General features: G+C 37.3%; 1 protein-coding gene across 4 annotated transcripts; it reads right to left on the bottom strand.

The window, feature by feature from the left end:
- Nucleotides 1–14,829: 14,829 nt before the first annotated feature.
- CEP126 (centrosomal protein 126) lies at nucleotides 14,830–99,020 on the bottom strand. Of its 4 annotated transcripts, none has more exons than XM_049889881.1 (11): nucleotides 98,655–99,020; nucleotides 89,159–89,278; nucleotides 75,359–75,504; nucleotides 70,433–70,544; nucleotides 60,457–60,655; nucleotides 52,826–54,968; nucleotides 40,875–40,987; nucleotides 38,026–38,101; nucleotides 35,855–36,064; nucleotides 27,001–27,065; nucleotides 14,830–15,494 (listed from the first exon to the last, which is right to left on the bottom strand). In XM_049889881.1, the coding sequence occupies exons 1-11, from the start codon at nucleotides 98,780–98,782 to the stop codon at nucleotides 15,438–15,440; spliced, it is 3,369 nt and encodes a 1,122-aa protein (XP_049745838.1). In that variant the 5' UTR covers nucleotides 98,783–99,020; the 3' UTR covers nucleotides 14,830–15,437. The 4 variants fall into 4 exon arrangements, with proteins under 4 accessions (XP_049745838.1, XP_049745841.1, XP_049745840.1 ...); XM_049889882.1 differs by lacking the exon at nucleotides 14,830–15,494 and adding an exon at nucleotides 15,522–16,297; XM_049889884.1 differs by lacking the exons at nucleotides 89,159–89,278; nucleotides 98,655–99,020 and adding an exon at nucleotides 98,566–98,631.
- Between the last annotated feature and the right edge of the window lie 9,380 nt (nucleotides 99,021–108,400).

Genomic DNA, 108,400 nt, shown 5'->3' on the forward strand with positions numbered 1-108,400 from the left:
GACCTCTGGGGTCCTTCAGTCTCAGTCAGACCATTAAGTCTGGTCTTTTTATAAGAATTTGAGGTCTGCATCCCACTGCTCTCCTGCTCCTTCAGGGATTCTCCGCTGTATTCCCTGTCATGGCAGCCATTTGTTGTAGCTGGGCACCATCTATTTCTTCTGGTCTCAGGCTGATGTAGTCTCTGATTTATATGGCCCTTTCTGTCTCGCAGGCTCGTAGTTACCTTGTGTCTTTGGTGTTCTTCATTCTCCTTTGCTCCATGTGTGTTGAGGCCAATTGATGCATCTTAGATGGCCGCTTGCTAGTGTTTAAGACCTCAGACGCCACTTTCCAAAGTGGGATGCAGAATGTTTTCAAAATAGATTTTATTATGCCAATTGACCTAGATGTCCCTTGAAACCATGGTCCCCAAGCTCCCACCCCTGCTATGCCGGGCTTCGAAGTGTTCAGTTTATTCAGGAAACTTCTTTGCTTCTGTTTTAGTCCAGTGGTGCTGACCTCTCCCGTATTGTGTGTTGTCTTTCCCTTCACCTAAATTAGTTCTATCTAATTAGTGAATCTAATTAGTTCTATCTAATTAGTGAATCCCTCTCTCCCTCCCTCCCTACCACCCTCTCTTCCCCCTCTCGTAACAATCAAAGAGTATTTTCTTCTCTGTTTGAACTATTTCTCAAGTTCTTATAATAGTGGTCTCATACAATATTTGCCCTTTTGCAACTGACTAATTTCACTCAGCATAATGCCTTCCAGGTTCCTCCATGTTATGAAATGTTTCGCAGATTCCTCACTGTTCTTTATCAATGCCTAGTATTCCACTGTGTGAATATACCATAATTTATTTATCCATTCATCCATTGATGGGCACCTTGGTTGCTTCCTTCTTTTTGCTGTTGTAAACAGTGCGGCATGGATGTGAACATGGATGTGCCTATATCTGTTCGTGTAAAGGCTCTTATTTCTCTAGGATATATTCCAAGGAGTGGGATTGCTGGGTCTTGTGGTAGTTCTATTTCTAGCTTTTTAAGGAAGTGCCAAATTGGTTTCCAAAGTGATTGTACCATTTTGCATTCCCACCAGCAGTGTCTAAGTGTTTCAGTCTCTCCATAACCTCTCCAACATTTATTATTTTGTGTTTTTTAGATTAATTCCAGCCTTGTTGGAGTGAGATGGAATCTCATTGTAGTTTGGATTTGCATATCTGTAATAGGTAATGATTGTGAGCATTTCTTCATATATCTGTTAGCTACCTGAATTGTCTTCTTTAGTGAAATGCCTGTTCATTTCCTTTGTGCATTTTTTAATTGGGGTATTTGTCTTTTTTTGTTGTTGAGTTTCTGCAGTAACATGTATATTTTAGAGATCAGATGCTGATCAGAAATGTGATAGCTAAAAACTTTTCCCAGTCTGGAGGTAATCTTTTTATTCTTTTGGCGAAGTCTTTGCACGAGCATAGGTGTTTGACTTTTAGGAGCTCCTGGTTATCTAATTTCTCTTCTGGTGTTTGTACATTGTTAGTAATGTTTTGTATACTGTTTATGCCATGTATTAGGGCTCCTAGTGTTGTCCCTGTTTTTTCTTCCATGACCTTTATTGTTTTAGATTTTATATTTAGGTCTTTGATCCATTTTGAGTTGGTTTTTGTGCGTGGAGTGAGGTATGGGTCTTGTTTCATTTTTTTGCAGATGGATATCCAGTTATGCCCTCACCATTTGTTAAAGAGGCCGGCTTTTCCCCATCTAACGGACTTTGGGGCTTTGTCAAATATCAGCTTCTTGTATATGGATGGATTTATGTCTGGATTCTCAATTCTGTTCCATTGGTCTATGTGTCTGTTTTACCAGTACCAGGCTGTTTTGACTATGGTATAATATGTTCTAAAATCAGGTAGTGTGAGGCCTCCCACTTTATTCTTCTTTTTCAGTAATGCTTTACTTCTCCGAGGCCTCTTTCCCTTGCATATGATTTGTTGGTGATTTTTTTCTCCATCTCATTAAAAAATGTCTGTGGTATTTGGATCAGGCTTGCATTGTATCTATAGATCACTTGGGAGAGAATAGACATTTTTACAATGTTGAGTCTTCCTATCCACGAGCAGGATATGTTTTCCCACTTATGTAGGTCTCTTCTGGTTTCTTGCAGTAGTGTTTTATAGTTTTATTTGTATAGGTCTTTTACGTCTCTGGTTAGATTTATTCCTGAGTATTTTATCTTCTTAGGGGCTATTGTAAATGGTATTGATTTGGCGATTTCCTCTTTGACACTGTTTTTGTTGGTGTAGAGGTATCCAACTGATTTATTATGTTTATCTTGTATCCTGATACTCTGCTAAACCCTTCTATTAGTATTAGTAGTTTTCTTGAGGATTCTTTAGGTTTTTCTGTGTCTAAGACCATGATATCTGCAAACAGATATGCTTTTACTTCTTTGCCAATTTGGTTGCCCTTTATTTCTTTATCTAGCCTAATAACTCTGGCTAGAACCTCCAGCAGACTGTTGAATAAGAGTGGTGATGAAGAGCATACTTGTCTGGTTCCTGTTCTGAAGGGGAATGTTTTCAATCTCTCTCCATGTAGGATGATGTTTGCTGTTGGCTTTGTATAAATGCCCTTTATAATGTTTAGGAATTTTCCTTCTGTTCCTATTTTGATGAGAATTTTTATCATGAGTGGGTGTTGGACTTTGTCAAATGCCATTTCTGCATCAATTGATAAGATCATGTGGTTCTTGTCTTTTGTTTTATTTATATGGTGGATTCCACTGATTGTTTTTCTAATGTTGAACCATCCCTGCATACCTGGTATGAATCCCACTTGGTCATGGTGAATTACTTTTTTGATATGTTGTTGACTTCTATTGGTGAGAATTTTGTTGAGGACTTTTCCACCTAAGTCATGACGGGTATTTGTCTGTAATTTTCTTTTTTTGTGGCGTCTTTATCTGGTTTTGGTATCAGCATTATGTTGGCTTCATAGAATGAGTTTGGGAGTATTACATCCTTTTCTATGCTCTGAAATACCTTTAGTAGTAGTGGTGTTAACTCTTCTCTGAAAGTTTGGTAGAATTATCCAGTGAAGCCTTCAGGGTTAGGGCTTTTCTTTGTCTGGAGTTTTTAAATTCCTTTTTCAATCTCTTCTTCTTTTATGGGTTTATTCAGTTGTCCTGCCTCTGTTTGTGTTAGTTTAGGTAGGTTGTGTGTTTCTAGAAATTTGTCCATTTCCTCTAGGTTTTCAAATTTGTTAGAGTACAACTTTTCATAGTACTCTGTTATGATTCTTTTAATTTCAGTTGAGGCTGTTGTGATATCTCCCATCTCATTTCTTATTCGGGTTATTTGCTTCGTTTCCTGTTTTTCTTTTGTCAGTCTGACCAATGGTTTATTGATTTTGTTCATCTTTTCAAAGAGTCAGCTTTTGGTCTTGTTAACTTAATTTGGCTCTAATTTTTATTGTTTGTTTTCTTCTGGTGCTCGAAGGTTTCTTTTGTTGCTCTCTTTCAGTTTGTTAAAGTTGTAGGAATAATTCTTTGCCTTGGACCCTTTCTTCTTTTTGTATGTGTGTATTTATTGATATAAATTGACCTCTGAGCACTGCTTTCGCTGGGTCCCAAAGGTTCTGATAGGGAGTGTTTTCGTTCTCAATGAATTCTGTGAATTTCTTTATTCCGTCCTTAATTTGCTGTATAATCCAATTGTTTTTGAGCAAAGTGTTGTTCAGTTTCCATGCGTTTGATTTCTTTTCCCTGATTTTTCTATTATTGACTTCTACTTTTATGGCTTTATGGTCAGAGAAGATGCTTTGTAATATTTTAATGTTTAGGATTATGTTAAGGCTTGCTTTATGGCCTAATATGTGGTCTATGCTAGAGAATGTTCCATGTGCATTGGACAAGTAAGTGTACTTGGATGCTGTTGGGTGGAGTGTTGTGTATATGTCTGTGAGGTCAAGTTGATTAATTGTGGCATTTAGCTCTTCCGTGTCTTTATTGAGCTTCTTTCTGGATGTTCTGTCCTTCACCGAAAGTGGTGTGTTGAAGTCTCCTACTATTATTGTGGAGCTATCTATCTCACTTTTCAATGCTGTTAGAGTTTGTTTTATGTATTTTGAAGCCCTGTTGTTGGGTGCATGAATATTTAATATGGTAATATCCTCCTGGTATAATGTCCTTTTAATCATTATATAGTGTCCTTCCTTACCCTTTGTGGTAGATTTAAATTTGAAGTCTGTTTTGTCTGAAATTAGGATAGCCACTCCTGCTCTTTTTTGATTGTTGTTTGCTTGATATATTTTTTTCCATCCTTTGAGTTTTAGTTTGTTTGTGTCTTTAAGGTGTGTCTCTTGTAGGCAGCATGTAGACGGATCGTGTTTTTATTATCCATTCTGCAACTCTGTCTTCACTGGTGCATTTAGTCCATTTACATTCAGCGTGATTATAGATAGTTATGAGTTTAGTGCTGTCATTTTGATGCCTTTTTTTGTGTGTTGTTGACAGTTTCATTTTTCCACTAATTTTTTTGTGCTGAGTAGTTTTTCTTTGTAAATTGTGTGTTCCTCTTTTTCATTGTAGTTGATTTTGTTTTTGCTGAGTCTTTATGTTTTTCTTGTTTTTTATTTTGCTGTGTAGGATTGTTAGTCTTCTTTGTATTTACCTTAATATTTACCCCTGTTTTTCTAAGTTTAAACCTAATGTGTGTCTCCTTATATCACCTTGATTTCCTCTCTATTTGGAAGATTTATGCCTACTTTATTTAGTCCCTCTTTTTGGATTTAATGTTGTCATCTTTTACATAATGACCTCACTGATTCCCTGTTTTGAGCATTTTTCTATCCTGACTTATTTTTGTGATTTCCCTGTCTGGATTTATATCTGGTTGCTCTGTCCTGTGTTCTAGTGTTCGGTTGATATCTGATAGTATTAATTTTCTAATCAGAGAATTCCCTTTAGTATTTCTTGTAGTTTTGGTTTGGTTTTTGCAAATTTGCTGAGCTTCTGTTTATCTGGAAACCCTGGTGGCATAGTGGTTAAGTGCTATGGCTGCTAACCAAAGGGTCAGCAGTTCGAATTTGCCAGGCACTCCTTGGAAACTCTATGGGGCAGTTCTACTCTGTCCTATAGGCTTGCTATGAGTTGGAATCGACTTGGCGGCACTGGGTTTTTGGTTTTCTGTTTATCTGGAAATGTCTTAATTTCGCCTTCATATTTGAAAGACAGTTTTGCTGGATATATAATTCTTGGCTGGCAGTTTTTCTTCTTAAATGTTTTATATATGTCATCCCATTGCCTTCTTGCCTGTAAGGTTTCTGCTGAGTAGTCCGAACTTATTCTTATTGATTCTCCTTTATAGGTGACTTTTCGTTTACCCCTAGCTGCTCTTAAAATTTTCTCTTTATCTATGGTTTTGGGAAATTTGATTATAATATGTCTTGGTGACTTTCTTTTGGGATCTGCCTGGTATGGGGTTTGATGAGCATCTTGGATTGCTATCCTTCCATCTTTCATGACATTGGGGATGTTTTCTGCCAACAAATCTTCAATAATTCTCTCTGTATTTTCTGTTATCCCTCCCTGTTCTGGTATTCCAATCGCTCACAAGTTATTCTTCTTGATAGAGTCCCATGTGATTTTTAGGGTTTCTTCATTTTTTAAAAATTCTTTTATCTGATTTTTCTTTGAGTACATTGTTGCCAAGTGTTTTATCTTCAGTCTCACTAATTCTCCCTTCCACTTCCTCAATTCTGTTCCTCTGACTTTCTACTGAGTTGTCTAATTCTGTAATTTTATTTTTAATCTTCTGAATTTCTGATTGCTGTCTCTCTATGGATTCTTGCAGCTTATTAAATATTTCATTATGTTCTTGCATAACCTTTTTTTATTTCTTCAACTGCTTTAACTGTGTGTTCTTTGGCTCATTCTGCATTTTGCCTGATCTTGTTCCTGATGTCATTCCTGATGTCTTGAAGAGTACTGTATATTAATCTTTTGCATTCTACATCTGGTAATTCCAGGAATACATCTTCATCTGGGAGAGTTCTTGAGTCTTTGTTTTGAGAGTTTGTTGAAGCAGTCATGGTATGCTTCTTTATGTGATTTGATATTAACTGTTGTCTCCGAGCCATCTATAAGTTATTGTATTCATTTATTCTGTGTTTGCTCACTGTGTCCTATTTTCTTGCTTTGTTTCATTTTGATATACCCACATAGACTACTAGAGTGAGCTAACTTGATTATTGGAGCCTTTGAAGCACTAGTGTCCTGTTACCAGATGGCTAGAGCTGTTACCAGATATTTGAGCTTAGGAGTCCAGTCACTATTCTTGTATAGATTCAGGTCAGGTGTCCTGATAGTCAGTCACGTAGTTTGTGGTGTAGGCTCTCACGTACTATCCTAGAGGAGCAGTGGTGATTGGTGTATGTACAGGTTTCTGGTAGCACCGGGGGGTCACACTCTGAGGAAGGCAGGGGGCTGACAACCTCCCCTGAGTGTCTGTGAGGAAGGCATGTCTCTCTTCTCTAGAGTGCTCTGGTGGGTGGGCTTTGCAGCCATACCACAGGCACCCAGTGCTTTTACCTGTAAGGAGTGGTAGGTACCACTTATCCTTGAACCTCTTTTGTGGCTGGCTAGGTGGAGTGGTTGGAACCTCTAGTCGTCAGGCCCCTGCTGTGGGTAGGTGAAGGCCCTGTTTAATAGGCAGAGCAGTATCAATCTTCCAAAAGCTGCCTCTCCACCACACAGCTGAAACCGTTACAGTCAGGCCTCAAACAGATTCACCCTTGCAATATAACAGCGTGATCCCATCTGGTGTAGTGGAGCCACATGCATCCATGCAGGGGTGAAAGACAAAGTCTGTGGATTGCTCATGTCTGGACAGGAGCTGCTTCTGCTCTGATTTTCCAGATTAGGGGAGTCGGCAGAGTATTTTTCCCTGGTTTGTTAATATGTTTCTTCTCCAAGGCCAGGAGAATGGCTCAGGGAGCGGAGCAGGACCTATCTGAGGCCCAGGGAAATCAACTGGTAATAACACCGGCTGGGCATAGGGAGGAGGGTTCAGCTAGACAGGAGAGAATTCTTTCAAAAGAAGGAGCTATTACACCTGTACGGTAAATTAGACAAAATCACTTATCTTGTGTTGAGAGCACTGTTATATTTCAGATTCCAGAGGCGTGTGTAGCCTGTGTGCACTGGGTCCCCACCAAGATTGCCACAGGGGGTTAGGGTTTCGTCCTGCGCTTGCCTTGTTTTGCCAAAGCAGCCGTGTCCTAAACTCTACCACCAGTCCTGCCGCCATCACACCAGGGAGTAAGGGGTGCCGGTACTTCAGTTGCCTTCTTTCACTGAAGCATCCACATCCTAAACCCCACGGCCAACCCCGCTGCAGTCATGCCACAGAGTCAGAGGTGCGCCACTTTGCTTGCCTTCTTTCACTGAAGTGGCCGTGTCCTGCAAAACTACCACTGGCCCTGCTGTAGTTGTGCTGAGGAATCAGGGCTGAGGCGCTGCCGAGGGCTCGGCAACTCCTTGCTGCTTCTGCACCATCTCTCCCTCCCCTGTCACTCGGTCCAATTTCTTAACTTTGCCTTCATTGCTCAGGGTTCCTAGCTTGTCATGTATATAATTGATTTGCTTGTTTTTTCGGGTCTTTGTTGTAAGAGGGACCACAGGAAGCGTCTGACTACTCTGCCATCTTGGCCCCACCTCCCATTCCATCTCATTTCTTACTCGGGTTATTTGCTTCCACTCCTGTTTTTTTCTTTTGACAGTTTGGCCAATGGTTTTTTCAATTTTGTTGAGGTTTTCAAAGAACCAACTTTTGGTCTTGTTGATTATTTCTATTGTTTTTGTGTTCTCTATTTCATTTATTTCTGTTCTAATCTTTATTATTTCCTTTCTGCTGGTGACTGTGGGCTTTTTTGCTGCTCTCTATTAGTTCAAGTTGTAGGGTTAATGTTTTGACTTTTGCCCATTCCTCTCTTTTGATGTGTTCATTTACTGCTATAAATTAACTCCTGAGAACTGCTTTTGCTGTGTCCTGATAATTTTGGTAAGATGTGTTTTCATTCTCATTTGATTCTAGACATTTTTTGATTCCATCTTTGATTTCTTCTATGACCCAGTGATTTTTAAGCAAGGTGGTATTCAGTTTCCATGTCTCTGATTTTTTTTCCTTTCTGTTCTTGTAATCTACTTTTATGGTATTGTGATCAGAGAAAATGCTTTGTATTATTTCGATGTTTTGGATTTTGTTAAGGCTTGCTTTGTGGCCTAAAATGTGGCCTTTTCTGGAGGATGTTCCATGTGCATTGGAAAAGAATGTATAATTTGCTGCTGTTGGGTAGAGTGTTCTGTATGTGTCTGCGAGGTGCAGTTGGTTGATTGTGGCATTTAGATCTTCTGTATCTTTGTTGATTTTCTTTCTAGATGTTCTGTCCTTCACCAAGAATGTGTTGAAGTCTCCTATCATTGTGAAATTGTCTATTTCACTTTTCAGTGCCGTTAGAGTTTGTTTTATGTATTTTGGAGCCCTGTTATTGGGTGTGTACATATTTATTATGGTTATGTTCTCCCGGTAGATTCACCCTTTAATCAGTATGTAATATCCTTCCTTATCTTTTGTGGTAGATTTTGCCTTAAAGTCTATTTTATCAGAGACTAATACTGCCACTCGTGGTCTTTTTTGGTTATTGTTTGCTTGATATATTTTTTTCATCCTTTTGAGTTTTAGTTTGTTTATATCTTTGTGTCTAAGGTGTGTCTCTTGTAGACAACATATTGATGGGTAATATTTTTTATCCCTTTGCCACTCTTTGTCTCTTTACTGGTACATTTAAACCATTTACATTCAGTGTGATTATTGATAGGTATGAGTTTAATGCTGTCATTTTGCTGTACTTTTTTTTGGTGGTGGTGGTTTCTTTTCTGCTTAATTTTCTGTGCTGAGTTCTTTTGTTTGTTGATTTTCTTTTCATTTCTGTCACTGTTGCTAATTTTGTGTTTACTCAGTCTTTATGTTTTTCTTCTTTTTTTATTTTGAGTAGGAGGTTTGTTAACTTTCTTTGTGGTTACTTTAAAATTTACCTTTAGCTTCCTAAGTTTAAGCCAGTCTTTTATTTCTTGATATCGCCTTGACTTCCTCTCCATATGAGGGTTCTATAACTACACTGTTTATTCCACTTAATTTTTGTTTTGTTGTTGTTGTCATTTACAGATTGATGTCTCTTGTTCCCTGTTTTCAGTTTTTTAGCTTTATTTTATTTTCGAGAATTCTTTATCTGGATTGGTATCTGGCCAAATTTGTCCTGTCTCTCTCTCCCAGTCTCCTGCCTCTAGGAGCTTCTCAGCACAGGGATCCCGGGTCCAAATGGCTCACTCTGCACTCCTGGCTGTTCTTCCTTGGTGGTGATACGATCCTCCTCTCTGCTCTGGAATTGGCCCTCTTTTAAGGTGAAACTGGCCAACCCCCTTGATGGGTCACAATTACCCTATTGCCCAATCACCTGGATGGGAGTTACAAGACTATGGCTGGAAAGGCCACACAAAAGTAATTAATTGCACCACAAGGTGACTTTTTGTTTTTCCTGAGCTGCTTTCAGGATTTTTTCTTTGTCTTTGGTTTTGGCAAGTTTGATTATGATATGTCTTGGTGAATTTCCTTTGGGGTCTATCCTCTATGGAGTTTGTTGACCTTGTTGGATAGATATCTTCTCATCTTTCATGATTTTAGGGCAGTTTTCTGCCAGCAAATCTTCAACTTTTCTCTCTGTGTTTTTCATTGTTTCCTCCTGTTCAGGAACTCTGATCATGTGCAAATTATTCCTCTTGATAGTATCGCACATAATTCTTAAGTTTTCTTCATTCTTTTTTCTGATTTTTCCTCAAACAAATTGGTGTCAAGGGATTTGTCTGCAAATTCACTGATTCTCCCTTCCATGTTTCAGCTATGCTCATATAGCCTTCTATTGTCTATTCCTGAAATTTTATTGTTAATCTTTTGGATTTGTAGTTGCTGTTTTTGTATGGTTTCAAATTGTCTATTTTGTTCCTGTCTTCTATTGCTTTGTCTGTGTTTTCCTTGATTTTGTCTATGTTTCACTTGATCTCTTGGGGAACCCTGCATATTAGTCTTTTGAATGCCTTATTAGGAAGTTTAATTGCCATTTCTTCCTTCAGGAGGTTTTCTGGTTCTTTATCTTATTCGCTTGCTGGGTCCATACTTGTCCTGCTTCTTTATGTGATTTGATATTATCTGTTGTCTTCGAGGAATCAAGCAGTTGTTATATAATTTATTTATTTGTTGTATATTTGTTTGCTGCATCTTGAATTTTTGTTTCATTTTGATATATCTGTGTAGGCTGTCCACGTGTGCTACTCTGGTCATTAATCTGGCCACACTGAAGCTCTCGCTTCCTGTCTCCGAGTGGGTGGGGCAGTGACTGGGTGTGTGAGCATGGGTCTCTGTTTGCTGGTCTTGTGGGGCTGCTGAGGATATACCCGGCATTTCTGGTGAGGTGTATCTGTCTGGCTGGTCACCTGGCTATGGGTGCAGGGGGCTTTCTCCCTGGTCATTGGGTTGGGTGTTGTGTGTGTGCTCTGCTGATTGCTGGGTGGTTGGGACAAGGGTGCCTGGGTTGTCATTCACTGGATGGATGGTGCAGAAACTCTCAATGATGGTCCTGGGCCATCAGGGCTGCATGGGGGCATTTGGAGTGGGCACCATACTCTGGTTGAGGGGTGGATGACATGAGGTGCAAGGCAGGGAGGCTGTCACCTGTCCATGGTTGCCCAGTTGGAGGTCATGCCTCTGTCTGCTAAAGTGCGTCATGAGGGAGGTTGTGTAGCCAGTACTTGGGCCCCTGGTGTGGGTGGCTGTAGGGAGTAGGAGGAACCGTTGATCCTTAGACCCCTGGTGCAGGTGGCTAGAGGAGGTACCGGTGGTCCTCAGGATGCCAGCACAGGTGGGTGGAGTGAGTGGGAGGCACCTCTGGCCTGTGGGAACATAGTGCAGGGGGATGGATGGAGAGGGAGGCACCTCCAGCTCTCAGGCCCCTGGTGTGGGTGGCTGGAGTGGGAGGCACTGAAGGTCTGTGGGCCCCTCGCATGAGCAGCTGAGTGAAGGGCTGGGTGCCTCCAGTCCATGAGCTCCTGGCTCAGGCAGCAGGACAGTGGTGGGTAGTGCCAGACTGTGATCATGTGCAGGAAGGGAGGATGGGTGAGGAAGATGCAGCAGCCCTACAGGCCCCTGGGCCTCTGGCATAGGGGGGCTAGGGTGGTTGTGGAGGGTGGGGTGTGTGTATTTAACTTTCACAGGGCAGGAAGCACTCCGGCTTGGCTCTGGATGTGAGTGCAAAGTCGCTCCTGCTTGGCTGTACCAGGTGATGGGGGTTCCGGCTGGGAACACTGCTTTCTCTGTCTTAATATGCCCACACTGTGCAGGTTTGGCTAGCAGGGTACCAGCAATCTGTAATTCTTCATGTCCGCTGTTTTTTGTACTCTCTCTCCATCTGTTTAGCACTCGGTTGATTCTTCAGCCTTGTCTTTGGTGCTCAAGGTTCCAAAGTTGTCATCTGTATCTGATTCATTTGTTTTCTCTGGTCTTTGTCGTAAGAGGGATGTTATGAAGCATCTGACTACTCCACCATCTTAGACCACCTCCTCTTTTTAGTTGTATTCTGAATACCAAGAAATCTCTACTGTTTTGTATAGCTGAAAGGCAAGTTCTGAGGGTGAACTTGTGAAAACCATGCAGATGGACCTAATGATGAAATGGCCTGGATCCTGAGTAGTTAGCACACTTCAGAAGGAAGCCTACAGAGTACCCTAGCCCCTGCTTCCTTCTCTAGCTTTCTGTCATTCTTTCTTGATGTCTCATCTAGGTCTTGGAGACTTTTTTTCATTTCATTCTCCAAAACAATATTCATTCGGCTAACTCTGATACTTTTCTTCAGTATTCAGAATTTCATTTATCTCTCAGGTGTTCATATAGCTTGTGAATTTAGCACTTTTTACACTGCTTTATAATTGCCTGCTTATTTGTGTGTCTCCTCCGTCAGAGAGGAAAACAAAGTCATTACAAGAATTATGAGGTTAAGGGATTTATTATAGGAATTAAATTTTACCAAATATAGAAGGAGCTGGGAAAATAAAGACCTGGAAAAGGGAATTGGAGTTTTAGAGAAATAGTCACTAACCCGGCTGTTTGAAGCACTGGTGTGGGTAGACAAGTTGAAGCTTGCAGGGAAATCTGAGAATCTAAGCACTCTCAGCTGCTAAAGTGGAACTATGTAGATGGAGCTTGATGGAGAAATCTAAGCAAACTGCTGCTTGTGGGAAAACTGCGCTTCTGTGAAGTTGCTGACTCTGTGGATCTGCAGCCACCTGGAGGTGGGCCTGGGCCTCTGCTGGTCAGCAGGGCCCACAGTTGGGGAGATGTAGAGTAGAGAAGAGGGAGGACAAGTTGGGACCTGCTGGGTACATCTGTGTCTGTTCATCACTGAGACTGACCATGATGATCTTCCAGAACTAATAGCTTCTGTTTCACTTCTGCTTTCCTCTTTTGGCCATTCTAACCTGGAAACAGATAGAGAAGGAGTTCTGGGAAACATGGATCCCCATGATCCATGTGGTGAAGTTGTCAAAACAAGGGCTATTTCATGCTCATAATGTATCCTGAGAATGTAGCAAAATTTTTGGTACATAGACAGTACTTAATATATGCTTAATAAATGAAAGGAGGAATTGCAAGACCATTCATTTACTGTAAATGAGGAGAAGCAAACCAAAATTTGTTCCTGAGATACTAGACTATTTCATAAATCTTACAGTAACTTGACTATAAACCAAAAACCACTGCCGTCGAGTCAATTCAACTCATAGCGACCCTATAGGACAGAGTAGAACTGCCCCATAGAGTTTCCAAGGGGCGCATGGCGGATTTGAACTGCCGACCTCTTGGTTAGCAGCCATAGCACTTAACCACTATGCCACCAGGGTTTCCAACTTGACTATAACTAATAGTTAATTAAACATTTATGTAGTACTGCTATTTTATTGATAGAATGGTGATTAAGGGAAGTCCAAGCCATTAATTTCTCTTTGTTGTTGTTGTTAGTTGCTGTCAAGTTGATTTAAAATATTGTAAAAGCAGTTTAGTTTGTCTCTCTACTTAAATACATGCCACCTCCCTCCATCCCCTAGGTGTACTGTCAGACACCAGAGTGATCCTTTTTAAAAGAATTATGTCCCTCGCTTACTGTAAGCCCTGCAAAAGGGTTCTAGATCAAAATCCAAGTCCTTCCTATGGCTTACAAGATCTACATGATCTTACTCATGGATGCTTCTTCAACTTAATTTCCCCTAATTTTGCTTTACTCACTGCTCCTTAGCCATGCCAGTCTTGCTATCCCTAAAACATGTCAAGCACGTTTCTGTATCAGGTCCTTTGCACTCACTGTTCCCTCTATGTAGGGTGGTTTTCTCCCATGTTATCACCAAGGTCAGCATCCTCACTTCACTCAGATCGCTCTGTTCAAGTGAGACCTTCTCTGACCATTCCACCTCTATCTAAAGTAGTATTCCTATCATTCTCTATTCTCTTACCACGTGCAAGTCTACTTATAACTGCTGTAGTACACTTATAACTGATGGACTATTAAAATTAAAAAAAAAAAAAACTTGTATTTCCCACTAAAATATACGTTCCATAAGGCCAAATACTTTGGTTTGTCTTCTATTGTATCCCAAACAATTAGAGCAGTATCTGGCGCACAGCAAGGGCTTGATAAGTTGAATAATTGAATATTTTGTTCCTTTTTTCATTATTTTGATACTCCATTATGTGCCCTATTTTAATGCCTAAGGGCGCAAAGATGACTGACTATCTCTGTCTCCCAGGAGCTCTTGATTTAAAACCCATATGAATACACAAATAATTACAATTCAGGGTACAAAGGCCTAATTTGTATAGATGAGGATTATTAGGAAAAACTGGAGAAATTTCAACTTGAGCAGGATTTAAAAGAATGAATAAAGGTTTATCAGGCAGATGGTAAGCACAGTGTGTCGGCATCCCATGTGTAAAGGCAGAGGCGTGAAATAGTTGTATTTGGGGAACTATAGTTTGGTATATTGGAATAAGTGGTGTGGTGGGAAAGATGATAAAGATTATGCTAGGTAAACAGGGAGGAACCAAAATATGAAGTATCTTACATGCTATACTAAGGAGTGAAAATTTTTTCCAGTAGCTGAAGTGAAGATGATGAGACTTTGTCTCATGTACTTTGGACATGTTACCAGGAGGAACCAGTCCCTGGAGAAGGACATCACACTTGGTGGAGAGTCAGCGAAAAAGGGGAAGACCCTCAATGAGATGGATTAACACAGTGGCTGCAACAATGGGCTCAAGTGTAGCAAACATCGTGAGGATGGTGCAGGACTGGGCAGTGTTTCATTCTGTTGTGCACAGGGTCAGTATAAGCTGGAACTGACTCAACGGCACCTAACAATCACAAGCCAAAGGGAAAGCTCTGGAAACTTTTAAGAGGGGATTGCTATAGTAGATTTTCACTCACATTTAAAATATGCCATTCTAGCAGCCTTTTCCTTGCAGAGTCAAGAAGTTCAGTTTGAAATAGTGCAGATGAGGGGTTATGAAAGCTTGGTGCAAGACTAGTTCGGGGAAACGAAAAGGCCATTGTAATTCTATAAATTTTTTTTTAAAGATCATACAACTTTTGGCTTTGCTTCCATATTTTAAGCAGCAAACTTGTAAATCTGGTTTACCAGTAGATATTCCTATTGGGAAAAGAACATACTCATCAGGCAATTTAAGTAATCCAGTTGGGATTGCAGTTTATTTTTCACATTTACCATTCAGTCCCTTGTGACTTTTACTAATGTAGCCAGAGTTTGAGAGATAATCACCCTTGGATAAACTGATAATAGTTTTTAAACATGCAGAGTTGATAACAAGATCCCTTGGTAACATTTCCAAAGTATACAGATCCTGCACGGTCGTAAACAAATAGATGTACTATTTATACGAAATTTATTATTAATCTTAAACTTTGTATACCATTTTACAAAATTTACTAGAATTTATTAGGAATTTCAGAAAAACAAAGCTTCACAACTACAGCTAATACATAATTTGAATAACAAAATATGTTGTCCTTTATTTTCAAATATAATGAATTTATATCCAGGAGCATGCTTATTAAAAACAATGAAGTATTCCCATTTATTAAAAATGTATTTATCAATACAATACATAATAAAGTATAATTTTTAGCATAAATGTAAATGAGGTGATTATATCTACTACCTATGTTATGATTTACCTTTATTTTGTGGCTAAGTACAGTGCTTTAAATAATTAACAAATTTAGGAATATGTATTTACAGGAGATTCTCAAAAATAATGATTCCATTTAACAGTTAATATTATACTTCACAAGTATTTTCTCTGCGATCTGGATCCAGAAAGGCCAGCCTGTGGCTCACTGTTCTGTAACATAATTTAAAAATATTCTTTTACTGCAGTGTTCACAGACTTAAACAGGTAGATCTCCTTATAGATTACAGATTGTAAGACTGAACTTAACTCAAATTCTCAAGTGCTTCAACACAACTTAGTATCACTATGTGTAAGTCATCATACTAACTATAATAATGCATAACCTTCACTTTTAACAACTAGTAAGATGTGCTTAAAAGGCGCTTTCTATCACCTGTTGTATAAAAGGTCAAAATTAAAAAAAGATTATTTTCTACACTAGATGTTTGCAGCCTATGTAACAACCTATGGGTAATTTAACAACATATATTGGTTTACCACGCAGTATCCCCTTGTTCTGTTCGAATGACTGCTTCTTGATCTATGTACAGGTTCTGTAAGAGCACAGTTAAGTGCTCCCATTTGTCCCAATATTATCCATAATTTGTTATGATTCACACAGTAAAATGCCTTTGTATAGTCAAGAAAACACAGGTAAACATCTTTCTGATATTCTGTACTTTCAGCAAAGATCCATCTGACATCAGCAGTGAATTCCCTTGTTCCATGTCTTCTTCTGAATTCAGCTTGAATTTCCAGCAGTTCCCTGTCTATGTACTGCTATAACCATTTCTGAATGATCTTCAGCAAAATTTTACTTGCGTGTGATATTAATGATATCAGGAAAAGTGTGCATCAGGGTTGTATCCTTTCGCCATATTTATTCAGTCTGTATGCTGAGCAAATAAATCTGAGAAGCTGGACTATAGGAAGAAGAATGTGGCAGCAGGATTGAAGGAAGACTCATTAACAACCTGTAATATGCAAATGTCACAACCTTGGTTGCTGAAAGTGAAGAGGACTTGAAGCACTTACTGATAAAGATCAATGATTACAGCCTTCAGTATGGATTACACCTCAACATAAAGAAAACAAAAATCCTCACGACTGGATCAATAAGCAACATCATGATAAACGGACAAAATATTGAAGCTGTCAAGGACTTCATTTTACTTGGATCCATGATCAACACTGATGGGCAAATCTGCTGCAAAAGACCTCTTTAAAATGTTAAAAAGCAAAGATGTCATTTTGAGGACTGGGGTGCACCTGACCCAAGCCATGATATTTTCAGTCACCTCATACGCGTGAGAAAGCTGGACAATGAATAGGGAAGACTGAAGAACCTTTCAATTGTGGTGTTGGGAAGAATACTGAATATACCATGGACTACCAGAAGAATGAATAAATCTGTCTTGGAAAAAGTACAGCCAGAATACTCCTTAGAAGCAAGGATGATGAGACGTCATCTCACTTTGGACACGCTATCAGGGGGCACCCTTCCCTGGTAAACTACATCACGCTTGGTAAAGTAGAAGGTCAGCAAAAAAGAGAAAGACCCTCAACAAGCTGGATTGACACAGTGGCTGCAACAATGGACTTAGACATAGCAACAATTGTGAGGATGGTACAGGACCCGGCAGTGTTTTGTTTTGTTGTACACGGGGTTACTAGGAGTCGGAATCGACTTGACAACACCTAACCACACAACAACAACATATTGGCCTAAAGAAGTAAGTTGCTTGGGAGGATGATTGTTAAAAATTCATTTTTTTTTTAATTTTAAAAACTAAATAAAATCCTCTAAAATGAAAACTTTGGTTCTGAGATTCATAGTTTTTATACTGAAAAGTCATAATCCTAGAAAATGGTAGGTGTTTTTTGTTTTTTAAAATTTTATTGTTGTTGAGAATATACACAGCAAAATGTACACCAATTCAACAGTTTCTATTTGTACAATTTAGTGACACTGATTACATTCTTTGAGTTATGCAACCATCATCGCCCTTCTTTTGAGTTGTTCCTCCCCCATTATCATCAAGTCACTTCCCTCTAAAGGTTTCTGTCTAAGCTTTCAAGTTGTTATTGTCAATTTGATCCCATATAAACAGTTCTTAGAACATAATGCTCAAGGCAGATCTTTTTTTTTTTTTTTACTAGTTAAGCTAAACTACTGTTCAATTTTAGGATGACTTCAGGGGATATTTTTGGTTTAAGGTTTAAAGATTATCTCCAGGCAATAGTTTCAGGGGTTCACCCACCCTCCGTGGCTCCAGAAGGCTGGAGTCCATGAGAATTTGAAATTCTGTTCTACATTTTCCCCCTTTTGATCAGAATTCTATGGAATCTTTGATCGAAATGTTCAGTAATAGTAGCTGGGCACCGTCCAGTTCTTCTAGTCTGTTGTTCATGGAGGCATTTTAGCCACACATTCCATATCCTCCTCTTAGTACTAACTCTTCTTCTTCTTCTGTTGCTCCAGGTGAATAGAGTCCAATTGTTGAGCCTTGGATGGCCACTTGCAAGCTTTTAAGACCCCAGGCATTATGAAACAAACTAGGAAGTGGAACAGATGCACTAAACACAGTATCAGGCCAATTAACTGGGATGTCCGATGAAACCATGACCCTTGTATCTCTAGGGTATATTCTGAGGAGTGGGATTTCTGGGTTGTATGGTAGTTCAATTTCTAACTGTTTAAGATAACGCCAGATAGATTTCCAAAGTGGTTGTACCATTTTACAATCCCACCAGCAGTGTATGAGAGTTCCAATCTCTCCGCAGCCTCTCCAACATTTATTATTTTGTGTTTTTTGGATTAATGCCAGCCTTGTTGGAGTGAGATGGAATCTCATCGTAGTTTTAATTTGCATTTCTCTAATGGCTAATGATCGAGAGCATTTTCTCATGTATCTGTTAGCTGCCTGAATATCTTCTTTAGTGAAATGTGTGTTCATATCCTTTGCCCACTTCTTGATTGGGTTGTTTGTCTTTTTGTGGTTGAGTTTTGACAGGATCATGCAGATTTTAGAGATCAGGCGCTGGTCTGAGATGTCATAGCTGAAAATTCTTTCCCAGTCTGTAGGTGGTCTTTTTACTCTTTTGGTGAAGTCTTTAGATGAGCATAGGTGTTGGATTTTTAGGAGCTCGCAGTTATCTGGTTTCTCTTCATCATTTTTGGTAATGTTTTGTATTCTGTTTATGCCTTGTATTAGGGCTCCTAAGGTTGTCCCTATTTTTTCTTCCATGATCTTTATCGTTTTAGTCTTTATGTTTAGGTCTTTGATCCACTTGGAGTTAGTTTTTATGCATGGTGTGAGGTATGGGTCCTGTTTCATTCTTTTGCAAATGGATATCCAGTTATGCCAGCACCATTTGTTAAAAAGACTATCTTTTCCCCAATTAACTGACACTGGGCCTTTGTCAAATATCAGCTGCTCATACGTGGATGGATTTATATCTGGGTTCTCAATTCTATTCCATTGGTCTATGTGCCTGTTGTTGTACCAATACCAGGCTGTTTTGACTACTGTGGCTGTATAATAGGTTCTGAAATCAGGTAGAGTGAGGCCTCCCACTTTCTTCTTCTTTTTCAGTAATGCTTTGCTTATCCGGGGCTTCTTTCCCTTCCATATGAAATTGGTGATTTGTTTCTCTATCCCCTTAAAATATGACATTGGAATTTGGATCGGAAGTGCGTTATATGTATAGATGGCTTTTGGTAGAATAGACATTTTTACTATGTTAAGGCTTCCTATCCATGAGCAAGGTATGTTTTTCCACTTAAGCAAGTCGTTTTGAATTTCTTGTAGTAGAGCTTTGTAGTTTTCTTTGTATAGGTCTTTTACATCCTTGGTAAGATTTATTCCTAAGTATCTTATCTTCTTGGGGGCTACTGTGAATGGTATTGATTTGGTTATTTCCTCTTTGGTGTTCTTTTTGTTGATGTAGAGGAATCCAACTGATTTTTGTATGTTTATTTTATAACCTGAGACTCTGCCAAACTCTTCTATTAGTTTCAGTAGTTTTCTGGAGGATTCCTTAGGGTTTTCTGTGTATAAGATCATGGCATCTGCAAATAGTGATAACTTTACTTCCTCCTTGCCAATCCGGATACCCTTTATTTCTTTGTCTAGCCTAATTGCCCTGGCTAGGACTTCAAGTACGATGTTGAATAAGAGCGGTGATAAAGGGCATCCTTGTCTGGTTCCCGTTCTCAAGGGAAATGCTTTCAGGTTCTCTCCATTTAGAGTGATATTGGCTGTTGGCTTTGCATAGATGCCCTTTATTATGTTGAGGAATTCTCCTTCAACTCCTATTTTGGTAAGAGTTTTTATCATAAATGGGTGTTGGACTTTGTCAAATGCCTTTTCTGCATCAATTGATAAGATCATGTGGTTTTTATCTTTTGTTTTATTTATGTGATGGATTACATTAATGGTTTTTCTGATATTAAACCAGCCTTGCATACCTGGTATAAATCCCACTTGATCATGGTGAATTATTTTTTTGATGTGTTGTTGGATTCTATTGGCTAGAATTTTGTTGAGGATTTTTGCATCTATGTTCATGAGGGATATAGGTCTATAATTTTCTTTTTTTGTAATGTCTTTACCTGGTTTTGGTATCAGGGAGATGGTGGCTTCATAGAATGAGTTGGGTAGTATTCCGTCATTTTTTATAAAGCTTTGAAATACCTTCAGTAGTAGTGGTGTTAAGTCTTCTCTGAAAGTTTGGTAGAACTCTGCAGTGAAGCCGTCTAGGCCAGGCCTTTTTTTTGTTGGAAGTTTTTTGATTACCGTTTCAATCTCTTTTTTTGTTATGGGTCTATTTAGTTGTTCTACTTCTGAATGTGTTAGTTTAGGTAGGTAGTGTTTTTCCAAGAATTCATCCATTTCTTCTAGGTTTTCAAATTTGTTAGAGTACAATTTTTCGTAGTAATCTGAAATGATTCTTTTAATTTCATTTGGTTCTGTTGTGATGTGGCCCTTCTCGTTTCTTATTCGGGTTATTTGTTTCCTTTCCTGTATTTCTTTAGTCAGTCTAGCCAATGGTTTATCAATTTTGTTAATTTTTTCAAAGAACCAGCTTTTGGTTTTGTTAATTCTTTCAATTGTTTTTCTGTTCTCTAATTCATTTAGTTCAGCTCTAATTTTTATTATTTGTTTTCTTCTGGTGCCTGATGGGTTCTTTTGTTGCTCACTTTCTATTTGTTCAAGCTGTCGGGACAGTTCTCTGATTTTGGCTCTTTCTTCTTTTTGTATGTGTGCATTTATTGATATAAATTGGCCTCTGAGAACTGCTTTTGCTGTGTCCCAGAGGTTTTGATAGGAAGTATTTTCATTCTCGTTGCATTCTATGAATTTCCTTATTCCCTCCTTGATGTCTTCTATAACCCAGTCTTTTTTCAGGAGGGTATTGTTCATTTTCCAAGTATTTGATTTCTTTTCCCTAGTTTTTCTGTTATTGATTTCTAGTTTTATTGCCTTGAGGTCTGAGAAGATGCTTTGTAATATTTCAATGTTTTGGACTCTGCAAAGGTTTGTTTTATGACCTAATATGTGGTCTATTCTAGAGAATGTTCCATGTGTGCTAGAAAAAAAAGTATATTTTGCAGCAGTTGGGTGGAGAGTTCTGTATAAGTCGATGAGGTCAGGTTGGTTGATTGTTGTAAGTAGGTCTTCCGTGTCTCTACTGAGCTTCTTACTGGATGTCCTGTCTTTCTCCGAAAGTGGTGTGTTGAAGTCTCCTACTCTAATTGTGGAGGTGTCTATCTCACTTTTCAATTCTGTTAAAATTTGATTTATGTATCTTGCAGCCCTGTCATTAGGTGCGTAAATATTTAATATGGTTATGTCTTCCTGATCAATTGTCCCTTTTATCATTATATAGTGTCCTTCTTTATCCTTTGTGGTGGATTTAAGTCTAAAGTCTATTTTGTCAGAAATTAATATTGCTACTCCTCTTCTTTTTTGCTTATTGTTTGCTTGATATATTTTTTTCCATCCTTTGAGTTTTAGTTTGTTTGTGTCTCTAAGTCTAAGGTGTGTCTCTTGTAGGCAGCATATAGATGGATCGTGTTTCTTTATCCAGTCCGTGACTCTCTGTCTCTTTATTGGTGCATTTAGTCCATTTACATTCAGCGTAATTATAGATAAATAAGTTTTTAGTGCTGTCATTTTGATGCCTTTTCATGTGTGTTGTTGGCCATTTCATTTTTCCACATACTTTTTTATGCTGAGACGTTTTTCTTAGTAGCTTGTGAGATCCTCATTTTCATAGTGTTTGACTTTATGTTAGTTGAGTCGTTACGTTTTTCTTGGCTTTTATCTTGAGTTATGGAGTTGTTATACCTTTTTGTGGTTACCTTATTATTTACCCCTATTTTTCTAAGTAAAAACCTAACTTGTAACGTTCTATATCGCCTTGTATCACTCTCCATCTGGCAGTTCAATGCCTCCTGTATTTAGTCCCTGTTTTTGATTATTGTGATCTTTTACCTATTGACTTCCATGATTCCCTGTTATGTGTATTATTTTATTTATTTATTTATTTAATTAATCTTAATTTGTTTGTTTTTGTGATTTCCCTATTTGAGTTGATATCAGGATGTTCTGTTTTGTGACCTTGTATTGTGCTGGTACCTGATATTATTGGTTTTCAGACCAAACAATATCCTTTAGTGTTTCTTGTAGCTTTGGTTTGGTTTTTGGAAATTCTCTAAACTTGTGTTTATCTGTAAATATCTTAATTTCTCCTTCATATTTCAGAGAGAGTTTTGCTGGATATATGATCCTTGGCTGGCAGTTTTTCTCCTTCAGTGTTCTGTATATGTCGTCCCATTCCCTTCTTGCCTGCATGGTTTCTGCTGAGTACTCTGAACTTATTCTTATTGATTCTCCCTTGAAGGAAACCTTTCTTTTCTCCCTGGCTGCTTTTAAAATTTTCTGTTTATCTTTGGTTTTGGCGAGTTTGATGATAATATGTCTTGGTGTTTTTCTTTTTGGATCAATCTTAAATGGGGTTCGATGAGCATCTTGGACAGATATCCTTTCATCTTTCATGATGTCAGGGAAGTTTTGTGTCAGGAGTTCTTCAACTATTTTCTCTGTGTTTTCTGTCCCCCCTCCCTGTTCTGGGACTCCAATCACTCGCAAGTTATCCTTCTTGATAGAGTCCCACATGATTCTTAGGGTTTCTCATTTTTTAAAATTCTTTTATCTGATTTTTTTTCAGCTATGTTGATGTTGATTCCCTGGTCCTCCAGATGTCCCAGTCTGCATTCTAATTGCTTGAGTCTGCTCCTCTGACTTCCTATTGCATTGTCTAATTCTGTAATTTTATTGTTAATCTTTTGGATTTCTACATGCTGTCTCTCTATGGATTCTTGCAACTTACTAATTTTTCCACTATGTTCTTGAATAATCTTTTTGAGTTCTTCAACAGTTTTATCAGTGTGTTCCTTGGCTTTTTCTGTAGTTTGCCTTATTTCGTTTGTGATGTCTTGAAGCATTCTGTAAATTAGTTTTTTATATTCTGTATCTGATAATTCCAGGATTGTATCTTCATTTGGGAAAGATTTTGATTCTTTGGTTTGGGGGGTTGGAGAAGCTGTCATGGTCTGCTTCTTTATGTGGTTTGATATGGACTGCTGTCTCTGAGCCATCACTGGGAAACTAGTTTTTCCAGAAAATCCGCTAAAAAAAATGCAGTCAGATCCCTATCAGAGTTCTCCCTCTGGCTCAGGCTATTTGGATGTTAATGAAGTCGCCTGGGGAGGGTGGGGGAGGGATCAGCGAGATAGGAGAGTAGCACCTCAGAATATAGCCAGAGTTGCTTGTCTTGCTTGGAATGACTATTATATCTGAGATTTCCGTGGGGCACGTCGCCTATGTATGCTGGCTGTGTGGAGATTGCCCCCAGGAGGTCTGGCCCGCTGGAGTCACTGTCAGATCCTCCGCTGTCAGCCCCACACCGAAGGTTAAGGCTCCCCTACTGGGACGGTGCACTCCCGACTCCAAAATCAGTCGCTGCCTCCCGGGGACTCCCCGTCCTGCCAGCCGCGTTGCTGTGCCGCCTCTGCGAACCAGCTGGGCCCCTCCCGGGTCGGCTCAGGAGAGTGGAGCAGCTCCCCGCGCCTGCGCCGCAACCGCGCGTCCCGGCTGGGACGCTGCTGTCCCTGCTCCAAGACCAGTCACTGCCTCCCGGGGATTTCTCCCACTGGCTGCGCCGCCACGCCGCCTATGCGAACCTGCTGGGCCCCCCCCCGGGGTCAGTTCACAGGGATGGAGCTGCTCCCCGCGCTTATGCCGCGCCCGCGCTGCCAAAATCCCGGCAGGATGGCTCCCCGGCTGGGACGCCGCTCTCCCCGCTCCAAGAGCAGTCACTGCCTCCTGGGGACTTCTCCCACCGGCTGCGCCGCCACGCTGCTCGCGCGAACTGGCTGGGCCCCCTCCCGGAATGAGTTCGGGCGCTAGGGCTGGGCCCCTTGTTTGTGCCGTCTGCCCCCCGGGCTCTGCCCCAAATCGGGCGCCGAAGGTCACCTGACTGGTACGCTGGCTCCAGGCTCTGAAAACAATCGCTGCCTCCCCGTATTTGTTCGTTTTCCGTCTCTAAATCTGTGTTTGTTGTTCAGAGTTCATAGATTGTTATGTATGTGATCGATTCACTTGTTTTTCCGAGTCTTTGTTGCAAGAGGGATCCGCGGTAGCGTCCACCTAGTCCGCCATCTTGGCCCCGCCTCTATTTTCACTTTTTATAAACCTTAGCTATCCTAGTCAGAGTGAAATGGTACCCCATTGTGGTTTTGATTTGCAGTTCTCTGATGGTTAGTGGCACTGAGCATCTTTTCATGAGTTTGGTGTCCATCTGAGTGTCCTCTTTGGTGAAATGTCTATTCAAGTCCTTTGCCCATTTTATGACTCGGTTGTCTTTTTGCTGTTAAATTGTCTGAGTTTTATATATATTTTGCTTATTAGATTCTTGTCTGATATATGGTTTCCAAAGATATGTTCCAAGTCACTAGCTTATCTTTTTTGGTAAAGTCTTTTGATTAAATATTTTGAATTTGTAAGAAGTCCCATTTATTTTGCCTTTTGCTGTTTGTTATTATATTAGATAATCTATTGTTGCAATTATAGGCCTGACAGTGTTGCCCCTGCTTGTTTTTCTAAGAATTTTACCATTTTAGTTTGCACACTTAGGTCCTTAATCTATTATGAATTTGTTTTTGTTTACGGTGTTAGGCATGGATACTGTTTGATTTTTCTGCATGTGGAAATCCAATTTTCTCAGCACCAGTTATTGAAGAGACTCTTCTTTCCCCATCAAATGGACTTGGCACGCTTGTCAAAAATCAGTTGACCATAGATGTGGGTTTATTTCTGGACTCTCAGTTTGATTCCATTGGTCTTTGTGTCTATTGTTACACTAGTACCAGGCTGTTTTGATTACTATAGCTATTTGGTATGTTTTAAAATCAGGAAGTGTGAGTCCTCCTAATTTGTTCTTCTTTCAAAATTGTTTTAGCTATTCAGGGCCTCTTGTCATTCCATGTAAAGTTGAAGATTGGTTTTTCTATTTCTGTAAAGAAGGCCATTGGAGTTTTCATTGAATCCATAGATCATTTTGGGTAGTATTGACATCTTAACAATATTAAGTCTTTCAATCCATGAATATGGAACATTTTTCCATTTATTTAAGTCTTCATACTGCCCCAAATTTAGAATTTACCTCCTTTCAGCAACCACAGCAGCCTGTTTTTTTCTTTTTACCGAAGTTTTCATATTGTTCTCTTTTTATTCATTGAATAGACATTGCTTGGGTTCCTACCATGTATCAGCACTCTGTTAGGGGCTGACTACAAAGAGGAAAACACTTTCTAATAATATTTATAATGACATCTTAATAGAGGCAACATGAAAACAATAGAGTATAACAGGGTTGCTGCAATGCAAACCCAAAATACCTACCATTTCTTATCAATAAAACAAAGGAAAAGAACCACATGATCACCTCTATGGATGCAGAAAAAGCATTTGATGAAATTCAGTGCCCTTTCTTGATGATAACCCTAAAGAAGACTGGAATAAAAGGGAAATTCCTCAATATGATTCAGGTTATATATGAAAGCCAACAGCCAACATTATACTTAATGTAGAAAGACTGAGTTTCCCCTTCAAATCAGGAACAAGACAAGGATGCCCGCTCTCACCACTTCTATTCAATATTGTATTGGAAGTCCTAACCAGAGCACTAAGACAAGAAAAAGAAATAAAAGGTATCCAGATTGGAAAAGAGGAAGTAAAATTATCTCTATTTGTGGATGATATGACCCTATATATAGGAAATCCCAGAGTACACAAGAAAACTTGTAGAGTTAATAGAGGAATTTAGCAAAATTGCAGGGCACAAGGTCAGCAAACAAAAATCACTTGGGTTTCTATATACCAGTGATGGAAAATATGAAAGGGAAATTGGGGAAACAATTCCATTTACAGTATCATCTAAGAGAATAAAATACCTAGGAATAAATCTAACCAGGGATGCAAAGGACTTATACAATGAAAACTATAAAACACTGCTGAAAGAGATTAAAGGAGACTTAAATAAATGGAAAGCTATTCCATGTTCATGGATTGGCAGACTTACTGTTGTTAAGATGTCAATACTACCCAAAGTAATCTATAGATTCAATGAAATCCCTATGAAAATTCCAATGGCCTTCTTTACAGAAAAAGAACAAACCAATCCTCAACTTTATATGGAATGGCAAAGAGGCCCTGAATAGCTAAAACAATGTTGAAAGAAGAAACAAAGTAGAAGGACTCACACTTCCTGATTTTAAAACATACCCAATAGCTATAATAATCAAAACAGCCTGGTACTAGTGTAACAATAGACACAAAGACCAATGGAATCAAACTGAGAGTCCAGAAATAAACCCACACATCTATGGTCAACTGATTTTTGACAAGGGGTCAAGTCCATTTGATGGGGAAAGAAGAGTCTCTTCAACACATGGTGTGGGGAAATTTGGATTTCCACATGCAGAAAAATGATGATGGAGTAGTACAGCAGCTCGAAAAGTTAGACATTTGGGAATCTTTAACCTCTGCCTCATAGGAACCAGCTTTGTGCTGGTCCTTATAAAATAAATTATTCATTTACCACATGTATGTCTTTCTTCCTAATTAAAAAAAGACTGTACAAAATCCTAAATGCACTGATTCTTTCTCATTTATACGTGTATCTTTACCAGAGCCCAGTGCCAAGGCAAAAAACATTTTTCAAAATAATAATGTCTAGTTTTGACTCTGAAAATATGGAAGAGATATGATCAAAGACAGGGATCATTACCAACATAACCTTCTTCGGAAATTTCCCATTAGACTAAATATTTAAAAATATTTGTAGATTGGTACATTGATACCTCCCACGACTACTCCCATGATTGATGAAATATTCTGGATCTAAAAATCTATACATCCTGATCTTTTTTTTTTAGAGAGGATATTTGCTTCATTCTAATGAAATACCTTATATATGAAAGGTTATTGGGGGAGGAAACCCCTTTTAAAGATAGTTTCAGTAATACTAATATCAACACAGGACCCTTACACATAAAATCAGGAAGTTTCCTAAAGCAAGGAAAAAAAAAAAAGCTTTAAATACTTACCAGAAGTGGTATTATTTGTAAAATATTTTTGATGGATGGATTTTTGCAAGCAGTTTCTTGCACATCTGAAATAATTGTACCATAATATAAAAATATTTAGTTATGTATATTGAAAGAGAAATAGTGACTAAACAATAAAATATTAAATTCTAATGTGCCAAAGTACTCAAAATTGAATAAGAGATTTTTTTTCTATTCACCCCAGACATAATCTTTATATTAGGTTAGAAAATAGGGGTAATTTGATGAAAAACAAATACACAAAACTTATGTTGACAGAAAAGAATTCCTAGTACTTGAATTTCATATAACAATCCTTACTCAAATGTTAGGTCTTTTTTTCTTCCTTTCTTTTTCCTTTCTTCCTTCCTTCCCTCCCTCCCTCCTTTTCTTTCCTCTTTTCTCTTCTTTTTTTCTTAAATCTTCCTTCCTTCGTCTTTTCTTCTTTAAATAGAAAAGGAATTTCCTCCTTGTAGTCTCTCCAGAAAGAAGAGGAATTGTTGATTTATTATTGGGGAAAAAAAGTTGAGTGATTTGGCCAACCCTTACCCTCTCAATTTTTAGGCTTTTGTCCACAGGATAGCAAGCATCTGGGCAGAAGAATAAAAAGGTAGGCACAACCTTTTTCATGAAACATTTAAATATGTAGACCCATCTAATAGAAAACAAAACAAAAACTCCAAATGACTAACCTGAGTTTTTAATTGTTCATCCACATAATTTTAATCTTAAATTTATAGCCTTAGTTCTGTGTTGTTTTTGTGGTTGTAGTTCCTCACCTTTTATTAATATACTAAATTTTAATGTTGCAATTAACATACAGGCATAAGTTTATATAAAATATATATGAATATTTAAAATAACAATGAAGCTAACATCTGTGTAATCACCTGGATTAAGAAATCTGAACAGTATCAGTACATTGGAAGCTTCCTGGAGCTTCTGGCCTCCAAACTGTCTTAGTGATTGCATCCCCTTCCCTTAACCACAGAGGTAACTCACTATACTGACTTTTGCTTCTTTGTAGTTTTAACACATACCTGTATATCCCCAAAATAATACTGCTTACCTTTGCCTGTTTTTGAACTTCACATTCATGGATTTATACTGTCTTTATTTGCCTGTGATTTGCCTTTTTTTGCTCAAAGTTATATATTTTAGATTACTCCATAATGATGTGTGTAGCTACAGTTCGTTCATTTTTCTTGTGCAATAGTATTCCATTACATGAATATACCAAATTTAGATGCTTTTGATGTTTGGTTTTTATAAACAATGACGACTGTATCGGCTTTTATACATCTCCTGATACACATGTGTAAGATTTTCTCTGGGGTATGCATCTAGATGTGAAATTGCTGAGTTGTAGTATATGCTCATGTTCAATTTATTGTTGTTGTTAGGTGCCGTTCAATCGGTTCCAACTCATGGTGACCCTGTGTACAACAGAACGAAACACCACCTGGTCCTGCGCCATTCTCAAAATTCTTGTTATGCTTGAGCCCATTGTTGCAGCCACTGTGTCATTCCATCTTGTTTAGGGTCTTCCTCTTTTTTGCTGGCCCTCTATTTACGAAGCATGATGGCCTTCTCCAGGGACTGGTCCCTCCTGAGAACATGTCCAAAGTATGTGAGACGTAGTCTCGACATTCTTGCTTCTAAGGAGCTTTCTAGTTGTACTTCTTCCAGGACAGATGTGTTTGTTCTTTCGGTGGTCCATGGTATATTCAATATTCTTCACCAACACCACAACTCAAAGGTGTCAGTTCTTCGGTCTTCCTTATTCATTGTCCAGCTTTTGCACACATATGAGGCAATTGAAAACACCATGGTTTGGGTCAGGCGCACCTCAGTCTTCAAGGTGACATCTTTGCTTTTCAACACTTTAAAGAGGTCTTTTGCAGCAGATTTGCCCAATGCAATGCACCATTTGATTTCTGGACTGCTGCTTCCATAGAAGTTGATTGTGGATCCAAGTAAAATGAAATCCTTGACAACTTCAGTCTATTCTCCATTTATCATGATGTTCCTTATTGGTTCAGTGGTGAGGATTTTTGTTTTATGTTGAGGTGTAATCCATACTGACGGCTGTGGTCTTTGATCTTCATTAGTAAGTGCTTCAAGTCCTCTTCACTTACAAGCAAAGTTGTGCCATCTGCATATCCCAGGTTATTAATGAGTCTTCCTTGAATCCTGATGCCCTGCTTTTCTTCTTATAGTCCAGCCTCTCAAATTATTTGTTCAGCATACAGATTGACTAAGTATGATGAAAGGATACAACTGAGACGTACGCCTTTCCTGACTTTAAACCAGGCATTGTCCCCTTGTTCTGCCTCTTGATCTATGTACAGGTTCCTCATGAGCACAGTTAAGTGTCCTGGAATTCCCATTCTTTGCAATGTTATCCATAATTTGTTATGATCCACAGACAAATGCCTTTGCATAGTCAATAAAACACAGGTAAACATCCTTCTGGTACTCTCTGCTTTCAGCCAGGATCCATCTGATATCAGCAATGATATCCCTGGTTCCATGTCCTCTTCTGAATCTGGCTTCAATTTCTGGCAGTTCCCTGTTGATGTGCTGCTGCAGCTGCTTTTGAATGATCATCAGCAAAATTTTGCTTGAGTGATATTAATGATTAAAAAAAAATTTAATGATATTGTTCGATAATTTGCCCATTCAGTTGGATCACTTTTCTTGGGAATAGGCATAAATACACATCTCTTCCAGTCAGTTGGCCAGGTAGCTGTCCTCTAGATTTCTTGGCATAGATGAGTTAGCACTTCCAGTGCTGCATCCGTTTGTTGAAACATCTCAGTTGGTATTCCATCAATTCCTGGAGCCTTGTTTTTTGCCAGTGCCTTCAGTGCAGCTCAGATTTCTTCCTTCAGGACCATTGGTTCCTGATCATATGCTACCTCCTGAAATGGCTGAACGTTGACCAATTCTTTTTGGTATAGTGACGGTGTATTCCTTTCATCTTCTTTTTATGTTTCCTGTGTCATTTAATATTTTCCCCATAGAATCCTTCAATATTGTAACTTGAGGCTTGAATTCTTTCTTCAGGTCTTTCAACTTGAGAAATGCCAAGTGTGTTCTTCCCTTTTAGTTTTCTACCTCCAGGTCTTTGCACATGCCATTATAATACTTTACTTTGTCTTCTCCAGCCACCCTTTGAAATCTTCTATTCGGCTCTTTTACTTCATCATTTCTTCCTTTCGTTTTAGCTACTCGATGTTCAAGAGCAAGTTGCAGAGTCTCTTCTGACATCCATTTTGGTCTTTTCTTTCTTTCCTGTCTTTTTAATGACCTCTTGCTTTCTTCATGTATGATGTCCTTGATGTCATTCCATGACTTGTCTGGTCTTTGATCATTAGCATTCAACTCGTCAAATCTGTTCTTGAGATGGTCTCTAAATTCAGGTTGGATATGCCCGAGGTCCTACTTTGGCACTCGTGGACTTATTTTAATTTTCTTCAGTTTCAACTTGAAGATGCATATGAGCAATTGATGGTCTGTTCCACTGCAGCCCCTGGCCTTGTTCCGACTGATGATATTGAGCTTTTCCATTGTCTTTTTCCACAGAGGTAGTTGATTTGATACCTGTGTGTTCCATCTGGTGAAATCCATGTGTATAGTCCTGTTTATGTTGGTGAAAAAAGATATTTGCAATGAAGAAGTCGTTTGTCTTCCAAAATTCTATCATGCAATCTCCAGCATCGTTTCTACCACCAAGGCCGTATTTTCCAACTACCAATCCTTCTTATGCCAATCACCGGTAATTATGAATGCATCCTGATTGCATGTTTGATCAATTTGAGACTGCAGAAGTTGGTAAAAATCTTCAATTTCCTCATCTTTGGCCTTAGTGTTTGGTGTGTAAATTTGAATAATGGTCGTATTAATTGGTCTTCCTTGTAGGCATATAATATTATTCTATCACTGACAGCACTGTACTTCAGGATTGATCTTGAAATGTTCTTTTTGACGATAAGTGCAATGCCATTCTTCTCCAATCTGTCATTCCTGGCATAGTAGACCATATGACTGTCTGATTCAAAATGGCCAATGGCAGTCCATTTCAGCTCACTAATGTCTAGGATATCGATGTTTATGGGTTCCCTTTCATTTTTGATGATTCAAATTGAAATTAAATATTCAATTTATTAGGTGCTATTTTATCAAAACATTTCTCAAAGAGATTACAGCAACTTACACTCCTACCAGTATTACATGAGAGTTCCTATTGCTACACATCTTTTCCAACAGTTAGTACTGCCAGGCTTTTAAACTTACGTCAGCCTATTAAATATATACTGCATCTCAATGTTTTAATTTGCATTTCCCTATTATCAATGAAGTTCAGCATATATCAATGTTTACTGGCCATTTGCTTTTCCTTTGTTGTGAAGTGCCTGATCAAGTCTTTAATTTTCCAATTTTTCTACTGGGTTGTCTTTTTAAATTATTGATCTATAGGAGTTCTTTACATATTTTGAACAAGTCCTTTATTATATGTGTCATATTCTCTCACATTGTGGATTGTCTTCTCATTCTTTTAATGGTATTTTGATATGAAGTTTGCAATTCTGATGTAGTCAAATATGTTAATTTTCCCTCTACAGATTATGTTCCTTATACTCTATTTATGAACTCCTTCCTTATACTGAGGTTGGAAGATATTTTTCCTATATTATGTCCTAAAAGCTTTATATGTCTTCTTAATCTGTAATGCCCCTGAAATTGATTTTTATGTATGGTATTTAGTAGGAGTCCAATTTTATTTCTTTTACTTTGGTACCCATTTATTCCAATACAGAATTACAAGCAGCTTTTCTGAAAATGATCCCAGGCATTCTTTACAGGTTGTCTGACAATATGCTAGTTGGGATCCAAGAAAAGTACTTAACCCCAAGTAAGAGGAGCTGTGTCTAAAACTAACTTCCTATGGGATCCATAGCTTCTTCCTCCTAGCAAAAAAGGCTAAAAATTCCCACACTGGGATTCTAATTACAATATGTGCTTGTTAGATTACTTGATATTGTCCAAGAGATTTATGTATTTATTATTTATTTTTTCCCCACTCTTTTTCTTCTCTTTGTGTTTCAGTTTGGATAATTTCTATTGACCTAATCTTCAAATTCACTGGTTCTTTTCTCAGTTGTAACAAGTCTACTGTTGAGCCCTTAGAAATATTCTTCATTCTTGTTATAGTGTTTTTACTTGGCAAATTTCCTTCAGACTCTTTCTTACAGTTTCCATCTCTGCTAAAATTCCCCATCTGTTTATGCATGTTGTCTGTCTTTCCCGTTATAACCTTTAACATAGTTAAACATAGTCATAATTATCTTAAATTATCTGATAGTTCCAGCATTTCAGTTATTTCTGTGTCTCATTCTGTTGATTGTTTTGTTTCATGATATTGGCTTTTTTTTTCCCTTCTGTGTTTTTTATGTCTTGTAATATTTGACTGGATGCTGGACATCATGTTAAAGTAGTAGAGACTGAGGTAAAATAGTTTTTGTGTCTAAAAATGGGCATGTCTCTTTTTCTGCTAGGGAAGTCTCACCTAGGGGTGAATTTTGTCACCCAGGGGACATCTGGCAATGTCTGGAGACATTTTTTAATTGTCCCAGCTGTGGAATGCTATGACATCTATAAGGTAGAGACCAGGAATGCTGCTAAACATCTTACAATGCACAGGACAGCCTCTCTACCACAAAGAATTATCTAGTTCAAAATGTCAGCAGTGCTGAGGTTGAGAAACCCTGATGAATGTTTTTATTATTGTTCAAGTCAAAATATTTTGTAATTTACTTTATTATACATATTTAGGAAACCCTGGTGGCGTAGCAGTTAAGTGCTACGGCTGCTAACCAAAGGGCCAGCAGTTCGAATCGTCCTTAGAAACTCTATGGGGCAGTTCTACTCTGTCCTATAGGGTCGATATGAGTTGGAATTGACTCGATGGGCACTGGGTTTTATACATATTTAAGACTCATGGTTTATTTATAAGTGTGTTTCTTAATGGTTATCTTTTTTTTTTTGTTATTCATTTCTAGCTAAATTTCACTGTGGTCAGAGGATGTAGCTTGCAAAACTCCAATCCTTTGAATGTGTTAGACTTTTTTTTATGGTCCCATATATGGTCTATTTTTATAAATGTTCTATGTGTGCTTGCAAAGAATGTGTCCCTTTGATGAAGTTTGTTAACATGTTTGATTCTTATATATCTATATTGATTTTTTGGTCTATTTGTTCTATCAATTATTGACAATGGTATGTTAAAATCACCTACAATGATTAAAAAAATATTTTACATATTTTGAAGCTATGTTCTTAAGTTCACATGACTTTAAAATGTTCTACATCTTTCTTCTGAATTAAAATTTTGATCACCATGTAGTGATTCTTTTTGTGTCTAGTAATGGTTTTGGCTTTAAAGTCAATTTTGTCTGATAATAACATATCTAAACCAGCTTTCCTTTGGTTAGAATTTGCTTGCCACATTATTTTCCATTTTTTTACTTTCAGCTTTTCTATATCCTCATGTTTTAAATACATTGCTTCTAAATAGAATTAGATTAAAAATTCATCTGACAACCTCTGTCTTTTTACTTATCATTTAATTCATTTACATTTATTATAAATGCATACCATTTATTTGTACATTTTATCTTATAGTAGAGTATTTCTATTTTGTTCTCTCTCTTCTATGCTTATTTTTCTCTCTCTGCCTATTTTGGATTGATCTTGTATTTCTGTATGCCATTTTTCCTCTTCTATCAGTTTGGAAGTTCTAAATTTTATTTCCATTCACTTAGTTGTGACTGTAGTAATCACTACAGGCATACTTCAATTATCAACGTTTTTTTAAAGTTAATCTATATCTTTACTCAATTCCCTAACAATGCAAGGATCCTTGTATACTTTTGCTCCATTTATATCCTCCCTTCTTATATACTTTGTTGACAGGTATTTTAAAACTCACACACTTCATTACTTTTATTTTTTTATACAATGTTTGTTCAAATTTCCCCTCTTGAAATGTCCATCTGAGATTACTTTCAGTTTGCTTAAGTGCATCCTTAGAATTTCCTTTAGTAAGAGTTGCCTGTTCACAAAGTGTCTTAGTTTTAGTCTGAACATATCTTTAATTCACCCTTATTCATGAGAGACATTTTCACTTTGAAAAGATTTTAGATGTCTTCTGCCTTTTTTTGCTAGTGAGAATTTACTGGGATGCATCTTGGTGTGGATTTCTTTTTATTTACACTGTTTTAACTGTGTTGAATCTGTGGGTTGGTACTGTCTGTCAGATTGGGAAAAGTCTCAGTCATTATGTTTTTAGATATTGTCTCTGCCCCATTTCAGATCTTTTAACTCATTCCTTCATGTTTTTAAACTCTATCTCATATTTTCCATCTCTTTGTCTCTCTGTACTTTACTCTAGGCAAGTTTCTCTGACTGATATTCTGGTTTACTAATTCTCTCTTTAGATGTCTCTAATCTGCTGTTCAAACCATCTGCTGAATTTTAAATTACAGTGATTATATTTTCCATTTTTAGGAGCTCTGTTCAGTTCTTTTTTCAAATCTACTTGGTCATTCTTTATAACCTTATTCCCTAGCATATTTTAAAGCTTACTTCTAAAATCCTTGTGGGTCTCTTTATACTGTCTTATGGTTTCCTCTCCTTTTTTCATGGTGCCTTTTTAAAATGTGTTTAGTTATTATTTATTTTTAGTGTGGGATGCTCATTTTCCTCGGATTTTATTTATCCTAATTCTTTGAGACCTGGAATATAGGTAGGCTTCCCCAGACAGATATAAATTTACTTTTGCCAGGTGTTTTGGGGTATTACCAGTTCAGGATCATTCTAGATTAAATTCTTGGCTTGAGGTTTTAAGGACCACTCAGATAGTGTGAATGAACCAAACCAAACTCATTGCCATCAAGCTGATTCTGACTCATAGCAACCCTATAAGGACAGAATAGAACTGCCCCATATGGCTTCCAAGGCTGTAATCTTTAAGGAACCAGACTACCACATCTTTCTCCCATGGAGCAGCTGATGGGTTTGAACGGCTGACCTTTTGGTTAGCAGATAAGCACTTAACCACTGTATCACCAGAGCTCCTTAATGTGAAAATGAGCTATAAATTAATGTGATAATTAGACTGTAGTTCCAAATTCTCACAGGTGACTTTTTCTCCCTCATCTGCTCAGAACTGAAGTTCAAGATAGGCAATTTTTTTAATTCTTGTGTTTGTGTGGTGTGTGTGTGTGTTGCTCTTTGGGGGGGCAGCTTTATGGTGGGAGGATCTTCTATGAGGCTACTCACCCTGATTTTGTTCCGTTTCTCTTTTTCTTCTGTGATGCCACAAAAAACAAAGCTCAATTTCACTCTGTGGGTTAAATGTCCTCAGGATAAAAACTAGATGTAGTACTCTCCTTAACTTTCTGGGTTCCTAGCTATATTCAGTTCTTAGTTTAGTAATTCTTTGTATTCATAATAGCTCATTGCTATATTTAATATTTAAAAAAAAACTTTATTCAGAATTTTTAGTTGTTTTTGATGGATAGTCAATCTAGATACCTATTCTGCCATATTGCTGAAATGGAAGTCTATTTGTATATTCCTAAAAGATAGTTAAGCCTGCTAAAGAAATTGTCTTTAAATAAATGAGACAAGTATGGTATACTTGAAATAGTACGGTATATTCAAATATATTCTGAATCATTATTTACTTAAGTAGATGATCATCTGGATACATTTTCTAATTTTAGATTATAAATTAAAACTGCCAAATACAAAACATTTCTTTCAAAAGGTGTTCTTCCATACTTACAATATAATCTTTCATTGAGAAGACTAAGGGACTGTAGGATCTTCTGTTCTTCAGCTGATAATGTGCAGATGTTGAATCTCTGGGTCTTATTTAAAGCCAGATTTGGTTTCTGTAGCAGCTTGCTATTCAGGACAGTTAGAACTTCATCCTCAGGTACTGAAGCTTTCACTAGGTTTTCAGCCATCAAAAACTCAGAAGTGCTATCTGAAACTGCAGAAACTTTACATTAATTATTCGTTGATCCGTTTCTTTCTGGGATCAGCCCTTATACACACTTAACTGCTTTATGTATGTATTTATTCATTGCACAAAGGGAAACTCAGCAAACATTCTGTTATTTTACATTTTATTTATCAGGATCCTCTATATCTAGCTCTTTCTCATCCCTAATTTAAAAAAAAAAAAGTTTTCAAAATGATGGCACTGAGGTAATAAAACTTCTGAGTGTTACCCAAACTAAAGGAAAAGTAGATTATGTTTAGATTATTTTTATGTTGTATTTTTGTTATTCATTCATGGAACAAAGAGAAGATGAAGTAGATTGTCTTTATAATAAAAATTAAAATGAGTTATAAATAAAAGGATAAGAAATAAGGAACTTAAGGAAAGATTAGAAAATTAGATGATCAACTGAACAGAACCTACCCTAAAGACAGAACCAAGTAGATATAAAAATTTAACTTATGATCAAAGAAACATCAAAGAGTTGGGAGAAGGGAAACATGACTCAATAGATTAGTTAATTGTTTATAAAATAATCAATTTGGAGGTTCACTTTGCATCATCCAATTCAGAAAATTTCAATTAAATAATTAAATTTCAGGAACTGAACTATTAAGGTGAAGTAGAGGAAAAAGGAATAAACATTTATCAAATTTCTGGATTGGGAAGGGTCTTTTAAGCTTAAAAGTAGTGGAGACACCACAAAGAAAAGAATAAAAACATATTTATTTAAGGCCAGTCTTCCCGTATAAATTTTAAACTTATGAAGGGCAAGACTTTTATATGTTTTGTTCATTATTGTACAGCCAGTACCTAGGTCTAGGCAGAAAATTAGCTCTCAATAGTCATTTATTGAATGAAAAAATAAAAATTCAGACTTTTATATGTACAAATACAACATAAGTAGAATAAAATGCAAATAACAAAGTATTAAAAATACTTGAAACTAAAGTAAGGTTTAGAATCCTTGATATTTAAAGAAATCACAAAAATAAGAACATACTGAAACTCCAAGATCTAACAGAAAAAGAATGTGAACAATATACCAAAAATAAATATATGGAAAATAAACACATTTTTAATAAAAGAAAAATAAAATGTAACTAACAAAACCCTGGTGGTGTAGTGGTTAAGTGCTACGGCTGCTAACCAAAAGATCAGCAGTTCGAATCCACCAGGCGCTTCTTGGAAACTCTATGGGACAGTTCTACTCTGTCCTATAGGGTCACCATGTGTCAGAATCGACCCGATGGCAACGGATTTGGTTTTGGTTTTTAATAAAACATCATTTCTTTGCCTTTCATAAAGCAAATATTAGAAATGATTTTACCTCAAGTTGGTATGCACCACAAGAAGAATTTGAATGGTAATATTTTTTTGGAAAATACTTTAGCAATATGTATGAAAAACCTTAACAATGCTTAATGCACAGAATTTCATTCAACAAATATTTAAAAAACAACAACAAAACCAAATCGTTGCTGTTGAGCTGATTTCAACTCAGAGTGACCCTACAGGACAGAGCTGAACTGTAAATCTTTACAGAAGCAGACTGCCACATCTTTCTCCTGCAGAGCAGCTGGTGGGTTTGAACTGCCAACCTTTCCATTAGCAGCTAAGCACTTAACCACTTCGCCACTGGGCCTCCTAACAAATATTTATTGGTTGCCAATTACACGGCAGTACTGTAATTTTAATTCTCAGAATCTATTCTAAGGAAAGAATTGAAAAGTCAGAAAAAGCTTTATGTAGAAAGATGTTAAATTTATTACTATTTAGAACACAGGAAAACTGGCAACAACCTCAATGTGCCAGGGTGAGGAGAGTGTAGGTCCTCAAAGGTGGTTTAACAACTATGTAATGTATAAGTACTTAGGAAAATACATACAAGAAAAATAAGGAAACCACTGCGAATAAAGCTCAAAAGGAAAGTTAAAACTAAAACCTACCTTCTTCAATATTAGACATACCCCTTGTAGCTTGTTTTGGCTCACTTGAACTTATCTGGACATTTTGCTCAAAATTCTACAAAAATAGAATATTTAATCAGAACATATTTAAAATTCATGGTACATGCATTCTCTTTTAAAAAATTTTAATTGAGAAATATATATCTCAATTATATATATATATTTGGCTATTATTGTTCATGTAACTTGTACATTTTCTTTTTTGGAGCATAAATCAAGAATTACTAGAATAAGGCCTTTCTATGGTACCTGAATATTTTAAAAAATTTGTATAAAAATTTTCAAGTTGTGGTGTTGTCTTGGATATTTGGAAGTGGGAAATTAAGCTGGGTGGCAATCAAAAGTGCTAATTAAAGGAAAGGCCAAAAATTACCTTAAGGTTTATAATCTACTTGGTTTGTAATTATAAGAGTGAATCACAACTACTAGCCATTGTGGCTAATGACAAGGATAGGTAAATATCATAAATAACAAGGACTTAAAACAGAAATAGTTGCCTCAATGCTGCATAAAACAAAAACAAAAACAAAAACACCCAAACTCGTTGCTGTTAACCCTACAGGACAGAGCAGAACTGGCCCATGGGGTTTCCAAGGAGTGGCTGGTGGATTTGAGTGGACAACATTTTGGTTAGCAGCTAAGCTCTTAACCACTGCTCCACCACGGCTCCCAATGCTGCACAGAACAGGGAAGAGGCGAATCTCAGGGTGCTGGCAATAAGTGCACCCATTCGGCACTCTCTGGGGGATACTAACATTCCTTCCCTGTACATGATCTATTTTCCTTCTTTACTCCCATTCTGCCCCACTTTAAGAAATGACTGTTTTCTCAGAGAAAATTGCCTATGTCTACACTCAGCCTTTGTTCAGTCTGACCTGACAAGTAACTGATGCAGGTCTTTGGAACTGCCCTCCTTCCATAGCTCTCATAGCCCTGTCTAATCTCCACTATAGCTTTGAGACAACTTGGACTGAAACTCTGGCACAAAGTGGCAACTGTGTGTTCTTTTTATACCTTTCATTTATCTCTATTAAGTTCTCTCCACATAGAAGTGGTGGGCTAGGAAAAATCCAGCATCATAAAATACTTTTTCCGGTAGAATATGGCAAGACCCACTGCTGTAGTAACTGAACTTAAGCTCTGGAATAATAATAATAATAATAATAAAAAAAACAAAAACATAAAACAAAACAATAGGGATGTAAAGTCTAAAATACAAAACTTGATTTAGGAACACTGACCCATTCTAAGGTCAACAAGACTTTGGAAGATGTATAAGCGGAAGGTGGGTATGTAAAAGTGCAAGTGGGGCTTCTGGAAAGAAGGACAAAAATGGACTCTAAAGACAGTAAGATAGAATGCAAAGGAGCAAGAAACAGACCTAGAAAAATGAAGACGGATTAGAAAGGGAACTCTAACAGGCATTTAAATTTTAGTTTGTTCATTTTCTTTGTTATAATACTACATAGTACTTTTAAAATTTAAAATATATTAATATAAATAATGGAAAAATAAAGGTTGAAAATATTTAATGGGAACAACAGGGAAATAAAAAGGAAGGACTTATTAGGCATTATTGTACTTGTAACCAAGAAATTATGTTGGTAATTAAGTATTATATCTGTTATTAAGTAATAAGAATATATTGGTAATGGGACTAATTTTATTTTCAAAGTATATAACTAAATGACTTTTGTTTTGCTGATCATGATCATTAGGTCGATTGATGAGACAACCTAATCAACATTAGGTTGGTTTTTCTCCATATTAATAATCTTATCCATATAAAAAGCAATAGCTCCTATGTATGTAAATAATATAACCCTAGAACTTGGAATACCAAATTCTACATCAGGCACCCTACTCCAGTTCTATTTTAAAAAATCAGAAGAAGTGATATTTAAAGTGGAAACCCCAAGTGAAATGCTATTCACTCATCCATCTAGATTTTCTAATATTCTAGAATCAATCTTGGCTCAAGTTAGACTTCTCCAAAATAAATATATTACAATTAGCTTATAGCATAGAGGTTCCAGGACTTCTTCACAAATGGCTTTGACTACATCTATAGTTATGCTGTGTGTATATATTTACATAGAGAATTACCTCCACTGATTTTTCTTGTTAATATTACTATGCTTCTGGCTTTTACTGAAGATCTCTTATTTCACTTAGCCAGGTCAAACTCCTTGTTCACCTGTTGTTGTGCTGTTAGTAGAGACATTGTCCACTATGTATTTCAAAATCCCCTATGTAAGGTCTAAATGGGAAATTTAAAACAATGTACCTAAAGCAATATCATCATTATCAATATTCCTTGAAAATTATATAATTCATTCTATTTTTCTTTATGCCATGTTCCAGGAAGCTTTAAATCCAAATAGGATATTCAACCACATGGGACCATATTAGTCTTTATGATTAGCATACTTGCTTCCTCTATCTATGGTTCTAATCTACTTTTTTTTTTTAAAAGTGTATTTAAATAACCTTGTTGAATTTTGTTGTGAATGTCCTCAAATTTTTTCAGAAAGAGTTGATTATAAATAATAACAAAATATAACAATGGTGGCTCCTTAAAGTTGGTTTAAAATCTTCATTAGTAACTGATCATATAGGCTAATAAGTAGAATACAGCAAATGAGTATAGTACAATAAGCTTGTAGCATAGAGATTCCAGATCTGTTTCACAAATGCCTTTGACTACATTTATGTTTATGCTGTGGTATACAGTGTACAGCAAGAGCACAGTCCGTCCTTTAAGAACATTCTGCTTTCCAAACAATTTTTCACTATTGAATAGAGATGTCTACTAACACTGTACTTACATGGTATTGCTCACTGTGCTTCTGTCCTAGATATCCGGGATTTTGTCTTTTCTGCTCTAAAAGGCCTCTCCGCTTATTTTCAACAATTCGTTTTCTTCTTGTAACAGTAGAATCTTAAACAAATGCCAGCACAATGTCAAAAATTACACAAGTAGATCATATATATTCACTGTAACATTCTAAGTTATCTTGAAAATCACGGAAAATTCTCTAAGTTTCATTCATTCAGTCAGCAAATATTGAGGTACTACTCTTATATGCACTGTGCTTGGCACATTACAACGGTGTGTGAAATAAAGTCCTCGCTTCTGAGGCGTTCATAGTTTAGAGCAGTAACCTCCAAAGTGTGGTGCTGGAGCACCAGGGAGATATGCAAGATAACCCACTGGTGTGCACGAAGAGGAGCCCTGGTGGTGCAGAAGTTAAGAGCTCAGCTGCTAATCAAAAGGCTGGCAGTTCGAATCTACCAGCTGCTCCTTTGAAACCCTTTGGGGCAGTTCTGCTCTGTCCTATAGGGTCTCTATGAGTTGGAATTGACTTGACAGCAGTGGGTTTGGTTTTGGGTTGGTGCAGGAAGAACATGTTAGAGTTCTAATTTATATTTATTCCATAAAAATTAGAAAGAAATACTTTATTCATGTAATATATGGTTGTCAGTATGTGAGGTAGATGGCAATATATTAAATGCAGTAAACCAAGTTATCTTGAAGGAAGAGTAGAAGTTCCACAGTGTGAGAGGTTGGCAGTGGAATCATTCATTAGTGCTCTTTAGCTCCCTGCGATGTACTAAAATTTACGTGTGCCCAGGTAAGTGGATTTATGGGTATCCTGGAGTATCTGAATGAGTCCTCAGAATGGGAAAGTAGCTGGAAAAGACTTTTGTAGGGCTTCAGGTGCATGTTTTATTATTTAAGGTGAGTGGTGGGTACAAGAATGCTTATTATATTTTTCTATGCTTTTTGTATGACTGTTTAATTAAAAATATATTTTTCTAAAGTTATAGAGCAAAGATAATACTAATATTGCAAACACAGGTGAACAAGAAAATGGCACAGCTAACACATCTCTTATTCTCACTGAAAACTCTTTGCCCACCAGGTATTGAACTACTAAAAGGAAGCTTGGATGAGGTGGAAAGGTAGATAGATGGTCACTGTAGGAGAAGATAGGTTCAAGGAAAGTATTTGTTGGAGTCGCGTTGCTGCTATTGCAGTTTATGTTAGCAACTGGACACAATTATAGAGGAACAGAGGTTGTAAGAACACTAGTAGAGAACAACTGATAGAGCAGAGTTGCCTAAGGATGTGGGAGGGGATGGGTTCTAGACACAAATAGAGCAATCGGCCAGGAACAGAAGGAAGAATAATACTTCATTCATGGAGTCTTAATGGAGAAGTTTGAGAATAGACATGTTTCTCTACAGAAATATTTGTATGGGGAAAACAAATGAGAAGGAAGAAAGAAAATTGATTTTAATTTGTTATTGTCTCTGCTGAGCCCAAAACTCACTGAAAACTATCATAATCTTATCATACTGAGTGAACAAGTTGTTTATAAGGACTTGAGACTGACAAATCTTTGCATAACTTTTGAAATTGTTTGCAAGTCTCCCCCAACTTTGACTTTCTGCCTTGAAAAATATTTTTAATAGGCTGTTTTTTATAGCAGTTTAATGTCTATAGAAAAATTTTAGAGAAAGTATAGTTTCTATATACCCATTCTCCCTGGCAAACTGTTTCTATTAACATCTTGCATTCCTTGCCACATTTGTTACAATTGACAAAACAATATTGATACGCTATTATTAACTAAAGTCCATAGTTTACATTAGGGCTCACAATTATATTGTACAATCCTATGGGTTTTGTCAAATGCATAATGGTATATATCTACCATTATAGTATCATACAAAATAGTTTTATCCCTTCCCCCTCAGCCCCTGATCTCTTCAACTGTCTCTATAGTTTTGCCTTTGCCAGAATGTTACATATTTGGAGCCATACAGTATGTAGCTTTTTCAGACTGGCTTCTTTCACTTAGTAACATGCATTTAAGGTCCCTCCATGTCTCTTCGTGACTTGACAGCGCATTTCTTTCTATCACTGAATAATAATCCATTGTATGGATAAACCACAGTTTGTGTATCCATTCACCTATTCAAGGACTTCTTGGTTGCTTCCAGTTTTTGGCAGTTATGAGTAAAGCTGCTATAAACATTGGCATGTAGGTTTTTATGTAGACATAAACTTCATCTCATTTGAGTAAATACCTAGGAGAAAATTATTGGATCGTACGGTAAGCCTATGTTTAGCTTTATAAGAAACTGCCAGCCGTCTTCCAAAGTGGCTGTACCATTCTACAGGCACACCTTGTTTTACTGTGATTCGCAGATACTGGATTCTTTACATATCGAAGGTTTGTGGCAACCCTGCAGTGAGCAAGTCTATTGGCACCATTTTTCCAACAGCATGTGCTCATCTCATGTCTCTGTGTCACATTTTGGTAATTCTCGTATTAATTTCAAACTTTTTCATTATTATTATATCTGTTATGGTTGATGTGTGATCAGTGATCTTTGATGTTACTATTGTAATTGTTTTGGGGCGCCATGAATGGCATCCACATAAGATCGAGAACTTAATTGGTAAGTGTTGTGTGTGCTCTGACTGCTCCACTGACTGGCTGTTCCCCATTTCTCCCTCTTCTTGGGCCTCCCTATTCCCTGAGACAGGACAATATTGAAATTAGGCCAATTAATAACCCTACAATGGCCTCTAAAGTGTTCAAGTGAAAGGAAGTGTTGCATATCTCTCACTTTAAATCAAAAGCTAGAAATGATTAAGCTTAGTGAGGTCAGCATGTGGAAAGGTGAGTTAGGCCGAAAGCTAGACCTCTTGTGGCCAACAGCCAAGTTGTGAGTGCAAAGGAAAAGTTTTTGAAGGAAATTAAAAGCGCTATTCCAGTGAACACACGAATGATAAGAAAGTAAAACAGCCTTATTGCTGATACGGAACCAGTTTTAGTGGATAGAAGATCAAACCAGCCACAACATTCCCCTACATTAAAGCCTAATCTAGAGGAAGGCCCTAACTCTCTTCAATTCCATGAAAGCTGAGAGAGGTAAGGAAGCTGTGGAAGAAAAATTTGAAGCTAGGAGAGGTTAGTTCACGAAGTTTAAGGAAAGAAGCCATCTCCATAAGTACAAGGTGAAACAGAAAATGATGATGTAGAAGCTGCCGCAAGTTATCCAGAAGATCTAGCTAAGATAATTGATGAAGGTGGCTGCACTAAACAATAGATTTTCAATGTAGACAAAACAGCCTTGTACGAGAAGAAGATGTCACCTTGGACTTTCACAGCTAGGGAGGAAAAGTCAATACCTGGCCTCAGAGTTTCAAAGCACAGGCTGACTCTCTTGTTAGGGGCTAATGCAGCTGATTGACTTTAAGTTGAAGCCAATGTGCATTTACCGTTCTGAAAATTCTAGGGTCCTTAAGAATTATGCTAAATCTACTCTGCCTGTGCTCTATAAATGGAACAACAAAGCCTGGATGACAGTACATCTGTTTACAACACGGTTTACTGAGTATTTGAAGCCCACTCTTGAGACCTAATGCTCAGAAAAAAGATCCCTTTCAAAATATTACTGCTCGCTGACAATGCATCTGGTCACCCAAGAGCTCTGATGGAGATGTACAAGGAGATTGATGTTTTCTTACCTGCTTAATACAACATCCATTCTGCAGCCCATGGATCAAGGAGTAATTTCGACTTTCAAATCTTATTATTTAAGAAATGCAATTTGTAAGGGTATAGCTGCCATAGTGATTCCTCTGATGGATCTGGGCAAAATCGAAAACCTAGAAAGGATTCATCATCCTAGATGCCATTAAGAACATTCGCGATTCATGGGAGGAGGTCAAAATATCAACATTAGTGGGAGTTTGGGAGAAGTTGATTCCAACTCTCAGGGATGACTTTGAAGGGTTCAAGACCCAGTGGAAGAGGTAACTGCAGATGTGGCAGAAATAGCAAGAGAACTAGCATTAGAAGTGGAGCCTGAAGATCTGACTGCGATCTCATGATAAAACTTTAATGGATGAGGAGTTGCTTCTTATGGATGAGCAAAGAAAGTGGCTTCTTGAGATGGAATCTACTCCTGGTGGAGATGCTGGGACATTGTTAAAATGACAACATAGGATTGAGAATATTACATAAACTTAGTTGATAAAGCAGTGGCTGGGTTTGAGAGAACTGGCTCCAATTTTGAAAGAAGTTCTACTGTGGGTAAAATGCTATCAAACAGCATCACATGCTACAGAGAAATCTTTTGTGAAAGGAAGTCAATCGATGCAGCAAACTTCACTGTTGTCTTATTTTAAGAAATTGCCGCAGCCACCCTAACCTTCAGCAACCACCATTCTGACCTGTCAGCAGCCGTCAACATTGAGGCAAGACCCTCCACCAGGAAAAAGATTACAACTTGCTGAAGGCTCAGATAATGGTTAGGGTTTTCTATCAATATTTTTTAAGGTATATACATTTTTTAGACATAATGGTATTGCACACTTATTAGACGATAGTATAGTATACACATAGCTTTTATATGCACTAGAAACCAAAAAATTTGTGACTCACTTTATTGTGATATTTGCTTTATTGTGGTGATCTAGAACTGAACCCACAATGTCTCTGAGGTATGCCTATACATTCCCAATAGTAATAAATGAGATTTCCTGTTGCTCCACATTCTGGTCAGCATTTCGTGTTGTCAATGTCTTTAACTTTAACTATTCTAATAGATGTATAGAGTCCCTGGGTGGTGCAAACAGTCAATGCATTCAGCTACTAACCAAAAGGCTGGGGTTTGAGTCTACCCAGAGGTGTGGAGGAAGAAAGGTTTGGTGATTTACTTCTGGAAAATCAGCCACTGAAAATATTATGCAGGACAGTTCTACTCTGACACACACGGGTTCACTATGAGTTGAAATCAATTGGCTCAAGGGCAACTGACTAACAGATGTATAGTGGTATCTCACTGTTGTCTGGTTGGCTTTTTTTTTTTTGAGTTATATTTTCCTTTGAGTGTACTAGGCACAAATGACCAGTATTTTCTAAGCGTTTGGCTGCTAACCAAAAGGCTGGCAGGTTAAATCCACCAGCCGCTCCTTGGAAACCCTATGGGGCAGTTCTCTGTCCTATGGGGTCACGATGAGTCAGAATTGACTTGATAGCAATGGGGTTTTTTGTTTTTATTCCTTATCTGTAGTTTAGGTATGGGGTAAAGGACCTAGCTTTACTCGAAGTAAGGTGGTCTTTGTCCTTTGTTTATATGAAATAACCCTTGGAGTAACTGGGGTGCCTTGATCTGGGATTTCCAGGCCACATCAGATAGTTTGTGTTGGTAAGCAGCAGATGGCCAGACCAGAAAAGGCTCATCTGGGAGGCCAAAGCCAACTAACCCTCAGGAGGCATGATTAGCCTATCACACAGGACTGGCTGATAAAAGCCTGGTACCCCAAGGCTTAGAGAGCTTCCTGGTCGATGGAGGGTGAGGTGCCCTCTCTGAGACATGGCGGCTCTACATCAGGAAACTTTCTTGCCTGTGTGTCTCTTCCTTATGATGATTCTGATTTATATCCTTTTACTATAATAAAGTATAATACGTCTTGCAAATTATGTGAGTTCTTCCATTAAATAAACAAACCCAAGGATGGTGTCCTTTTAGCTTGTGAGCACTGACCTAGCTCCAGGTAGCTAGGGGCTAAGAAAGAAAGTGCCATGTGGGCAGCTGGTGTCAGAAATGATGGAGAAGAGAGTAAGTGGGGATATACTTGATTTCAGTCTTATGGGATTTAGCTTTATGATGACTCTCATCCATGAAGTTATCATTTTAGTAGCCTGCTCTTGGAAAGTCTGTCACTAATGCTGCAGCAGTAGTTTTTATCAGACTAGGGGACGATGTGATCAGATCTTGAAATACCTTGGCTTTGGATCTCTTTAGACATTATCTGCATTTTTTAATATAAGTGAACACTTCAAAAAGACAATGTGAGTGAACTACTCTAAATATTTTAAATCCCAAAGATTAATCTTGTATGTAAATAGCATCACTAGTCACTCATTTATTCACCAACATTTATTTATTTTTTTCCTCTACTCTCCTATTTGCCAGGTCATTTTTATTCTCACATTCTAGGAATCCAGGGTTACTGGTTCTGGAGGGTGTTCTTGCTCTCTATTAGCATTTCGAGAACCCTCTAGCAACACTCTGTAGCAAAAACTCTATTCATGAGTCCCAAATCATTCAACTATACTAACTCCTGACCTCTCAAGTCATTTCCTTCCATTCACTGGTGACTTTGGCACCCGGTAAACAGCCTTCCTTTCCATGTAAAGTCTTTGCCATCCTACTGGGAAATCCAACATTCATGTGATGACCAATCCAACACCCTGATCTCTCTAAATCTTTTCTCATTTTGCATGACTTTCTGCACCATTCTGCCTCAACTACTGTTCCCTCTGTCATACTCTAGACCTTGTCAACATGTATAATTACTTCTGAAATAAGTAATTCAATTTGCTTCCTGCTCTCGGACCACACTATGCTATTCTTCCTGCTTATTTGTTCAACTACTCTCACTACTATCATTTTTCTACCTCACTGGGATCTTTAGTCCATTATTTTCTCTTCTTATCTCCGTTCATCAGCTTTCTATTTCCTACACCTGATCCAGCTTAGGTTTAATGGCTCATCATTTCGATAACTCTTTGCCAATATCCTAAACTATACTCCTCTTGGTCTTTTTGTCACAGTCATTAGGCAATCTTCCCACCCCCTGGGGGGAAAAATTATCCACTTTCTCGGCTTCTCAATAGCAGAAAGAATTCACACAATGTGTCGAGTATATTGTTTACAGTATAAATTCATAATCACCAGTCTTTGATGATTAACATTACCTATTAATGTTGCCTTTTCCAGCTTAAACATCATTTCTTTAGGGAGGTCCTTTCCAAAAATCCCTGACTGCATTAGCATCCTTTTCTATATGTTCTTACTATACCTGGTATTCTTCTTTTTGAAATGCTTATCAGACTTGTAATCATTTGTTTCAAGTCTGTCTTCTTTGCTAGATTAAAGGGCCTGTTTGCTTTATTTAACCCTCTATCTCCATCTCCTAGCATATAGTAATAATAAATACTTGTTGAACGTATGATCTAATTATCAACATTACCTTTCCTATCTGGCATCTACAGAATACAGACCCTTTTTTAAAGAGGAAATATATCTAAATTTCAGCACCTAATGAGAAATTCAGGAAACCCTTGTGGCATAGTGGTTAAGAGTTTGGCTGCTATCTAGAAGGTTGGCAGTTCAAATCTACCAGGCGTTCCTTGGAAACTCTATGGGACAGTTCTACTCTGTCCTCTAGGGTCCCTATGAGTCGGAATGGACTTGAGGGCAATGGGTTTGGTTTTTGGTTTAATGAGAAATATAACAATGAATCAACTATAATCCAGTGTTAGCAAACATTCACTTGGAATGTTTGGTATTTTAGTTTTGAAAAGAAAAGTTTGCATGACTGAACATACAGTGCACATAGTACTATTAGATTTTCTAAATAATCACTATATTGAGTTATTCCCCATTCCCAGTGGAGTTGATTCCGACTCATAGCAACTATAAGGACAGTACAACTGCCCCATAGGGTTTCCAAGGCTGTAAATCTTTACAAAAGCAAACTGCCACATCTTGGAGTGGCTGGTGGGTTCAAACCACCCACCTTTTGGTTAGCAGCCAAGTACTTTAACCATTGTGCCACCAGGGCTCCTTATTAAGAGGTACAGATACATACATTAGTTTGACAATTTCTCTTTAAAAACATGACTAAAAATGTTAAAATTCATTACATTTTCCTATATCTCTGTAAAAAGACCCCTATAAGAACCACCTCCTTTGATTAAATGCCAGGAAAATAGTGGCTTCTCCAGATAAATGTATATTTTCCATTCGTTTATCAGAGAATGAAAACATAATTTTAATATTCTTCCTGGAAATCTACTCAATGGTAACTTGTTTGGTTTTTGGTTTGGTTATGCTTAAACTATTAGTTTCCTAATATTTTCCTGATCAGCTCTGAGTATGTGTACAGATTCCTCATGAGCACAATTAAGTGTCCTGGAATTGCCATTCTCCACAATGTCATCCATAATTTGTTATGATCAACACAGTGAAATGTCTTAGTATAGTCAATAAAACACAGGTTTCGGGTATTCTCGGCAGGATCCATCTGATATCAGCAGTGATATCCCTGGTTCCACATCCTCTTCTAAATCTGGCTTGAATTTCTGGCACTTGTCTGTCAGATACTCACTGCAGCTGCAGAATCTAGTTGATTCTGCAGCCTTCAGTATGGATTACACCTCAACGTGAAGGAAACGAAAATTCTCACAACTGGATCAATTAGCAACATCATGATAAATGAAGAAAAGATTGAGGCTATCAGGGATTTCATTTTACTTGGATACACAGTCAATGCCCATGATATTTGGTATGATATTTGCTTAATAACTATGTTTATTATATGATTTTAGTAGAAAAAGAACAGGTCTTGTAGTCATAAAGATTCAAAATAAAATATCAACTCTGCTATTTATTAGTTCTGGATCTATTTCTTCTTTATCAAATGGATTTTAAAAAATCTTTCTCAGACTTGTGAGGTTTAAATGAGTCAAAAAGTATAAAGCAATTAGCACTGTGCCTGGCACAAAGTAGGTGCTCAAAAAAGGTAAACATCATTATTTATATTAAAACATCTAATCTGTATGATCTACCCAGGGGTGCATCGGAAGGTAGGCCTGGGAATCTGCTTCCAAAAGGTCACAGACTTGAAAACTCTATGGAGCAGTTAGTTCTACTCTGCACACATGGGGCTACCATGAGTCAGAATTTACTCTATGGCAACTAAGAAGAAAAAAAAACAACAATCCATATGACACCTTTATTTTATGGAAAATATATGAAAATTAAAGTTATTATGCAAAATGGCTATATAAAAAGAAAATGAAATTCTTAGTGAGAGAAACAATTTTTTAAATTACAGGTTTTTGTAGACAAATAATGATAAAGTACCTAAGATTTTTAAGTTAGAGTCTTGCATTTAGTTTCCCATCTATTAATGTGGTTTGTGTCTATTCAATTCAAGAAAAATTTGGGTACCTATTAAGTGCCAGGCACTATTAGGCCCTGGGGATACAGTGATGAATTACAAAAAAAGTCCTTTGTCCTTAAGGGCTCATGGTCTAATCAAAGAAGACTTTGACAATAAAAATTTAAACTAAGTCTCTCTTTATATTTTCTTAATACTTATTCGTTTCTTTGGGAAAATAAAACAGTTGCTTTCTGATTTTTCTCCCCCAACCCTATTTCTAGCTTATGGAACAGCTTTTTTCTACTGGCAGGAAAATTTATGGGCTTCTAGTCCATTCCCTCTGAACAGAAGATTTCAAAGGGCGACTCAAGAAGAAAGTAAAGTATTATGATGACGTGCAAAGACCTGCAGATAGAAAACCAAAAGGGAAGAGCACGCAGCATTTCTCAAGCTGAAAGAACGGAATTAAAAATTCAAGCCTCGAGTTGCAATACTGAAGGATTCCACAGGGAAAATATTAAATGATGCAGGAAGCATAAAAAGAAGATGGAAGGAATACACAGAGTCACTATACCAAAAAGAACTGGTTAACTTTCAGCCATTTCAGGAGGCAACATATGATCAGGAACTGTTGGTACTGAAGGAAGAAGTCTAAGCTGCACTGAAGGCACTGGTGAAAACAAGGCCCCGGGAATCGGCGGAATATCAACTGAAATGTTTCAACAAAGGGATGAAGCACTGAAAGTGCTTACTTGTCTACGCCAAGAAATTTCGAAGACAGCTACCCGGCCAACTGACTGGAAGAGATCCATATTTATGCCTATTCCCAAGAAAGGTGATCCAACCGAATACAGAAATTATCCAACGATATCATTAATAACACATGCAAGCAAAATTTTGCTGAAGATCATTCAAAAGCAGCTGCAGCGTGTATCGACAGACAAGTGCCAGAAATTCAAGCTGGATTTAGAAGAGGATGTGGGACCAGGGATATCACTGCTGATGTCAGATGGATCCTGCCTGAAAGCAGAGAATACCAGAAGGATGTTTACCTGTGTTTTATTGACTATGCTAAGGCATTTCACTGTGTTGATCATAACAAGTTATGGATAACGTTGTGGAGAATGGGAATTCCAGAACACTTTATTGTGCTTATGAGGAAACTCTACCTGGATCAAGAGGCAGTTCTTTGAACAGAACAAGGTGATTTTGCATGGTTTAAAGTTAGGAAAGATGTGTGTCAGGTTGTATACTTTCACCATACCTATTCAATTTGTATGCTGAGCAAATAATCCAAGAAGCTGGACTATATGAAGAAGAACAGGGCATGAGGATTGGAGGACTTATTAACAACCTGCTTTCTGCAGATGACACAACCTTGCTTGTTGAAAGTGAAGAGGACTTGAAGCACTTACTAATGAAGGTAAAAAACCACAGCCTTCAGTATGGATTACATCTCAACATGAAGAAAACAAAAATTTTCACAACTGGATCAATTAGCAACATCATGATAAACAGAAAAGATTGAGGTTATCAGGGATTTTATTTTACTTGGATACACAATCGACACCCATAGAAGCAGTGGTCAGGAAATCAAAAGATGCACTGCATTGAGCAAATCGGCTTCAAGAAAAAAAAAAAAGAGATCTCTTTAAAGTGTTAAAAAGCAAAGGTGTCACCTTGAGGACTAAGGTGTGCCTGACCCAAGCCATGGTGTTTTCAATTGTCCTGTATGCATGTGAAAGCTGGACGATGAATAAAGAAGACCGAAGAACTGATGTCTTAGAATTGTGGTGTTTGCGAAGAATACCGAATATACCATGGACTGCCAAAAGAACGAACAAATCTGTCTTGGGAGAAGTACAACCAGAATGCGCCTTAGAAGCAAGGACGGTGAGACTGCGTCTCACATACTTTGGACGTGTATCAGGAGGGATCAGTCCCTGGAGAAGGACATCATGCTTAGTAAGGTAGAGGGTCATCAAAAAATAGGAAGACCCTCAGCGAGATGGATTGCCACAGTGGCTGCAACAATGGGTTTAAGCACAGCAACGATTGTGAGGATGGCGCAGGACCAGGCAGTGTTTTGTTCTGTTGTGCACAGGGTTGCAGTGAGTCGGAACTGACTCAACGTGTCGACACCTAACAACAACAACAACAGTCCATTCCCTCAGCAGAAGAAAGCGGCTTCATGAGGAGTCAGCCAGCTACTAAGCACAATGGCACACTACAGAGAATTAGTTTTCAGAAAATTTAAAGCCATGATATCTTTTCTTCTCTCCACTTGCTAACCAACATGCATAACAGATAAAAGCATAGCTGCCACTCTTTTGGAAAGAGAATGGCAGGATCAGGCACACCTCTTATTGGCTTACAATTCAACAAACATTTTAAAGAAAAATAATGGAATGTTCTATAACCACATTTATCCACCAATTTAGAAAATACAAACCATATTTTTCTCTGCAATTATCCTGACAGAAATTTTGATAATAATAGTGGCGTAAAGCAAAAATAATAATATGGGACAAGAATCAGACCCTATTCCTTGTCTTCCTTCGTTTAAACAAATAAGAAAAGTCTTGGGACATTCTCTTTAAAACTTTAGCTACTAAAAAAAAAAAAAAAAAGTAGCTACTAGACAGAATAAATTACAATATTAAGGGAGGTAAATTATTTCTATATGGTTAAGGTACACATTGCTATAATTCTATAAGGTGTACATTGCCATACCTCAATAGGAAAAATTTCACATGAATTTTAAAAGTTGTACCTTTTAGCTATTAAATTTATTCTTACCAGCAGCCCTCGCATTTTGACCCAGAACATTATGCCCTCTTTTCCATAAGGGAATAGATTCTTCTCCAGTAGTTTTAAGAGTAACACCGTGATGGCTTTCTTCATAAACAGGGCCTCTTTGGGTGCAATATAATGTCCCATCTTGTTGAGCAACCATTTGAGTGCCATCTGAGTGATTTATTTTTGTTAAGGTTTGGCCCTCAGAAGTACAATAAGAAGGTAGAGATGGTATCACAGTGACCAAGTCAGAAGAAGCATCTGGGAGTGGAGAGCTACTTTCTTGAGTCCACTGATTGCAGTGATATTCCAATGGAAGTACATATTTTGAATTAAAACAGTTATGTGTAATAATGTTTTCAGGATTTTCAGGCATTACTGGTTGACACTGAGACACTTTTATATTTTTACCACTCATATTTGATGTGGATTTAGGAGGAGGATGAGGTACAATGAGTTTACCCTGAGTTTGTATGCATGTTTTGGCTTTGCTTGCAGAGTGTGGTGTAATGATAGTGCCTTTTCTGTTCGTATGTATAGAGGCTGATGGGGCTTTAGCAGGTTTTGCTCTTCGAATTACATTTGTGCCATCTCTTTGTGGATTAGCTTTCTGAGTTTGAGAATCACCATTATGTGCAGGGGATTTAATCCCCTCTTTTTTTGAGGCTAGCCAGGCTTGTTTAGCAAAGTTATAACCTGAAGGCACAAAAAAACAGTTCAAAGGCACAGGGTCTCTTTCAGATCCTCCTACAGCAACACTTTCAGAGACAGAATCGTCCTTGGGCTTTTCAGCGTCAGCAGAATTTACGGCAGAAGCAGGAACGCTAATTATGTTGCTGGCAGCACTGCTTTGAGTTTGGGTGTGAAATTGTTGAGACCATTGCTCAGCTATTCCTGTTCTATTTTTCAGTGAATGATTCTCATCAGCATTGTTTTCTATATTGCCAGTTTCATCAAGCCACCTCAGCTTTTTAATCGTTTTTGGAATTTCTGCACCTTTTCCTTTTTCTTTTGTTAATTCAATACTATCTCTGATAGCTGCTGCTTTTTTATTTCCAAACTTACAGTCTTGATTCATGATTAGTGCCTTAAAATAATGATGGTCATATTTAGACTCTTTCTTTAAAATACTTTTAAGAAACCTCACCCCATTTCTCTCATGAATGTTATATTTCATTTTCTTGTGATGACCAACTACGTCATAATTAGAAATTACATTAGACGATGTTTCAGCTATTTTCTGTGTTTTATCTTTTGAGTCAGGGTTGTGAGGCATACAGGCAGCTTGAGGATCATCTGAAAATAAAGGCAATTCTTTCTTATTATTGTTAAAATAGTGCATCTTTTCATCTTTAACATCTTTCAGTTCATCTAACTTATCAGAACACTGCACTGGGTCAATTTCTTTTATGTGTATACTGTCCAATAAAGGTCTAGCTGACTGTGCATTAGACACCAAAACTAAAGGTGTTGCCACTGGTACAAATGGAGTATGAATTGAAGTAGCTGCATTTTGTTGAGTTAATTTGGAATATTCCTCTTGGTCTAAAAATGTAGCAACTTCTCGGGTTAGAGGATCTGGAGTGGTCCAGGCTTTACTGAATTGAAATGCTGGACTTTCAGTAACAAATGGTCTCTCCATTTTGAATGCTTCAGAAGAGTCTTCAGTTGCCCCAACAGTACTAGTTGCAGAAGTCTTTTCGTTTTTTGTATTTTGTACAAATACGTGTGGACTATGTACAAAGGCTACCGAATTATTAGCAGTATTTGTAGTTCTTTCCATAGTTGTACTCAGAATAGGTGAATTTTGTTCTTTACTATTAAGACGTTCACATGAAGGTAGAACATTAGGTTTACTTAAAATATCTGAGAACGGCGTGGCTGTCTGAGTGTTTGGATCATCTAAATTTATAAGCCAATTATTTATGTGTTGAGTTTTAGAGAAGGACAGCTTATCTTCATCGAAGCAGTTTAGGTTAGTCGATTGCAGATTTGCTGATTTGAGGGAAATGGAATTCTGCTGGGTTGATGTGGAACGGTCCTTAGTAAGTGTTAAATATATCTCTTCACACTCCCCAGCTTCAAGACTGTCTATACTTGAAAGAGTTTCGGAATTGGTTATCTGATTAACTTCATCACGAAATTTCTGGGGGGAAAAAGAAAAGAAAGAACATTGTTTTATAGCTTAGATATTTTTAAATGCCAAAATTAATGGTTCAACATACCATGTTACTGAGCTCAGTTCTCCTTGGTATATAAAACACAGTAATATGACTATAAACTTGTAGAATATTTTCAGTTAGGACAATAGGCATGTAAACAATCTATATCCCTAGAGCAGTGCGCAGGATGAAAAATGAGGAGTTAACAGACTTAAATGTATTTGCCTTAATTTCAACTCTTAAAGTACCCAGTTATTCTAACCACAGTTATAGTTTAGAAAATAATTTTATTATTGTTATTTGGAAGCCCTGGTGCCACAGTGGTTAAGTGCTACGGCTGGTAACCAAAGGGTCAGCAGTTTGAATCTGCCAGGTGCTCCTTGGAAACTATGGGGCAGTTGTACTCTGTCCTACGGGATGGCTGTGAGTTGGAACTGACTCGATGACAACAGGCTTGGTTTTGGGGTTTATTTCATTTACGGTAAACTTCTTCTGCATTGGGAATACATCTTTTTATAAAAGTTAAATTCACTGTCTATGGTAGAGGGTCTCAACTCTGGCCGTATATTAGAATCACATAAGGAACTTTGTAAAAATATCAGTGCTTAGGTCCCACTGACTTAATTTTTCTTAGATGGGGTCCATGTGTTGGTATTATTATTATTTTTCAATTCCTCCAGGTGATTCTAGTGTGGATTTAGAGTTGATAACTAGATATAGGGTTGGTACCTATTGATTTTAATGTATGCTTTATAGAGATTTAGCAGAGTAATAATTTTCACAAATTCTATAGGCATTCTCATTACTATCTCACCAAAATTTCCATGGAACTCATCAGTCTTTAATGAAATTTCATCACTTCAAAATATGATAAAGACTTTAAAATATTTCTACTTCCTCACATGTATCTAGGATGAATTAATCTATGACATATATAAAAATAAATTTCAATATGATTTAAATTATAAATCTAGTCAGAAAGTTGAATGGACTTGAAGAAAGTTAGTGGCCCTTAAGATTTATCACAAATTTTAAGAAAATTTAAATATTCTAGTATTAAATAAAAATATTTTTCTAGCCCAGAAAGTGAACCAAGAAGGTTAAGAAAATACATTCCCAAATAAAAATAGTTTGCATAGTTAATGCTTATTGACATATTATTATGAAAAAAGTTTTAAAAATGACTCATGAGAGTTTGGCATTACCAGTATTTATTCCCTGCTTATCACATAATTGGTCAGTGTGTCTCTTCTTAAAGTGATGGTCACTCATCCCAATCAAGAGAACAAAATGAAGCTCAGCTACTTCAATGCTTGTTCGTGGAACTGAGATGTTTCCATCAATAATATTAAATAAGTCCTGGAGGGCTTTCTTTGAGGTTATATCACCTGAGATATAGCAATTCTGGTTAAATGGTCCTTCTAGATGTAAGTTTACCAACAATCATGAGGATGGTGCAGGACTAGACAATGTTTTGTTCTGTTATAAGTGAGAGCTGACTCAATGGCAGCTAACAACAGATACAAGTAATGATATCCATGGCTCTAACATTTTTGTTTGCATAGGTTCTATAATGGCCCCATCTCCCAAAGTACCTCAAAAGGACTTCAGCTACTTCTAATTTCACTATACTATTTTTTTCAGAATTTTTCCTACTGGTAAACAATGAAACACTATATGATCTGCTTAAGTTTTACTCTGTTACTTACATAAACTGTACTAGACTTAACATACTTTGTTTTTCATTTTTTACTTTTTAAATAAACTTTATTGAGATATATTTTATATACAATAAAATGCACCCATATTAAGTGTATAGTTCATCGAGATTTCACAAATTATTGGCTTATAACCACTATTAAAAAAAAAAAAAACCTGTTGCTGTCGACGGCACTGAGTTTTTTGAGTTGCTGTCGAGTTGACTCCGACTCATAGGGACCCTATAGGACAGAGCAGAACTGTCCCATAGGGTTTCCAAGGAGCAGCCAGTGGATTTGAACTGCCAACCTTTTGGTTAGCAGCCTAGCTCTTACCCACTGCACCACCAGGGCTTCCGTAATTACTATATAAAACAATATACAGAAGCTTTCCACGTGCCAAAAGCTCTTTCATGCCTCTTTGTATACAGTTAGTCTCTATCCAACACTAAAAACCACTAATCTGCTGTTGCTGTAGATAGCTTGGATGGTTCCTAATCTTAGAGATAAACTGCTCAATAGTTTACTATTAGGTATGATGTTTTGCAGCTGAACTTCAATTCTGAGTTGGCTGAGCATTTTAAAACATGAATGTGTACTGAGTATTGGAAATGCTTTTTCTGTTTTATCTATTGAGATAATCATGTGATTTTTCTCTTTTTTTCTATTAATATGGTTAATTATACTGATTATATTTCAAATGTTAAACCAACCTTGCATTCCTGAGATAAATCCCATGTGGTCATGATGTATTAACCTTTTTATATATCACTGGATTCTATTTGCTAATGCTTTCTTAAAGATTTTTTCATTTTTTCATGTGAAGGATATTGGTCTGTAATTTTCTTTACTGGTCATCTTTGTCTGGTATTGGTATCAGCGTAATGCTGATCTCATAAAATGAGTTGGGAAGTAATTTCTTCTCTGTTTTCAGAAAAAGTTTGTGTAAGATTGGTATTTCTTTCTAAATGTTTGATAGAATTCTATACTGATGCCATCCTGTCCTAAGATTTTTCTTTGTAAAAAAAGCTCTAAATTACAAATTCAGTTTATTTAATACCTATGGGTTATTCAGGATTTTTATTTCTTCTATAGTAAAATTTGGTAGTTTACATCTTTCAAGGAATTTGCCCACTTCAGTTAAGTTGTCCAATTTACTGGCCTCATTTTTTCATAATATTCTCTTACTACTCTTCTAATATTGGTAGGAACAGCAGTGCTTTTCCCTTTTTTGGTACTGTGTCTTTTTTCTAATTGGCCTTGCTAGATGTTTATCAATTTTATTAATCATTTTCAAAAACTAGCTTTTGATTTCATTGATCTTTTTTCCAATTATTTGTCCTTTATTCCATTTCATGTTTTATACTTGCAATTTTTTTATTAGTTCCTTCTTTCTACTTATTTTGTGTTTAACTGGCTCATTTCTAATTTCTTAATGGGGAACCTTAGATTATTAATATTTAAATTATTTTAAATTTTCAAATAAACATACTTCCCACAAATGTTGATGTTTTGTTTTCTTTATAATTTGATTTAATATATTTTTCAAATCCCCCTGCCATTTCCTTTTTGTTCCATGGTTTTGTAAGTGTGTTGTTTAAACTCCAAATATTTGGTGATTTTTAAGGTATTGTTCTGTTAATAATTTCTAATGTAATTCTGTTGCCATCAGAGGACATTCTCTCATTTCAGTGATTTTAAATTTACTGATTCTTATTTTATGTTCCAGCATATGATTTTCCTTGGTGAATTCTTTGTGCATTTAAAAAGAATGAGTATTCTGTAGTTTTGAGGAATTGCTCCACAAATTTCAGTTTGGTCTAGTTGGATACTTTTCAATTTGGTAGACTTGTATAAATCTTGTTTATCCTTATTTAATATATCAATTAACTGACAGAACAGTGTGAAATTTTCAACCATCTTTGTACATTTGTCTATTTCTCCTTTCAGTGCCGTTAGTTTTTGCTTCACGTATTTTGAAGCTCTCAAAAAAATTTTTTTTTTTTTTTCTTAACAGGTTCATACATATTTAGGATTTTTATATCTTCTTGATCCTTTTATCATTAAGAAATGCCGATCTTTATCTGAAAGTCAGGTGCTGTTTTTTCCTCTGGCTTAATTTGATTTTGATGAATACTGGTATTTTATGTGTATGTATGTGTGCACGCACATATGCGTGTACTTGCTTGGAGTTTGTTGAGCTTCTTAAATCTGTGGCTTTATAGTTTTCATCAAATGTGATACATTTTCATCTGCTGTTTCTTTGAATACTTCTTCCCTCCTTTGTGGTATTTTAATTAAATATATGTTAGACTATTTGACATTCTTTCACTGGTAGTGAAGGCTCTGTTCATTATTTTTTCCAGTCTTTTTTCTCCCAGCACTTTGGTATGGTAATTTCTATTTTATGTTTTCAATCCACTGCTCTTTTCTTTTTATCTTACTTTGGATGAAGGGTGAACCTCAGGAGTGACTTCATTACTGAACTAAAAGGGTGTCAGGGGGCCATACTCTTGGGGTTTCTCCAGTCTCTGTCAGGCCAGTAAGTCTGGTCTTTTTTCGTAAGTCAGAATTTTGTTCTATATTTTTCTCCAGCTCTGTCCAGGAGATCTTTTCTTTTTAAATGACTGTACTATTAAGCCTATTTAGTAAAATTTCAGATATTATATTTTCCATATCTGGAAGGTCCATTTGGTTCTTTTTAATGTTTTTCCTCATTATATTCATTTTTCATTTAATTCCTTGAAAATATTTATAAAAACAGTTTTAAATTCTTTGTTAATTCCATCATCTCCGTCATTTCTGTGTCTGATTCTATTGACTAATTTTTTTTCCTGATTATAGGTCATATTTTCTTGCTTCTTTACATGTCTACTAAGTTTTGATTGGATACTGAACATTGTGAACATTTTGTTATTGAGCATCTAAGTTTTGTGGTTTCCTTTGAGAGAGTGGTTTTTTTTTTTTTGATAGGCAGTTGGATTATTTGTAGATTTTTTTGTCCAGAAAGTACCTCCATATAAGGAAGCATAGGTGATCACAAGACTCACCTCACTAGTTTCTCTTTCTTCAAGGTCATACCCTGTACTGCTTGTTGTCTAATGTCTAAAACGTTATTTCATTTATAGCTGTTTATGGTAGGAAGGCACTTCATCACTGTCAGCAGCTCTGCTGCTTTGCTTTCTTAGCCTTGCCACTATTGCTTAGTTGTATGAATCATGCCAAAGTTATGAATTTAATCTTGATATTGGCCTATTAAGAGTCTCATAAATGTGTGCAATTATTCGTGAAAAATAAGATGCATGAGCATGTAGGAGAATCAGCTGGAATCCATATTCATTTGTGAGAAAATAACAAAGTAAATGTCCTAGTAGGGGCAGACTGGAAACACTGTCTCCAGCTATTTGTGCCATATCTCCATAAAGAATCTAATACAATGCATTATAATTTCCAGGCTGTTCTTATAATCCAGTTTTGAACAAGGGTATTTATATTACATTGTATTTTCAAATAGATTTCATCTTTTTCAGAAAATGACATTCATAGAAGAGAGAGAGAAAAAGAAAAAGAGAAGAAACAGAGGGAAAAATGGATAAAAGGTAAGGAAAAAGAAATTATTTTTCCAGTATCTGTGATGAATTTGTGCTGATTCATCCACACTCTCTCTTTCCTAGTCTCAGTTAATAACATACATTTCCTTAGCAGAGAATACTGCAAAAAAGAGACAATTATTACTAGAAATTAAAAGATTAACAACACATTTATAGTCTCATACTTGTAAACTGCTTAAATGCTGGTCTTCTAGGAGTTTCTGAGTTTCTTCCAGTTTAAGCCGGAATGCGTCTTTGTTAGTGGCCAAGTTTGCCCTGCTGTTTTCCTTCATTTCTTTATCACAACCGACTTTGGATGAGAGGTGTGTCTGATGCTTCTGATCACGGTTTGACAATGCTGAAGGCAGGGCAGAGTCTATAGCTCTGTGAACCAGAAATAAAATACATTTAGTACATTTAAATAAAACTGACTTCTTTATATAAGTATATAAATGGCACATATGTGTTACATGTGTCAGTGTGTGTGTGTCCAGATAATCACATATAAGGATATTGGAGAAATGTATAAACATATTAGAATGGGAATTTCATGCAGTCAATAGTAGAAAAATATGGTTGTGGGACTACAGTGTCAATAAAGAACTCCGCCTTCATGTAGGAATGCCCAATTATTCCTGGCTTTGATTATTAAATCCTATTCTCCTACAATTTGGGATAGGATAGAAGTTATTCCTATAGGTATGCGGAGTCAGTCTTCAGTTCTTTAAAAGCATTCCTATCTGGATAATAATATGCTGTATTACTCTTAATTCTGTGTTGATGTCACGCCCGTCAGGTATTCCTAGAACCCTAAGTTGGTTAAAGTTTCAAGTGAATGGAAAACATGAAAATTGTTTGTAAGGATAGGCAGGATTTTCCATTCTACTTAACTAGGTTTGGAAACTTTGATCTTACTCCATGTAGGAGAGTATACATATTTGTTTTCAGTTGTTTCAGGAATATAATCATGGTTTTCATGTTATTGAACAGGTACCTTTAATATAGACTCTACTTTTCATGTGTGAAAGTGTCCTCCCAAAATGTATCAGTGCATGACATCATTATCTGCTAGAGTTTTGTATCTTCTGGAAATATACAACATATCAAATTTCAGCACAAGTATAGGTTTCAAAGTAAAAAGCAACGAGCAAGGGGAGACTTTTTTGCGGGGTGAGGTGGGGATGAGGTATATCATATAGCTAACTGCCTCTTGCAATAGGGCTATTATTGTAAATCCCAAGGGACTTTATTCCAGTTCAACAAGGATGAACACGTTTTGAAGGTGACACATGGTCATATGTGACATGTACCTATCTCCAATATCCATATATATCTTTATATGGACAGACTGGAATAGTTAAGGTCAATAATTACTAGATTCCTGACTATCCCTTTGTGGCCACAAGGAGATTATGGAAAGCAAGAAGGTATTTAACACAAGCTCCTGAACATTGAGAGTATGTTTCTCTCTCTTCCTTTTATACTTTACTACTCTTACATATTTAGTCAATCACCCTTCCCAAATAAAATATTGCTAAATCTACAAAATATCTAATAAACTCAATTTATTTACCTTTAAAGTTGTCGTCTCTCAACTTTTTCTTCTCTATTCCTTTCTTCTCTACTCCACTTTCTTCTCTTCTCTTCTCTAATTTCTTCCCCCAGTGAGGAGGATTGAAGGGATGGATAGGAATAAAAGAAGATGGGGAGGTAGAAATAGAAGGAGAATGAAGCATGGGGGGAAAGGAGGAGGAAATCATAAAGGAAGAAGAAACAGGGGAAATTGGAGAGGGAAAATCTAAATAAGTTGGAGGCAAACGTGGAGAAGGGGAATGCACAGGAGAGGAAAGAAGAGGGATAGATGACGGAGGTAAGGATGGAGATGTAGAAGAGGAAGATGAGGGAGAGGAAAGAATGGATGATAAAGAAAAAAGTATAGATGGGGAAGATGTGGAAGTGGAAGGAGAATGACAGTGAGGTGAATGGGAAAGGACTGAGCCAGGTGGATGGTCTACAAGGGCCTGGGGTAGATTTGACAATGTTGTAGCTTGTGAAATAGATTGCTGGACTGACTGGAAGGGATCCAAGCTAGCAGAAGGATGTTCATGCCACGGAGTGATATAAGAAAGAGTGGGGACCGGTTGATGAGGGGGATGACTGGATAAACAGGAAGGTTTCAAAACAGGGAGCGTTTCCAAAGGGGTTGGGGAAAGAACCAGTTGAGCTGGAAGGGAACGACGAACAAGGGCAGGCATTAGAGTGGCTGGGGTAGAACTCTGGGCTGGAAGGAAATGTTTGGGTCTGAAAGTTTTATAAAATAACTTGTTCTGTGAGTCAAGAACAGGAATGACTGGAGAACTTTGGGGTGGGGTAGGTAGGTGGCCAGGTGGGCCAGAAGAAATTGGGGCTGGTAGACGAGGAAAGCTGCTAGAAAAGCTGGAAGTGACTGGTGCTGGAGGACGAGGAAGATACTTGATTGGATAGGACAGTAATGGGGCTGGTAAAAAGGTCTTTGGAAGAGTAGAGGGGACAGATGGGTGGATAGGCAGGGTATGTTGCTGGTGGGTGGGAGAAACAGTTGGGTAGCTAGGAAGAATTTGGGAATGGTGGGATAGCAGTGGGGCCCATGAAGGAGACAGCTGATCAGGTAAATAGGGATCAGGTAAGTAGGGATCAGGTGTGGAGATAGCTGGACAGGCAGGAATGGATCTGCACAGGTGGAAAAGCATTTGGACAGGCAGGTAGAGAGACAGCCTTATTAAGATGTTTGTTTTTTGGCTTGTTGGGCTGCCTCTAGACTTTTGATTCATGTTATTTTCTGTCCTTAGGATCCATGCATGATCCTCCTCTGATCAACCAGTGTCCTCTCACATGGGCTGAGAAATGTACATAGCTTATTCAAGTTCTCCTTTTCTCATTCATTATACTTAGAATATTTTCACCTCTCAGAAAGTTGGTTAGTCATAAAGATACATGAATATGGGCTGGAAAATCTAGTTTAAAGCACTTACACAAAGGGCAAATAGCGGTCAAACAGACCACTGCTAAGCTCTAGCCAGATTTCTCGGGGTAGCATGTGGCTCAGGATCAACTGTCTGACCACAAATACATGGATATTGGAGATAGATATCTAACAATATCATTTTAGAGATTAAGAATTTAATATGGGAGAGAATTCAGCCTCTTTCATCCTGCAGCTATCGGAAGGGTCAAGTATATCATCTTTGTGATAAGGGTTTGGTTGTGATAGAAGCCTAATTAGTTCTTATGTTTTTACTTTTAGTCCCTTATTAATATTCTTATAATCTCACTATTTCCTGAAGCAGTTTCTATTCTCATAAGGACATACTCTCTGATTTTTCTTGAGACTTAAGTATTGAATGTGCTCTGCTTTTTTTATTCAGCATTTGCTCCTTTAGCTTACTGTATTACCACCATCTTAAATTATTTTTATCTACCACTAATATTTTCCACATTAGAGCAAGCTTTCCTGAGTAGTCATATACCTCCATTTTCTTGGAAATTCCTGTTTCTTGGCATTACTTTATTTCTTAACATGTCTCAGGTTTTTATTCCACTGAAAATATATTTTCAATGTGATAATAGCTTATCTCTATTTGTAGCTGAATTATATTTGCAATAAATAATACACATAAATTGTTCCACCAATCTAACACGTGATACTTAATATTCCTGTAGCTCATATTTGTGTAGCATTTTATAGTTTACAAAGCACTTTCACATATATTCTGTGACACTGTAAGTTACCTGTGGAGAGAAGTCCAACTTTTTAATAAGTAAACTGTAGTGTTCTCTCTACAAATTGTATAAATATGTTATTTTCCAGATACATAACATTTATATGTGTATATACATATATATACCCATATGTATATATATATATAAAGTCATCATAGTCATAATAGTATATTACAATAACATAAGAACCATGTTCTAATGCAGAATGAAAACCATTTCTTATCAAACAAAAATGATATATCTTACTTAATAATCCTAGCACAGATTTTCTGTAACTATATGTGTTTGCTATTAGGAAATCAAAGTTGTTCTGACACTATCTCCCCTAAGACATTGTGACTGCACGCTGTTGAATATGAAAAGTGACGATGTTTTCATTCATAGTTCAAAGGCATTTTATCGTTGAAAATATCTGATAACATAAAGAATAACAACTGATAACAGAAAAAGAAAGCTGAACGTGAAGAAAACCTGTATACAAAAATGTACATTACTGCTATACTAAAATGGTTTAGATTTTTTTTTTTTTAATTGGCCTAAATTTCTTCTGGACCTGAAGATCCCCTCTAATTATCTGTCCCCTTCCCTTTTATTTCAGTCTTTTCCATACAGTACTCTAAAATTACATTGCCTTCACTGCTCCAACTTCTATTTGTTCCTTAGCTCACTGCTATCTGGCTTCCACATCTACTACTTTAATACGCTGCTTTTGCTAATGATTAAGTAATAGACTTAAAAATTGCAAAATTAGACCCTTCTCGACCATCCTTCCTGATTTATGTCCCTTGGTTTCCACATCATCCACATTGCTATCCCACCATTCCCAAATTTTTCCTAGCTACCCAACTGCTTCTCCCACCTGCCATCACCATCCCCTGCCTATCTGTCCATCTGTCTCCTCTACTCTTCCAAAGGTGTAGCTGTTGTCCTGCTTCTCTGATTATTCCTTCTTAGGCTCTTTCAATGAACTCCTCTTTCATTGTCTTTCCTTTATATGCCAGATTTTTTTTTTTTAATTTATTGTGCTTTAGGTGAAAGTTTACAGCTCTAGTTTCTCATTAAAAAATTTATACACATATTGTTTTGTGACATTGGTTGCAAGCTCCGCAATGTGATAGCACTCTCCCCCTTTCTACCCCAGATTCCCCATGTCATTTGTCTGGTTTTCCTGTCTCTTCCTGCCCTCTTGTCTTGCTTTTGGGCAGGAACTGCCCATTTGGTCGTGTATATTTGATCGAACTAGCAAGCATGTTCCTCACACGCTGTCTAATCTTTGTCTGAAAAGTGGGCTTAGGGAGTGGCTTCGGTTCTGAATTAGCAGCATGTCTGGGGGCCACAGTTTCAGGAGCTCCTCCAGTCTCTGTCAGACCAGTAAGTCTGGTCTTTTTTTGTGAGTCTGAATTTTGTTCTACAATTTTCTCCCGCTTTGTCCGAGACTCTGTATCGTGATCCCTGTCAGAGTGATTGGTGGCGGTAGTCGGGCACCAACTAATTCCCTTGGGCTCATGTGGAGTCTATGCCAGAATTTTTGAGAGTTTATTATGTGGCCTTTTTCTTTTCTTACTTTACCCATACACTCTGTACTCATTTATATTCTCTGAATGATCTTATCTATATCTGCGTGTGAGACAGATATGGACAAATTTGACTTTGAGTTAATTTTCTAGAGCTGTTCTAGATTATTAGTAGGATGTGTTACAGGCACATTGATAATGGTAAAAATGATGCTTGATTGGTAAACTGAGAGAACCTGAATAAACTACAGGTACATGGCAGGAAGCCCTAGCTGTGGATTTCTCTGAGTGTGTGATTCTTGTAACTGGGCATGTCTCTTGCATGGACCTGGAAGCTATTCATATGAAACCATTACAAACCGTTTTTCCTGTTTGAAACATGGGGTTTCTAATCCAAGGTGGCTATATACCCACCCATGTAATCTGGTTTATTTACACCTGAGTTGAGACTTGTGGGGTGTTGGGTGGAGGGGAGGGATGGCAAAGATGACCAGCTATTGAACTGTTTTGTGGCCTGCCGTGAAGATTCCTCCTATTGAAGAATGTTGCTTTACATGTGGTGTTTTCTGTCCTGTATCCTTCTAAATGAAACCAAACATGGCCTTTTGTAGTCATGGGAGCTTGTTTAGCTGAACCCAAGACCACCACTGGTGGTCACTGTGCCATGGCTTTAACCTCATGCATTCACTGCTGATTGTCATATCTATATTTATGACCCAGAATTCTCACCACAAGAAATTTGCTTCTGAATATTCCCAAAGTGTCTGAAACTCACAATTTATCATCTCATTTCAAGTATTCACTCTACTAATCCTACCCCTGCCCCATTTTGATAAATGGTTTCAACCATTCATTCATTGGACAAACCCAATCTTTGAAGTCATCCTTGACTCCTCCTTCTAATCACTGTCAGTCACCAAATCATGTGGATTCTACTTCCTTTGTAGATCTCAAGAACTTATCATTTTCATTAAGCACTATAGTACAACCTTACCTGGTTTTCCTACCTTTACTCTTACCCTACTCTTTCTAATTCTGGTAATGATACTTCTTTCTTTCTTTTTGTTGTTGTTAGTTGTTGAGTTGATTTCATCTCTTAGCAACCCATGTGGGTCAAAGGAGAACTGTCCTCCATAAGGCCTTTCAAGGCTTTGACCTTTCAGAAGCAGATCGCCAGGTCTTTTGAGGGACCTCTGGATGAGTTTGAACCGCCAACCTTTCTGCTTAATTATTTGTGCCAGAGATCCTTTTTTATTTTTGTCATATATATAACACAAGGAGCCCTGGTGGCACACTGGACAAGAGCTTGGCTGCTAACCAAAAGGTTGGCAGTTCGAATCCACCAGCTGCTCCTTGGAAACCTTGTGGGGCAGTTCTAATCTGTCCTATCGGGTCTCTATGGGTCGGAACTGACTTGACAGCAATGAGTTTGATCTGGTTTTGGTTATATAACATTTGCCAATTCAACATTTTCCTTGTGTAAAATCAGTGACACCAATTACATCAATCATGTTGTATAACCATTACCAATATTTGTTGCCAAAATTTTCATCACCATATGGCAATGATATTTCTAAAATATTCAAATCTTTCAATAATTGTTTTCAGGATAAACTACTTAACAGTGGTCTTCATGATTCAGCTCCCAGCTTCCTTTCCAACCTATCTACCCACAACTCCGTTTTTTTTTTTACTGTATATTCAAGCCAAATTGAACTACTTGCAGCCTTCTTAACATACCATGCCTCCATGGCTATTTAAAAAAAAAATAAAAAAAATTTTTTTTTTTTTTTACACACTACTTACTCCCTCTATCTGTAATTCCTTCCTGATGTTTGTCTCTAATGAGTATCTCCCTCAACTGTTAAGCTTCAGAAGGTCAAGCTTATATCCTCTGAGAAGCATTCACTTATGTCAGTGGCATTTCTCCACACAAAGTATTTACTGAGTGCCTCCAGCATGCATAGCACTGAGCTAAGCACTATTAGGAATATGTGTATATATAAGATCTATCTATCTATATCTTATCTATATCTGTATATATAAGACTGTTCTTGAGGATATTATAATCTAGCTGGAAAGACAGAAGTACACATAAAATTAAGCAACAATATACATAATCATCACTTTCAAATCTCTTTCTATAACCTTGACTTCTCACCTCATCTTTGGTCAAATTGTTTTTATATATTTCTGCTTGGATATTTATCACCTGAACTTGGAATCCCCAATTAAAGTTAGCAATATCTTGCCAACCTGTACCCTTTCATTATGTTCCTTTTTTTCTTTTTAAGTCACCACAATTGCCTTAATCATCAAAACTCAAATGTCAACTTTTGATTTTTTGCTTTTTTCATTTTCTTTATCTATTTCTCCACGAAATACCTTTATTTTCCACTTTTCTACCACCTTTCTAACATAAGTCCTTTTTAACTCATGGCAGGACACCATCTCATTTTCCTGCTACTGTTCTTTCCAACTTGACTTCTTATACTTCTGTTTGATCAACATTATTACACCTTACTTCTTCATGCCATTTCTCTGCATTGTGAAAAGACATTACCTTTTATTCTTTCTTCTTTCTCATCCTCCTAATCTGGTCACTCAAAAATCTCATCATTCTTCCTCACTATACAAAGTAGTACTGCTCTAGTTTAGGCAGTAGTAATCTATCCCTGGGATTATCCCCCAGATTTCCTCTTTGGTCTCCTTGCCTCCAAGTTCTCTTCGTCCATCCCATTCTCCAACACTCACACCACTTATCTTTCTAAAATAATAAAGAGGATTATGTCACTCCTTGCTTAAAAAGCTCCATTAGCTCTTCACTAATTATATGATAAAGTATAAACTCTCAACTACTTATAGAAGTCTTTCACATCAGATCTCATCTACACGTTTAGATCATCTCCTGTCCTTCCAGCAACACATCCAGGGTCCTGCCACTCTTAACAGCAAGTTCTATTTCCTTACAGGCCTGCACCTTTTACAACTCTCTAACCCTATGCGTGCCTGAAACCCAACCATGTGTCTTTATTAGGCAATTCTTTAAGACTTTCTTCTATCTTCCTTTCTTTTGTGAAACTTTTCCAAAAATCCCCCAAGAATTTTATCTCCAAATTTTGTGCTTCTTTATCACTTTGCTAATATTTTGTAATAGCCCCCATTACATGTTATTATAATGTAATTGGCAAACAATTCTTGGGCAGAAAATCATACTTCAGTCATATGTATAACCCAGCTATCAATGTCTAGGACAGAATAGAGACTTAAGACATTTCATGTTTTTACCCTACTTTTCTCTAGATGGAGTTCCTGGGTGGTGCAAATGGTTAAGTGATGGGCTAATACCCGAAGGATGGCAGTTTGAACCTACCCAGAAGTGTTTCAGAAGAAAGGCCTGGTGATCTGCTTCTACAGGCCACAGCTATGAAAACCCCAGGAAGCAAAGTTCTTCTTAGACACATATGAGGTTGCCATGAGTCAGAATCAACGGATGACAGCTGGTACTGGCACCTTTCTAGACTGCAGTTGTGCTAGTCATCAGCTTGACACCCACATTTAAACATGATCAGGTCTCTCCCATCTTAAAGGAAAAACCTTATGATGGCCCTCTGGCTGTTGTCCTGTAGGCCCACCCATTTCCTTACACCTTAGCTGTCACTTGAAGAAAGAAGAGGGATGGCAACGAAGATGAGCCCCGGCACCTACTTGTGGCCTGCCCTGAGGGTTCCTTCCATCGGGAATGGGAGAAATCATTCGTTTCCTTTCACAGCCAACCACTACACTTGTCTTTACTATCTCCCTGTCCACTTCTCTTTACCTCATTGTGATGTTTTCTGCCCCCCCGACTCCACTAATATTGCTCTGACAAAAGCTGCCAATGACCTCTTTGTTGTGAAAAATAGACATATTGCTGGGTGTTCTCTCCTTGTACTTCCAGGTTCACTTTTCGTACCTATTGGTTCTGTGCTCCACAGCAATGGAATGATCCCTTGTCCTCTGATTTCTGGCTGAGTTCAGACAATGGAAGGCACTAACTAGCAGGAGGTGGGAGGGTGGCAGGAGAACAAGATTTTTGATAATCACTCCTCCAGCTCTCTTCCCAGTGGGCTTGGTTTGGCAGTACCTATATTCTTCTGGGTTGTGCAAACAGTTAATGAATGCACTTAGCTACTAACTGAAAATTTGGCAGTTCGTGTCAACCCAAAGATGCCTTGGAAGAAAGGTCTGGCGATCTATTTCCAAAAAAATTGGCCATTGAAAATCCTGTGGAACACAATTCTATTCTGACACACATGGGATCGATCACCATGAGTTGGATCTAGTGCTATGCCTGTAGTAGCTTTAGTAAACATTTAGAATAAATAAATAAATACAGAACTTGAGAAGGTGTCCAGTGGTTAGCTGGTTCATTCTATTGCATCTAGATGACTCACTTAAGCCACCCTGGAGAGGAACTAGGAGATGCCGTAGCCCTTTCATGACATTCACGAAAGACTTTCAGTGAGGAAAACCCCACTTCTACCATAATATTTCTCCTTTTACCTAAACATCCATTGCTACAATTCAACATTCTTTTCTCAGAAAAGATGAATAATAACCAGTTTCAATATTTTTAAGTAGTAATTTTGATGATAATTTCCATAGGAAAATTATGCAATATATGCAGCATTTGTAATACCAAAGACTTCAAGACAATACATCAGAATTTTGCCTTACTCTTGGAGCAATTCACATTCTACTGTATTTCAGTTTAAACTGAAAATAAAACAGCAAACTGTAAAACAGAGGTGAGGAGCAACTAATGAAAAGGCCTACATGCTTAGCAAATAGAAAGCTATAAAATCATTATGTTAATAATTATGCATATTAATTATAAATTACTTACCTCCAGTTAATTATTGGTCTGTGGGACGTAGGAAGATTTAATTCTGATTTTAAGTTGGATCCCTGAATTTGTTTTAGGGCCTCTTCTAATGGAGGAACTGTTTTTTTAAAAACTAAGGGATAATAAGGAGAAAAGATAAAATATTATAAAATGAACTCATCCTCAATGGTACCTTTATATTGAACCTATAATTTAATTGGTCAATGACAAAATATTACTATAAAATTTTTATAACAAGAAAATATATTTTAGAATAGTATACATATTTTAAATTTAGAGATTCAATTCCCAAAAGAGAAATTAGTTACCTCAAAATTCTCATCACTAATTTTAAGAATATAAATCTGGAAAACAGAAACTAAGAAATGTTTAGGCTCTTCATTCTGGCATATGAATCCTTTTGTAATTTGATTTCATAATCCCATACATTTCTGACAAAATTTAAAAAGATTCCTATGAAGAAAAGGGGAAGATATAAAGGCATAAACTAACATTTATGGAGTACCCACTATGTTATAGGCATTATTTTTAAGCATTTCACAAGTATTAATTAATTTAATCCTCATTTTGGCCTATGAGGTAGATGCTATTTGAGCCTACTTTTTTTTTTTTTGAGCATTTACTGTGTACTAGAAGAAGCCCTGGTGGAGTAATGATTAAAGTGCTTGGATGCTAACCGAAAGGTCAGCGGTTCGAACCCACCAGCTGCGGTGTGGGACAAAGATGTTGCAGTTTGTATCCATAAAGATTACAGCCTTGGAAACCCTAAGGGGCAGTTCTACTCTGTCCTATAGGGTTGCTATGAGTCAGAATCCCTCGAATGGATGGCAATGAGTTAGGTTTTGGTGTGGTTACTGTGTGTACTAGGGGTTTATTATTTCCCTCCCTCTGGTCTTTTTGATAAACTAATGGGTTTATGTGGTCCATTAGCTCCAATCCTTTCTTTTATTCTAATATTCTCACTCCAACAATTTTCTGAACTCACTGAGACCCAATCCACTGCCATTCTTTATAAAAAAAAAAAAATTATAGCAAGGGAAAATGTCAGCTATTATGCATACCTGGTGATCCTTTGGTTTAATGCCCTTTATTTGGGGGTAAACCTGACTAATAGACAACTAAATAAATAGTTGCCTTGCATAGTTTTACATAGCATTGGATTTTCTTAAAACATTAATTTAATATTTTTTACAGGTAGTATATCGATGGCATTGTGTTTGGGTTGGTTTTTTTGTTATATATTCATATGGTTCAGAAATCAAAACTATATAAAAGATATACAATTGGAAGTCTTGCTTTTACTGGTCATTTTGTGTTCTTTTACTGTTTCTTTATGCAAATATGAGAAAAATGAATATATATAGTCTAATTTTTTCCCTTTCTTATAGAGAAGGCAGAGTATTTTTTACACTGTTCTGGACCTTGTTTTTACATTTAACAACACATCCTGGAGATCAGGGGCAGATCCATTTTTTATGAGGTACAAAGCTTATATATGGGGGGCTCATAAGAAAAAAATACAAAATTAGAAGTATAAAATTAAATAGAGGGGCTAAGAGAGTGAGAGATCCTAAAACTTAAGCCTTATTAAAAAAGCCTTATTAGTTTCATGTTAAATCTACTTCTGCTGAGAGCCTTCTGTATCAGTCCATGTAGAGTTTCCCCATCACTATTTTTTTAAAATAGTTTCATAGTATTCCATTTTATGAATATGCATGTAATTTTTTTTGTGAAAACTCTTGACTTTTTGTATCTAAACAGTGCTCATGAGTGGCAACTCCCTTTCTGAGGGATTTAATGTAACTGACTATATTCTTTTTCTTAAAACTATCATATCTTTTGCCTTCTTATACATTATTTGTTTGCTGCCCCTCTCCTGCCTTCTTGATGACCACTTCTCAAAATATAACTTTAGTTTTCCTAGCTCTACCTATAATAAATGCTAGTGTGCATTAAGGTTCCATCTTAGGTTGTATTCTTAATCTGTGGTCTATACCCTTTTGTTTATTTAGCTTATGTTTCCCATGGCTTCATTTATCAACTATATGTCTACTCATTCACTTTTTAAAATAGACTTTATTTTTTTTATAGCAGTTTTAGGTTTAGAGAAAAATTATGCAGAAGTACAGAGTTTTCATATATACTTCTCTCTCCCCTGCAGTTTCTCCTATTATTAGCATCTTCCATTCCTTGGTACATCTGTTACAATTGAACCGATATTTATACATTAACTGGAGTCCATAGTTTACATTAGGGATCACAATTTTTGTTGTACATTCCTATGGGTTTTGACAGTGTATAATGTCACATGTGTACTTACCATTTTGGTTTGATATAGAATAGTTTCACTGCCCTAAAAATGTCCTGTGCTTCCCCTCTCCGTGAACCTGATCTTTTTACTCTCTGTAGTTTTGCCTTTCCAGAATGTCATTATAGCTAGAATTATACAGTATTTAGCTTTTTGGGCTGGTTTCTTTCACTTAGCAGTATACATTTAAAATTCCTAGGTGGCATATCTTCAAGATAGGTGATTCTTTTCTTGGCCTTGTCCAGTCTACTAATGAGCCATCAAAGGGCATTCTTCATTTATGTTAGTGTTTTTGATTTCCTACATTTTCTTTTTTTAAATTTTTTTATTGTGGTAAATATATATATAATAAAACATTTGACATTTCAACAATATTCATGTGCACAGTTCAGTAACATTAATTATGTTCATCACATTGTTCAACAATCACTTTCATCCTTTCCCAAATTATACCATTACTTTTAATGGAAACTCAGTGTCCTGTAAGAATTGAGTCCTCTTTTTTCTCTCTTATATTTCCTTTTGAATGTTTCTTAGAGTTTCAATCTGCTTGCTTAAATAGAACCCATCTATCTGTTCTTGCATGGTGACCACTTTTTCCAGTAGCATTCTTAGCATACTAATCATAAAACCAAGACCCATTGCTGTCGGGGTCAATGCCTACTCATAGCAACCCTATAAGACAGAATAGAACTACCCCATAGGGTTTCCAAGGAGCAGCTGGTGGATTCAAACTAAGTATAGTCATTTTAAACTCCTGGTCTGATAATTCCAACATTTCTGCCATATTTAAGTATGGTGCTGATGTTTGCCCTGTTTCTGTCTTTTCACACTGTATTTTTTTTTTTTTTTGCCTTATAACACGCCTTGTAATTTTTTGTTGAAAGCCAAACATGATGTATTGGATAAGAGTAATCAAGGTTCTTTCAGTTGCAAAGTTCTGTTGATGCTGATATGGTGGTAAAGGGTGTGTTAGGGAAGCATTCTATGGTCCTATGATTAGGTCTCAGTTTTGTAGTTAGCCTGTGACCTTCACAAATGCTTCTCAGCTCCCTGACTCCCCACTCCGTAGGTGAAACAGGAAGGCTAGAGGGTCCTGGAGTTGGGTGTTTCTTTTCCCCATATCCAACTCTAGAGGGGGATGTAGTTGGGTATTTCTCCTTTCTCACACCGAAGGCTAGAAGGGGACTGGAGTTTGGCAATTCTCCTCCTCACATGGAAGGTTAGATGGGCTGAAGCTGGGTATTTCCCCTTGCCCAAGTTGGTCAGGCTCTGATAAAGCCCACATTGGCTAGGCACTGGTAAAGTAGTTTTCCCTGAGGACAGGATTTGGTCAAGGAGAACAGAGCACTATATCAAGATGGTTACTGTATTTTTATGCAAATATCATGCTTTATATGTTTTTTTTTTGCCAACCTCACCCTCCCTCAGTGAGGCATTTTCGTAAGTGTGCAATGCTAATTTTTTTTACATGTTGCAGTAAAAAAATACACGTGTTACTTGCATATAAAAATATGGTACTTTTCCTCTCCCCTTCCCAGAAGCACCAAGGGATTTTTTCCCTGAGAATCACAGTAAAAACGTAGTGGGGCTTCTGGAGGTGAAACTCATGAAAGTGTGGGAGCCCCTCCCAAGGCTGGGCCTCCAGTTTTATCTCTTAAACTAGTTATTCATTGACATTTCATATCAATAAATCCACATTTCTATTCCATATCTTTCTTTTGAGTTTCAGACCAGTACTTCCAATTGCTGATTGGATTTCTCCTTTTAGATGGGCCATGGGGAACAATTAAAACTTAATGGAGAAAAGAAAAAAAAAAAAAAACTTAGTGTTTTTTCTCCCTTATTTGTAACCTTGACTAATATTTCCACCATACACCAAAATAATTTATTTAAAAATAAGTGCTTACAATGTGTGAAGCTCACTGCTAAGTCCTATAGGCAACTGTTCTCTTCCTAGCCTGTCTTTCACCACTCTCAATTAGTAACTGATTATATCTGTTGATTATATCTCTTGAGCTGATTACTTCTTATCTTCATATCCGATACACTTCTTTAATTCAGAACCTTAACAACTCTAAAGGTGCCTACCCTTTTTCTATATGAACTTTGACATCTTTTTGTTAATTGTCTTATTATTTAAGGTATTAAAAAGAGTAGATTTGAAGCCAATGAATCAATCATCAGTATATTTAAATTCTTAATTAATTCTTGGTCCTAGATGGCTGGATTGTATCACTTTGTAGGCTTTCTTTTTGTTTTGTCAGTATCTCAAATTTTAATTTAAACCAAATAGTAAAAAAATTCAGAATGAGTGTGATGCTGTTACTGAAATGAAATGTTAAATTTTCTTTTTTAGTAAACTATTTACTAAATCAATTTTAAAAAGACAAAATATAAACAGTTCCAAAATTTACTAATAGAAGCAACAAAATATTCCCCAAATTAAAGCTAAATCAAATTATTTTTTTCATTTGGTTAAATTCCTATTACTCGAAAGACATACATGCCTATTTAGTTTGAGTTTCTACTTTCTTAATTTATCGTTTTATTATCTACTCAAATCAAATGTGATAACTTTCATTTTTGTTCTCACAGTGTTCTAGAAATTAAGGCACCTGCTCTCTTGCGCTGTGAAAGAGGAATGTGGGCACGTTGGAATCTTTCAGTAACTTCTTCAAACTTCTGTTTTCTTTGCTGAAGTATTTGTTCTCTGAGTTGGTGTTCTCTTTCTTCTTGTTCTTTTCGTTTTTCTTCAAAGGCTCTATATTTAAAATGTAAAGTACATAACAGAATTAGGCAATAAGTTTTAAAAACTTCAACATAGAAATTCTCTTGAAAATCTGGAGATTTAACAATCCCAGACTTTTATTCATACTTGGGTACAAATACTGGCCATAGTCCCTACAACTCCCTCTTTTTCTTATACCTGTTTATTTCATTTATTTCTGATTATACCTAGGCACTTGGGTTTACGTTCTGTACTTTAAACTGTGCTGTCTCAAAAATTAATTTGTCCTTGGGAAATGTGTGAGTGTGTGTGCCTGTGATTCGATAATTACTGGCTGTACATGAAAAAAATTAAAGGGTACGTGTGGTGGAGAAACCTCCAAGGGAACCTATCTAATGGATAACGTTGGGGGCAGGGGGCAAAAACTCTTTGAGGTTTGGAGTGTCACAGGTTACTACACACCATCCTTCTGGAGACCTCCACTCCCTAGAGCATTATTTAAATCTAAATAACATGGATTTAGGGAACTATACTTCTAGGGTATAGGGCTGAGATCTGATGGTCCAACCTGAAGGATGCAGGCGTGTTATGGATTGATTGTGTCCCCCCAAAACGTGTGTCAACTTGGCTAGGCCATGATTCTGAGTATTGTGTTATTGTCCATCATTTTGTGATCTGATGTGATTTTCCTATGTGTTGTAAACCCTACCTCTATGATATTAATGAGGTGGGATTAGCTGTTAATGAGGCAGAACTCAATCTACAAGATTAGGTTGTGTCTTAAATCAATCTCTTTTGAGATATAAAAGGGAGAAGCAAGTGAGAGACATAAAGACCTCATACCATCAAGAAAGTAGTGCCGGAAGCAGAGCACGTCTTTTGGACCCACAGTCTCTGTGCAGAGAAGCTCCTAGACCAAGGGAAGACTGATGACAAGGACCGTCCTCCATCGCTGACAGAGATAGAAAGACTTCCCCTGGAGCTGGCTCCCTTAATTTGGACTCCCGGCCCACTAGACTGTGAGAGAATACGCTTCTGCTTGTTTAAGCCATCCACCTGTGGCGGTTCTTTTATAACAGCACTAGGTCACTAAGACAGAATTTGGTACTGAAGAGTGAGGTGCTGCTCTAACAGATACATAAAATGTGGAAGTGGTTTTAAAACTGAATGGATAGAGGCTGGAAGAGTTTTAAAGTGCCTAGTAGTAAAAGCCTAGATTGCCCTGAAAAGACTGTTGGTGGGATTATGAACATCAAAGACAATTCTGGTGAGAATTCAGAAGGAGATGAGGAGAGCTGTTACGCTGGAGACGGTGCAGACGGCGAGACGCAGCAGCAGCTGACCCATGGAGTGGGAGAGCTGAGTGCCTTCTGGCTGAAGTTTACTGGTGGAGTGGGGTGCCTCCAGGCACTGATTGGTGGAGCTAAAGAACTTTGGAACACTTGCCCCAGCAGGGCAGATGCAGGGGGAGAGGCCTGAAGGCTTAGAGGCCAAGGAACCAGGAAGCAGAAGTTGAAGAGACAAGGAACACAGGAAGCAGAGCTACCCCACTCTCAAAGGATAGGGCCACGACTTCTGGAGTCTCAAAGAGTGGAGTTGCCACTCAGATGGTCAAAAGAATGTTATAGCAGCACTAGATAACTAATACACAGGAGGTAGTGGTGGTGCCACAGGCGGGGAAGAAATTTTTTACTTCCCAAAGTAATCTCCTTTAAGAATCTCACAAAGTTTTTGATATCAAGCATGTGTCCTCAATATTAAGTAATATACAATGCAAATGCAGCTTTAATTTTCTTCTTTCAAACTAATTTCTCCCTCTAAGCCCCTCCTTACAGAGACATTGCAGCGGCACTGTCCGTTAGAAATAAAATGTGAGCTATGTAATTTTAAATTTTCTAATAGTCATATTAAAAGAAGGTAAAAATAATTTAATAATACATTTTATTTAACTGGATATATCAAAAATATCCTTTCAACATGTAATCAGTATAAAACTTATTGATGTATTTTATATATATATATTTTTGTACTAAGTGTCTCAATTTGTCTCTGACTGAGGGTCTTATGCTTTCTTTTAGTCTGTCATGATGTATATGAAGTTGTGGTAGGTTAAGTTGTTAGACTGAAAGTAAGGTAATGCTCCCTGTCTTAAGGTCTACTTTGGCTGATATTAATATAGCCAAACAAGTTTCTTATGCTTATGCTCTATAACCTAACCTAACCCATTGCCGTTGAGTCGATTCCAACTCATAGCGACCCTATAGGACAGAATAGAACTGCCCCCTAGGGTTTCCAAGGAGCACCTAGTAGATCTGAACTGCCAACTTTTAGTTAGCAGCCAAGCTCTTAACCACTGTGCCACCAGGGTTTCCTATGCTTTATAGTAAGTTTTAAAATAAGGTAGTGTGCATCCTCCAATTTTGTTTTTCTTCAAGATTGTTTTACCTGTTCTATGTAACTGTTTTTCCATATAAATAAACCTAACTGAGATTTGAGTAGAATTGAAAGGTCAATTCGTCTGGAAGATATAAAAATCAGGTATGTATCTAATAAAAGTTTATTAAAGGGAAAAAGTGACAAATCCGCAATCATAGTTGTAGATTTTAACACCTCTCTCTTCGTAATTTATAGAACAGCCAGACCAAAAAAATTAATAAGAATACAGAAGATTGGAAAAACACTATCATCATTGACATAATTCATATTTATAGAACAACAATTATTTATACCCAATGACTGTAATGAACATTCTTTTCAAGTATACCATAATAAGTCTTACGTTTGGTCATTAAATAAATGTCAATGAATTTCATAAGATTAAAACTTACAGAATATGTGCTGTGAAATACACCATTTTACAAATACAATTAAATTAGAAATCTGTTAAGATATCTTAAAAAAGCTCCAAGTGGCTGGTAATTGAAGAAACATATTTCTAAATAAGCCATGGGTCAAAGAAGAAATCAAAAAGGAAATAAGAAAACATTTGAACTACATAAAAATGAAAAATACAGCCTATCAAAATTTGTTAAATGCAGTTAAAAGAGTGTTTAGAGGAAAAATTATAATCTTAAATGCTTGTATCAGAAAAGGAAAAAGGTTTAAAGTCAATTATTTTGGTTTCCACTTTAAGAAGCTAGGGAAGAGCAAATTCATCCTAAGGTAAGAAGAAAGGAAAAAAAAAAAAAAAACAAAAACCGACAAGAGAAGAAACCAATGAAATAGTAAATTAAAAGTAGAGATAATTTACAGACAAGAAGATATTAATAAAACTGATAAACTCTTAGCAAGAATGATGGGAAAAAAAGGGCAAACACAAATTATCAATATTATGAGTGAAAGAGAAGATATCATTAGCAATACCACAGACATTAAAAGAATAATAGGAATAGGAGACTATTATAAAACAGAAGGAACCCTGGTAGCACAGTGGTTAAGTGCTCAGCTGCTAACGTAAAAGTCGGTACTTTGAACCTACCAGCTGCTCTGAGGGAGAAAGATGTGGCAGGTAGTCTGCTTCCTCAAAGATTACAGCCTTGGAAACCCTACGGGGCAGTTCTACTCTGTCCTGTAGGGTTGCTATGAGTTGGAATTGACTCAGTGGCAACAGGATTATAAACAACTTTATGTCAATAAATTAAACAATTTAGATAAAATGGACCATTTCTTGAAAGACAAAATTTACCAAAACTGACAGAGAAGAAAAAAAAATTATAAGGAACTCTATATTTACTAATACAATTTAATTTGTAATTAAAAGCTTGACACAATGAAAATCAAGGTTCAGATATTTTACTAGTATTTTCTGTCAAACATTTCAAGGAGAGACAATAATCATATACAAACTTTTTCAGAATACAGAAGTGGCATTTACAATAGCATCACAAAATACAAAACACTTAGGAGTAAATTTATAAAAGACATTGAGGACCTCTACATTGAAAACAAGAAAATGATGCTGGGAAAAATTAAAGAAGTTTAAAAAAAGGAGAGGTATGCCATGTTCATGAATTTCATAAATTGTAAGACTCAATATTGTTATGATATCAGTTCTTCCCATACTGATCTATAGATTCATGACAATTCTACTCAAAACCCAATTAGGTTTATTTATATGGAAAAATAAGTACTTAGAATAGACAAAACAATCTTGAAGATAAACAAAATTGGAGGACACTCACTACCTTATTTCCAAGCTTACTATAAAGCAGTAGTTCTCAGCTGAGGGCAAGTCTCCCCCCCTTTCCCTCAGTGGACATCTAGTAATGTCTAGAGACATTTTTTTTTCAAGTCCCTTCTATCATCTTATTGCCTTTTTTTTTTTTTTTTTAAATTGTACTTTAGATGAAGGTTTACAGAACAAACTAGTTTCTCATCAAACAGTTAATACACACATTGTTCTATGACAGTGGTTAACAATCCCACGACATGTCAACACTCTCCCTTCTCAACCCTGGGTTCCCTAATACCAGTTTTCTTGTTCCCTCCTGCCTTCCAGTCCCTGTCCCAGGGCTGATGAGCCCCTGTAGTCTTGTTTTGTTCCATGGGCCTGTTCAATCTTTGGCTGAAGGGTGAACCTCAGGAGTGACCTCATTACTGAGCTGAAAGGGTGTCCGGGGGCCGCTCTCCCAGGGTTTCTCCAGTCTCTGTCAGGCCAGCAAGTCTGGTCTTTATGTCTGAGTTAGAATTTTGTTCTACATTTTTCTCCGGCTCTGTCCAGGACCCTCTATTGTGATCCCTGTCAGAGCAGTCAGTGGTGGTAGCTGGGTACCATCTTGTTGTACTGGACTCAGTCTGGTGGAGGCTGTGGTAGTTGTGGTCCATTAGTCCTTTGGACTAATCTTTCCCTTGTATCTTTAGTTTTCTTCATTTCTGGAGACATTTTTGATTGCCATGACTGGGAGGTGCTACTGGCATCTAGTGGGTAGAGGCTAGGGATGCTGCTAAACATCCTACAATGTTCAGGATAGAGCCCCCCGTCCCTCAACAAAGAATTACTCACCCAAAAAGTTAATAGTATCGCTGTTTAGAACTACTGCCATAATGCTACAATAATCAAGACAATGTAGTATTGGTATAAGGTTAGACAAACAGACCAATAGAAAAGAAAATGGAGTCCAGATCAGAGATTGAGATGCCTGAAACTGGAATTTGGAGATGGAGGAGTAACTGATAAAAAAAAAAAAAAAAAAGTCCAGGAAATGTCTAAGGGAGTGAGTAGGTGAGATAAGGCACCATTGAATGAAGTTCAAGAAAGTGACAGGACAGTAGGTTGGATGGATGGTGTATGTAGGTATTGAAATTACCAAGAATGGTCACTGAAGTAGTGGTAGGGAGACAAAACAGTGAGGTAGGTGCTAAAACTTTAAAGGAATGACACAGAGAATCTGTAGAGAACTGCAATAAGGAGAGGTAGTGATGAGCAGTATAGTCTGGTAGCAAGTGCTTTAGAAGAACTGGGGGACTTTTAGGGAGAAGGGGGAGCTTTGTGAGAAGCTCTAATGGGACCAAGGATGACTCCTTATTTCTTATTCTATTTATCAAATATTTACTAGTCTTTTCACACTTTCCACAATATCATCTTCTACCTCACTCTCACATCTTTTATCATAGAGACAATAGAAATCATAAGCAAAGAACTTGTTACATACCTAAAAAATTACTTGCATCTGTATTTACCTCATTTTGAGGTTCTAGGGACAGTTTCTAACACAACAGCATATTTTCAATTGCTTAAGTCTTAATATTTTTATGTGTAAGTTTTCCGTGTTTACTTTATTCACAAAGGCTTTGTATATGTGGGTAAGTGTTTATAGATAGACTTTTGTATGTTGGTTTGGGGAATATCATCAGTATGTTGGTTTGGGGAATGAAATAGAAAGGAACTTTGGGGAAAGGCCACTGGCAAAGGAAAATTCATGTCACTACATATAAAATTTAAAATCAGGAAAGGTGTGTGTCAGGGTTGTATCCTTTCAACATACTTATTCAGTCTGTACGCTGAGCAAATAACTTGAGAAGGTGGACTATATGAAGAAGAACACAGCATCAGGATTGGAGGAAGACGCATTAACAACCTGTGATATGCAGATGACACAACCTTGCTTGCTGAAAGGGAAGAGAACGTTGAAGCACTTACTTGAAGATCAAAGACCACAGCCTTCAGTATGGATTACACCTCAACATAAAACAAAAATCCTCACAACTGGACCAATAAGCAACATAATGAATAATGGACAAAATATAGAAGTTGTCAAGGGTTTCATTTTACCTGGAGCCACAGTCAATGCCCATGGAAGCAGCAGTCAAGAAATCAAAGGATGTACTGCATTGGGCAAATCTGCTATAAAAGATCTCTTTAAAGTGTTGAAAAGCAAAGATGTCACTTTGAGGATTAAGGTGTGCCTGACCCAAGCCATGGTATTTTCAGTCACCTCATAAGCATGTAAAAGCTGAACAATGAATATGGAAGACTGAAGAAGAATTGATGCCTTTGAATTATTGTGTTGGTGAAGAATATTCAATATACCATGGACTGCCAGAAGAATGAACAAATCTGTCTTGGAAAAAGTACAGCCAGAATGCTCATTAGAAGCAAGGATGGCAACACTTCATCTCACATACTTTGGATATATTATCAGGCGGGACCAGTTCCTGGAGAAGGACATTATGCTTGGTGGAGAGTCAGCAAAAAAGAGGAAGACCCTTAATGAGATGGATTGACACAGTGGCTGCAACAATGTGCTCAAACATAGCAAAGACTGTTGAGGATGGTGCAGGACCGGGCAGTGTCTCATTCTGTGTACAAAGGATTGCTATGAGTCAGAACCAACTTGATAGCACCTAACAACAACAACAACAAGAACAACATCTAAGGTGACCTGTGAAAAATGGAAAAATAATAATAAACATTCATTAACTGCTAACTATGGGCAGGCATTGTATATGCTAAGAATTACCTCATTTTATGCCATAACAGCTCTCTGACGTATTTTACAGATAAAAAAACTGAATCTTAAAAAGGCTAAGTAATTCATTCAGTGTCACATAACCACAAAGTGAAAGAACTGGAATTCTAAACTAGGCAGTCTGCCCTTGCCTGGTTTGTAACCACCCTATTATATGATGTTGTTGTTAGGTGCCTGTATCTATACCTATACACTAGATAACAGCATTTTTGTAATTTTTCTCTTTTCTGTCAAAGCACCCCCACCCGCAACACCCACACATAACACAAATTTGTCCTCTCATGGAACAATAAGCCTAACTTTATCATAGTATTCATCTCATTAAATTGTAATTATTTATGTATTGTTTATTAGATTCTAAGTGCCCTAAGGACAGCGTCTGTGTCAGCACACAGCGTAGTGCTTGGAAAATGGTAGGCACTCGGTAGATTTGTTGAGTAAGAGAATGAATTACATTTGGTCAGTCTTCCCCCATCAGACTCTAAGTTCATAGAGTGTAAGAATTGAAATTTTAACTTCTGAAATTCCTTGGCTTAACACAAAGCTTTGTACCTGGAAGATGCTTAATAATTGCTGAATGAATGCTTGATCATATTTCAACTTCAAATATGATCAGAACACTTTTGAAAGCATTTATCTATTATTTTGATGGAATGATTTATCTGCTGGGGACATAACAGTAGGTAAAATAAACATGGTCCATATAGTTATTTATAATCTAGTGGGACAAACTAACAAAAACCAAGTCAACAAAGAATTGTTAATTGTCATAAGATGCTATGAAGTTAAGAAACTCTAATATGAGCCAGGGGAACCTAGTTTAGATAAGGTAAACAGGGAATATTTCTCAGGAGACATGGCATTTAAGCCAACATGTTCAGAATAGAGACCAGTCATACAAAGAATGGTGAAAAGAATGCTGTAGGCACAAGAAATAGCATGCAAAGGCCTGGAGGGGTGTGTGTGTGTGTGTGTATGGGGGTGTGTGTGTGTGCGCGCACGCGCGTGGGTGGGGGACCAGAGAAGGGACTTAGCATGTTTGAGAAATTGAGAGGATATCACCAGTTTAACAACGTTTGCCAACGGGGAATGACAGATGTATTTCTGAACCTAAGAGGTGGTATCCTCCTTGTTATAATCAGGAAGTCATTTTGATAGCAAATTATCATCACCGATATTTCATACTGTTCCACATTGGCCCCATTCTCAGGGCTAAAATGCACAGAGAAAAGTACTAATAGTTTCATACGGCACTTGCCAGGACCACAGGAAATAAAGCCTATGTTAGTCTGAATCAAATTGAACCAGGGATGGAATAGAACCAACAAGCAGAAGTTTTCACTCCTGAATTCAATAATAGGCCCCATAAGTCTTAGTAAGCTATTTTAGCAATGGTTAATATGATTTTTCCTTTACTTGTTTAATGACTAGTTACTGAGTTCCTTTTATGCTACTATGTACCAGGCACTCTGGTAAGTCCTGTGGGAACAGAAGGAACTGGTGGTCAAAACTGGTAAGTTCCTCTACCATTGCAGAACTTGGAGTTGGAAAAGTGTGTTGCTGCTTTCCATTAACTCTGGAATTAGCCCCTTTTACAGAGGAAACATAGTCTGCCTGAGCCACTTTTGAAGGGTCTACTTACATGTGCAATTCTGCCCCATGGAACATGGAGAGCACCTTGGTTCAAAGTGTGCCACCTCATCAATTGATGGCCATATGCCAAACTGTTTGTGCTGGTTTCCCAGAACTCAACAGCTATGGGATATCATGTTCTTCCGTTGAAATACTCTTAAATAGTGAACAAATAATCATCATGGCAACAACTTTCTTTAACAATGACACCTAAGCAGTGGTACTGAGAGTACTTGAGGTCATGGAAGACATAGACAGCACTGGAGCACCTGCCTTTTGTGATGCATTTCTTTTTTTCTGGATGGAATCATATTTCAGATTTAGGTAGCTACAACTTTCTATAGATATGATCAAACTTAAGTTTGAAACACAAACACAGCTCAAGATAATTAGAAATTAAAAAAATTGAGAAATAGCCAACAAAGTATCACTTTCAAATAAAAAATACAGGGGAGAAGAAATAGTTTTTAGGAATAGAACATATAACATTTTTAACAAACAATAATCCCAACAGCCTATAAGAAATAAAAGTAAACACAAGACTATACTGTGAGTTTTCATTGCTTGGCAAAGAAACATATGTGTGTCTAAAGTTACTAATCTCATACTTGCCAGGACTGAAAATTAATTGAAATCCCTAAAATCTAGACCTGAATATTTTCCAACTGATTGTTTTTCACTTGACTGAAAAAGAAAACAAATGAAAAGTAAAAAATGACCCAAAAACATTATATGAGGGGAAAATACCCAATCAACAAAGATCTATATTCTGAGTTACCAGAAAGAATTAGCAATATTCACAATACAAAGAAAAAATATAGTAGTACCTCACTTTTCCAAAGGCGGAGGTGTCAGCCAAATAAACATGCCAATAACAATTAACTAAAGTTCATAAATTTTAATCATAAAAGTCTCATAAGTCCTTATGCACAGTCCATATATTATTATTTTTCATTGTTGTTGAAAGTATATCCAAAAAAACATACACCAATCCAAGAATTTCGACATGTACAATTCTGTGGCCCTGATTACATTCTGAGTTGTGTAACCATCCACACCCTCCTTTTCTGAATTATTCCTCCCCCAGTAACAAACTCACTGTCCCCTAAGCTTCCTATCTGACCTTTTGAGTTGCTGCTGTTGATTTGGTCCCCTATAGACAGTTCTTCAAAAAAGCATGATGCTCAAGGCAAACATTCTTTACTAATTAAGCTAACCTATTGTTTTTTTATTGTTTGGTTTAAAGAAGACATCAAAGGATATTTTTGGTTTAAGGTTTAAAGATTATCTCAGGGCAACAGTTTGAGGGGATTCATCTAACTTCAGTGGCTTCAGAATGTCTCAACTCCATGAGAATCTGGAATTCTTTTCTGCATTTTTTCCCTTTTGATCAGGATTATATAGAATCTTTGATCAAAACGTTCAAAAATGGTAGCTGGAACAGCCCATTTATTCTCAGATTTAGTTCTAATATAATTCTCTGTAGAAATCTCAAAAAAGAAAGGTTAGGTTCCACAGACAAGGTCATTATGTAAAAATTGGTATTATGTGAAAATGGAGGATGGCCACATTGGATCCCAAAATGGAGGATGACTACATCATTATATAACTGCCAAATTATGTTATTATGTAACTGCCAAATTACATTATTACATAACTGCCAAAGCACTAAGAATCATGGCCCAGCCATGTTGACACATAACCTTAACCACTATAGCCAGCGTTACTATCGCCTCGCACGCACCACAGCATACACCGCCAGGTGTACGTCATTAATGTGCAAAATAGTAGGATAGCAGATTTTTACTACTGTTGTAAATGTGAATTGTCAGATAACAAGATAGTCGATAATTGAGGAGTAGGTGCACTAACATCAAAAAGAAACAACTTCTGCTTCCGAGATGTCGGAGTAGACACTTTTTGCTATTCCTCCCACTAAGTACAACTAAAAACTCTGGATATTATATATAACACAAACACAAGAAGACTCTAAAAGGTGGAGAGAAGGAGGCAGGCTGGCTAGGGACCTCTGGACCTGAGGAATGACACGGTAAGTTCCCTGGGCTTTCTTTTTGCCTCATATATCCCAAATGTGGAGCAGAAGAAGCTGGCTACCTGAAAATGTTAACATGCTCAGGTCATACACTAAAACTTATGAAAGCCAGAACCTGTATAAGGTGGAAACCTATCAGAGAAGGAAAAGTCAAATATTTTCCACTAAAACAAACGATAGAAAAGTGGTAAGACCACACACTTGTCAAAGCTGGAAAACTTGCGAGACCTAGAAAAATAAGGCAGTCCCATCAAGTATCGGCTCTCACAGGTTTCACTGTAGCTTAGTTTACATTATACTGTTTCAAACTATCTAAAGACTCTCTTTGAACTCTTAAAAACTTACTTAAATTTCTTTTCCTCATGAATTTACGTTAAATTATATTATTCCCATTTTCTAAATGTTAATTGTAGAATGGATTAAACAAATAAATTCTTCTGACATAATGCTGAATCAGTGGTATTCAATAAGCTACGCTTGTTGCGAGAATAACTGTCTGCTTGCGTATTTACCAAATATAGTTTTGAGCAGTAGACTGAAGGGCATATAAGAATTAAGGCCATTTACTTCCTTTATGTTTGTGTGTATACTAAAACTGGAAGAAAGGCCTGGTGATCTACTTCCAAAAACTCAGCCACTGAAAACCACACAGAGCAGATCTATTCTGCACACAAGAGGTTGCCCTGGGTTGGAACTGGCTTGACAATAGCTAATGACAACAACACAAAGCAGCATATTAGGAAGTTACCTGAGGATGTGCTCTGGAAAACTAATGGGGTCAAACAGAAGAAGGGACAACATGGGAGGCAAGAAACTGTAGCTCTAACTCAAAAACACAGTGCCACTTGTGCCTGTTGGAGTGGGAGGATAAAGGGAGGCCTTTGGAGGGAAAGAGGAGGCTTACTGAATAGCTACTGAGAAAGTGGAAAACTTGAGAATATAATAAAAGCACAGAATGCAAGAAAAAAAAAAAAACCTCAACCAAAAATAAATGCAATAAAGTAGTAAATAAGAAGAAAATGAAAACATGCATGATTTTAAGCAATTAACGGAAATAAGAGCACATAGAAGCATTTTACTTTGAGAAGTACTGGGGACACAATACTAAAAATGTCAAAGTATATATGCAAGCCTTCTATTTCACAAAGCAATTCAATTACTGGAAAATATTGACAAACATTAATTTATTAATCAATAAAATAAACTTAATAAGCAAGAATTACTTGTGCCAAACACTGTGATATTTTTACGTATGTTCTCAAATATTCCTCTTCATTACCTTTGCTCTATATAACAAACTCTTGAACTAGATGTTATTAATTCCAATCATAATTGAGAAAAACTGAAGCTGAAAGAGACTATGTAACTTGCTGTAATTCACAAAAACCAAGCTAGGATTTAAACCTAGATCTCTGACTCCAAAGCCCTTCAACATATAATTATTCATCTTTATTTACTGAACACCTATTTTGTGCCTTTCATAGTTCCCTTCAGGAGATAAAAGGTAAGAGTAAAACAAAAACAAATACATGAAAAACAAAAACTAAAAAATAAGTTTCATTAAAGAATTTCAACTACATGAAAACAATGAAAGGGTAATATAAAGAAACATATAACACCAGAAAAAAATACAGGGAAACAATTTTATATTTGCCAAATGGGATTTGTTTGCAACATATGCCAATGATGTAGTTAGTAAACTCTAGGGGTTTTCTGTTCTTCATGTACTAAAGAAATGACAAGGCAGAAAAACCAACAGTAAAAAATGCCAAAATCACTGTCTCAAAATAAAAAAATCTAATAATTAAAAAAATCTTTAAAAATGATAAGCAGTGATTGCGTGGTTTGTATTTCTATTTTATTTTGGGTTCCAGTTTCCATGGAAAGCTTTTTTTCTTTTTCTCACATTTACTCTATTATTAATATTCCTCCCCATTTTTCTGATTGGATGAATGAAGGTAGCACATACAGACAAATAATATTGAAGTGAATAATAAATCAAAATCACAGTGCATTCCATTTGTCATGGATTGAATTGTGTCCCTCCAAAATATGTGTCGACTTGGTTAGACCACGATTCCCAGGATTCTGTGGCTGTCCTTCATTATGTGGTTGTAATTAGGGAGGATTAGGGTGGGATTGTAATAGCACCGTTACCCAGGTCACATCCCTAAAGGGAGTCTCCCTGGGGTGTGGCCTGCACCATCTTTTATCTCTCATGAGATAGAAGGAAAGGGAAGCAAGCAGAGAATGGGGACCTCACACCACCAAGAAAACAGTGCAGGGAGCAGAGAGTGTCCTTTGGACCTGAGGTTCCTGCGCTGGGATGCTGCTCCCAGACCAAGGGAAGATTGATTACAAGGACCTTCCTCTAGAGCCAACAGAGAGAGAAAGCTTTCCCCTGGAGCTGAAGACCTGAATTTGGACTTGTAGCCTACTAGACTGTTAAAGAATAAACTTCTCTTTGTTAAAACCATCCACTTGTGGTATTTCGGTTACAGCAGCACTGGATGATTAAGATACCATTAGAAGCTAAATACCAACTAGCAAGCTTTTAATTCATCATAAAATGCTACAGAAAAAAGATAACACATTTTATATTCATTTTAAGAAGCATATAAACCAAACGTCAATTCCGACTCATAGCGACCCTAAAGGTCAGAGTAGAACTGCCCCATAGAGTTTCCAAGGAGTGTCTGGTGGATCTGAACTGCTGACCTTTTGGTTAGCAGCCATGGCACTTAACCACTATGCCACCAGGGTTTCCAGAAGTATATACGACCTCATAAAAACAGTTCTATGACGCGAAAAGACATTATGGTCACAGTCAGTGAACTAGACAATACACCACCATCCTTGTGCTTTAGGTAAAAAAACAATAATAAAATTTAGAAAGCCACAAGGATCTTAATCAGTATTTTATACATAAAGCATTGTCATTATTTAAGTTCATAAAATGCTACCAAGCAGAGAAATTATTAATTTACAATGTTTTTGAAAATTCTACACTTCTGAACAGAATATGGTTACTTACTTTTTTCTTCGGTTTGACTCCACAAAATATTTACGTGCACGATTTCGACATATTTTTTGTTGCTGCAGTAATATTTGGCGCTCTTCTTCTAAATTTTTCTCTAGATGGATTTTCATATCTCTGATAGTAGCATTAAGGACAATGGTTTATGTCTTTAGTGGATGAGTGTCAGTGCTGATGAATTTAACAGCCGGATACTAATGACGTAATGATGTTTTGTGGAATAATTATTTATATGTTCGCACATGATTGGCAGAGGCTTTATGTAAAAAATTGTGATTTGATATTAGAGCTCCAGACATATCTCACCTTTCCCTAGAAAAAAACTACTTTTCATAAGCCATGAGCTCAGATAAAGAGACTGCATATCTTTTCATTCATCATATAGATACTTGAATACTTAACTAGCAAGATACCATCTTAGGCATGTACATAGGAAAAGGAAAGGTTATATATTAGTAGTAGAAAGCAGATGAATTAAACACTTCAATGGATTCTGTGAATCAACATTATGAAAGCTATATTCAATAAATAGCAATATAACTGGAACGATTGGGAAAATAGTTATTTACAAAGTTAATGATTTATTTATCGGTTCCAAAAAGAACAACAGGAAAACCATGCATAGTAATCTGTTTATCCAGAAAGCTGCCAAAGAAAATGAACATTTTGGTTATCCTAGTCATCCATTTGTTTGAAATTATATAAAATTTAGCTTTCTTTAAATACAATATATGGATGTGCTTAATTGATTTTCCAGTTTCATGTAGTTAAGTTTCAACTGTCATTACTAAATAACTATCAATTTTATCACAATATTTGTTTTTAATTTTAAAAAATGGTCATCTTGCATATCAGTTATCACTTTATCAGTATTCAGAGCCTCATCATTAGGCGTAGACATATAAGATATTGCACTGAAGTTACAGACTGTAGGACACACCTAGTTCCCTTTTGAGAATAAACAGCCTATTTTTTTTTTTAAATTTTTTTCCATAAAGTAGAGGCTCAAAATCCTCTTTAAGAGACTGAATCAAGCTTTTTTTTATATGCCATAAATTGATTAATCGTGGTAATACAGGATACAAGCAATACACTGACCAAAAAATTATGCTATACATAATTTGTTAATTCAAAATGTGTTCATTTCAGGATTCTACAACGCTTCTGAAGGAGCCCTGGTGACACAATGATTAAGTGCTCAGCTGCCAACCGAAGGCTGGCAAGAAGGTTGGCCGTTAGAACCCATGAGCCGCTCCAGGATAAAAGACCTGGCAATTTGCTCCCATTAAGATTACAGCCTAGAAAACCCTATGGGACAGTTCTACTCTGTCACATGGGGTCACTGTGGGTCAGAATCTCCTCAACAGCACACACCACCACCACCACCACAGTGGTTCAGTGTAAATATTATATGTGTTAAAACATACAATTGACTGTATTGTATGTTTTAATACAATCAATTTACTTAAACTTTATGGTTGTTAGAACCTTTGCTAAGGGGGGATATTCTTTTTCAGTTACATTGCTATTTAACCACCTTTATGCCATTAGCCATAATTCATTTCACCTTGGATTTATTATGTAATTTGGCACCACCTCAACACAAACGTACCCACACATATTCAAACACATGATATTTTTACTTAGAGGTTTTTATTTTTTTTTCCTTTTGGAGGATTTATAAAAATTAAGCAAAAAGGGAAGGAAACCTGATTCTTTGCCAGCACAGAAACAGCTCAAGATTTATCTTGTTCTTCCTTAACAGAGGACTTTATTAGTAGAAGCCAGACTTGAAAAAGATGGCCAGCAACTGAAAGTCATAACATGGCAGTGGAGGAAAGGGAAGCTTTTTCCAGGGTACACAGGGGCAGCATTGTGTGTGTGTGTGTGTGCGTGCGTGTAGGGAAGGTGAGGGCAAGAAGGCGAGTCGCTTCACCTCAGGTGCGAAGCATGCAGGACAAAAAGTGCCTTAGGGAGATATAATTCTGTTCAATGCATCTGAAAAATCACAAATGTAACGTTTGTAATGTTTTGTCAACTATATGTTCTCGAATTTAATCAAAGTTACCTGTAAAAAAAAATATATGTATATATAATTTTTACCAGCTGAGTTATAAAGAATGCTGCATATTTTCGAAATATGTATTCAAGTTAAAATATTAAATGGCTGCTTAAATTTTTGTTTTTTTATACAGCTATACTGTAAAAGGAAGGTATTTCCATAAGAATCACTGTAAAAGACTTATTCAAAGGAAGGTACTTTTTATACACTTAACATCCTAAACTCCCCAAAATACTGTGGGTTGTAGGATTGGGTAAGTATCACATAATAACTAAAACCACAGCCCAAGCTACCCCACCTCCTCTGCACCTCTCCTTCTCCCAATTTAGTCCTGCAATTGTTGTACATTTATGTTGTTTTAAATATGTTATCATCACAAATAACTATGTATCATACAGCCTCTTTTCTTGTCTAATCTACTTTTTAAAAACTTTTTAAAGCATACCTTAATTCTATTCCTCCTCTATAACGTCTGCTACTGCCTTGTTTCAAACCTCTCACTTTCTTTCCTGGACTACCTCAGTAGTCTTCCAGCTCTTCTCCGAACTCAAACTTGCTGTCCTCCATTTGAACCTCCACAAATCCAGACAACCTTTCTTAAATGTAAATCTGATTGTTTCCCACTCTTCTCCTCCAAAAACTCCCTTCACCTTCATGATCAATTCCAAATTTCTTGGCCTAGTACATAAAGCATTCTATAATCCGGTTTGTTTTTCAGCTTCATTTCTCAATATTCCCCTAGATAAATTCTAACCTCCAACCACATGACTTGATAACATCTTCATGAGTATATCTGTGTGTCTCCTCTACATTTCTGTAACTCCAATGCTTAGCATGATGTTTACAATGTAGAAATGGCTTAAAAGTTTGCTGAATGATATCCTTGGAGAAAATTCTCGGAAGTACATATATTAAAGGTATATGCATTTTTATGGCTTCGAGTGCATTAGAGACAAATTGATTTCTAAAGTGGTTATACAAATTTACATGCCATTGAAAATGTATGTATTCCTTGCTCATGGACTGGAAGACTTAATGGTGTGAAAATGTCAATACTACCCAAAGTGATCTATAGATACCATGCAATCCCAATCCAAATTCCAAAAACATTCTTTACTGAAATGGAAAAACTAATCACCAACTTTATATGGAAAGCCAAAGCATTACGGAAGAGAACAAACTAGGTTTCATGCTCCCTGATCTCACAACATACCATACAGCCACAGTATCAAAACAGCCTGGTACTGGTTCAATGACAGACACACAGACCAGTAGAACAGAATAAAGAACCCAGAAAAAAATCCATCAATCTATGGGCAACTGATTTTTGATACGGGGTCAAAGTTCACTCAATGGGGAAGAAACTGTCGCTTTAATAAATAGTGCTGGCAAAATTGGATATCCACATAGAGAAAAATTAAACAGGACCCATACCTCACATCAGACTCAAAAACTAACTCAAAATGAATCAAAAACCTAAATGTTAAAGCTAAAACTATAAAGTTCTTGGAAGAAAACACAGGGACAAAACTATAGGGCCTAATTTAAAACAAAACATAACTTAATGCATGAACAGCAGAAGTCAAATTAGATAACTGGGCCTCCTAAAAATTAAATATTTGTGCTCATCAAAAGAGTGAAAAAGACAACTTACTTTTTTTTTTTACAGACTGGGGAAAAAAACCTTTGAGAATGACATATCTGATAAGGGTCTAATCTCTAAAAAATATAGAAAACTTTAACAATTCAAAGACAAAAACACAAACAATCCAATTTAAAAATGGGCAGAGGACATAAATGGACATTTCACAGGAGGACATTCAAGTGGCCAACAGATACATGAGAAAATGCTCACGATCATTAGCCATAAGAGAGATGCAAATCAAAACTACAATGAGATACCATCTCACCCCTGCAAAAATGGCACTGATTAAACAAAACAAAACAAAACAAAAGCTGATAAGGTTGCAGGGATATTCAAACCCTTATCCACTGCTGGTGGGATTGTAAAATGGTACAACCACTATGGAAAATGGTATGGCAGTTTCTTAAAAAAATAGAAATAGAACTAGAACTACCTTATGATACAGCACTCCCACTGCTAGGTAAATACTAAAGTCACAATCAGACATATGCACACTTACGTTCATTGCAGCACTATTCACAGTAGCAAAAAGATGGAAACAACCTAAGTGCCTGTCAACGGATGAATGAATAAACGAAATGTGGTACATACATACAATGGAATACTATGCAGCCATAAAGAATAATGATGAGTTCTGAAAATATAACATGGATGAAACTGGAGGAAATTATGCTGAGTGAAATAAGTTAATCACAAAAGGACAAATATTGTATGATCTCACTATTATAACAAGACAAGAGTAGGTATACATACTGAAACCAATGCTCACTGGTAGTACCAGGGATAGGAGTAGGGAGAAGCATTCACTCTCTAGATAGGAGACACTTGTTATTTTTGGGTACAGGAAATATAACACCAAATGTGGGTGAAGTATACACAGTTTGACCAAAGTAAATGATGTCACTAAGAAGTATGCCAGAAAAAAGGACATTTTTTGATAAACGCTAGGATATATACAACTTTGCAACAACAGCTAAATAATAGGAGTATGGATACATGTGTATGTATGTATGCATACAAGTGTATAGGTATGTATATATGTGTATATAGGTGGGGTATGTAGATGTATCTATATGCAGGTGTATATACAAGGGTATGCATCCCTATATATTCATATATACAATAAAGCACATAGGGGACACAAATACTGTCTTAGTCATCTAGGGCTGCTATAACAGAAATACCGTAAGTGGATGGCTTTAACATAGAGAAATTTATTCTCTCACAGTCTAGGAGGCTAGAAGTCCGAAATCAGGGCACCAACTCCAGAGGAAAGCCCTCTCTGTTGGTTCTGGAGGAAGGTCCTTGTGAACAATCTTCCCCTGGTCTAAGAGCTTCTCTGTGCAGGAATTCTGGGTCCAAAGGAAGTGCTCTGCTCCTGGTGCTACTTTCTTGGTGGTATGAGGTCCCCGTTTCTCTGCTAGCTTCTGTTTTATCTCTTGTAAGATAAAAAGTGATGCAAGTCACGCCCCAGGAAAATTCCCTTTACATTGGATCAAAGTTGTGACCTAATCCTCTTTAACATAACCTCATCTTGCCTCGCTAACCACAGGCAGAGATTAGGATTCACAACACATAGGAAAATTACAATCACAAAATGGAGGACAACCACTCAATACTGGGAATCATGGCCTAATTAAGTTTACACATATATTTTTGAGACACAATTCAGCCCATGACACATGGATATTTATTAAACATCTCGTGGGACTGGTTCACAGGGTCTGAAGGCTTAGGACCATAGTCTTGTGGGACAACCTAGTCAACTGACATGTTTTACATCCTAGTTTGATGAGTAGCATCTGGGGTCTTAAAAGCTTGGGAGCAGCCATCTAATATATAACTGTTTGTCTCTACGCATCCGGTGTAAAAGAGAATGATGGAAACCAAAGACTCAGAAATGAAACTAGTTCATGGGACTAATTACATGAACCACGACCTCATCTACTCTGAGACCAGAAGAACTAGGTGGTGCCTGGCTACCACTACAGCCCATTCTGACCAGGAACACAATAGATGGATGCTGATAGACTGGGAGCAAAATGTGGAACAGTACTCAGATTCATAAAAAGTCCAGACTTACTGGACCGGCCGAGACTGGAAGACTCCCCAAGACAACTGCCTTGAGATATTTTTTAAACCTTGAACCAAAACTATTCCCTGAGGTCATCTTTTAGTTAAATAACAGACCAGCTCACAAAATAAATAATATCACCCTTGCTCCTTAAAAAAATCATCTGTATGAGACCAAACGGTCTAAAAAAATATGTATATCAATTTCAAAACCTCAGAAGAATAGGGTAATGTCAATTTTTTTTTAGAAAGAGAGGTAGAAAACCATTATTATACATTAGCAAAATAGAATATGTCCCATGTTTGATTATTAATTTTTATTTTCTTCATTGGTGAATTGTCAGTTCAGACGCACTGGTCATCTACAGAAAACTTGATTTTTAAAAATCACTTTCAATAAATTCAATACAGATAGGATAGATATTAACCCTCTATTACAGTCAGTTCAAGTATTTTCTCCAGACATTCCCACTTTTATTTAATTATGCAGTTTCTCCTTACACTGGTTTTAATTTTTAAAATTACCTTTAAACACGTACAAAACATGGAATTCTATTTTCTGTTGGATTTCTTTAATAACTCTGCATTTATATTATATTTACCCTTTTTATTCAGTCCAAGTTAACTTTGGGATGTAGTATAAGGTGTGACACAAAGGTAGAGACAGTGAACATATATTAATGTTTTTAGAAGACTGAATCAGACAGATATTAAAACATAGCCAATAGGGTTCTTGTGATCAAACAGTCTGTTAATTCTAAGTATAGGCAATCTCAGCATGTTTACAGGCTGTAGGGAAAGAAGGCCACTAGAAAGAAATTGAAAGTAAATTATGTGAGGTGGGGATAACTTATGATGCGGGGTTACTAAGAAGAGAAACCCAGTGCCATCGATTTGATTCCGACTCCTAGTGACCCTATAGGACAGAGTAGAACTGCCCTAAAGAGTTTCCAAAGGGATGGAAATAAGGGCACAAGTGAATGGATTCACCTTCTTAAAGTGAGTCTAGAGGGAAGGTGGGGAGGAAAAAAAAGACGTGGCAGAGTGGAGGGAGGGTGTAGGTGTGTGTTGTATGTTGGGAGGGACCTGAGGAAGTTCATGTCATCAATTAATTTTCTTACAAAGAAGTGGTAAGATAGTCTACTTCGAGTGGTGGAAGATGATAAAGATCCAGCATAGGCATTAAGATGAATAAGACAGGACCCTGCTCAGGTGAAGCTGGAAACCATGAATCTTCAATACTGTCACATTACACTGTTTTGTGACTTTTCTCAGGCAGTATTTTATTTTTCAAGTGAAGGAGTAGAGACGTAGGATTTTAGTAGTCTGGGTGGTTGAGGAAACTCTGGTGGCATAGTGGTTAAGTGCTACAGCTGCCAACCAAATGGTTGGCAGTTCAAATCCACCAGATGCTCCTTCGAAACTCTATGGGGTGGTTCTACTCTGTCCTGTAGGGTCACTACAAGTCGGAATCGACTTGACAGCAATGGGTCTGGTTTTGGTTTGGATGGCTGAAGTATGAGTGGTGCAGAGAATCAAGGATGTTAGTGAGAGCATAGTTCAGCTCAAGAATAGGATATAAACTGGGTAGGGAAGAAAGTATCAAGGTGGGTGCTATGATAAAATGGAGTTATTTGTGAAAAAAACAGGCATGGTATGAAGGGGGATATGAAACAATTTTCTTTAAATTCACTTTTTTAAAAAACAATTTGTATTTCTATTTAAATTTTTATAAAGGAGTGAAATGACAGAAAATTAGCAAATTTTAATCAGATGAATTTCTTAAGATTTTGCTTTTTTTTATAGCTTTGAGAATCACAATATTCTGACTCAATGAGAAAACATCTTTGGCAGGAAACTGGATGGCCTCTGAGTATTAAATTCTTATTCAGAAATCACGTGTAGAAGTTTTAGGAGCATGATTTCTTTTGTCCTATGATTTATGGTTTCCTTTTTTTTTTTTTTTAATTTAGTCACTCATTTAATGAATTTGAGTACATACTCTGTACCGGGTATTCAACGGGAAACATTACAGCCACTAAGAACCTCCAAAATAATACTTACGAAGTTGTTTTAGTGTTTCTCCAACTAGTAAACATAATGATAGCTCTTGATTTAGTATCCTTAGTGTTTATTATATTAAAAAAGTAATTCTTCTAGTCCAATTTAAAATCTTTATTACTAGCAAAAAAGTTGTTGAATTTTATCAAAGCCTCTTGGGCAGCTATTGAAATGATCTTTTACTACTTGCTTAATTTTAACTATATTTTTAGTAATATTTCTTTACAGAAAACCACCATTGCAGTCTGGAATAAAGTCTATTTAGTTGTGTTCATTCAATGTATTGTTGAATTCTATTTACAAACATTTTCTTTGATGTTTGTAATCAATGTTCATACCACATAAAGTTTAAAAAATTAAGTCTACGATTGTTTCATTAGTGGGAATAATGGAAAGATACTTTGTTAACGAGCCATTTGCAATGCTTTTCTATTTTCAATTTAGAAATAAATCAGGATCAGTGTAATAGGAATTCAGTGTCCAAGAAAATATAATGCCAAGGTGGCAGAGCAAAATTCATATAGGAATAATCCTATTTATTTCAGAGAACATATTTGAGAGAATAGTTCTGAGGTCTAGCAGGGGCAAAAGCCAAAATGAATGGGGTTAACAATTAACAGAAAAAAAGAACTAGAGGCTGCTATTGCTGGCTACCATTTTGAGAACGTGGGCACAGAAAGAAAAGACAAAGAAGGAATGGAAGCTTGAGGAAAACATCATCAGAGAAGGGATATTTTCCCATTAGTGAAGATCTCTACATACCTGTCTTCCTCACTAGATTTGTATTCCTAGCACCTAGCACAGAGTCTGCCGTAGAACAGACACTCAGAGAATAAAGCAACCTCCCAGAAGAAATGGGAAACAACAGATTTAGGAAGATGGGTTAACTTGGAAAGAGAAGACACTCCATTCTCTGACAAGAATGAAGGTGATTATACAGCACCATCACTGCCAACCAAATCCTTTGAGAGTACAAAGGTTAAATTCTAATTATCATAATATTCTCTAAAGGAATTAACAGGGTTTACATATTTTAGAAAAACCAAAAAAATTCACATTAAAAAAACAAGTTTCTACAATGCAACCAACAGGAACATCAAAGATGAGCTAGGCCAATTTCTTAGGAGAAGAGTCAGAGATAATCCAGTTTGTGAAGCGTACAGGTCCTCTGCGTCCCATTTCCTCTCTGCTTTCTGACAACAGACGTGGCAGAGGATGGAAACAAAACAAATTATTCTGGTAAATGGATTACGGGTGTGTTGGGCTAACGGTTAAAACGGACTCTTTCAGGACAACAAAATATTTTACTTATTTGTGCAATTCCCCTCTCTAAGTAGCATGATAAGGGGTGGATAATATGCAAGTAAAGAACATAACGGCATAATTCTAGAAGGCAAAAAGAATCTCTACATAATACCTGGTTCATGTATTTCAAAATTCGCAAAAATTTTACACCGAAGTTAAGGAATGGGGGTGGGATAAATAGGTGGTGGGGAAGCGGTCACAGAATTAGATAAGATGTTATAAATATCCGCACTAAGATGACTTTCTAGTTTCCATCACCTTGCGTCGGTGGCAATGATCTCACGGAAAAAAGGATCGGCCCTGTTTCCAACAGCGTTACCCCGGCAGCCCCCGGCTGGGAAGGATACAGGTTAGCGCCAAGTCTGTGACGCCCGCTGCTGTCCCGAGGGCGGAGGGGGGCTCTGGTGCGGGTGTCCGAGGATTCGGCGCCCAGGTCTGCCACCGCGCTCTGGGCCCCGGGCCTCCCGGCCAGCATCCTTCACCTCCGCGCCGCCGCCCCGCTCGCCCCTAGCGCCTCCTTCATGGCAGCTCCGGGTTCCTCCTCCTCCTCGGCCCCTCCCTGCACTCCGTCTCTCGAGCCCCTGGTCACGGGCGCGGAAGGGTCGGCTGCGGCGGTCCTGGCTCCCGCGCAGGGGCACTGGTAGCTGGGGCGGCGACGGCAGCTGCGGCGGTGGAGCTCTTGCCCGCTGACGCCGCCGCCATGTTGACAACCAGCCGACGCCGCGTCCTTCGCGACGGAAACCAGGGAGCCGGGCGAGGCGGCGTGGGGCAGGGCGTCCGAGGTAGCCAATAGGAGGCCCCAGCGGCTCTCCCAACCCACTCAGCTCAGAGCTCAGGAGCACGCGTTTGTGAGGGAAGGGAAAGCTGGATTTTGCTTTAGGGGTTGGGTGACTCAGTTCTATCTACCTTTTTTTTGTAGATGTTTTTGTTGGATATTGAGAGCGATGAAAGACAGTGAGATGCAGAATTCCCAGATACAGACAAATGTCACCCTTGAGGATAATTTGGGGTTGGGTTTGTTTAACTACCGAATCCCGTTGTGTTGTGAGTTGTCTTTTCTTGAGGCATCACTATCCCCAAACGCTCTCTTTAAAAAACTATAAAGTGGAAAATATCCTTCCCTACATTCTCTCACCCAGTCTATATTGCTTTTGCTATTCTCTTTTGTCTTCTTGCCATTGCCCCACTCATACAGTTTGCATTTCCCGGACCCCTAATGCCAGCTTATTGCTGCCAGATTCTGGAAATGGACCATCAACAACAACGTCAGCCTGGAAAGATGCCCAGATTTAATTTAACTTTGTTTGTTATCAGCTGGTCTCTCCTCTCTCGGCATCTCATTGGTTTGCCACACAGTATATTAACATTAAGAAGCCTGACTTGGTTTCTCAATTGCCACAATTGTCTGCTCCTATGTATCTGAATCTAAATATCCTGGGAAAATATGCCAAAGGAGACCATCATATTGAAACTGTTTGGCACCATTTTCAGGAGCTAGGAAAAATTATATTTTGAGTCATCAGTTTAATGGCTATGCAAGTGGAAATTTTGAAGAGTCAGACTTTTTGTTGGAGCACATAGAAATTCTGACTGTATTCCAGCCACTTTTTCGTGAAAACAGAATGTGCAGACCAAATAAAGATCACTCACCCACCATTCAAATGTCTCTGTGAATCAACTTGTTCGTTTTTAGCGTTTAAATAATAAACTTTTCCATCTGAAACTATTTAAAAAGGAGCTTTTGCAAACCAGGATGCAATGACTCAACTTGCAATGTGGTTTGGGACTGAGATTTTAAAGTGCCTCAGCAAATCTAGTATTGATTTAAAATACAAAACACAGAAGCCCCCTTCAGGACAACACAAAGAGGGATAGAATATATGATCCTGCCAAAGAAAGGCTAAATGTGTACACATTGACAATTAGCTAGCACAGCAAGTTTTTAGCTGGTCCAGCTAAAAACTGCTGTCCCCACTGCTATCATCACAACCCTGCTTCTCTAGGGCTGGTTTGAGAGAATAAGCAAAGTAGGACAGTGCAAAATACACATAAAACTGAGAAGGTTGCAGTTGTTATTTGGAGTAGTTAGGCATGTTTAGCCTCCCTGAGAACCTGGCGTTTGCCATATTATCACTTCGGTGTCTCATAACTCCTAGGTACTTCATTGCTTTGTCATATGGTGTGTTAGCAGTAAAAACATGACTTGGTTTCCGAAATGCCTACAATTGTTTGCCTACTTAAGCATTTTTGATTCAAATGTTGCTTAAAAATGACCCTTATCAAGAAGAAAATAAATTTTAAACACAATATTGCCAGGCTTTTTTTTTTCTTTAAATTATTTATTTCTTTTTTTCAAAAAATTAAGCCAGCTTTTCACTCTTTTAGGTTGTACAGACCTAGATTCTTTAAAAAAAAAAAAAAAACCCTTTAAGATTAGATATTTGGATAACAAAGACAATTTGAGCCTTTTATAAATTTTATTTCTTGATGGGAAAGGCAAGTATTACTCAAGCAATAAAAAAGAATATGCTAAAATCCTTAAATTTTGAAGGCTAACCAATGGCTAACACTTGCTGTCAGCATGTCTTCCAGGACTATTTATTAAATTAAACATTTTTCTAGATTTTTGAAAATTTTAATGGTAGTACTGGGGCTGGAGAATGGTTTTGCCCATGTCACTAATATCAAGATTAATAATAGTCAACAGATGAATGGATAAATAAATTACGGTATATTCACACAAAGGAATACTACGCATCAATAAACAACAGTGACGAATCTATCAAACATTTCATAACAGGGAGGAACCTGGAAGGCATTATGCTGAGTGAAATTAGTCAGTTGCAAAAGGACAAATATTGTATAAGACCACTATTATAAGAACTTGAGAAATAGTTTAAACTGAGAAGAAAACATTCTTTTGGGGTTACGAGAGGGCAGAGGGAGGGAGGGTGGGAGAGGGGCATTCACTAATTAGATAGTAGATAAGAACTACTTTAGGTGAAGGGAAAGACAGCACAAAATACAGGGGAGGTCAGCACAACTGGACTAAACCAAAAGCAAAGAAGTTTCCTGAATAAACTGAATGCTTTGAAGGCCAGCGTAGCAGGGGCAGGGGTCTGGAGACCATGGTTTCAGGGGACATCTAAGTCAATTGGCATAATAAAATCTATTAAGAAAACATTCCACATCCCACTTTGAAGAGTGGTGTCTGGGGTCTTAAACGCTAGCAAGCAACTGTCTAAGATGCATCAATTGGTCTGAACCCACCTGGATCAAAGAAGAATGAAGAACACCAAGGATACAAGGTGATTACGAGCCCAAGAGACAGAAAGAGCCACATGAACCAGAGACTACATCATCCTGAGATCAGAAGAATTAGATGGTGCCTGGCTACAACCTATGACAGCCCTGACAGGGAACACAACAGAGAACCCCTGAGGGAGCAGGAGAGCAGTGGGATGCAGACCCCAAATTCTTATAAGACCAGGCTTAATGATCTGACTGAGACTAGAAGGACCCTGGTGGTCATGGCCCCCAGACCTTCTGTCGGCCCAGGACAGGAACCATTCCCGAAGCCAACTCTTCAGACATGGATTGGACTGGACAATGAGTTGGAGAGGGATTTTGGTGAGGAGTGAGCTTCTTGGATCAGGTGGACACTTGAGACTGTGTTGGCATCTCCTGCCTGGAGGGGAGATGAGAGGGTGGAGGGGGTTAGAAGCTGGTGAAATGGACACGAAAAGAGAGAGTGGAGGGAGAGAGAGGGCTGTCTCATTAGGGGGAGAGTAATTGGGAGTGTAGCAAGGTGTATATGGGTTTTTGTGTGAGAGACTGACTTGATTTGTAAACTTTTACTTAAAGCACAATAAAAATTATTTAAAAAAAGATTAATGATATTTATGCTGAAATATAAGAATTTTAGAAACAACAAATTTTTACCTTTTAGCTTTTATTCATTCCATTGTATTTTAATGGATTTAGGAGCTAGACAGACTTTATGCCAGTACTTAAAAGAGTTTACACTTCCAAGGTTACATTTGAGAAGATAAACACCTGCAATCTGGGTAGCTGCTAAATAGTGGTTTGATTTGGTTGAAACTGAGGTATTGATAACTATAAATATACTAGAAATAACTATAGATTATATAGTTATTTATTGTATATTTATATTATATAATTATAACTATAGATAAAACTATAAAACTAACCCTGAGCCTAGGGTTTACTCACTGCTTCCTCTGCTCCACCAGAGAGGGAAGAAGTGAAAAGATGTAGAAACAGACTAATTCCATAATTGTTTATAAAAAAAGTCAATTGATGGTCTAAAGCAGGGATCAGCACTTTTTTGGTAGAGGACCAGAGAGTAAGTATTTTAGACTTTGCAGGACATACAGTCTCTGTCACAGTTACACATTCCTACTGTTGTAGCAAGAAAGAAGCCACAGACAATACATAAATGAACGACGGGGCTATGTTCCAGTGAAATTTATTTATGAAAACAGGCAGCAGGACAGGTTTGGCCCTTAGGCTATTGTTTGCTGACCCATGGTCTAAATAAATAGAGGTTTAAGTACATTATGTAGCATTTTAGAAAAAATGATAGCCATTGGAAAAATAATATAAGCCTTCTAATCTATCAAAAGAAATATACAGAAAAGCAACAACAAAAAATATTCTATATGAAAATATGTTTTTAAGGCAGAAAAACCAAAATTACAAAAATATAAGAAAAACTAACACTGATATTATCTATAACCCATTGCTGTAGAGTTGATTCCGACTCATAGTGATCCTGTAGGACAGAGTTGAACTACCCCATAGAGTTTCCAAGGCTGTAGATCTTTACAGAAGCAGACTGCCACATCTTTCTTCTGGAGCAGCTGGTGGGTTCGAGCCGATGACCTTTCCGTTAGCAGCTGAGTGCTTAACCATTGTGCCACCATAGACTAAACTCATCACTTAAAGGAAAGAGACCCTCACCTTGTATCACAAACCAAAACTCAAATATATGTTACATACAAGAGACACATGTAAAGCAAAATGATTTAGATATACTGAAAATAAAACGATGGGAATGGTACACCAGAAAATTGTATCAAATAGGAAAATAAGGCCAGGATCTTAATATCAGACAAGGTTGGATTCAGGGGTAAGAGAGTGAAGATGATAATGCATGTCTCAGGAGAGAAGATGTGACAATTACATGAGAATGTGCACGAAAGAGCTTAACACAGTTCTTGACACATAAGAAGGAAACATGAGAATCTCCTACTAATACTGTTAGAATACTACAAAACCCAAGTGATAATGTGGCAAGCAGAGAATGCAAGTTAGCATTTAATCCCTTTGTTAAGCCTGTTGACTACATCACAAAGTACCACCGGAAAAACCTGTTGTTGGAGCTAAGCTGTTTGTTAGATTTACTGCAGCAAAATTCTTAGCAAATCTTGAGAGGCAACTCATTAGTCTTGATAAATAAACTGTTTAGCTTTTCACAGTTTTACCTTTCAGAGGTATTTTCTGGAGCATGCAGAGAAGTTATTTTTGCGTGGTACCAGTATTATTTAACATAAAAAAAAATTAGGGGCAAAGAATTATGTGGGCTTCAGTTATTACACCTCACATAGATTTTAAAAACAGAGAGAAAAACAAGAAAGATAGTATCATTTTTTATTTTTCTTGCCTACTTGCATTAATTGAGGAGCCCTGGTGGCGCAGTGGTTAAGCTCTCGGCTGCTAACCGAAAAGTGGATGGTTTGAACCCACCAGCTGCTCTGGGAGAAAGATGTAGCAGTCTGCTTCTGTAAAGATTTACAGCCTTGGAAACCCTATGAGACAGTTCTACTCTGTCCTATAAGGTCGTTATGTGTCGAAATTCTACTCAATGGCAATGGGGCTTTTTTTGGACTTGTGCCTTTCCCCTTGACCCTCAGAGCCTAGTCCATATCCCAAGGATCATGAGGTGTGATCCTTGAATTTGTGGGTCAAGATGTGAGGAAGATTAGAAGGCACTGTTCTTCTAGTCCCTGCCCCACCTCCACTGACTCTGCCCTGGTTGCCAGGTACTGGGCAGGTTCTCTACAGAATGCTTAACAAGGGGCTATGTTGTCTGTTGTGGCAACAGGGTCCTAGCAACCTGAGGTGACACAGCAGTGGCATGAGGAGCCATAGAGTGTCCACTGATGGCCTTGATGCTCTGTTTAATGCCAATCCTGGAGGCCCTGTACCAAGAGGCACTGTACGAAGTGGTGGCAGCATTGCCAGGGATTAAGATCAGGCCCAGATCTCCAAGGATTGCTGTGAGATATGTTGACTTTTATAGTAATAATGGGAATTTTTATGCTTAAATCTTTTTTTTTACAATGCAAGGAGAGACAAATAACTGAGTACTGGGGTTTCTGCCCTTCTGGGGGTAACAGATGACATTACTGATAAGTTTCACAGCTTTGAAAGAGAATTTGAAGACCTTAAATCAACTATACTAAAGCCAAACTCGAGAATGAACTATCAGAAATAGTAAATGTGGAAGCCATGAATAAAGAAGTATAAAAATTACAACTCTTTACTTGAGCTTAAAATAGATATTTATAGAAAAGCACGGAAAGAAGAAGAATCTAAATGTTTACAAGTCTGCCTGGTGGCTGATATTACAAACAAGAGAAAGTCCTTAGAAGATGCATCAAAGCAAAACCAACATCAAGGAGCTGCAACCAAAACATCTTTGAGAGCCGATGAGAAGAATGAAGAACAGCTTAAGACAGCATTAACAGAGGCTTTGGAGGAAAATTTCCATCTTCAGAGAGGCAAAAAACTCCTTCCACAAAAATCTCAAATATGGAAAGAAAGAATGGGACATTTATTAAAGACAAAAATATCTCAGAAAACTGAAAACTACCTATGGAGCAAGTTCTTAACAACGACAACAAAAAAGTCAGATAAAGCCCCTATATGAACATTTACTAAACATGAGTAATTGGGCTACAGTTCTCGAGGAAGACAGTATGGACAGGAACACAGAATTGGATATATCAGAGGCATCTGAAAATGGGAGGCTTCTTAGAAAGTGACACCAAAGGAGTGTTGAATTATGCTGGGTTAAATACTAATGCACAAACTCTCCAAGAAAAAAGAAAACAAATGTACCTAAAATTAACTGAGGAAGCTACAAAAAAATCAAGACACTTCGAAATCATAGAAAAAGTCTGAAAACCAAGAAAGCTCCCCTGCAACCAGAAAACAAACATTTAGAAAGTGAGAAGCAAAGGCTCCAGCAAGCACATCAAATCCTTCCTGAACTTCATTGAGAAGGAGAAACATTTTTATCCATATCTCATTTAGAGAGAATTTACTCTGCAAAGACAAGAGGGGAATCTTCCCGTAGCAAATGAAAATGTCAGCCATGCATCTAAAGAGCTGCACATTTATAAAACTGAAGAAGAAATTATTTCAGAAAAAAGTCACTGAGATTATCACAGCCTTTTTATTTCCCAGAAAAGAGTGGTATAAGAGCTCTGTTGGCGGAGAGAAACCTTGACAACTTAAGAAAAGGAAATGCATACCTGGCACAAAAATCAGTTGAGAAGGAGTGTTAAGTTTCTGAAACCTATCTTTCCTGTTCCTGACATTTCAAATGAGGCATTTGGCAGAGGCCACAGAGCGCAACCGGGAATCCTTCTGAGGTGCCTCTGGGTGGACTTGAACCTCCAACTTTTAGGTTAGTAGCCAAGCTCATTAACTGTTTGCAACACCCAAAGACTCATAGACAAGTAATTCCTTAAAAGAACACTTTATGGTTACAAAGCAGGTTCACATAACTTACCTGATTTGAATACTGCTATAACCACGTGGCACCTTGGGGAAGGGCCTGGTGACCTATTTCCAAAAATCCGCCGTTGAAAACCCTAGGAAGCGCAGTTCTGCTCTGATGCATATGGTGTCACCATGAGTCAGAAACAACTTGACTGAAACTGTTTTTTTATAACATTGTGAGTCATTTGAGGCAGCCTGCAATAGAAAATTTCTTAAGTTTTCATTTTCATCTTGGCTGAAGCTATTTTTTCCATCTTCTGCTGAAGTGTTTTCATGCTCAAGTTAGAGATTTCCTGAATGTGTCTCTGGGAAAGCTATAAAAGAACAAAGACTTTTAATGTCTGACAGATTTAAAATTGCTAAAGTTCTGCCATCTTCATTTCAATTTCATATGAAAGTTCAACTACAAATTTAAGATTAAATATGTATACTAATCTGCTCCTAACATCGATTATAAAGGTCATCAAATATTGTCAAAAAGCAAAACAAACAAACCTGTTGCTGTGGAGTCGATTCCAACTCCTATCAACCCTGTAGGACGAGTAGAACCGCCCCATTGGTTTTCCAAGGAGCGGCTGGTGGATTTGAACTGGTAACCTTTTGGTTAGTAGCCTTAGCTCTTAACTACTGCACCACCAGGGCTCCAAGTATTGTCAACAATGATAGAATTGCATAGTTGCTGTCCGGTTGGCTCGGGCTCATGGAGACCCCCACGTACCACATAATGAAATGTTGCCCAGTCCTGTGTTATTGTCGTGATCGTTGGTATGTCTGAGTCCATTGTTACGGCCACTGTGTATTTTGAATGCCTTTGAATTTAGTAGGCTCATCTTCCAAGGCAAGGCTACATTGGACAACATTCTGTTGTGATCTGTAGGGTATTCACTGGCTAATTTTCAAAAGTCAATTACCAGGCCTTTTAGTCTGAAAGCTCCGCCGAAACCTGTCTACTGTAAGTGACCCTGCTAATATTTGAAATACTGTGGCATAGCTTCCAGTGTCGTAATAACACGTAAGCTATCCCAATATAACAAACAGCTCGGTGGTGGAGAACTGCATATAGATCAAGTCAAAAAAATAATGATAGTGATAATAATAATAATACAAGTAATAATGATACCACCTAACAGTGGCGTGCTTAATGTTTCCTACATACTGTGCTAAGTCCTGGAAACCCTGGAGGTGTAGTGGTTAAGTGCTACAGCTGCTAACCAAAAGGTTGGCAGTTTGAATCTACCAGGAGCTCCTGGGAAATTCTATGGGGCAGTTCTACTCTGTCCTATAGGGTTGCTATGAGTTGGAATGGACTCTACTGCAATGGGTTTGGGGTTTTTTTGGTGCTAAACCCTTACGCACTAAATCATTTAATCCACGTACCGATCCTCATTTTAGAAAGGCAATAATTGAGCTATAACAATATTAGGTAAACCTGCCCAAGGTCTCAGAGCAAGGGAGTGGTGGAATCAAGGTTCAGATTAGGCTATCCCATCCCAGAGCCAGCATTCCCAAGCACTTCTTACTGGAGAACTCAGAGAAAGTCATTTCAGTAGAATGAGAATGGCAGAAATAAGTGTGTTTGGTTTTAAATAGTAGGTGATGAGGAAGCAAAGACAGAGAATAGATTTTCAGTTCAGGATATTTTCTTCATTAATCAAATATCTGAGTGCTTATTTTGTACCAGTCCCTACTGTGTGTGCCTTAAAAACTATGGCGTAGTCCTTGCCCTGCAATTCTCAGGCTAGGAGATGGAGAAAGGAGATTGAAAAATAATACTTTGAACAGGAAGCAAGACTCAGGAAAGCTTTGCTTTGTTTCTTAATTCTAAGATAATGAAGATTTAGGCATATTTATAGATTAAAGGAAAAAAGCCATTGTAAGGGAGAATTTGAAAACTCACCAGACTCATCTATCAACCTTCAGACAGTAGTAATTTTCGATAACAATAGTTCCTTTATAGATGTAAAACTTACAGACCAATTAGCATCCTAGATACTTGGCATTTATGTGGTGAATATGATTGCTATTGATGGATAAATTCAGTTAAAGGCATATTTTAAGTCAGAATTATCTTCTCTAGGTGCCAACAGGGATAAAATTTCTGCTTAGTGGTTTGGAGAAGTAGTTCTAATGTAATATTTTTCCTACCTCATCACCCATTTCTACTTTGTTACTATTTTTGTGCAAACCTCTTCACAATTATCGAGACCTAACTTATTACAGACATTTTTCTCCAGGCAAAAAAAAAAAAAAAGGAATTAATGAAAACTGGACAAATTGAATG

The sequence above is a fragment of the Elephas maximus genome, chromosome 7, assembly GCF_024166365.1.
Source record: "Elephas maximus indicus isolate mEleMax1 chromosome 7, mEleMax1 primary haplotype, whole genome shotgun sequence".
NCBI lineage: Eukaryota > Metazoa > Chordata > Mammalia > Proboscidea > Elephantidae > Elephas > Elephas maximus.

What these genes read in the sequence shown, in the direction of transcription:
- CEP126 (XM_049889881.1), bottom strand. Translation starts at nt 98,782, where the DNA reads ATGCTGGCCGGGAGGCCCGGGGCCCAGAGCGCGGTGGCAGACCTGGGC. An exon ending in TTCACAGCGCAAGAGAGCAG is followed by an intron (nt 70,545 to 75,358) that starts GTGCCTTAATTT and finishes ATTATCCCTTAG; the next exon opens with TTTTTAAAAAAACAGTTCCT. An exon ending in AGCACAGTGAGCAATACCAT is followed by an intron (nt 38,102 to 40,874) that starts GTAAGTACAGTG and finishes CTATTTTTGTAG; the next exon opens with AATTTTGAGCAAAATGTCCA.